The 111,997-nt window shown below is 47.4% G+C and overlaps 1 pseudogene; it reads left to right on the top strand.

Annotated features, from left to right (window-relative positions):
- Positions 1–8,158: 8,158 nt before the first annotated feature.
- Positions 8,159–89,593, top strand: LOC132649071 (anthrax toxin receptor 1-like; annotated as a pseudogene).
- The last annotated feature ends 22,404 nt before the right edge of the window (positions 89,594–111,997 follow it).

Genomic DNA, 111,997 nt, shown 5'->3' with positions numbered 1-111,997 from the left:
ATAGGAGGACCAAGGATTTCATTAGAATTTTAATGTATTTAGTAACAAGCCACAGAACTTTAGAAACACTAGTTCCTGTGATTTCCTTTGTTAGCAGTTGGGACTAGCACAGAATGAGAATGCAAGGCCCCTGTCGAAAAGTTATTAAGGATTTCAAGATGGCAATAGCAGAGCATGTGGCCAAACGCCAACCCTTCTCACCGAGGGCGCGGATCCCAACCGTACAGGCACACGGCCAGAAGGCCAGCCTCGATAATGATGCTCTGTGCACATTCCTATGGCTTTCAGACGTTTTCTCAGTCCATGGGTCAGTCACCTTTTTCTGTGAAGACAGTAAAAATTTTGGGGGCCCCCTTGGAGGAGGTGGCATAACATATGGCCTTCATGTCAACAGCTCTTTTTTTTAAATTTTATTATTATTATTATTATTTACATTTTATTAACTCTGTATCCCAGCTGTATCCACTCCTTTATTCCCTCCCAATTCCACCCTCCCACCCTCAGCTCCTCCCTGCCCCTTTCCAAGTCCACGGATTGGGGAAGACCTCCTCCCCTTTGGTCTGGCCCTGTTTTATCAGGTATCTTCAGGACTGGCTGCAAAGTCCTCATCTGTGGCCTATCAGGACTGCTCCTCCCTTGGGGCGTGGGGAGGTCAAAGAGCCTGTCATTGAGTTCCTATCAGAAATAGTCCCTGTTCCCCTTACTATGGGAAACCAATTGGTTACTGAGCTACCATGGGCTACATCCGAGCAGAGGTTCTAGGTTATATCCATACATGGTCCTTGGTTAGAGAAACAGTTTCAGAAAAAACCCCTGTGCCTAGATATATTTGGTCCTTGTGGAGCTCCTAGCCTTTCCACGTCATACTAACTCCCCTTCTGCCGAGGGTTTGGTTATGAGTCTTAGTATCTGCTTTGGTAGACTCCTGTCATAATCCATGCACATCCCATTTGCTTTCTAAGTGAGGCAGCCAGAACCCGGAAACAGCCCGGATGTCCATCAACGGAGGAATGGATACAGAAATTGTGGTATTTTTACACAATGGAATACTCAGCAATCAAAAATGAGGCAATCATGAAATTTGTAGGCAAATGGTGGGATCTAGAAAAGATCATTCTGAGTGAAGTATCCCAGAAGGAGAAAGACAAACATGGTATATACTCGCTTATATAGACCTACAAGATATGATAAACATAATGAAGTCTATACACCTAAAGAAGCTTTTTTTTTTTTTAAAGCATAAAAACAACATTGAGCCCTAACTAATAAACATGATTATGGTACAACAAAATTTTATTTAGAAAAACGGGCTAGCCATAGTTTGCCAACTTCTGTGATAGACAGCCAGCCACTTTCCTTCTAAATTTTTGTTTGTGTATTGTCCTATCTTCCCCACACAATGCTGATATAAAAAGCATACCTGTCCTCCTTATAGCTGAGGTTCTGGGGGACTTCGCTGATCATTTCCTGTTCTTTGTGACTGAGAATGTGGATGGGAATCCCTGTGCCTTGGGATGCGTGGGGCATTCTCTATGACATAATATATATTTCATGGGCATTTGAAAGGCAAGTTTTTTCTCTGTGGGGTATAGGGTTTAAAATATATCATTAAGTCAAGCTCACTAATTATTATTCATATCCTCTCTGTCTCCAGAACATGTAAGTATACAGAGACCTCTTTCAGAGTCAGAATAGATGATGCCAAGGTCTCCATAGCCACACAGCAGACGGGCGCCATCTTGGCACGTCGTAAAAGTCGACGTCCCGTGAGTCATCATTTTGTCAAGGCTCAGGATCCTCTTATTTTACTGCACTATTATTTTGTTGATATTTTAAATTTGGGATTCAGGGTGTTTATTAAAATTTGGCAGGCAGTTTTGTCCGTGATCATGCTATCTGCAGTGGATACATGAGAGCTTCCTAAACAAACTGAGAAGACCTCTGTCTTTGCCTGCTTCTGTGACAGTTAGTACAGAAATCTTCTAGTCCCTGAGGACACGGACAAACTTTGTCGGAGCCAGTGTGGCCCAAATCAAAGGACCCCACCCTCCCAGTCTCCCTCGAGGAAATGTAAGGTATAAAAGGTAGAGCCTCCCACCTGAAAGAATCTTGGAGAGGGAATCTATAACATGGGGTGATTATCATCAAAATTTAGGGTGTTTTAGTGTCTGCCACCCAGCAGGTGCATATGGGAGCAAGAAGCTAACAGCATTTTTTTTTTTTTTAGCTTAAGTAAATGCAGTAAGAGAAATTTTGGTTATTTTACATAAAAATGTGCTTTCTCCTTTGAAGATCAACCAAGTCTTAACTTTTGTTCCATAATCACACTGGCGACATTGTTAGGTCTATTACCTGCTTCTGTTTCTTTTTTACATCTTACTTAAATGTATTTTTCATTTTGATAACAATCTCTTAAGTACTCTTTTCAGCAGGGGTCCAGGGATGGCACCTATTCTGAAATGTGCATGTCTGAGGCTAGCTGAGGACTTTAAAAGCCACATTCGTTCAAGATCTGTAAGAACTGAGGTTCTTAGAGTAACTGATATTAGAGTAAAAAAAGATAAATAAACGCCAATCTAAGTTTTACTCTTTGTGGGGAGCAGGGAAATCTATTGTCCACTATTTTTTGGAAGACTGTTGACTTTTCTACTTACTCATTACTCATGTTTTAGGAATTTGTCTAAGATCAAGTAATTTGAGGACCATTTGAAAATTAATTCCACAGAGTGCTTGGTGAATTGTCGGGAGCCGTGACTCAGCAGCCTGCTTTGATATTTAAATCTCGGTGGAGGGATGGCTTTTAGCAGGCCTTTACTAATGGCAGAGGAGAACTTGCAAGTCCATCTCCTTTTGTTTGTGACAACAGGTGGGATAGCTTGTGAGGGTTACACCTCTTCCTCAGGCTCCTTGTGCAAATTAACCTATTGTTCTGAGATGTTTTACTGGTTAAAGTAACTCCTCAAAGAATAAAGTGGTCAGAAGGCTGGAGGCAGAGGAGGCAGGCAGAGACTTGAGACTGGCTGCTGGCACTGCTTGCTGCAGCAGTCTGCCTTGAGTCTGGACCTTTAAAAAGTTTCCTGTGTGCTGTGTGTTTATTTTATTAATTTTAATCCTCACACCCAACTCAAGAACCGTTCGACTCTGCCCGGCTGGCCCCAGCAGTGAATCATTTAGACAGAAGAAGCCAATCTTTCTTTAGCTCAGGTAACATTTCTCCAGTGATAATTATCTACTTATTTGTTGTGTCCTTCATGAGTGTTCCCTCTTCCTGAAAATCAATGTCAGACGCACACACACGCCTGCTTGCGTGTGCACGCACTCACGTGCAGCCACAGCGTACTTCACCTACGGTGAGTATTCCATGTTCCTCTCCTACAATTTTAGTCTCTGAATGCTTTCTGTTCTTAGAGACGTTTCTCAAACTGCCTTTAGATGAACTGACCCTCCTTTGGGCACTCCTCAGTGAGGTGGCCATTATTCCCAGGGATATTTCAATATGGTGTAAGCTTTTCACCCAAAAACTTTATCTTTTCTTTCTCATGGTAAACTGTTCTTGTTCATCGATGCAGTTATCAACTCAACATTGCAAACATCAGCAAGACTTGTTTGCTTAAGAGGCTTCAGTGGTCATGGCTAGTATTTATTTCTTTATTTATTTCATTAGTTGTGTCTGGCTGTATAGCCCAGACAGGCCTTGAATTCTCAATCGTCCTGGCATGGCCTTCTGAGAGGTACCATCGCAGGAAACTCCACCCCCACCCTCAGCATCACAGTTTAAATGTTTTTGTAAGTCTTCACTCATGCTTTCGGAAGGTTTTTATTTAAAAAAAAAAAAAAACACAAACACTTTCCTTTCTAGAACTATCTATATCTATCTGAAAATACTTTCATGTTTTCTTTGCTTGCAACTGACACCATCAAAATATTTTTTTTCCATTATAAAAGATGAGTTTTAGCAATCACAGTTCTTTGCATGTAATGTTTCTGGTAGCCTGTGTTTTCTTTCTTCTTTTGTCTTGAAAACTAATTTCCAACCAGAAAAATGCCTAGGTATTAGTCTCTTCAGATAAACACTGAATTTTGAGGGACCTCTCCAGTCTGTATTTTCAGGCCGTCCTTAAGTAGAACCGTTGTCTTCTATTGAGTCTTTAAAGGATTTTTCCAGGCTGTCCTTCAGCAGTGAGAAACATCTGGCACTCCGGTTTGTCTATTTGTTATCGTCTTCCCCCCCATTGCTTTCATCTAACTACATCCGTTTCCTCTTTGAGTTATGACTCCTCAAGCACGCCTTTGCAGTTTTACTCTCTACATGGCCAGTTCTGTTCCCTCTTAGTTCTTGGGTGCCTGTAACTATCTCTTTATTGTTTTATACTTTATTAATTGTCCTCGGTCCCTTGCTTTCCACTTCATATTTTATCTCCTGTTTCACAAATTCTTGTTTCATTTACTTCACTAAAGCCACATGTGCTGGCTGACTTTCTTTTACTTATGCCTCAGCAATTTTATTTAATCACGTATTTTACAGTGTTAAAATCTTTAGTCTCCACCTTCATCCGTGAATGTAAATGTAACTCCACTCCAAAACACAGCCAATGACTGTACAGTAGTTTGACTGTTTGTACCCGCTTACACTTTTAAGCTCCAACAAGAACTTAATCTAGGAAATGCATGCAGCTGGTCTCCATGGGCTAAAGTAAACGGTCTTTGTTAGGCTAGGAAGAGTTGGGGATGGACTTGACCTTTGGCCTTGGTCCTTGACACAAGGGAACATCGTCCTTGCAAGGTTGGTTGCTTTGTTCTGGACATACAACACTTTACCCTTGTTTACCCTTGTTTCCTTGATCTCTACCTGAGATTCTCTCGTGCTATACCTGGCCTCATTCTGGATCCTACCTCAGCAACATAATCAAGGACAGAAGTCTCCCATTTTCCTGCAGTCCATGCCAGATAGAGTCTTGCAGTTACCCGGGCCATTTCTCTGTGGCATGAGCATGCCTCCACTCTCCTGTACGGCTCCTCTGTGCAGTGCTAGCACACAGTGGCGCCTGGGCTCCAAGGGATGATCTTGTCCCATTCAGACTCCATTTCTACTACCTAGTACTTCAAATTTATTTCTGGCTTTGTTTGGTTCTGTTCAAGAAACTCCTTAAAAGTATTTCTCTCTCTGTCTCTTTTTTTCAACTTGGCAACAAGGTTGAAAAGTAGACCTTGGCTGACCTCTTTCAAACTCGGTCCATCTGCTTTGATTCTCACACTCATTTCCTATTGGCTCCATGTGTCACCATCCCCCGAATGGGATGTCTGCTCCTTTAGTCACTTCCCAAGACCTCTGTTGAGATATTGGGGTGCATTGGTGAGAGGTGAGAGATTGGTGAGAGGTGGAGTGGGAGGAAGCTGTCTATGTTTAGCTTCCTTTCCTGAACTCAGTAACTGTCTTCCCCTTCTCAACTTTCACTGAGCTCTTCAGATCATTAAGTTTTAGTTTTGCACTTAGGATGCCCCCAAATAATACTTCTAGGAGCCATTAATGCCTTCATTTCTACTTTAAATATCTATTGCATTTACTTCTTTGAGGGAGAACACGCATGCCATAGTGGGGTCAGGGGACATCTTGCAGGAGCTGGTTTCATCCCACCATGAGTCCCAAGAAGTAAACTCAGACTGCCAGGTTGTCAGCCAGGACAGTGAGCACCGATGAATCCTCTCCTGGCCCGATGCTAAAACACCTTCTCTGTCTTCATCTTCGTGAGCCTCCTTTCAGAATATCATTCATTCATTCAGCCGGCCACACGTGCCTAGTCCATTCTTTGGAATCGGCAGAGGTTAATAACTAAGACCTCCTGTGTACTGAGCACTTACTGCGCAGTAGGCATTGTGTTGAGCACTTGGCATTGAGAGCCATTTAGTTAGCAGTTAGCTCTTTGGATGTGGCCAGCTCCGCTGTCTCTGCCCTACTCTGCTCCATGGTCCGTACAATTCCCTGATTACAGGCGAGCTGTCTGGGTTCCCTAAGGAACCTGTCCAAGGATGCACTGACACTATTAAGTGGTAGATTTGGAATTTGATCCAGTTGGTCTAGCCTTACAATCCAGAATTCTGCTGCCAATCCTAAGACTTTAGCATTGAACCCTGTGCTCAGGACCGCTATGCAATGCTGCCTCCCCATGGTGGAGTTAGGAAAGGAACAATTACAGTTCATGACAAACACAAAGCATTTTGTTCCTCTCCATCTCAATACCGGACCACCCCACTGCTGTCAGAGGACAGAAGTTGTTTGAGGTTGGGAGATTCTGAACAAGAAATTTTAAGTCAAGATGCAATGCAAAGGGGTGATTGCACTTAATTATTTGGGGGCCATAAGTAGCCCACAACTCACGTCTTAAAGATAAGGGGATCACTTAGGTGGAGATGACTGACTGCAGCTAAGGGCGTGGCTTAGTTTTAGAACCCGCACAGAAAAAGGATTTTAAGTTGAAAAGGTGTGGGATGTGGCAAGAAAGGAAGCTTGGGAACTGCCTGGCGAACACGGCAATAACGGTCCTTAGTGTCTTATCGAAGCATTCACACTTGTTGCTGAAAGAGCTTCCAACCATGTTCAGAGCATGTATGCGAGCCAAGGCTTAGGGAAGTTGGTGTCAAGGCTAGATTTTTTTTTTTTTAAGATTGATTGGTACTTGAGTTCCAGAAGATAAGATGGATGAGGTACCAAAAGAGATCAATTTGGGCATGATTTCGCTGAACTGGTAAAAATGGTAGAAACCTGAGCTAAAGTAATACCCATGTGGAGAATGGGGCAGACCCAGGTCAGGGGTGAGTGTATTACAGAGTGAGGAAGGATTACTCCCAGGTCTTCAGCTGAAGGGCCTGGCTTACTGGAAGTGTCATCCTTTGAGACCAGACCCACAAGAGGAGATGACTTTAGGGGCGAACATCCCTGATGACCATCTTTCTCCTGGCTCCCTTCTTCCCCCACTTCCACCCATGCTACTGTCCCGCACTGGCCCCCTCCCCACCACTCTGCCTTGCCTTGCTGAGTGCAGTTTCTTCTTCCAAGACAGCTTCCCCTCCCTTACACTCAGCCAACTGTTCAAATCTTGCTTCTCAAAACAAAGTTTCCAGTTTTACTATTTTTTTTTAATCTCCATCCCCACCACAAAAATAGGTCATGGGTATATATCCAATAGTGACATCTACTGGATACCATTGTTTTCTGAAATTCCTAATGCTAAAAAAAATGAAATTATTAATCTTCAAAGTTATTGCTGGAGGGATAAAAGCCAAATTCTTCCTAGGTTCTTTCCCTGTCACACTCACATGGCAAGAGTATGTGTCACTTGGCTTTCCTTTACATTGTTTCTTTATCGTCTGACAAATTCTCGCTCAGTTTCCAAGTTCTTGGTCCAAAGAACCTCCAACATCCCTCTCCTATTAACCCAGATTACTTCACTAGCATTTCTCTTGCGTTGCCTCTTCCACTGACCTTGAGCTCCTTGAGAACTGGACATGTCCTGGCATCTATCATTCCTAAGGCATTGTTTCCTAAATACTGAATTGATCCGATATATCCCTGAGCCAGGTGTGATGGCACAGGCCTGTAATCCAGCACCTGAGTGACAGAAGTAGGATTGCCAGGAGGAGTTGAAGGGCCAGCTTGGGTTATGTGAGAGCCTGTCACAAAACACACAACACACACATGCACATACACACATACAGAGAGAGAATGGGTAAGAGGAAGAGAAGAAGGAGGAAGAATAAACAGATTTTATATGTCTCTTACCTAGCCAGATAGTTTTCATTGCTTGGAAGATATGGAGGCATCATTTGTTAGAGGACCACAACATTTCTCTAGGGTTAGTTATTACCACCAGCACCATGACCACTGATGTCATCATCACCGCTATGTCTACCATGACCACCATCTTTGTTACCATCATCACTATTATCATCACCCCATCGCTGTCAGCATCATGATCATCATCATCTCTTTCACCATTACCACTAATACAATCATCCCTGTCACCATCATCACCATGACAATCATCCTTGTCATCATCATCACCTCTATAACCATCACCTCTGTCATGAACCCTATCACTACAACTGTTACCATCCTTCTTGTCATTATTGTTATCCCTGTCATCATCACTGCTGTCCTATCATGATCATCCCTATCACCATCCTCCTTGTCACAGTTACCACCATTACCATCCTGGCCATCATCGTTACTGCCATCACCCCTATCGCCATCTCTATCACCACCATCCCTCTCACCACCATCATCCTTATCACTGTCAGCAGCAGCATCTTTATCACCACTCATTGTCTGGTGCACAATGCCAAATGTTGGTTAATGATTTTGATCTTTAGAACATTTCTGTGAGCATAAAATTTAATGCCTATTTTATTAATAAAAACCAAGCTTCAGAGAGTTCACTGATTTAAATTCTCTTTCCAAGTTCATAGTGCTTGGTCAAAGACTGAGGTAAGGCTTGAAACTGGAGTCGTCTAATCCTAAAGTTGGCATTCATAATGACTAAACCTCAAAACAGGTACAAGATACCTATAGTATGCTTATATTCTAAATTAAAAAGGAGTTTATATAAAGTTTACTTAAAACATGCGTTTTCTATTGCTCAAGGCAACCAGCTTGTCTCTCTAATGGGAGGCTTCTCTAGGGAAATAGGTAGCAACTTGGCCTAATACAACAGGCCGCAAGAGCCTGAAAAGATATTTTAATCTATCCAACCTTGTTTTGATGATAATGATTGTATGTTCAATAATAATAGTAACTTATGTTGCTAATCCCTTTACCTGGGAACAACTCTGAAACTGACTGAGACATAAAAATATGTCTCCAGCCAAAACTTCAATAATGCTTGGCCAATACATCCTTGGCTATAATATCCTCAAAATGAATCATGCTAACCTTTTAATTGATATAGATAAAATTGGCTTACAGTTTAGTTTCATCCTGCACATCTCATACGTTTATAATTTCAGAGCTCTATAATGCTTGTGAGAAATTATGTTTGTAGAACAAAAGAACTGGATACCAGAGATGCTGGATCAAAGCTAACAAAATCATTCATCAGCATGCTGAGACATTGACACATCTGTTCCAGCATCTTGCATGTTCCCGATTCTGCTTGTTCCTGCCTCAACTGCTTCAATTGCTGTTTTCTCTTCAAAGCCTGCTCCCAAAAGAACTTTGAAGAAAGCTACTAATCTTAATTGGTCCAGCATTTTAGACTGTTCTAAAGAGGACTTTTATTAAGGACTTTTATCAACACTCAAAGACTGGACCACAAATGTTATTGCTTGCTTAATTAACGATTTTTATTTGGCCCCCTACAGGATTTCTACATGTTCAAAATGTCAGCTAGAAGAAATCTAAGAGAACAGCATCCAATTTTCCTTAAAGGGGGTTGGGTATGTTTTTGGTTGTTTGCTATAGCTATGAAATTTTATTGTCATTGGGAGATGCTTATTATTAATGGTCTTATTCAAAGTGAAACAAGGAATATACAGGGATATCTTATAGGAATAAAAAAAGGTAGATTATTGAATCTACTCAATTTAGGGTTTTATTTGTTATTCCCAAATAAGGTTAATTTTAACTCTGGTATAGGATTTTGCATATTGATGCAAAAATAAGTATTTTTAATACATTGGTATAAGCTTTAGTATATCGATAGGAAGTCAAGGTTACTTCCAATACTTTTAAACTGCTATTAAAAACTTGTTAGGATATTAGGTATGCAAATTAATTGCTAGTTATTCAACTCATAGTCATGTCAGACACTAGTCTAATTTATCACAGGAGTATACATCCTAGGTTTAACAGATAGATATGATTTGGTAGTTTTCAAAAACTTCAGAGAACTACAGAATATGGCATTTAAAAATGTGTTTATTATTTTAAAGATTCTTTGACGATGAGAAAGTCATTTCCTGGCAGCACCCCACCTAACTGAAAGAAGATAATGAGCATCAAAGAACCTCCATATGGAGATGGCTTCAAATGTGGCAAACAAGCCACTCGGATAAAGAAAATACCCTCACTTCACAACAGACAACTTCTGCCAAAAATGGGCAAACTTAAATGCAGGACAAGTTGACTGCCAAACTCTGCCAAGACAGGGTAAGCAAGTTCTAAAGAGTTCCTACTTCACATGTATGTCTGTCAAATATTCTGAGCCAGAAGGCTGAAGATGATGCTCCCAACATTATAGTTATGGGTGATTGTTCAGGCAGCAAACTGTTTCTGTCAAATTTGTATTTTTTGGAAGCTGTTAACATGCACTTCCTATTTACTCAAGTAACTAATTTTAAAAGTTAAGAAATCCTTTCATATAGGTAATACCAATAAGGAGAAAAGTTAATTTAGGTATAGAACTTTTAACTTGTCAAGATAGATAGGATAATCAGATACTTTCTCCTAAGTTGCTAAATACACATGGACAGGACATTGCACATGTAGATTTTACCTGACAATTTTCATAATTTCGTAATTATTATTGTATTGAAAGAAAAGGATCCTTTTATTGGACTTAAAGGGGGAAATGTTGGTATAATGTTCTTTTGAAATGTATACACCTTACCCTTGTTCATTCAAATGCTGATTTCTCCCCCCACACACACACACACTCTGGTTTCAATCTGAATACTGCATTGTGATACTCAATGTTGAGCTGGGAGGAGCCAAATGACAGGAAAGAGGGGAGGAGCTAAAGGGCAGGAAATGAGTGGGAGGAGAAGGGGCAAGAGGAGAGCTTAGAGGAGAGCTGGAGGAGAGAGATCTTGGAACTACGTGGAGAAATGGATTGGACCTAAGATATCACAAAAAGAAAGTATAATGTGGGAAATCTAAATGTGAGGAGATTATGAGGGCTTGAAGGTTAAGGATGGAGTAGCTATTGCCCAGCATTGTTTTCTAGGTTAACTAAATAAGCCCAGTGTCTGTGTGGTGATTTGGTTATACAGCTGCTTAGGATTAACAGCAAGCATTACCAGAAGATAAATAAAAAGTAAATATTAATCACCACTTACAACACAGGTCTGAAGGTGGATTAACATCTAAAGCATATAAATAACTCAAAAATTAGCCATCAAGAAAATAACCTAAGAAAAAAACGGGCCATGGAATTGAACAGAGAATTCTCAAGGAAAAAGATACAGACATTTGAAGCTGTGCTTAACATCTTTATCCATCAGGGAAATACAAATTAAAACTATTTTGAGACTCCATCTCATCCTAGTTGGAGTGGCCATTACCAAGAAAACAAATGCTGGTGAGGATGTGTGGAAGGGAGAGTCCTTATGTACTGTTATTGGAGTGAAAACTGATGCAGATACTATGGAAATCAGTGTGGAAGTTTCTCAAAAAGCTGAGTGGATGATTGGTTTTATTTTTTAAGTAACATACGCTGGGGTAGAGGAAACCCATGCAATAATGGTGGCTGATACCAGCACAAATATGTCACTGCTGACTGCACAGGGATCCTTCTGAGTTGAAATCCTTTTTGCTCCCTTTATTCTGACTACTCCCACCAGCTTCCCAAGATGATTCTCAATCTTCACCCTTTCCTTGAACTCCCAACCCACACCTCACATCCATCACTCTTGGAAAACAGTCTCATTTTTTAGTCATTGAGAGCCTAGAGGAAAGTAGACAAATGTTCTCTCAGCACACAGTCCTCCTCCTAAGAGTTGCGTCCATGTCCTTCATCCATGATGTCCCTCTTTAAGCCATTCTCCCTCTTTGGCCATCCCTTGCCATTGTCTCTAGTCTCATGGATGCCTTGGTTCCTCTTCTAGCTTCTACTTTTCTTGCCAACTCCCTCACCCCTGTCTAATATCCTTTGTGTCTCAACTCTGCTAAAAGAGTGACAGAAAAACCTTGATCAAAGATATGTCAGGCACATAGTAATGATGGAAAGTTCATCCTGAGAGTAGCCAGAGCCATTAGAGCTCTTAGGGCAGTTAAGTGACAACATACCTGATTTCTGTTTCATGAGATATAATTTGGGGAGCAACATGGAGAATGCAGCAGAGTCAGGAGTGATGCTGGGAGACAGCTGGGAGAGTCAGGTGACTGAGGAACAGGTCTGAAGCTGAGCCATGAAAAGAGGCCCGTGTGTGCAAGAATCAGAGCCAGATCAGCTCTGGGAGGTCAGTGCCTTGTGAAGACATAGGTTGGTGTTACATTGGTTGACCAGTAGGCTTCCCCAAAAGGGCCCCACAGGATAGCAGCCAGTTGCCAGTCCCTGTGCAGATATCCTGTGTTTCTTGCCAGATAAAAGTGCCCTGTTACCCAGAGAGTGAATTTTACACGGAAAACTTTTGAGTGCTGTGTGTAATGTTGATGCTGATTTATTCATTAAAAATGAGTCATGTCTCCACTGAGCAGGAAAGACCCCTTGTGGCCCAGAGGCAGCAAGGAAGGGATTGAGCAAACTGTGACACTTTCTGAGATAGACTTTTTCTTTGAAGATGCTGTCAGAATTTTCTGCCAGGATTCCCTGTTCCATAGACACCCTCCCCTTCTAGTTCTGGGTTGGGATGGAGCTCATCTTTCTTACTGTGATGTATCTGCTGTGTGACAGGGTCCTATTGGAAAGGAGACACAGACCTTCAAGTTGACCATTGACTAAACCCTTGCCACACCCTCTGGGAGCTCCCCTTTAGTTCCTCAGCTCTGGAGCTGTGATACAAAGATAAAAACAGGAAGGAAGCAGGGAAGGGGGCTGACATACCCCAGGTGTTCTGGCTGACCTAACAGAGTTCCTTTCCTTTGCAGCCCACAGTTCAGGATGTCTTTCATTGTCTTCTCTACTCGAGGGACAACCTTAATGAAACTGACTGAGGACAGGAAAGGAGACTTCATATCTGCGTCTTTTCAAAGTCTGTCTCTTCCCAAGTAGCCATGAAACGTGTGCCTTCTGGTGTCTCAGCCAACAATCACTCTAATCTAACAACATTCTCTTAATTTGAGCCTTGACCTTTGCATCTGGGCCCTTCTGCTGGCTCACTCTTCAATGACTTCTGGTGAAAAGTTTTACATGGCTGGACTGTATTACAGTGAATCTTGCATTGGATGTTAGTTCCATCTGCTGAGTTGGAGCAAATGTTGGCAAACTAGGTTTTCAGGAATTGCGTTTTTCTCCCATTTGAACTGGCTTTGTTCTGTAAACTAGAGTTCAGAAGCACAGTAAAACTCCACCAGAAAGATAAGAGCCTGAAATGTGTCCCGAGTGATTATCAAGGATGGTAATGGTAACAGGAAGTTGTGGCACCAACTAAATAGGAGGAAATTTTAATCAAGCATGGGGAAAATGTCAGTTAAGGAACATTCTCTGGGGTTATCCATATTCCACTCCACAAAAGGAGACCATGGTGGCAAATATGCACCATTCATTCACAGTTATCATGGCACATGGGAGAGAACTTTATAGAAAAACGTGGTGGCATGGCCCACATGAGGGAAGCACTGTGGAGACTTTCCTGGCTGACTTAAAATGGCAGGTTGGAAAAAGAAATGGAGGAGGGAAACAAGTATTAGTCCATTTTCTGTTACTCTAACAAAATGCCGCAGACTTAGTACTTATTTAGCTCACATTTCTGGGGAGTCAGGAGTATATGCCAGCATGTATACATCAGAGGTGACATATGGCATCATGGTAGGAGAGACCACAAAGAGAGATGGAGCCAGGAGAGTCAAGGGCTAGGCCCAGTCTTCATTCAGTCAATTTGGGCAAGAGTCTGGGTCCTACAAGAGCTACTTTAATCTCAAGGTCCATCCCCCAGTGACACAGTTAGTCCTCCAAGGCCCGACTTTCTAGTGGCTGCCTCTCAGTGGCATTGTGCTGAGGACCAAGTGTCCAGTTCACAGCCCTCCAGCTAAACCATAGCAGTAAGTGTGAGAAGGGCTGGAAGACTTCACTGATACCATCCTCTTGTAGAAATGAGAATAGAATTAACACTCTTTCCAGCTCAGACCAGCAAGTCCAAGCCAGTGCCCATGCCTCTCCACACCTCTTTCCCATCTATGACTCTCCTTTCAAATCCTCTTTCTCCCTCCATGCATGCATGTTGCTGAGATGCCCAGAAACCCCATTTTAAAAGTGGGTGTCCTTTTCTCTTTACAGAAGGAGCAAAGACCATGTCTCCTTCCCACAGACACCAAGCAGAACCCAGACTAGGCCCAGGCTCCATTGTTTCCCCATATTCTTGCATAATCTCTCTAAAGAGAGAACCCTGAAGTCCAGGAAGCCTCCTTCAGGGTTGGCCAAGCTTGGGAAGCTCCAAGGAGTGACAAGGCCTTGTGTGAGAGTCAGGGTCCTGCTTGGTCCTCATGAACCATCCTTCAGAAGGCCTAGCTTCTGACCAGGGATGGAGAACTAAGCAAAAAGCCTGCTGGTTCCACCACACCCTTCTCACCCCACCAGGCCAGGTGCGTTGGTGCACACAGCTAGGACCCTGCGCGTGGATGGCTCCTCCAGTCAACCACGGTTTCTTTGGCCACTAGCTCTTCTCCTACATGGATCAGAAGAAACTAGAGCCAATCCATGCCTGAGAGTGCTAACCATCTGTGTGGAGGTGTCTGGATCATCAGTCCCAAACCAGAACTAGCTCTCCCCTGTCCTTTACATCCTGCTGTAACTGTGGTATCCTGGCACTGCTTCATGCCAATTACCCTATGGACATGATGGTGTGACCGAAAGAGGAAGCACATACAGCTCCGATAGATGTTGTGAGCTACTCCACGGCCTCTGGGCAGCTGGCCAGGGTGGATGAGAGATGAATAAATCAGAATGCCACGCTGACAGCACTCCTTTTAGTCAGCTTGGAGTCTAATTGTTTGTGCCTTAACTTTATTACCACTAGTTTCTTGTGGCAAAGAAGGTTAAAGCAGAGGTTAGTGCTCCCACTTTGCTGCCAATGGCTTTAATGCTGAAGGCTGAATCTCCTGTGGTGACTGCATGGCCTGGCCAAGCATGGCTCCAACATGCACCCAACCTGACCAAGTAAGGAGGAGACTAGTGATTGCTCTCAGACACCCTCGGGAGAGTGGCTTCGAGGATCAGGCTTTTTGATTATCTCTCACTTGACTTGTCTTACAGTGATTTGTTGGGCACAGGAATCTCCTCCATCTTTTTCCTCTGAGAGAATTTGCTCTTTACCATATCTCTCCAAGACAGTAAAGGATGCACTGTTATACCCTGTGTGTATTTGAGGAAATTTTTGGAATTTTAAAAGAAACTCGTTAAAATAAAAGGCCACCAGGCTGGGGAGATGTAAAATGCTTGCTTTGCAAATCTGAGGACCCGAGTTTGGAGCTCCAGATCCACGTTAACAAGTCAGACTGGCTGCCGCCTGCATGTGTGTCTTATCCCAGCCCCGGCTGGATGGGAGGTGGGGACAGGCAGATGTCTGCAAGTTCAGCCCCAGCTAACAAGCCTGGTCGGCAAAGTGATGGGCCCGTGAGACCCTGTCTCAGGAAGACACCTGAGGGGCAGCACCCGAGGCTGTCCACTGACTTCACAGTGTGTATCTGCACACATACATCCACCTCACCCCCCACTGTGGACATGCACACCCGCACCTACACCTAACTCCCACACACTCCCGCACAAAACAACAGGGCATCGGCCAGGAAGCTCAGGAAAGAGTCTCCTTTTAACAAGAGAAACAAACAAACAAACAACTTTGTTAATCAGAAGACATAATGTCGAAGATGTATCTGCAATGTCTTCCATTATGCTCTTGGAATCCAAAACGCGGACAGGAAAACTATGGGGAGACTAAAGAAATGAAATGGAAAGTACAGTGAGTGGAGGCACAGTACGAAAGCCGAAGGGGAAAGACAGCACACTCCTGTCCAGTTTCCAAGGGCAGCTGCGACATTTACACTCGTACTTTGTGGGCAGTCTGGTCGCAATTCCTTCTAACCACTTCTAAGGTTCCTTCAGCCTGACTTCTCAGCAGTTTGGTGATGTGGGGGGGGGGGCTGTGCAGCGCTTACTGAATCTGTAAATTCTTGTCTTTCACTGAATCTGGCAAGTTAACGACTGCTTCTGTCGGGGTTTTATTATTTTTATTTTTGAAATAAATAAGCTTTTTTATCATCTTATTAAATATTTATGTTGTATCTCGAGGTTTTACAATCCGCACACACCAAGCCCTGAAGATGTCTCTTTATGTAGTACAAAATCTCATAAAGTGTTCATCTGACGGAAGACTATCCATCTTCCCTTTGTGGTTGGGAGAGAAGTAAGCGTGAAGCCATGTGTAATGCTAGCCCTTCTTTCCTCCGGGCCCTGTTCTCTCTCATGATTCAGCTTAACAGCCTCCCTCACTTTTGTGGTCACTGTACTTTCTTTGATGGATCATGAGCTGTAGCACTCACTTTCTCCTCTTTCTGTTGACTCTCACGGTCCAGATGATGGCTGCTCCATGTTACTCCATATGGCCCTAAAGTTGGTTCATATCTTTTCCAGTTTTCTCTTCGGTCATCAGTGGGTGATTTCTGCTGCTCCTTGGTCGTCTTCCTTTGGCCATTGAGCACCTCTGCTTACTTCTTTATTACAGATATTTACTTTTTCGCTTCTACATCTTCCATTTGGTTCCTCTTGAAACCTTCATGTTTCTGTCAAGTATTTTTTTTTTCATCTTCATCTTTATTCCAAGGGTTCTCAGTGACCTCACAGGGTGGTTATAATCACTGCTTTCAGGCTGTCAGGGTTCCAACCTCTCAGGATTGGCCTGGCAAGTCGCCTTTCCCCATGAGAGCTGATTACATGCTTTTAGGTGCATTTATTTGTCGAGTATCTTAGAGTGTAGCTTTATTTTTACGTTGCTTAAACCTTGGGTTTGTTGGATTGTTTCCTTTCTTTGCTTCAGTTAGATGTAACCTGAGGTCAGGCCTCTCCTCTAGCTCTAGTGTGGATGGAGGTTTTAGGGTCCTCTTGGTTAATAAGCAGGAAACCTGGCTGGTTTGGATCTGCCACCGCGCAGCACAGAAGTGACCTGGAATCTTCAGCTTCTGGCACAGAACTGGGGGCCTCCTTATGCAGCCACTCCAGAACTACCCCAAGAATCTAGCCAAGAAGGGGTGTCTGTTGGCATTTTGGTCAGATAGACTGCTGAGGGTAAGCCCTCATCCGAGGTGAAGCCAGAGAAGGAGGGGCCCCTCTTTCCAGGATTCCCCAAATGGAGATGGTCTCAGCCTTTTACTAGCCACTTCAGCCACCACCACATCATGAATGGTGTCCTCAGGTTAAGACCACGAGAGAAAGAGGGAGTGAAAATCTGCAACTCACTTATATAGCCACCATTAGGATTTCAATTCCTTCCTTATAGCTTTGTTTACTTTCTAGGCCTTCCTGTGGCTGCTGCTATGCTGTGGCAGTCTGTGGCAGGCTGTGGGCTTTCCCTCCCTTTCATTAATGAGGACACTGAGGTTCCAGAAGTTCGCTGAGGTCCAGTAACAGGCAAATGTAAGAACTGGTTTCTGATCTCTGGATTCTGGACTTGGTTGAGTCAGAGTCTGTGTCTGGTCATGTCCTCCTTCCATGGTTTCTCGGCTTCCTCATTTTAAACAACCCAAGATCTGTGGGCCACTTCATTAGCATTGTAGAGTATATGATGCTCATTGAATTATTATCATAATACAGCAATTTAGTGGGAACTACTGCAGATGATTTTCTGAAAAATTCAAGTCTTCATTGTGAAATTATCTGAAAGACTTAAAATGTTTTATCATTTGGAAAAGAGACAGTGTCCGAGCAGTTCAACTGGCTCTTTAATGGAAATCCGGAGAAGTGCTTGTGTGTGTGTTAAGGTGGTCGTTTATATTTTGTTTGTTTTTGCATACCATGGAGTGGAATCCATTAAAAAGATCTTAAGACACTGGCTGATTCTCATATTTCTGGTTGTATTTGGTATATGGTATATTCTTTGTATGTGAAAGGGAATTCAGAAATTTAGTATTCTTATTCAACTTTTGCTTATGACAGTATGCATTTTAAAATTTAAGTTCTACTGTAACTTATTGCCATGTACTATACGGGGCTAACATTCGACATTTCCCCTCACTGGGAACCAGTTTTTCCAGCGCTCTTGTGGAACAACCTTTTAGCCAGCCATTTAAAATCAGCCTGCGTGGATTTGGGCACGGCTTGGTTTTCTCTTCTGTTCTGTTTCCATTTTGTTTTCCTGCAGTTCTACACTCTGACCACATTGTTTTAATTAGTTTCAACATCTGGAGGACTGGTCTTTCCTCATTTCTAGTACTGAGCAAAAATCGCCTTGGTCTTCGGTGGATTTTTCCAACCATGTGCTTTTAGATTTTTATTTAATGTTCCAAATACCGTTGGGGTTTTCATCTGCGCAGTCTGAGAGGCATCGATGAGTCCCGGCACCGACGGCACTGGATTCTTACTGTGCAGCATTCACTCCTGTTTAAGGGTACTTAGCACTTCTGTTTTGCGCCCACTGGGAAGGTTTTGTTCTTTTCCTAAGTTGCATTCAGTGTTGGTTAACCGTGTTCCCATGGTTAGTGGAACATCACCTGCTACCTCATCTGGGCTGCCATGACACAGGCATGGTGGGCTTGGTGCTCAGAACCCGCCAGCTTCTACTAAGCAGCATGAAATGCTCGTAGGAGCATCCATGGATCATCTACATGGATAATCAGTAGTTCAGCCTGCGACTCCAGAAGTAGCTTAAGAAATAATGTTTTAGGGGGAAATTACTGGTTTTACAGAATTTTTTCTTCTATCTCTCCCCTCCTCCTTCTCTGAGGAATTGGGGGTGGAACCCAGGGCTTGGACATGCTAGCTAAGTGCTCTGTCACTGAGCCACTGAGCCCCAGCCCTGTAGAGTTGACCCCCCGCCCTCATTTTAATGAAATATTTTATTCGTTCTAACTTTCTCAGTTACCTAATGGTATGTCTTACACTGATCAACACTTCTGTTTTGTACGTTTTTAAATTTTATTATTCATTATTATATATTACCATTATGGATTCTCGTTTCTTCTTGTGCCCTATAGTTTCACTATTTTTCTGTCATCTTAATATGAAGGAAGGTTTTTGTTTGCTTGTTTGTATCTTATCCTTTTGTTAATAATAAAAGCTGCTGTTGCTATAAACTGAACTTTAAAACTGTCGGAGCTGACATTCATGCTCACTGAAATGTCTTGTTCTCACTGCTAACTGCTGACTCATTTGTAGGTATAACTTTACCCTTGATATATAATGATTTGGAAAGGTGTTTCCCACTTGATTTTTGTTTACCCTTCCCCCAGTTTTCAGAACCAACCGCTCTTTTCAAATACTGCGGTTTGGATAATTTAGCTTTTGAGTGTTGGTTTCTGGCTTTCTTTGTTTTGCCGGTGGACTGCCACGGGAACTGCGCGCTGTGTGATCCAGCCCCACAGCCCTTGATTTTCTTTCCTGGAAGCTTTTGCGACTTCTTTCTTTATCTCAAATATTTTAAAAATTATTAATGTAACATTATATACTGCATTAATAATTTCAATTAATAATAGAATGTATAACATATTAATATATTAATAATATATATGCGTTGTCTCACTGATTCTGTAAGTGACTTTGTAGAGTATCTAAGCATCCTATCTGATAGTTAAACTTCTTCAGCTTAACACCTTTTTCTTCTTTGGCTTTCTTGTTCCTATTCTGACTTGCTCAAGCTGTCTTTTATGGTCTAAGCATATGTCTGATTTGTCTCATTTTCTGCCATGTGTGTATGTGTGTGTTTATGTGTGTGCACTTGAATGTAAGGTCAGGGAGGAACACTGGGTGTCTTCCTCCATTGCTCTCCAACACTTTTTGTTTTTGCTCTTTGAGATTCTTTATAATTTTTTCGGGGGGAGCGTTGAGACAGCTGCTTTCATTGGTCTGGAGCTGACTAATTCAGCAAGACTAACTAGCCAAAGAGCCCCAGGCAGCCCCGCCTCTGCCTTCACAGTAGAGGCTACAGGTGCATCGAAGCATGCCTGGCTTTTTAGTGTGTGTGGTGGGGTTTGAACCCTGGGCCCTCATGTTTACATGGCACTTTACTACCTGGGTCATCACTCTGGTCCCAGTCTATCGTTTTTATTGAGGTTCTCTGAACACATTTAAGACTGGTTCTATAATCGCCAGCTCATCATTTGCTCACTTACCATCAGGCAATGCAAACTGTTTGCTCTATCCTGATAGAGTGTCTGTGATGGTTTGGAAAGGCAGTGAAGTTGGATGTGCACTCTCACAGGACTGCTTTTGACTGGAAACTCCACCTTTCTTCCAAACCGTCCAAGAGTCAGACACAAGGCCTAACAAAACAGCGGAGGGTCAAAGGATTATCGCATCTTCTTCAACCCACTGGGCTCCTTTACTAATAAGGAAAAGGTTCCCAGAAGGGTCGGGTTGCTTGTGCTGAGCACATGCGTATGTGCTCAGCGCCAGGTCTTAGTCACAAATTTGGGATTTTAACTCAGTTATTCCTCCCCTACTGCATACAGCCTTCTTCCCTCTGCTCTGTCATCTCTGAGGCGGCTCACATGAAGCCACATATGTGGATACATAACAACAGATGGGGTATGCCTACATAAGGGCTTGCTGTGTACCAGTGAATAGACTACTTTCTTCAGCTATTACAGAGATAATAATGCTTATTTGTAAGGCTCTCATTAGAATCGCATCCTTCATTGTATCATGTTATAGATGGGGATACCCAGGCAGAGAAGACTGGCGGCCGCCCTGCTGTATAACTGAGGGAACCTGGATTGGGGGCCACGAAGTGCAGCGCTTGTGTCCTTGTGCTTGATGACTATACTCAGGAAATTCCCACAATTTCACTCTTATGTACAGTTTTAAATTTAAGAAAACAGGGCCACACGGTTCACTGCCCAGCTCCCTGGCTGCTTCAGGAAACAACTCCCTGAAAGCCTGTGCTTGAGCCTTTCTCATGGCCCTAGGATCTCAGTGGACCTCAGAGCAGGAAGAGCCATGTCCCTGACATACACGGAGGAGCAAGGGTAGGCTATAGGTCTTGCTTTAGCAAGCAGAAGGGACTCCTAGAATGTCCAGCTTATATTGTGAATGGAAATCTAGACACTGACTGTGCCCCTCTCAGTGACTTGAGCTGGCTGTAGCACCAAACTTCGTCATGCTATGGGAACAACAGCTCTTGGTTTTGGAGCAGAATGATTCCAGGTTGCTATTCCTGAGAGATAGGCTCCTAATTCCTTTCTAATTTTTTAAAAAAAGGGAAGAGGAGTCTCAGACACTTCTAAATGTCTTTCTAATTTTTTTAATTTTTTTTATTAATTACACTTTATTCACTTTGTATCCTCCCCGTAGTTCCCTCTCTTCTCCCTTCCCAATCCCTTCCTTCCTCTCCTTTCTCCACACATGCCCCTCCCCAAGTCCACTGGTGGGGGGGGGTTTCTTTTCCTTCCTTCTGATCCTAGTCTGTTAAGTCTCATCAGGAGTGACTGCGTTGTCTTCCTCTGTGGCCTGGTAAGGCTGCTCCTCCCTCAGGGGGAGGTGATCAAAGAGCAGGCCAAACAGTTCATGTCACCTTTCTAATTTTTAAAATGAAAGGGGAGAGGAGCCTCACATATTTAGTGTTTGGAAGAATGTGAACATTTTAGATAGAGAAAATCAAATCTAAAATGCTGGGAGGATTCATGATGCAGACATGTCTTTAGTGTTAAGTTAACTGTGTTACTATTGGGGTTGTTGCTAGGAATTTTGATCAACAGCTAAGGCTCACTCTAAATCTAAATCTAAATCCCACCTCACTTCATCACAGTGTGACCAACAGTGAATTTATAGTGAGTCCAGTACTCTCTGGCTTATCTTATCTTATCTTATCTTATCTTATCTTATCTTATCTTATCTTAAGCGTTGAACATTGGCCGGCCTATCCCTGCATACACAGATATAGGCGAGAATACTTCTTCAGAATAAGGTAAGATAAAAGCCATTGCTTCTTTGTCTAATGGTGTGTATTCCTGAGAAGAATACATAGGCCATGTCTTCACAGCACATTTGTCTACAGTCTCTCAGCCAGGGTCTCAGTCATACTGCGTGGACAGAGTCCACCTTGGGCCCGTGAGGCAGACCCGCAGACATGCTTTTGCAAGTCTGTGAGCCAGTGTCTCCACTCTCCTTTTGGTATTTTTCTGTGAATAAGAGAAAGTAAAATCGACCCTCGCAAACCCCAAGTTGTTGATACAGCAAGACATTTCTCCCAAGATTTTTTTTACCTAAAAATGAGAACACTTGTATTCATATAAATGTGATAGTGGGAGGCTTCTCAAACATTTGAAGACCAGGCTTCAGGAGGGGAAGGTGGTATGCCCCTGTGCCTTTGGCTGCAATTCTCTGGTATGCACCCAATTTGGGTACTGCAAATTAAATCAGGAGAACGACTGTGCCGAGGTTCATCTCCAGGCTCTACTGTGGGCTTTCCAGTATCTGCTTTCTCCTGTGCTCGCCACAGGGTGCAGCTATGAGGCTACTGTGAATTAATGCATAGAAAACACCCATCAGAGATTCTGATAAATTACACTTACTCAGGAAGTGCCATTTGTCCCTCATGTAGTAAATACACAAAGAACGAAAGTGGACAGGAACATTTCTGATGTCTGCCTAGAAGCAGGAAGACCACGTCAGCATGGTCAGAGCAACCTGAGAATGGCTGTCTCCCAAATCTCCCTTAGTCATATGTGTTATCCATCAGGCCACTGGCCCCAGCTGTGGCTGTATTCTCATACCCAGGGACAGAAGCTCAGTCACAGAGTTTTGCTGTCCCTACCACCCCACTCCCCCAAAACAATACTGGTGACATCAAGAAGTGACCCTATGCATTTCATCTGAGCCCTCACTCTTGCTACAGTGAGGGGACCTGCTGAAGCTTGCATTCAGGGCTGCCTTTTGCAGGTCCTGAACATGAACCCCAGGTTCTTCCTCTGCTGCTCATTTCAGCAACTGTTCAAACTGCTGCATACAGAAAAGAATCATGAACATCGATTTTGAACCACCTGGCTTGAGAAATGGAATGTCACAGGCAAAACTTCCGGGGGGACACAATCTCTGTCTCCTTCCACAGAAAGAAGTGTCACCTTGAATTTGGAGTTTATCTTCTCCCTGGATGTGTGCATTTTTAGGTCCCTGGAAACAATGCTTTCATATGAACTCCTTAGTTAAGAGCAAATATTGTGTGTGTTTATGTGTAGGTATGTGCTTTGTGTGTGTGTGTGTGTGTGTGTGTATGTGTTGTGTCTTTGTGGGGGTGGCGAGCTGGATACCCATGTGTGTGTATGTAGGTGTGCATACATGTATGTGCACATGTGTGTGGAGGCCAGACATCAGCCTTGCGGAACCTCTCACTGGTATCTGGAACTCTAGCTAATGAGCCTCAGGGATCTGTCTCTCCACTTTCCCAACATTTGGGTTACAAGCACATGCAGCCTTGCCCTACTCTTTGATTGTGTTTTGGGGATCAAATTCGGGTTCCTTTTACTTGCTATAGCCAGCATTTAATCAAATGAGCCATCTCCACAGCCCACGAGTTAAACATTATAAAGTATGAGCAGAGTGTACAGATTTTTGAGACTTTTCCCGCATAGATCCAGGTGTCCTGTTTGCTTAGAGTTAATCTCAATGCTTCTGACTCACCATGTCCTGGTGTAAGGTGGGCCACCAAAGCACTCGTCTGCCATCTTCTTTGCCCACGGTTCTTTCCTTTCTTTTCCTGTTGTAAGCAGAGCTGCAGTGGGCATCCTTGTGCCTTCCTCCTTGTGAGGGCTGCACTGGGCAGAAGCAGGGTGCTCTGTGATGGCAGAGGGGGTGAGTGGATAGGTTGCTCAGTCAGGGTGTGTGAATGGCCTTAGTAGTTGATCTCAAAGGCAGTGTGTGGGTTTAACTCCTGCTGTGACTTGAGTTCTCAGTGCCCCACATCCCTTCAACACCTTGGTACTGTCCTCTAACTCTGTCCTTACAAATCCTTCCTGCCCACATATGTCTTCTGTATTGGATTGTCCAGTATCAATCTGGCATACTTCTACCTACTCCCTCAGGCCCAGCATTGCCACAGAATGTGGTCAGGAAGGTACTAGGTCTGGCAGGGAACCATAGCCTTCACTGTTGAGTAGAAAATTCTAGAAGCAATTTGCAGGTTTTAAACTTGTTCATTTCTCAGTACTGTGATGAAGTATGGAATCACCCCTTAGTCTTGCCAAGGGTCACTGTTTACCCATGTTTCTCCACTGTGTGTGCATCACCCACCTAGTTAGTACCTGTCTCATCCATGAGACAGCTGTAGTGGGACCACCTTGCTTTTGTTAAAATAGCTTTTGTTTTATTTACTGTGGCCCCAATAGACAGGAACAGTGGTGCTGGCTATCTGAATACTCCAAAGAGAAGATCTAAGACAAGAACCAGTGAACTGTGAAGACTAGAAAAAAAAATGTGATGCTGGCCTTCTTGTTACACCTTGGACTGTGAAAGCTATGAACTTACAGTGCACTAGCATGGAGAGAATGATGAATTTAAGGGCAGCCAATAGAACTGAAAAGGTGTTCTAAACTATGCCAGAAAGCTCCAAAGCCAGAGAGATCCTGAGGCCAGTGCCATCACACCTCACTAAGAGTAAGGGAAGGCGTCAGAGAGTCGTGCATAAGACTGGACTGAAAATGTAAACATCACTGCATGGGCTGGGCATGCATGCGTAGGAAGGGCTAGGAGCTGTCTGAGCTGTCAGGCATCTCCTGGGGGTTAGGATGCATCTCAGCAGAAGTAAGGGGTCCACTATATTTTGGAGTTTCATAAAATATTAAAATGTACATATACACACATATTTCACAAATAAATACTTTCATAAATATGTATGTTATAATAGTAACAAAAGGTTAGAGTAAATGATAATGATGAAAAGTATTTTGTTATATGGGTAAATGTATAAAATTAATAAAATAAAAATGTATATTGAACTCCAATGTTAAGCTGCAAAAACAAAACAAACAAACAAAAGGAGATTGTGAAGGAAGAAACACCAGCAACAGATTTTGAAAGGTGAATGGTGTTTGGTGAGATAGCAGGAGGGACTAGATTAAACAAAAGGTTGTAGAAGAAGAGAAGCAACAGAACTGGCCATTGCAGATAAATAACAAGACAATGGTCTTCATCCCAACTGCGTCAGTAGTTCCAGTCATCCGAAAGCAGCCTGCGTGTTCCAACCACGAGATGGAGAATGCCACACCAGAGAAAGAAGGAATAGCCTCAGTTCCAAAGGCAAAGGCATCTCTGTCTTTGTTCCATTGCTGTGATCAAACACTATGACCAAAAGCACCCTGGGGAGGAAACGGTTTATTTCATCTTACTACTCTCAGGTGTTTGTATCACTGTGAGAAGTCACAGCAGGAACGCAAAGAAGAAAGCTGGAGGCAGAAACTGAAGCAGAGACTATGAAAGAAAGCTTCTGATGCCTCACTCCATGGCTCGCTTTCAGGACCACGTGCCCAGGGGTGACACCGCTCCCAGTGGGCTGGGCCTTCCAACATCAATCATTAATGAAGAAAATGCACTACAAACTTGCCTCCAGGCAGTCTGGAAGAAGGCATTTTTCTCAACTGAAGCATTGAGGCTACTCTTTCCAAATAACTCTAAGAAGAAACAGGATCTGGGACAGTCTCCGAAGGCTGGGACCACAGGCTGTCCTCCAAAGCTGCAACATTTCAAGATGGCAAACCCAGGTCACAGAGCCCTGGGTAATGGTGTTTGCTGATGTCTTCCAGGCTAAAGTGAATCACAGAGCCCAGTGCAAAGGGGGTACCAGGAGGTTGGAGGCGTTGTTAGAGCAGCCTTCTACAAAAAATTTCATATGACTCACGAGAGACTCATGACATAAATAAAAGCAATAGGCTAAGGAAAAGAATAGAAAATATGCGTTGTACAAGCATTAATTAATCATAAGAATTGAGATGGATATATTAATGTTACACAAATTAGAATCCTAAACTCGGCTGTGCCCAAACTTTGGCAAAGTCCAAAGACCATTACGTCAAAGACTAGCTACCGATTAAAAAAAAAAAACAGCAAAAGGAAATTAGCCAGTGTTGCCAAGGGAACCCAATAGATGAAATGCAATGAAAACCCAATAGATGGTGGTGCCAGCTAAACCACAGTGAAAAACTCAAGTATCAGCAGTTGTGGGTCAGTGAGTGGGAGGCATCCCCTAGGAAGAGAAGTGCAAAGGACTTAACAGCAGTAACTAGCTTTTCTGCTTTATGAAGCTAAAAAGGAAGCACTGGCCAAACTCAATGTAAGAAGGAAAAACAAAACAAAACAAAAACCTAGTAAAAATTATGAGTTAAGACTTTTAGAAGAATGAACTGATACATTTTTGGAAAGATTGGTTTTTAAAAGTGAAGAGAAAATATAACTCACTGGTATTATTAGGAATGAAAAAAGAAAAAGGATCCTGCTGTAGAGATCAGAGAAGACAAAGGAATATTGTCCTTTCTAGAAATAAACTCAGGAATAGGCCAGAAAAGCTTTTCTCAAGCAAGCGCCTCAACACTCATCACCTTTGCCAACCCCAGAGAGAAGCCTGAGGAGGCCATGATCTTGTGGGTTAAAAGCAAATTGTTACCGTTCGCTTTAAAACTTGATGGTGCAAGAGTCGACAGCAGACCTGTGCGCGTCTGTTTCTCATGCTGCAGCCACCGGCCACCCGGAAACGCTGGGAGCTTGGCTGGGTAATGAACAGTCGTGTATGTTCGAAGAGCTACAAGGCATTTGGGAAAAGCCCAGTTCCACAGACACTCCTTCCCGGGGGCTGCGGATTGACCGTGCAGACCTCACGCTGGGTATCTGTGGGCGGTGGGGTCATTTTTGCACAACAACAACAACAACAACAACAAAAATGGATGTTGTGTAACCCCAAGGAGGATTTCCCAGTGGAGACATGGGAAGCGCATCCTGACTTGCTCATGTGTGCAGTTCCTTCGCGGCTTTCATCAGCAGACGTCATCAAACGCAACAACGTGCTTGCCTCCCACCTACAGAAAGTCATCCTCAGGCCCCCAGGGCACTGGGACCAACCCCTCACCCTAACAGATCACTGCTCTGCTGCTGCCTGGACTTGCTGGAGAACAAAGTAGCGGCGTATGAACGAATGGTGCAGGAGAGCTGGACTCAGTCAGATGGCGGCCACCCATGCTACACCCATTAAGTGTTGTGTGTTCCAAAAGGAACACGTGTGTGGCCCGAAAATCTCCAGCTTCTAAGTAGGAACACTGGCAGATGGAGAAACCAGCAAGGAAATCAGGACATTTTAGTAACAGCCTCTTGTGTAGGATTCCCAGCCACTCGTTTCCCAGGAAGTTGTGCTGCGCTGATAACTGAATTTCTGGAGAGGTGATAACCTGATGAAAGGCCAGGCTCCCTTTCCTTAGGTTTCTAAGACGGCAGAAGGAGGCACCCCTTAGTACGAGGTGTCCCAGTGTCAGAGCAGAACCACGAATTCCCAGGCCACCATCTCTCTTCAGATGCCTGGATGTTTTGGGCACTAAGAGAAGGGGCAGGGAGTGGTGAGACAAGCAACAAGGCATGGGACCAGTTAAGAAGTTGCTGTAGCTAGGAAGTTTCTTGAGGGAGGGAGAGAGACGCTGAGAGCACTTTTCTCCTAGTATTCACTAAACTTAAAATGATGAGTTTCACCATGTTTTCCTACTTGCATGTCACACACCTTAGTCACACGTCCCCTCTGTTGTGCTTTCTGATCATCCTATTCCCCCTCTGCTCCGATCCACAGCTCTAACAGCCCCCTTCTATTCAAGTTTTTCTCCTCTGGCTTCCACATAGGAGTGAACACGTGTGATCTTTATCTTTTTGAATCTAGCTATGTCACTTACCTCTATAGTCTATTTCTATCCATTTTCCTGGTCATGGTATCTGTTGTGTGTGTGTCTGCACATATGTACCACATCTTTGTATATCCATCTCTTGGTGGACATCTGTACTGGTTCTCTCTCCTCGATGTCATGAATTGTGCAGCCACAAACACGGCTGTGCACATAGCCCTGAGGCCCACTGACTGACTCCTTCAGGTGTTAGCAGTGGTGGAATAGCTTTGTCATTGCCGATTTTGTTTTCAGTTGTTTGAGGAACTTTGTAGTGATTTCCACGGTGGCTTTGTCAGTCCCACTGCAGTGGAGAAGAGCTCCTCGGTGGCATCCATCATTTTCTTGGTGACAGCCATCATTCGATCTATGGTGAGAAGAGATCGCAATGTAATTTCATTTGCCTTTTCCTAGTGGCTGAGGGTATAGGGCGTTTTTTTCACATAAATCTTGGCCTTCTGTTTTTCTTCATTTGTGAAGTTCGTTTGCCTCTGTTGATTAGATTGTTACTTTGGTGGGTTTTGAGAGGGTTGTTTTCAGTTCTTCCCAGATGACTGCCAGATGACTGGCCAAGATAGTCTATTCTTAGGCTCTTTGCTCAGCTGTTTCCTTTCCTGTGAATATTTTTAGTTTGATATAATCCCATTAGCCAGTTCTTATTATTTCCTGAGATGCTGGAGCCCATTTCAGAAAGTCCCTGTCTTACTTATGTGTGGAAGTGTTTTGCTTCTTCCTCTAGTAATTTCAGAGTTTTAGGTATTACAACTAAGTCAGTGATCCATTTTGGGTTGATTTATGTAGTAGGCCAGAGCCTACTACAAATGTCATCCTCCTACATGTGAATAACCCATTTTCCACCATCATTTGTAAAGAGACTGTCTTCTATTTCCAGTGTATTTTTAAGGATTTATTTTATTTTTAATTCTATGTATGCAGGAGTTGGGGGAGTATGTGTACATGAATACAGGTATCCTCAGAAGCCAGAAGGGAGGCATTGGATTCACGTGTGCTGAAGCTATAGGTGATCCTGAGCTACCTGATATCAGGTCTGACAACCAGACTTTAACCTCTTAACCAATGAGCCATTTCTCCAGCCCTCTAATGTATGCTGTTTGGTTTTGTTTTTAATACAGTCATGAATCAGGTGGCTGTGATTTATTCAGATTTATTTCTGAATCTTCTATTGGCCTACCTGTCTGTATTTGTCACTATGGCTCTGTAGTATAGTTTGAAGTCAAGAATTGTAGTCACCAGCATTGCTCTGCACCCCCATCCCCAGAGTTTGCTTTAACTCCCACGATGTTTTTGTTTGTGTGTCTTAGGATTGTATATTTAATTTCAACACCCAATCTAATTTTCTAAGAAAACAGTCTTCTTCTCCCGTGGCATCCCCTCCTCCCAGCTATTTTGAAGGACCCTGGAGCTACCATCTCTGTATGCCCAGGAATGGACTCTGATTTCCCATTCCTGCCTTTGCTTTTGGGAACTTATGAAGTGCCAAGCCACAGGACAGAGCTCTGCTAGGTGGCTTCTGGTGCCTGCCCCCATCTCTGCACCTTTGGTGGCCTTGTTGGGGAACACCATTCTTATCTTTGCCTCTTTTACTAAAGCATGAGTTATTTATTTTCTTTCTCATCAAAAAACAAAAACAAAAACAACACAGTTGAAATTGTGCCTTTTGATGAAATATTGAAATATTGGAGGTGATGAAAGAATTATAGCACAAACAATGGCTTCCCTCCACCACAAGGGCCCAGATGTGTCCTAGGGCCAGTGACCAGACCCACTTCAGCCTGGCCTTCCTATGTGGCCAAGGAAGTCTCCTCTCTTCCCGAGATGACTGACAGTAGTGATGCCTGCTCCTCTACCCACCACTTCACAAGAATCTATTGAATGTCTGTTAAATTCTAGTCACAAGACCTAGAAGACACAGCAGGGACCCAAACAGACTTGGGCCTAGGAAAAGGTCAGGCTTGTGGATGCAGAGGCTTTGTCAAAACCGGGAGTCCTAGAAGACCGACTGAGGCTGGAGCAGTGGAGGCAGCTTGGACAGGGAGGCAGTGACTTGTCACGGGAGGGTCTTGGACAGAGGCAAGAATGATACGATTTGATCTTCATCTTCAGAAGGCTCCGGCAGCCTCACCCAGAGTGAGTGGTAGAGGAGGCAGAGGGGCAGGTATTGTCCCAGCGGCCTTTGTGAGGTCGAATGGTGGCACAGCCCCTAGTGCTGTCGGGTTGGGATGTGGATCCATTTCTAGATAGTTCTGAAGGTGAACCAACACAGTTTGCTGATGAGTCAGGCAGGGAGAGGGGTGGGCTCCCAGTTTTCGTGGCTGAGTTCTGATGAGACAACCAGAGAATACTCTGTGCCTGTCCCAAAGTTTGAGTGACATGGTGTGGAGTAGTCCCCGTGAGAGCAGCAACCACAGGGACCTGTGCCAGGCCCTTTCACTGTGCCATTACAGTGTTCCAACAGCCTGGTAATCCACCCCTTCGGCTCCTTTCAGGCCTGCTCTCACATCAGTTTCATCCAAGATTAATAGTCTTCATTAGAACTTCTACCCACACAATTGCCGAGGTGAACAGGTTTTCATGCACTGGATCATCCATTCAGAAGAAAAAGTTTATCAGCGCAGATCACAGCAGCACCTTAGGGTGGAATCTCACCCTTGCCACTGTCTAATCGTGAGTGCTTGGACAGGTTCCTTCTGCTTTTTGTGATCAGTGTCCTTAGCTGTGGCACTGAAGAGCCGTCAAAAGGTGGGAGCTCTTGGGAGCGTTGTACTGCCTGTACTCAGCAGAGCCTGGCTGTGAGAGTTCCTAGCCAGTGTGTGCAGTGGCAATAGAGTCAGCACCTTTAACTTCGGGTCTCTGAGAGCAGAGACTTGCCCTCTTTGAGCCCAAGTTTTATCTCTTTGATACAAGGAGAATAGCCCCCACTCAGAGAGGTTATAGAGAGGTGAAGGCAGCATCTTTGAGCAGGGCTTTCTGTATCATGTTCCCCAGGAAAGGTAGAGTCTCTTCTGACCTGAAGGCTCTTTCTTCCTTGTTTAAGTTGTGCATTTCCATCTCCACCATGAAGCTGAATCGGGAGGAAGGCCATCCTGACCCCTCCCAAAGGCTTGTGGTTTCCGTGTGAGGTTGGGGCGCTCAGCAAGCCCTGCTGCAGAGTTAGAAACGTGAGTGTGGGCATCCACATCCTGCCCTCCAGGGAGAAGTCTGCAGGACTCCACGTGGCCCCAGATGCCACTCCAGCCCCTCCCATCCTCTGCCCCACTTCCTCTTCCTGCCCCAACCTAGACCAAACAGCAGAAGAGCACATGGTGACAGCCACCAATTGATCCTGCCTGTTTGTATGGGACGCGTGGATTCCATGTTGTTTCTGTTTCTGTTTGTTTGTTTTGCTTTGCTTTGCTTTCAGAGCTGACTGTGCAGTTCCCTTTGGCATCATTTGTGTGGCTGCCTCCCAGCCACATCTTTGAGGTGGCTTTTCCTGGCTTCGGCTGGTTTCTTGGTGCTCATCACTCTCTGGCTCATATAAGCATCTTCACCAGTGTGGTTGTATGTCCCACTAGGTGCAGGGACATTTCAAGGCTCACCTCCAGTGTGGAAAGAAAATTTTGTCCATGTTACGAAAGAAGAAAATCTGAAAAGTAAATGGAGGCTCCCTGCAGAAAGTTCCTTACATTGTCGAAATCCGGCTCATTCTACTCTAGCTGTGGCTGAAGCCGGTGGGTGACGTACCACAAAGGCTTTTCCCTCTACTGCATTTGGGAACTATCAGAGCAATACAGCCTATTCGTGGTATTCAAACTGGTGTGTGTGGCTGTCAATAGCAAGGCGAAAATACTCTCGTGAGACTAACAAGATACTTTTGGGTTTCAGGGAACAGATCCATCAAGGCCTAGAAGAACTCCAGAAAGTTCTGCCAGGAGAAGACACTTACATGCACGAAGGATTTGAAAGGGTAAATTCAAGAAGGCTTGAAACTCTCAAGTATTAAGCATCCTATCGGAATATCGGTGTGGGGACGGCTGATGAGACAGAGCATATGGAGTGAGGAGACTAATTATGCCCAGTAATGTGAGAGCAAAAATTTCCCCACCCCATAATCTCATAACAGCTGCATTCAAAAGTACTAAGGGAATGGTTTTTCCTCCTTAGCCAGTGCTTAGATGTCATTCATGAACTCTGCCACACAAGTCCCCTCAGTTCCAAAGGTGACCTTTGTGGCTGGCAGCCTCAATGGCTGAGATGGGATTTCAGTACCTTTGGCTTTAAAGGAAATCTTTCCAAGACTCTGAGAAGAGCTCCATCCTTGTCAGCAATTAGCTGACTTCAATGTGAGAGTCCCTTTACCTGGACATCAGCACTGGCATTTTTAGAGAGACCTGGAGCAGTCACGTTAAGAGTCAAGACAGCATATGGACGCCAGCTCCCTGGACCTGCATGAGTGCTCCTGACCTGGCAGGCAGCGTTGTGTAGCTAATGGTCTAGCGGCGTCTTCATGTGTTTTCAGGCCGGTGAGCAGATTTACCATGAAAGCAGTCAAGGTAAGACTGTAGCAACACTGTGCAGTGTCTCACGTGTATCTCTCAACTTTTGCTTCTGGAAGAGAATTCTTTCACATTTCAAAGTACATGTGTGTCACGGTCCATAAAACCTCTCCATTCATTTATCACAAAGAAGAAATACGAAGGAATGCTTAGAAAGATGGCTTATATCAAGCCAAATTCTACCATGCCGTGCCAGGAAACATGTTATGAAAACAATTAAGATTCCATTATGGCCACAGTCTGCAATTCCCATGAATAGCTTTGCATGGCAAATTCATTAAATTAATAAATGTTTGGCTGGGTTAGTAAGCTCTTGGGTTTTTGTGTCAGATGTAATTATCTTGTCTCTCTCTGGGCTCCTGCGGTTGGATCTGACATTTAGATCAAGTTTAGCTTAAACGTCCTTTCACTTAAATATGAACACCTAAAGTATGCTTAACAATGTCCTTAGAAAGAGAGACACAATGATCATCATTATTCTGGTTATTCATCTCCCTCATGGAGAACATTCCAGTATGTCACCCTAGTCTCTTCGATGAGATTCCATATAACTGGGAATCCCCCAAAAGCCATGTCCTGTTTGATTGTAACAACTGCAACAAGTAGGCTAGGCCCCAAACTCACTGAGCAAAATCAATCTTCTCTTACCGGAAGTCTAAATATTGGAAGAATTTAGTAGATTTTTTCCAACAGCTGTAACACATCTGGTCAACTTGCAAATTCTGATAAATGGTATGTTTTCAGCAAGCTGTCTTCCAAGTGTGGCACGTGTGGTCAGCTATAGCATTCAAGAAGGACCAATGCAGTCCAAGTGTGGAATTCGCCACAGGCCCGTGACTGGAGCTGTTTGCAGTGCCTGACCTGCTCAGCAGCCGTGTCATCAGGTCAGCCTACACGTTGAGATGTGGCTGAGAAACCCGGAAGTCTGACGCCGCAAAGGCATTCTCCACGCTGGAGATGCTTCCACACATGAAAATAAAATCGGTGATTCTCCCCATCTTCATTTTCAGGGACTGAGCTTATGAAGAGATAAAAATCTCAGGGGGCAGTGGGGCGGCCTCTGGTGGCTCAGGATGAGTGAGAGGGTTTTGCTGTTTTGAGCAAGATATAGGACAGCGAGTGTCATCATTGCACTAACTGACAAATGGGGAGCTAAATGTAGGCCTCTGCTACTTGGAGACAGAGGTGAGTAACTACCGTCATATCTCAGTGTGGAGACAGGACCTGGCATGCAGCCCAGGCCCAGGAGAGCATGATGTGTGCCTGGCATGTGTGAGGAGACCAGGGCCTTTCTCTGGCATGAGCCCGCTCTGTATTCAGGCAAAACAATAGTCGTTCTTGGTAAAACATGAAAGAGTTTCATTTGTAAAATAATCACAATAATTCATTTTTACAGCCAATGTTCGCATCTCACACATGGCAAACTGTCTCCTACTTTAAAAACAATCTACCATGCCTTTGTTGAGGCGCTTTATTACTGCAGCAGCTTCAAAATGTCATATCCATTTTAAGAAAAAAGTGTTGGCAGCAATTTTCTTCCTTTTCCCCTCATATTTTTCTACCAAAGCAATTGAGGAGAAAGAGCTTCTTGAGGTGCATAAGAACTAGTCTGCCAGAGTAACGTTCAGATCCTCAGTCCAGGAAAGCAAGCTGACCAGAGCTCATGCAACACTCTTTGTAGCTCTCTGTATTTCTCCTTCCCGTCCCTTTACTAAGGTTTTTTTTCTTCTTTAAAATCTTTTAAAATGATTTTACAAAAATATTTGTTCTGTGTATGAGTATTTTGCCCACATATATGTATGTGCATTATGTTGCCTGTAGAAGTGCAAAGAGGGCGCCAGATGCCCTGGAACTAGAGTTTTGTGTGGTTGTGAGCCACTATGGGAGTGAGATTTGAATGCTCTTGGCACTTGAGTCACAGCTGGCTGTGAGTCTTCTGATGTGGGTGCTGAGAATCAGCCCGGGGCCCCCTGAAAGAGCACTGCACACTCCAAACTGCTGAGCCATCTCTCCAGCCCTCCTTTCCTTTTCTTTTCTTTTTTTTTAAAATTTTTATTTAACTTTTATTAATTATACTTTATTCCTTTTGTATCCCCCCATAAGCCCCTCCCTCCTCCCCTCCTGGTCCCACCCTCCCCCCCTTTCTGCATGCATGCCTCTCCCCAAGTCCACTGATAGGGGAGGTCCTCCTATCCTTCTTTCTGATTTTTTTTTGTTGTTGTTGTTCTTCTCAATGCAGTTTATTCAGGAACCTTGAACAATCTTCTGACCCTGGAGAAAGCCAGCCCAAAGCTTAAAATAGCCTCTGGGTAGCCAACCCCAGCATGCCTCGTGGGCAATGCAGATAGGTCCACATACACGAAAGCAAGCCAGATCCTCAGTATTAGCCAAATATGGAGTTGTTTGTGACAGAGAGCACTCACCGTTGGGAAGGTGGAAGGCGGAAACCAGCTCCATCTTTAAGGCGCGGCATTACGCAGCTCTCCACAGTTCCCCCTTTTTGTTTTAGACACATCAGGCAAGAGTAGAGGTCTGATCTCTGATATTAGAAATAAATTGGGACTTTGTACCGATGTTCATTTAGGTGTCATCCACCCAAAGAGCATCAGACCCGACCGATACCTTTTTCTCAGAGGCAGGACCTGGGGCATCAACCCGCATGCAATCAGATATGCTCTTCTCTGGGTCCAAAGCGGCTGACCCTGAGTGCAGTGCTTAGCCTCGCATCCTGAGCGTAACATTTTAGCTTTTGATGGTAGCCAACCATTCTTGGGGAGACTGTCTTGCTTCAATGGCTGTAAAGGCCTGAATGATCATGGCTGCATTACACTGTTGTGAGATTCTAATCTTTCATATACACCACAGGCAAACCAAGGAGACCAACACCAGAAGGCCTGTTAACGCTCCCATGCCCGCCCATTCCTTCAGATGATTCATGGCTGCAGCAATCCATGATGATAATCCTGTGGCTAGTCCTGCGTCCACTCTGGTAGAATGGCCACTCTCAGCTGCTCCATCATAGCATCGAATTCTTCAGTCCAATTACCAAAAGCTTCAAGAGAAAAAGGCCAAGTAACATATAATGGCAAACCCATTAGAATTACACCTGACTTTTCAACAGAGACTATGAAAGCCAGAAGGGCCTGGACAGATATCATGCAGACCCTAAGAGAACACAGATGTCAGCCCAGGCTACTATACCCTGCAAAACTCTCAGTCCTCATAGATGGAGAAAACAAGATATTCAATGACAAAAACAAATTTCAACAATACCTACATACAAATCCAGCATTACAGAAGACACTGGAAGGGAAAATACAACCCAAGAAAACTAGCTACATTCAAGAAAACACAGGAAATAAATAACTCCTTTCCTTTTCTTTATGCTCTTAAACATTACTGTCCAGAAGGAGGGATCCCCAAGGCCTCACCCCCTAGCTCAGAAGCTATTGACAGCTGATGGCTGGAGAGAGAGAGAGAGAAAGAGTCGTTTTTCTCCAGAGGTGTAGTCAGTGTAGAGGACCTGTATCCCAGTGCATGAGCCCATGGATATATTGAAGTCTCATCACAGACACAGGCTCTCTCAGAACCAGGGAGACTTTTACACAGAAGGAAAAAGATACGGAGTTGTGGTGGGACAGATACTGGAAGACATTGATGGCAGCATTACAATTCCCGAGGGCTTTTACCCACTCTTTACTTTAAACTGAGCTCCATCCACAAATGTGACGTGGTGTGTTTGTTCATTCTGAGCTTATAATGGCTACACTGTAGAGACACACGAGAGAGCAAGGCATGGTTGCTGGGCACTACCACGAAATGCCTTCCTTACTTCTCTCTCCTATGTGTACATGCCTAGCCTGGTAAACACAAATTAACATGACAGATGCCCTGGCCATCTGGGGAGCAGTAGATTTCTGTATGCTAAACTTAAAACCATGTGGTGGAATGTGAAGCGGCTTATTCAGGCACCAAGAAATGGTCCAATGCAGTAAAAAGTCCTAATAAGGAAATAAAGCACATGATGAGTGAGAGGGGTTTAAAGTCGACGTTAGCCAGGAGCAATTTCAGTATGGCACATACAGACTTGGAAGGCACTCAGCATGCTGATGCCAACAGAAGGAAGTGTTCCCAGACAAGACAAAGAGCACGGACCCTCCCTTCTCCACGACACCCCACAAAGCCCAGCTAGAGGACAGGAGTCCCAGAGTGGATGTGGATGAGGCCAGGGCTGCACTGGGTCTTAAAAGTTCTTTTCATTCTGAATACAGCAGGAAAGATTCCCAACATCAAGGAGGAAAGACAAGTTCTGTCCCGTCTAGAAGTCACTGTGGGAAAGGAGTGGGTTTGACTTCTAATTGGAGAGAGATAATATGAACCAAACCAGTATGCACATATTGGCACTTGGTGCTTAGTGTTTATTATTTTGGGGATGCCTGTTCTGTGTGTTCCTGTTTTCTATCCTAGACACAGGAAACCTGGAAAAGAAGTACCAAAGCAAATCAAATACCTTTAAAAAGTCAAATATCACTCAGCCAAAACCTGGATATTTTTCAGGTGATGCCTTCTCAATGATTACTGTAGGGAAATTCCTGGCTACCTATTCAAACATGGACTTAGCATTAGACCACTTTGCTCCACAGCTGTGAGAAAGGTCTGGTTCATAAATGATTCTGCCTATTACAGCATAACCCTATCAGAGAGCTCTGCACAGTGTCCCTGGACACTTTACAGAATGAAGCCAAGCGTCCACTCAAGCATATCTGATACCAACAGCCATATTCCTTTCTAATCCTGTGTGGCCATCCCAAACAGAAAAGAAGTCAATAAACCTACTTCAGGAACAACAATGGTGGGCATTTTTCCTACATGTGTGATATGGTTTACCTGCATCAGTCATTCCTCTTCCTCCTTCCAGAGCTGTCACTCAAGCCTGCTTTGGCAGGGGTCCCCCTAAACTACCTTCTGGACCACATGCTTTACATAAGCCTTTGATGGAGCACAGGCTCCTTGGGATCTAGATTGCTCCTTTACTGCGTCATCTGCCACACGGTAGGTGCTCAGGGAACACTGCATTGTTGGTGGCAGTCTTGAAATCAAGGAAAAGACACCTGTCTCTATGACTCCCTTTAACATCCTCTGTCTCCTCAACACAGGCCAACAGACCTCGAGACCTTGGTGTGATCATTTACTGCGTTGGCGTGAAGGATTTCAATGAAACTCAGGTATGAGCCCTGCTCTCCACCTGTTTGGAAGCATGCTGGGCTCGGGAGCAGTGGGCAGGGAGTGCACTCAGCATGGCCGAGGCGTCTGCAGAATGCCTATCCCTTAAGTAGGAAGTTTCTCTAGGACAAGAACTAACTTCTGGCTGTGTGAATAATTCAACATCTTCTGCTGAGGTTTGGGGGTCAGAGCACAGAGCACCAGGGCACATTTCTCTTGTTTAACTTTCCTGGTAACATTGAGTCACCAAGGTGTCGACACAGGTTTCAATTAAGTTAGAATGCTTTCTAAAGATTTTAATTTGACAAGTACAATTTTCTTTTTCTCTTTTTTTAATTTTCTTTTTGTAATTTTATTTTTTTTCTTATCAGTTACATTTTATTAACTCTGTTTCCCAGCTGTATCCCACTCCCTCATTCCATCCCAATCTCACCCTCCCTCCCTTATCTCCACCGTGCCCCTTTCCAAGTCCACTGATGGGGGGACCTCCTCCCCATTCATCTGATCCTGTTTTATCAGGTATCTTCAGGACTGGCTGCAAAGTCCTCCTCTGTGGCCTAACAGGACTGCTCCTCCCTTGGGGGTGAGGAGATCAAAGAGCCAGCCATTGAGTTCCTGTTAGAAATAGTCCTTGTTCCCTTTACTATGGGACAATTTTCTTTTTCAAGTGAATACTTTTTCTTTGTTAAAAATGTAATGTGTTTTCAATGCAAAAATGTAAGACTAGTTGGAGAAGTGTGCCCGGAAGTAGAAACCTGCTACCATCCTAATAAGAGCTCTCCCTTGCGGCTCATTGCTGTTTTTGTTCTAGTGGCACAGTACTCTAAGTTATTAAGTGAATAACATAGGATTACAAAGCAGTGAGAACAGTCCTGCCCACTTTTAGGGGAAAACGCACACATATTTGCACTGAAAAAGTATGACAGTCTATACATACCCAACTGTCAATAAGGATCACCTACAAATACACAAGCAGAGTCCATTATGAACAGGCCTTGGTTTTCCTTCATTTTACCTCTTACAGTTTTCCTAAATTTTCTTTTTTTAAGAATCGGTGTGTTACTTTTGCAATCAGTGAAAACAATGAAAAAGAATGTTAAAACTGCCACAGCCTCTGCAGTCCCAGAACTATGAATGTTGGGGTCCCTGGTCAGCTGCTCCTTGTCCTAGGTCTCCTGCTTCGTGAAATGGAAGACACAATGGACCTGTCCCTCCTGAGACCTTTCATCAGCTTGGTGCAAAAACAAGGCCTGGGTTTAGTTCTCAGGTTGCTCTGAGAGAAGCCCAGTGTGTCTGATTTGGATAGAAACAAGCCAGTGGTCCCCATATCTACTGCTTCACCCCAAGTCTTGTGTTCATCCAGCTGGCCAGTCTTACCTCTGCTCCCAAGAAGGAAAAGATTCAAACAAATGCAGAGTTGGTGTTGCCCCTCACCTGCTCCAGGCGTTCCCTGGTTAGCTCAATGCCTCTGAGGGCCCCTCAGTGAGGCCCTGAGCCTGGTGAAGGCTCCAGGCTCCTCAGGGTTCAGAACATTGGTTTGATGTCCCTGCCCTGTGCCCACATAGTAACTTTCCATAGTCTTCCACGTCTTCCATGCCTGACGTCTCTGCACATGTTTGTGTGTCTGTGTGTTCTCGGTTGGCTCAAATCGCAGAAAGTAAGGACCACATGTTTCCTGTGAATGATGGCTTCCAGGCTCTTCAAGGCATCATCCACTCGGTGAGTGCAGGCTTCCTCTGAACAGCTGATCTATGGTTAAGATTTCTCTCCCTCCCAGCATCCCCCACTCCTGCCTACTCCGCCATGCACACTTGGTTGTTCTGTAAGACAGCTCAGGTTTCACAGCTCAGGAGTTCAATCGGACCCTTCCCAGAAACTCCCTCAGACCAAGACTCGTTGCAAAAGCAAGAGGTTTATTAACCATTGTACAACGGGGTCACCCCTGCCGGTCAGCAAAGAGTGGCACCGGGAGACAAAAACCTTTAGGTTTTTAAAAGAAAAATTGTGGGAGATTTGAAGTTCTAGTTTTGGCAATTTAGGATTGGATGAGGAAACTATAAAGTAAGATAATTGGTTAGTCTTAGGTGCTCGAGCTTGGCCAGTCCTGCCAAGTGTGGATGCAGCTGCAATTTAAGGTGGGGGTGGTTAGCTCATCCTTGAAGATTAGGGGCTACAGATTTTTGGCTGGAGGTCAAAAGCTACTCAGAAGAAGTCTAGGTTTGTTGCTAAGAAACGCTATCTCAAGGACAAGGGTCTGGTCCTCCTTTTGCTGAGTGAAGGTCATTGTTTGCTTGCCCTTTTTTTATATCTGTCCTCACAGATAGGGTCATATTCCTTCACTCTCTGGAAAGGTACTAAGAGGCTTTAGCTTAACCTGGACCTAAAACTCAAAACTATAGGCTTTAGAAGACATACAGGTTACAAAGTTAGTCTAACCCTTTCAGTTCTTCCGCATGAGAGAGCATTCCTTCACATATCTTTGTGTCTGCCGTGCTCTAGGTCTGCCGTCAGCCTTTCAACCCTGCTTCTTTTCTTTCTCCTGTGCCAACTCTATTCTACAAGCTGAAGAGGACTCTGCCCCGGCAGCAAGCCAAAACCCCAATCAACCTGTGTTCTCAGAGTCTGGGCCTCCTGACTCGCTCCTAGCTCACCCAGCCGTGACTAAACAAGGCAGCCACCAGCCAAGGTAACACCTATTTTGTAAAAAGCATCTAACTAGTTACAAAGTAAATCGTTACAAAACAAAAAGTCAGGCAGAGCTACACTTGCAATGCAAGTCAGCTGAGATCTTTCCCAAGACTCCCCACTGCAATCAGCCAATGTGGATCCCGAAACCCACACACCAGGAGTGCTTTAGACCATGGATACCTGTAAGCAGATGTTTTCAGAATATGAAAAGCAGTCTTACTTCAGGCTGGGAATGTCTATCTTAAATGTGTATGGACTTTCTTTACTGAAAAATGGAAAGAATTAGGAAAATAGAGGGCTTTCCCACCCAGTTGTTAGTCCACAGGGGAGGAATTTCCTACATTAAAGAATGTTTGGATGGGTGGGCAGGATGGCTCAGTAGGTAGAAGTGGTTGCTGCCAAACATGACTCCCTGAGGTCAATCCCCAGAGAACCCCCATGGTGGAAGCAGAACCAGCTCCTCTAACCGCCCCTCAACTCTGCACACGTGTGTAAAACTTTCTGGGGTCACCGTGGCCTACTTGGTAATATAAGAACCAGAACTCAAGCACCTTGTGAAACAGCAGCCTCATACTACAAAATATTAACAGAAGGACTCTGTACTGCCCATGGAGCCTGTAGAAGCTGTGCAGGGGGGTGGGGTGGGGTGGGGGAGGGTGCTTTGTGAGAAGGTGGGCTGACCAGAGGGCTGAAAAACACTAAGGGAGGTGGGTGACCCAGAGATGAGGAAGCCTGATTCCAGCCTCCGCCCCAGGGGCTGGAGAAGAGCAGAGCTTATCCTGGGGGTGGTAATGGCAGTGCTGACTGTGGGTGGCTTCGGGGGTGGTAGAGAATAAGCCAGCACATTGGCCTGGAACAAATTTGCAAAAGCATTGAAGAGTTTTAACTGCACCCGAAGGCAGTGGGAGTTGTCACTGTAACACTTGTTTTAGCTAACCTGTAAAATAATTGCAGATTTGGGGGGTCGAATGTAGTAAGGCTTTATTTTCTGAGTTCTAACTAAGCCCAGTCCTGCTTAGCTTCCGAGATCATAGGAGATCAGATACACTCAGCATGGTATAGCTGTAGACATGTGATGTTTCAGTACAGACACAAAAGGTCAGGCATGTGACGTCCCGGCACCTAGAGACAACTGCAGACTGTGATGTCCTGATACACAACTGCAGACTGTGACGTCCCGATACACAACTGCAGACTGTGGCGTCCCGATACATAGAAACAACTGCAGACCGTGACTTCCGGATATACAACTGCAGACTGTGACGTCCCGATACACAACTGCAGACTGTGACGTCCCGATACACAACTGCAGACCGTGATGTCCCGGCACCTAGAAACAACTGCAGACCGTGACGTCCCGGCACATACACATACCATAGACAGTGTGACGTCCCAGTACATACAACTGCAGAGAGTGTCCTGCCTCAGTACACACAACAGTGTAATAGCTCCATAGAAACACAACAGCAGACAGTGTGACGTCACAATACCTTTACACACCGTGCCCTGATCAGACCAGGGCATGAGCATCCTCAGTGCTCTACCAGTTTCTGTGTTCGGGGAATTTTAGCTTTTCTCTATGCGTGTGCGTAGGAGTGTAGAGGCGCCAGAGAGAGCAGCTCCGTCAGAGACCCACACCGGGGCAGCTTCTGAATGGAGCCATGTTCTTGGCCCCGTTGAAGCTCTTGTGAGCCAGATGACCAGGGTCTTTCATGAGTCAGTTCCTACACAAATAATCAGCATTTCTACCTGTGAGAATCTGGGTTGTCCTTGAATGTGCCAACATTAATGACCCCCCAAGCTCAATGTGAGCCAGGCTGTTTGTAAAACTGCTCCCATCCCCAAAGTGAAATAACTCAAGGATGTGTTACAGGTTCTAGCAGGACAGTGTCCCGAGAAGGAAAAAATAATAATAATTGCAGACTTTAGTCTCCAGACTTGAGCTGAATGGCGGCATTCTTAGGAGCTTTTTCCTGGGAGTAATATCGGTTTTGATCCTCCCCAGACTGGAACCCCGTGTTTATGGTGGCTGTTAACTGGTTTGCCTGGACAGAGAGAGACAAGTTTGGCAGTGCTCATCCTTCTCAAGTCAGACAGTGATAATTATGGCTTAAGAGTTGGCTGGCTGCTTTTAAGAGGTGGGTTCTGTTTCCTTTCCAGTATCAGGAACGAAAGCCATCATTTCCCCCCAACACCTGAGGGATCTACTCCCGCTCATTCTGATCACGGAACTGTGGCTGGACATCTTCTCGTAATAAAATAGGACTGGACTTAATTATCTAAAATTATTATTGCAGAGCAGCTTCTGATGACTCAGACAGGTCACAGAGGTTTCTGCATTTCTGAGCCTCCAATAAAGGGCTCATACTGATTCACCCATCAGGTGCTCACTGGGAGGCTGGAAAGGTGGCTCACAGTTGCTTGCCTGGCATTTGTGAGGCCCTGGGTTCTGTCCCCAGCATTACCCCGAACCATAAAAAGAAAAGAAAATGCTGATTGCAAGCCTCTTGCTATAGATACTGGCCTTTCAGTTGAGTGAAGCAGGAAGTGACCTCTTTCCGAAAAGGCAGAAAGCCTATGGGAGAGACCCATGGAAAGCCAAAACTATGAAGTTAGATTGTAACAAATGGTATAAAGAAATAACATAGGCCTCAGGTGAATACTGAAGGGGACAGCAGTGACCCAGGCTCCTCTTAGAAGAGAACCTAGAAGATGAAAGGCAGCTGCCGGCGTGGAAATGCAGGGAGTGTGGTCTTGAGATGAATGGTAGAATGAACAGGCCGTGTGTAAGATAGAGCTTGGCAGGTGAGATGAAGGCTGTAATCTTTGCTCTAGCACAGCAGTGTTCAGAGTCTGGGAACAGAACAGCCATCCCCCAAGGCTTAGGAAAAGAAGTCATGGTGGCATTTTACCCACAATCCCCTGGAAGATGAATAGCTACTCAGAACCAGTAGTGACAAGGTCTGTGCCTGTGAGAGGAAGAAGAAATGTCACTAGGAGTGACACTTGGGGAGGTGGGGGGGGAGGGCGGGAAACAGGGTGACAGCTGCTCTCTGAGGAAGCCTCTATTATCCCTCTAGGCCAGGCCATGGATCTACAGGCAGGTTGGATAAACTGCCATACCTGATGTTCAGAATGGTGGGCCAGGAAACCTACACCCAGTGGTGTCTCCAGAAGCCCCACCTTTTCCAGCTGGGGAAGCAGGGAGTAGATACTGGATGCCCAGGAGTTCTTTTCCCAGGGGACAGTCATTCCCGGGTCTTCATCAGCCTCTCTCTGATGCCTGTTTTGACCATTTCAACATCCCTCAAGCCTCCCTGTACTTATCTGCCAGAGTTAAAAAAAAAAAAAATCTGTTGTGTCCATCTGTGGGAGATAGAGGCCAGAAGGAAGTCAGCAGTTGGGGTAAACTTACTTTTAACAAATGCCCCATAACCCTGTTCAGTATCAGTCCATTTAAAAACCCTATCACTGTCAGGCAGTTCATATTTTGTTGCCATTTGCTGGCAAGGAAGCTGATGTCCAGAGCTCCAGGGGGAAGCCCACAGTTCCTCCTCTCTCTGTGTCTTTAAGGAAGTAAAAGTAAAAGCCACTCTGTGCAGCCCTGGGCTGAACAAGCCATTCAACCCTCACTGAAACCATTCAGTGATTGGTTGGGTGGTTGGAAGTGTGTGGTAAATTGGCCAGGACCACACATCGCAGCAAGCGAGCGGTGATTCAGGAGACGTTACCTGTGTCCACTCAGGGGAATGATCCCCCAGCTCTGCTGAGTTTCAGCCAGAAACAGCTCCGTTTCAGAGAGGGAGCCTCTGAGGACCAGCTACAGACCACAGGAGACATCTCAACACAATTCGCACGGTCACACAAAGGCAACAGAGTCCAGGGTCCCAGTCTTGGAGCACGCAGGCTGGATGGGGAGTTCTCTGCCTTTACCATTGTGGTAGAAGCACTTCCACAAACACAGCTGGTGCTCAGTGGCTGATGGGAAAGGGACAGTTTGTAAATTAGACTAGACTTCATGGTCCTTTAGGGAGGCATTCCTCCTACTCTATCATTTCTTCCATCTGAGTTTTAGCCAGCCACAGCTCTGCGTAGCTTCTGAGATCAGGCACAAGACTCCCATAGCTGGAAGACTACAGACTGCGGAGGGGACCATTCAGGTGGAAAGGAAAGCCTCACACGTGGGCAGGACTTGCTTGCCCTCTCAGGCCCCCCGAAGGACTGCATCTTCAGAATATGGGAATATGGGGATACATTTTAAAGACAGAGCCCACTCATCTGTCTTCTCTCGTTGCGGTTCACTGGGGAAGTTCCACTGACCACCACTTGAATTTACCACCGGCTCTGCAGGGAAACCTGGACTCAGTGATCTGGTCATGTTCCTGAGCCTTCGTTCGCCCTTTCAAAAGTGCTGTGGGCAATGATGCCAGAAGATGCACAAAAGCTGGATCCAGACAACAGTGAAATGGTTAGCAGCTTTGATTCTTGACACTTGGCCCAATGACTGTGACGTTTTGTCCCCAGCTGTCCCCACTTACTGCAGCAGTGTCTGGGACCAGAATTTATGGGAAGGGGAGACCAGCCATTTGCTCCTTGGCATCTGCACCTCAGAGGCTTCCCTTCTGATAGGTGCTTAAGAGCACGCCTGGTTTCCTGTTAATTGGATCGTGAGTCAGCGTATGCAGCCTCTGTGTGTTTGGTCAACAATAAATGAGTGTTGAGCAAAGGTTGGCAGGAGCCTCCTCTTAGGAAATCTGTAGGATCAGCAAACTGGGGACAGATCTGTCCCATAAGTATATTTATTTATTTTTTTATTATCTTGTGCTGACTTCTCCCTTCTTTTCAGAGGAAGGTAGAAGAGATGTAACCCCTGCAAACTGGCCTGGACCTTAGCAAACTATGTCAAAAGGCAGAGTCTATCTTCTAGGCTTGACTCCTACCCACTCTTGCGAGTCCCCACGGGGAACTGCTGGGTTTCTCTCCGTCACAGCCCAGTCCTGCAGTCCCTGCTCCACAGAGCTAAAATCTCTCTCCAGAGCCACCATTTCAGCAATGGTAGTCCTTCCCTTAAGCCAGTTCATTTCTCATCTTCAGAACAGCTTCCCTTCTGGGGCCCCATCCAGCTCCTGTATCAAGACTCCCCAAGGCACTGTTGAGTCTCTTCCTGGAGACTGCCTGGGTGTCTCCTGCAGCATAAGCTGCTCTCCCCTCTCAGAATTCTTGGGAATCCCTCCCAGAATGCCACTGGAGAGTGGCAGGAATTCTGGGAGTCTCCCTTGGATCTCTCCCTTCCCGTAGTCAGCCCCCTCCCTCCACAGATGCCAAGTTGTACAACCCCAGAGACTGCCCATCTGCCCTGTTTTGGGTACCATGCTTTACATATTTACCCATTACAAAGCTGCCCAGAGGACTGCCCAGCATCCATGATCCATGGCAGACCCATGCTCAACAATAGCTGGGCATTTTGTGGTAGTCCTTCCCCTGCCCTTTCTTCCAATAATGCAGCTCTAAGAGACAAGAGATGGCATTCTCAGCTCTGTTCATAGTGGCTGGAACACAAAATAAAAACAATCAAACTGCAGTGGTTGGAGTAAAGCAGAGAGTTGCTTGTTTTAAGGAAAACACTTGTCCCAGCAGTCATTAATTACACTGAAGCTGTGCAGACTTTGGGGACAGGCATTTCTCCTGCTATTGTTCTTATTCTGCTTATTAAAAAGCCTCAAGTCATACAGATTCCCATAGCTGCAGAGGCTGCAGGAGCCATCTCAGCAAGTGGCAGCTCCCTCCCTGGCCTCTGCAGCTCCTTCCTCCTCTCTCCAGGAGATAGCAGCAGTGCTTTCTGTGCTAAAGAAAAACAGTTTCTCAAAAGCAAGCTTCCTGTGCTAGCAGGATGCTGCAGTCCAGGTGTGGGAGGCAGGGGAGGTACAGGACAGGTTCTGCCTACTGAGAAAACTCGGATCTAGTGATGGCACAGCTGTCAGAACTTTTCTACTGAAAACATGGTGGGACCATAGTTGGATGGGAAAGCAAACAGTGTCCTCAGTTTCTCAAGCTTGTCTTGTCTGTCTTCAGACCAGACTCCCGTTGCACATGCAAGTGACAAAGAAATGACATACTTACACAGACTGGAGATATGGCCCCAAACATTCATGTGTTTTAAGCGTATGCTTTCTTTATTTGGTATAATGTCTCAAGCACATAAAATCACTGAGTCCCAGGAAGCCACATGTAAAATACTTAGCATTTATTTTGAAGACTGACGTGGACCTTGGCCCTCTCCTGCTGCTAATAGACGTGTGTCCATGGGTTTAAAGTGAAACTTAATTAGGAATGGTGTCTGACCTTGTTAATTAACTAATAAATTACAGATTAAGTCATCTGGGCTCATATGATGCTCCAGGGAACATTAATGAACCAGTTGCATGACCCAGGCTGTCTGGCTGTTTCTGGCAAAGGGCCCCAGGCTTATCCAACATGCCTTCAGCCACCAGCTGTGACCCTGTATGGCCCTTCTGGAGTCCTACCCTCTAAAGCCAGAGCTCTGTGAGTTTCCCTAAGCCAAGATGGCGAGGTCTTTTAAAAGCAAGCTACCCGAGATTGAACATCACAGCATCACAGATTATCCATTAATAAGATGGAGATGGCAAAGCAGTCCTCCCGGGAGGCAGTCGCAGGCTGGAAGGTGCTCAGGAAGGTGCGGTGCAGACAATGGCCTTGTATCGGGAAGGCCCAGGAATGGTGCAGATAGTAAAGAGAGTGCACTTGTCGGTAGCGATATTTAGGGCACGCAGAAAGTGTTCCTTTAATTCATAGTTTAATCTAATAAATAGTTAGTGCCTGCTATGTGCCAGGTTAGTCTTTGTGTATACAAGAGTGGATAAGATCACATTCAGTTTTCACTCATGAAGTGTTTATAACCCAAAGGCGACAGCCAATTGAAAACAAGTGCACTTACAAAGGGTGAACCAGGTGTGACGGGTAGCAGCTAACTGGAATTGTGGGTAGGAATAGATTTCTTCACCTGGCCCCAGTGCCAGGGATTAAACTGCTTCTGAAGAGAACAGGGAAAAGAAAGCTAAGGAAAATGGCCAAGTTTTTGTATTACAGAACTGGACAGATTCAGACAGCCATTGGGCAATTATCCTCCTGAGGATCTGCCCACTTCGAGGCCCAGAATGGTCCCTTACAACAAGTAAGATGTCAAGGAACGTGCTCTGAAGGACTGTCTGGGCATGTGAGCACAGAAGGCCTCTCTGCTGTGATGGGGTGAAAGAGACCAGCCTGTAAACAGCACACAAAACACTCCAACAGAAATAAATATGGGTTGGCTGTTTATTGGAGAAAAACAATTTAAAAAGAATGAAAGAAGTTTTTGCTGCAACAGGGGAGGGTTAAGAACTACACATAGAGTTTTATTTTCAGAGATTCTTGAGAAATTTCTACATAAACTGAGAACTTTCTGATAAATGGAAACCCTCATAGGTAGCCTGGGCAGCTCCACAGCGGGTTCCAGTGTGCATGTGTGAAATCAGCTCCTGGAGCCTGGTGACGCTGTTTTTCCCTCTGCGGTCCCTCCAGCTCCCCCAGAAATCCAAGCTTCTCAAGAGTAACTACCCCAGGACAATCCACGGCCTCTGTTTTGTTTTGGGAGATTTATTTTTAGTGTGTGTGAGTGTTTGGCCTGCGGGTGCATGTGTGCACCACACACGCTGTGCCCACAGAGGCCAGAAGAGGACATGGACTCTCCTGAACTGCAGTTACTTACAGAGGGTTGCGAGCTGCCCTGTGGGTCCTGGGAACTGAACCCAGGTCCTCTAGAAGAGAAGTCACTGCTCTTAACTGCTGAACCATCTCTCCAGGCCCCACGCTGCATCAGGCTTTCACGGATTCACCTATTTTTTTTTTTAAATGCATCCACACATTGGCAGGGAAATGGTGTTAACTTTGGTTAAGAAAATGCTAAATGTGAGGTCGGTGGCAAGTGATGGGGCGAAACATGTGTCCACTTGGGACACCAGTGCCACGCTGGGGAGTGCAGCCGGGGCAGAAGCTCACCTCATGTTGGATGTGCTTGTCACCCGGTATCCGTTGCCAGCATCACTGAAGCACATTTCTTGGTTCTGTATTTCCATGAAATCTGCTTGCTGCCTGGTGGCCGGGGAGTTCACTGACTATGGGTTAACATCTGCCTGGTTCTACCAAAACCAGGTAGTTGTCCTTGATCTCACCTTCCTTCTCTTCTGTTAAACTATTAAAAGGCAGCTGTAGAGAGGCAGAGGCAGAAAGAGAGGCTTATTCTGATCCTCGGGGGGACCTTGTTTATCCATGGTGAGAGGGCATCTTTGTTACTTTGTGAGCGTGGACAGACAAAATGCCTGCAGGAGAGGATGGGCTGTGTACCCTTATAGGCTTGGAGCCAGCTTTGTAGTCTGCAGGGGAAACTGGGAAGTGTAGTCTTTCAGCTTTAAATCCAAAATAAATTTTGAGTCTAATTGATTTTACAAACATAGTATCTGTATGTGTCTACCATTTCATTTAACTCCATACAGCCCTTTCCAGCCAATGTTTTCCTTACCCCACTATATAGAAGAGAAAATGGAGATTCTGAGGTTTACCAATCTGCCCAGGATCACAGGGCCAGGAGTTGGTAGGGCTTGGAGGTGAGCATGAAACCATTCAGAACCCACATCTACCTTCGTGTCCCAAGTCCAGGTTCTTGACACAGCTCTGCTAGTCAAGGCTGCCATAGGCTAGGCGCTGAGCCTGCCTGACTAGACTTGATCTTCGTAGTCGTGCCAGAGCTCCGGGTAGGTTTTGATCGCCTCACTTCTCCTGATGGGAAAGGTAGATTCTGAGGGGTTACCCAGGCTGCCAAGGCCATACCTGTGACCAAGTTAACCCCAGCAGTTTCTAGAGTCCTCGATATTAATCATCAGTTTAAATGCTTTCCAAAATTGGGATTCAGAAAGTCCAAAGGATCATCAAGGACCATGGGCCAAGGCCCAACTCCTCACTTAAGAGTATCTAAAGCACATGGTGATCTGCCTCTGTATCCACTGTGGAGCAATGGGCCCTCACCTCTGACATTGCCCCAGGCCTGTGTGAATCTCCTCCTTTCCACTCAGGATTTTTCCTGTAGTGATTTCCCAATGTACTTTGTAAGTGACAGCAGCAATGAAACTACCAAACTGGACCTCTCCATGGGTGGAAAGAAAGGGGTGGAAAGAAAGGTTTATTGTCAACAGGATAGCTGCATGGCTGTCTCTCAGGTGATAGAGAGGGTGTGGCCAAAGTCATCTAGAGGACAGCCTATAGCAGCCATGGCTACCTCTTGGGAACAGAGAGGAGCTATAAAGGAAACGGGTTGAAAAGCCTGGAAACTGGAACCACGTTGGAGCTGGCACAGTGGAGGAGTAGGGGAGGTAAGAAGAGCCAGGAAGCTACCTCAGGAGGCCTTTGGTGTGGAGAACAGGTGCATGTTAACAGGGCTCAGAGACCCACCCCATAGGTCCAGGTAAGAAGGGGTAAGGAAAGGGGTTCTTCTCTTCTCTTGACTGGTTTCCAAGGAATGCTGCATGTGCACTTTTATCTACCCACCAGCCATCAACCCCATGTACAGCCTGAGCTGCGCCCAAGGTGTCAGAGTGGCACTGCCATTTTAGGGAATGGCGCCTCTATAGCTACTACTGCCTGTGCCGTGTGTGCGTGTGTATGTCTCCTCACTTTCAGAGTCCCCAATCTCTAAACTGATCTGCTGTTGGCTGCAGTTCAGGCAGACTTATGACAATATAGTCTGGGCTGCTGATAACCAAGACGTCATACCTTTGGAAACCAGACATTTCAGTCTAGCAGGAGTTATAGGCCCAGACAAATCCTGCCTACCCCTCACTGATGAATTTACTCCACTGGCAGCGATGGTCTCCTCCAGATGTTTTAAATGTAGGCTGGGAAAGCTGTTTGTGCTTGATTGAATCACGTCACTTGGCTGACATTTTTTTGGCCTTTTATACACTCCTTAGAGTTATCAGCTAATTGCAGACACTTCGAGAAAAATAATAGTGTGTGGTTATTGTGACAGATCCTGTTAGTGAGTCTTAGTCAAAGAGTCACTGAAATTTCTTTTACCAAATCCTGGTTACACGGTAGGATTGATTCAGAAACCTGGGAACTCAAGTGCTTAGTTCTGTTTTGCAATCTCTAGTTGCAATTGATTAAATGATTGATAAGGGTCGACAAGATGGTGGTGCCGGGAGGACACTGTGTCTGAGGAGCAGGACAGCAGCGTCGGCCCAGCAACCAGGAGACTGAGAGGAAACCTACGGTGTGGAAATCAATTGGGACCGACCTCAGGTCACCCAGTCAAAACCTGGAAAAGGTCCTGGGGACTGGCAGGCGCACCCGCCACCCCAGATCAGAGCACACAGCCTCCTGCGGCGCCTCCAGCCGCCATCCAGGACCAGGACACACAGCCTCTGGACCAGAGTGAAGCGCTCAGCCTCCGGACCAGAGCGGAGACCTCAATTGCCGGCCCAGAGCGGAGTGCACAGCCTCTGGCCCAAAGCTGGGCACACAGCTGCCAGCCCAGATTGGTGTGCACAGCCTCGGGCCCAGATCGGCGACCCCAGCCACCATCTCAGACCGGGGGGCATAGCCTCTAGCCTGGAGTGAGACGCCAAGCCTCGACCCAGAGCAGAGCCCTTAGTTGAGGCGTGAGACACACACTGAAAAGCCCAGATCGGAGCGCAGAGCCTCGGGACCAGAGCAGCGCCCTCAGCCGCCATCCCAGACAGGGACACACAGCTTCTGGCCTAGAGTGAGACACCCAGCCTCCAGACCAGAGCAGAGCCCTTAGTTGCCAGCCTAAGAGGAGTGCACAGCCTCCGCACCAGAGCAGTGCCACCAGCCTTCATCTCAAACTTGGGCGCACAGTCTCCAGGCCCAGAGCAGAGCACTCAGCCTCTGGCCCAGAGGCTGGCTGGGCTCTCCTCTCACCTTCCCAGACAGAACTGTGTGCTCAGGGTACCAGCCTGAGTTTCCCTGTTGGAGAAAAACCCCACAGTTAGGGAATCAGCAGGTTCTGCAAGAGGGCTGTACCTGGAAAACAGTGTAACAACAGCAGCAGCTCACTAAATTCAGAACGAGAAACCCAGCAGCGGGGCAGCTGTCTCAAGGACTTCTACGGGTGAGAGGAAACAAAGACCACAGCTACTACTCAGGTCTATACGCCTGAGGTGAGCCGTGGCAATTCCTGAGAAACACTGGCCATACAGTAACCATACCCAAAAAGTGGAGGAGGCCTCCTTCAGGAAAAATCATCTTCCTGCCAAGGGGATTCTCCCTACCCCAGGATTCCAGGAAGCACCAGAAACTACCAGGGAACTCCTACAGCTGATAAACTCCTTCAGCAAAGTGTCAGGATACAAAATTAATTTAAAAACTTCAGTAGCCCTCCTGTATACAAAAGACAAAAGGGCTGAGAGAGAAATTAGGGAAGCAGCACCCCTCACAATAGCCACAAAACAAAGTACCTAGGTGTGACCCTAACCCAGGGGATCTTTGCTGAGCCGAGCATGCCAGGTCAACTTTCCAGACCTTTTCTATGGAAGGAACTGAGCAGTGAGCCGCCCTGCCTGGGGCAGGAGGGCCATTGCACGGTCTCCCCTGCCATGTCTGCACTTGCCCCTCCTCTCTGCTCCCCACTGTGTTGTGCCCTGCATGTCCACTGTGCTCCCTGCTTTCCCAACTGTACCCAGCTGACCGCACTGCTCTCCATTACAGTCCCTTTTCTGGGGACTGCTCAGCCTAGAGCCCCACCACTGTCTTCCCATAAACCCTCCAATTTATCCCCTGCCATCTGCCCCTTTGGCTTTGCTCCTAACTAGGATTGGTCATTGTTTATCATGTCACATAAAAGTCACATTTTGTTGTAAGGAGCTATCCTCCAAGCCAAATTGCAGCCGTCGTCAAAAGATCAGCCATGCATCCTTTGAGACTTCATCATGGAGGGACCTACGGATTGTTGACTTGTTCATAAAATTGTTCTAAAATTCCAGGGAAGGAATTTTAGAGATAGCATTTGTAATGCCGTATTGAATCGCTTGGTTCAAAACAGGACTCCTGCGTAATAGGTTCAATTAAAACCCATAATAAATACAAGAGGATCCAGCCAATGAATGTTTCTCATGGCTGTCTGGACACTTGGCACATCTGCCACGGCCTGGCTTATTGATGTGTGGCATTGATGGCGATGCATTGCCCAGCGTTTCCCTTGCACTCCAGGGTCCTTGAACTTAGTCTCTTCTTTAGTGAAACAAACCAGTAATTGCCTGTTTTAGTTCCTCTCCACCTAGATTTCAAAGAAATCCTGCATCGAAATTCTAGCAGCTGAACCATCCACCAAATGCACAGGAGGTAAATCAAAATTAAGTGCTATTCTCTTTCATTCAGTTGATGGTATTTTGGGTTCGAATCTATATTTGCTTCTTGGGTAAGGGAGTAAAAGTGGAACAAGAGACAGGTGTGTTTAAAAAAAAATAAGAATTGTTAATTAAATCTGCTGTTGAGAAAGGAAAAGAAAGGAGAAAATATCAGTTTCCGGAAAGCCTGAAATTGACTGTCAAAATCCCCTTCTCTCGTGGGACATGGGATAGCAGTATAGAAACAGAAATATAGAAAAGATAGAAGTATTGGATTCTCACGTCAGGGCAAAGCTGATCTCCATGTCACCATGCCTGTGAGTAGAGTTGTTCTTCCTTATGACAGCCCTACACTCCACACCAGAGGGTCACAGTGAGCCCTGGGCCTCCCATTAAATGTTGTTAAGTACTCTGTGTGTTTGATATATTTGTCTTAATTGTTAGTCTACCAGGCCTTACAAAACAGTGGCATAGAACTGCAGGCATCACCATGAGGCCCACTACAGTTTATCATCAATGGAGATAAACATTTCTAGAGAGTAGCCTTTTCTTTGAGTCACAATATCATCTCTAAGTGGTGAAAACTGGTGTCTTGCCCTGCTTTACACACTAATGGGCTGCCTAGGGCTCCAAGCATGCTCCTCTCAGACATAGGCTTCTGTTAATCTTGTTTCATTCATTTACTAGTTGTTTTAACCTGCTGCGGGACAGGCACATTGCTGGGTGATGGAGGAACAAAGATGGAGTCTGTGGTCCCTGTCCCCCTGGACCTTTTGTCATTCACTATTGAGCCCCTCTTGATGCTCCTTTTCTGTATCTCTGAACACCAAATGCTGGTCATTAATTATCAACAGAAAATACGTCCCCCAACCCTGATGAGACAGTAGATGCTGCAGAAAGAGCTTGCTTGTTTTACTGGTGTGATCGAGGGGCCTGCTTGCTGGTTTCCTTCTCAATTATTGGCTGCATTTTAGAGCAATTGAAAATGGCCAAGGAGGTAGGCCCTAAGTCTATGTCAACATCACATTAAATACATACATACACATATATTATTGAGACTCAATGCCTAAATCCATACTTATGTGAATGCATATGTGCACACACGAATACATACACACAGGAATACATACACATGTATGTAAAGTTGTTAGAAAAATACATGGTAACTATTCAGAGAAATGTGTTAATTTCCCAAAGATAAGCAATTTAGAAAATATTCTTTTTATGTTCAAATAAGTTGTTGTTTGGCAACACAGGTGGCAACACAGGAAATGTGTTCACCACAGGGGCACTCCAGGAGAATGTCTCCAAGGACATACACATACAATCCCATCACTCAGGAGGCTGAGGCAGGAGGATGGAGAGTTCAAGGCCAACCTAAGCTACATAGTGTACCTTGTAAGAATGAAGTGGGTGGGCTGGAGAGACAGCTCTGATGTCAGGAGCACTCACCACTCTTGCAAAGGACCCAGGTTCTCAGCACCTACATGATGGTTCACGACCATCTGTAACCATCCAGGGGATCTGATGCCCTCTTTTGATAAAACTCCAAGGACATCAAGCATGCCCATGGTACACACACATACATGCAGGCTAATCACACACACACACATAAAATGAATAAATCGAAAAACACAAGAGAGGGAAATTTGACAAAAGATATGACCACATGAACTCATGCCAGGGCCTGTGTAGGGCCTGTGTAGGGCCTGTGCAGGGCGGAGCCTAAACTGGATTAGACGTGATCAACTTCAAGGTCAGTCACCCCTGAATTCTGTGAGCTTCTTGTGAGGACTGAGTTATTCATGTGTTGTGTGCGGATACAATGTGCTTTTTAAAGTAATTAGAAGCCGAGGAAGGCCCTTGATTGTGAAGTTATCTCATGCATGAAGAAAAACCAAGCTTTGGCTTTGCAATCTTGGATATGCAGCAACCTTGTGAGACATCAAGAAGCCTGCAGGGCAGGGGCAGCTTCAAGTCTGAAAATTCATTAGCTCCTTTGCTGAAGCACCTTATTTCTCTCCATGCCACACTGCCTAGCAGAGCACCTGGCACTACATAGGCCTGTCTCTTTCAGAACAGATACTGAACTGGCTGGGAAACAGTAGTTTTTATAGAGACGCCATTTTTATTTGCATTTCTGTAGTGACTAATGATGGTGAACATATTTCCCTTTGTTGACCAGAAAAGGTGCACAGATTAGACCTGGCTGGGACCCAAACACATGAGCACCTTGATTTTTTCCCTTTTGTTCTTAGATTCATCTAAGGAGCTTACATGAAGGTAAACTTACCTCAGGTTAGACACAGGAAAGCATCCAGAAGAACATCAGGAACCTTAAATTATCATTAGGGATAAAAATCACAAAAAAGATCCTAATGAGCTTATAGGTCTTGAGAATACATACCTTAAAGGAAAAATGACACAAAAGATCGAATCAAAGACCGCTTGGAAGTAGATAATTGTTTCCTGAAGGCCCACAGTCCATCTCGACACTTCGTGAAGGAGCTGGTGTCCTAGAGCCGGTCAGTTGCACATTTCCTATGAGCACTGAGGTGTGTGCTGTGAATGATAGGTGCGGAGCTCTGAGGATACAAGGGTTAGAGCGGGGTGTCCCAGGTGAGGGGGATCCTGTTCCTTCTTGCTGCAGATTCATTGCACAGAGTTGGATAACATCTTTGCACAAGGATCTGGCATTCCAGTGAGACTTCTGGGTAGGATGTTTGAGTTGTTCTGCAAACCAAATGTGTGTGCTGACATGGAAACTGTGCCAGGGAGGGCAGCAGCCCGCCTCTCACCCCAGCAATTCTCCCCAGGCCTAAGTTTGGTTTGGTTTCCATCGTGGGTCCCCCTGTCTTCCTTCCTCAGCTTCCTGAGGCTGGGCCAACCAGACACGTGGGGAGTTTCTTTTAGAGAGGGCTCAGCAGCTGAACTGGCAGTGCTGGACACGCTGTTAGAGACGAGAGCTTGGCATGCAGCCTGTTTCCAGCATCTTCTCTCCTTTTGCTGATTTGTGAGAAAACAAGGGAGGCCAAAGGCGAGGCAGCAAACATGTGGAATCAGCAGAAGTGTCCACCAGATGTCTATATGTTTTGCATTCAAACTGGAAACACAGCATAGGTTTTCCCAGCTTCGCTAAGAAACTAAGATGCAGTAAGAATCTCCCCGCCCATTGAACCAGCCAATGTACGAAGATGCACCGGGGTGGAGAGCATCTAAAGTTTTAAATCCGATTTTCGAAACTTAGCAATTATGTGCAAGTATCAGCATGCATATATAAATCCTAACTGCTTGAGACTTTAGTCCTGACAAATCATATTAATCGAGTTCCCAACCAAGGCTCTGACCTGAGTTCAGCTTTGCTGGTTCTGGGAAAATCATCAAAGGTCAGAATTTTAATTCCCCTGCTCTCCTGGTCCCCATTCCTCTGATTCCTCCCCTTCCATCTTATTTGTCCTACCAACCCACAGTGCCTCAGCTTCCCCACAGATTCTTGTTCCATATGTAGGTCAGCTCCACAAGGCTGACAAATGAGCACAGCTGTCCAAAATTGGGAGAAGATGAGCTTTAAAGACATCCTGGCCTGACTCCTTAACTACTCCACAGTCAGAGCACAGTGAGCATCCATCTCAGCCAGGTGGCCTTAAGAGGTAGCAGATGAGGGCTGAGTGGCCCTTGGTGCCTGGCTGCCCTGGGTGCCAGATTGGGTCTGAGGGCTTTTATCTGTGTGATCTTGAGAGATTATTCAACTTCTCCGAGATCACCCTCTCAGCCGCACTCCTTCGGGCAGGTGGAAATTACATCAGATCCATACAACGCTCATCACTGGGCTGGCACAGTGAGGGGCCATTAACTATCCGTTATTGCTTTGTTGAACAAGATCTCTGAGTTCCTTGGGAATGAATGTGACACAAACTCATGGCATTTATTTAACTTTTAAGAGAGCCCCATAGGCTAGCTCTTTAATCCCTTTCTTCCTCCAACAGTCTCTATTTGGGCAGCCGTTTACCTCAGATGCACTTTTACAAACGCAGCAGTTTTCTTCCAGCTTTTTGTTGTCTCTGTATATTGCCAAAGCACTATTCCAAACCCCAGTTTCATTTTATACATGGATGGTCAAGATAAAGGAGAGCGGGAGTGGGCCAGGCGGCTCCTCTGGAAAAACGTGTGGCCCCTGGACCCGAGTTCAATCCCCCCACACAGGGTGAAGAAAGAAGAAAGCTTAAGCCATCATGGCAGCACACACTTGTACAAAGGCAGCTGAGCCTCGTTGGCATCCAGCCTAGCCCACTTGGCAAGCAAGTCAGGGAGAGACCCTGCTGCAAACACCAAGGCAGACGGCTCCTCAGGAGCAACAGCTAAGGCTGTCCTCTGGCAGGTGCCCAGAAACAAATAAGTAAGTAAACAAGCAGAGTCAATTGTTTGAGATCATCAAATGCGAACAGGTATTCTTAAACATCCTTAACTGTTTTTACCCCTTGGTAGGACAACATTATAAAGAAATTATATATATATATATATATTATATGTAAATATTATATGTATAATATATATTATATGTACATATTATACGTATAATATATATTATATGTATAATATATATATCAACGTCAGTCTCACACACTGATAATGGGCATACATTCTACCAATGGGAAACTGATATGCAAGCCCAGAGAAACGCCCCTTCACTGAAGGCCCAGTGTCAGTTCTAGCACATCATGCTTGACACCTGACCCCCCACAAAGCTCAGCAGCTGAATACAGTGACACCTGCACAAGGCCACATGGGACAGCCATGCACCCCGGAGAGAGGAAAGGTGCAGAGCCGTCATACCACTACTGACCTAAAGGAACGCTTTTCTGGTTGGGGGAGAACGATACCAAAGGGCACAACCAGACATTACCCTGAGTGCCCAACAGTGGTTTAGCGCAGGCTCTGAGTGCCATGGGCTGTAGTTATGAGACATCTGGGCTCTGAAGAAATTCTTTCAGGATATTCCAAAATGTAAATCAGACTCAAGGAGGAATGTTAGGGAGGAAGTGAAGGACTCTTCCCTGGGTCCCCTATGGCTGTTTTAGAACTGTCTAGACTTAAAAAGTGGCTAAGACTCTAACAGAGGGAGGAAGGCATTGCAGGCAGGAACAAAATGAGGAAGTGGAGCCGGAAGCACTGTGCCTTCCCTGAAAGCATGGGGAGAAGGGCTCAGAGAATGGAATGCAGCCTTCCTGTTGCTCTTGTCCTACCTGACCTGATGCCTGGGATTCTGAGACGGCAGCCAGAGGCTCTGTAGTGGACAGGAAGCAGGTGCTGGTCCAGTAATGTGTGCTGTTGTTCCTCGTTTCAGAGTCCCTTCAAGTGGTCATGAGAGGAAATGGCTTCCGACATGCCTGCAGTGTGGACAGGGTCCTCTGCAGCTTCAAGATCAATGACTCAGTCACACTCAGTAAGTCCTGGTGACACTGGTCAGGGTCGGGGGACAGGGAGGGCTTGCCAGCACAGCCAGCCACTTACAAACAGGGGCCTACAATGCTGATGAGACCTCCAGGGAGGAATAGCTGGTCCCTTGATGCCCTTGGTTCTGACCTAAGTCTGGACCCCTCTGGGTAGGTCTAAGGGTGCCAGGCTGGGGAATCAGGACAAGGCTTGACACAAACAGTCAGAGTCTTCCCCCCCCAACCCCACCACTGAACTAGCCCTAAGGAGTCAATGAGTACCTGCTTCCTACCTGTACTCACTCTCTGGAGAGCTTGAGGCTTCTCGGCAAAGCACTGGGCACTCTAGAGTAAGAATGGAAACAAGATGGTCTAGATTGATTAATCCTGAATAAAGCAAGAACCAGAATACTGAGCTCGCTTGTGTGGCTTCTGGGACTTTTTTCAGTCTGGAAGACTCCTGATTGCAGGGGCCATGAAACTCTCGTCGTGATGAACTTCTTACATGAAATCAGGGATATGGAAGTAAAACTAAGTGCATTTCATGAGGAAAAAGGAACTGTCATAACAGTGGGGCCTCTGGGAGACATTTGCAGCTGGCAAGATCTGAGTTTAAAGACATGTGTGTGACTCGGTGGCTGTCCAGGAGAGATGGGAGGTCTGGTTCAAGGAGGGCAGATGCTGGGAGCCTGGTTATTATCTGTATTTGGTGTCCATCACACGCACAATTACTGGCTCCCTGTCTGCAGTGACAAACAGCAGCCCCACTGTGCTGCATTTTCCATCAGGCTGTGCACTCCCCTACTTCATGCTTTCTGTCCAGTCCAGAGGTTTAGGGGGGAAGGAATGCAGATCTCACCCACGGGCAGCTCACCCCCCACTCTGTGTTTTCCCCTTGTAGCCCCAGAAGACAGTAGGTCTGAACCTATTTTTAAATTAGGAAAATTGGACACACCTTTTTTTTTTCTCTCCTTGACACCTTGAAACCCTCTTGATAGTTTAAACACAAGCAGCGGCTTCCTCGTACATCTGGAATTTCTGGCTTGGGATAATATCAAACATTGAAAGCACTCAGCTGGTTTTATTAAAAATTGGGAATGTTCTCATATGTCCCAAATGTGTGTGCTGTTTGAAACGATTTGTCAGTGTTCCTGAGCAGGCACAGTGTGGAAGCTGCTTCCCAGGCCACTGTAAATGAACCCCACTTACCCTCCAGAGACCAATCCCAAGAAAAGGCAGAAACTCAGGATTTGACCTTCCTGTCAGAACTAGCCTTCTGTGAGAGCATGATGACGGGTAGGGTTGGGAGAAAGACACACACAGGACAGGCCTACCCTCTAGCTGGCACTTGCCAGTTGGTCTGTCAACCCTGGGATCTTGTCCCTTGGTTCCCCTTCCTGTCCTGGTGTGCACTCTGTGGCCTGCCCTCTCCTCCCTCACAGAGAAATACAGGCCACTGGAGTAGGAAAGCAGCGGCAATGGCACACTCATCTCACTCCCAGCACAGCCTTGAGGCTGCAGGAGACAGAGATGATGACTCAATCCCAGAGGGAACTTGCTTGTCACAGAGCAAAACTGGTGACACCGAAGGTGTTCAGCTCACTGTTAACCCAAATTTTAAAAATGACTTAGAAAGTGAAGAGTCAGATAAGACTTCTTTAGCACAGTGACACGCACCTCCTTGTGCAGATTTAAAGCCGCACCATTCTAACACAAAATCCCCATGAAAGGTAGTCAGTTCAGAGTTGGAAAGGAAATAGCAGGATAGCCCTTCTGGCTCCTCTGTAATGGCGACCCGATGGTTCTGGCATCACCATCTTGCAAATGGTGGGAATGTTCTAGAAAGCTAGCCATTGTGACCCCACGTGCTGCCTGTGGCTGTTAGTACTTGAAACCTGGCTGCATGATTGAAAAATTCAATTTTAATTTCACTTGATTTTATTTGTGTTCATATTGCACATGGCCATCTCTGCCACATCAGATAGTGCCATGACATCGTTAACAACACAAGTGAACTGCTGACATCAGCACCTTCAAATACTTTGGAATGACTTTGCATTCCTAGGAAACTAGAGTCATTAGTTTATTGCTAGACAATACGGGGGCCAGTAAACTGGATGCTTCAGAAGTGGCACCTCACTTATTTTTTCTAATTTTCAAGTCAGAAACTAACATAACTAAAAAATTAATTGTGATGTTTTTATATCTATTAGTCGTCGTTCTCTTCTTGTCTTCACCCCTACCACTATCCCCAACTATAAATACCTCAATGTTTACCAGTACCTTTTCCCAGAATTCATTGGTGACCATTAGAAAATATCTCAGGGAGCTGGGGTGATAACTCAGCAGTTAAGAGCACTGTCTGCTTTTCTAGAGGACCTGAGTGTTAGTTCACAAGTCTTAAAAATGTCACGCAATCATCAGATCTAAATATGAAGAGATTTATTTGGGGGAAGGAGAAGAGTCAGAGAAGAAACAGTGGAAGAGCATAGAAGAGGAAGGGAGATGGTAAGGGGTCCCTGGGAGAGAAACCTAAGCAAAGAGAGAGCAAGAGAAGAGAGAAGTAAGAAGCAGGGGGCCTTTTATCCCAGGCCCCTGGCAGCGGCGACCAATGATGGCATCACAAGTGGCTAAGCAACCTAGGAGTATCTACGCACCAACACTGAGTTCAGTTCCTAGCACCCACATCAGGAGGCTCACAACCACCTGTGACTCCAGCGTCAGGCAATAAAACTCATGTCAGACACACACACACACACACACACACACACACACACATACATACAAAATAAGTAAAATATTTTAAAATAAAGATATTCTGGGAAAAATGTAACAACAAGATCTATTGAGAACAATTTGTAAAGACATACAAGAAGACATATGAGCGACACATAAGGGGAAACTTTATGGGGAATACAGAGAAAGAGAGAAGAACTGTGAGGCCTGGACTCCAGGGACAGGGCAGTGTCTGGAGGCAGACAGCAAGAGAGAGCCCTGGCTCCCTCACCTCCAGCCGCTGCTGTGCCCAGTGTGCGACATTCTGTGTCTTGGTTTCTCTCTGTAAAATGCTTGTGACAACAGCTTCTGGATCAGGTTGTTAGGAGGCTCAGGGGACTCACAGGCATGGCCGTGAACAGTCTTGCTGGTGTTACTTCATTATTAGCAGTGACAGTGTCATTGTCACTAAACAGAGAAGCAGCAGAACACTGCAAAGATATTATTTGTTTTAAATTTAACATTTTCTTTTAGTACAATCCCAGTAAAAAAAATTCCATGTGAGTTACCAAAATAATTTTAAAATTTATATGGAAGAATAAACTATAAGACTAGCCAAGTAAAATGCAGAAACCTGCTTGAGCTGACTTTAGAATGAGCAAGGTTTAAAAAAAAATCATTCAAACAGTGTGTAACTTGACAAACAGCAATAAAACATAGCCCCAAACAGAACCAAACTCTGCTGAACTTGGTGTTTCCAGTGACCATTCAGATCAGTGGTGCTGGGACAACTGGCTAACTGCTCAGAGAAACAATTACGTTTGATTTTTATCTTGCACTTTACAGTTAAATTCCAGATGAACTAAAAACTTTAATGTGAACATGAAAATATAAAATTTCTAGAAAAGTAAATTTTTGCACAATTACCCAGAGAATAAAGATGTCAAGCTAAAAGGAACTAAGTGGGAAGCAATAAATTTGATGTTGTAAGCACATGGTTTTAAATTCTCCTCTTACCAGCTCCAACAAAAAAAAAATCAAAGAGAAAAATAAATAAGGAGAAAAATATTAATAAGATCTATAATACAGGCCAAAAGGCTTAGTATAAAGCTATCTAGCGAAAACAGGCATGTTGAAAAAAGACAGAAAGAGAAAGAAAAATACAGAAAAATGGGGCTGATGTGATGGCTCAGCAGATAAAATTGCCAGCTTGACAACCTGAGTTCAACCCCTGGATCCCACAGTGGAGACAGAGAGCTGAAACTCAGAGTTCCCCTCCGACTTCCGCACGTGTGCACACAAGTAAGAAGACTTGTTGACAAAAGTAAAAGGAAGAGGTGAAATACATGAGGAGGAAACCTACAGGAAAAGCAAAATCGCTGATTTTGCTATGGCAAACCTGAGAAGAATAACAAAACTCAGTGCCCAGAATTGGCAACGGTGCAGACAAATGACACGTTTGCGCATGGTCAGTGAGACACCATCAGATGTCTTAGAAGGCAGTTCGTAAAGTGAGTCCACTGCTTTTTACATTTTTCCTTTGTTTTACGAAGCAGAGCTGGGGTTTAATCAAGTCGCCCTTTCTAAGGGTAGGAGAATGGTTGCTGCTGTGGGAATGTCGCATCCCGTGTTGAAACAAAGTTACAAGCAGTTCCTAAAAGCTCTGTTTGGATCCGTTTTGCTTCACACGCGTCCACATGAAAATTTGAATTTGCAGCAGCCGCCCCTGAACAAGATGACAGGACATTCATATTTTCTTCTCCCTGGATGTTCGCTAAGATTGCACAACCACACCTGCCCTGCTATTAGAAAAAGAGCTCCTTCAAATTATTTTAAGCTCAATTTGACTGTTTTGATAATTACTTAGGCCTAGCATACATATTAAACTTAGCATGTGGTTGGCTTTCTAGTCACCAGGCTGAGGTCCTGAACATACCTTGAAAATACAACAGATGCCATCAGTATCCTGGCTGCACATTCTCCTCCTTCAGTATTCAGTGTGCTGTGCCAGGAGAAGGTCTGCTTCCAACTGGCCTAGAGGTGAGAATGCTCAAGTAGGACACTGACGTACCAGCTGAGAAACAACTCATTTTGTGCACAGTAAATAAGAAATGGACGGTTCACTAGCGCAATGATAAAACGCATGCTATGGTGTTCCTGTGCTGTGGGACCCCTAGGCACAAAGACCCGGCTTTTACAGACTCCTCCCACTTTACAAGGCTTGCTGTATGCTTTCACCGCCATGTTTGCTTTTTACATACAATGTTACTTCCCAGCTTGATCTCTTTCTAACAGGCCTCGACTGTTTTGTACACTTCCAAAGGATGAGGCTCCATCCCCTTTGAGGACACTTTCCCATACAGGCAATTTTGAAAGTTCCCCAAAGAGGCCCAGCTTCCCAAAATAAAGAGAAAGGCCTTCATTTGAATGTGGATGGTCCAGGGTGTTTGTTTCTTTGAAACTTTGTCTTATTATCCAGAAACTATATTTCATCTTAGAAAACATCTAGGAGCCAGGGCTGCTGCGGGCACCCGGGCACCCGGAGGTGATTATCAATGCATCTGTGATGGCAGATAGAGGGGGCAGGCAGAGGAAGAGAACCTTAACCTTCCCAACAGAAGTCTTTGCTGTGAGTTAGAGTATTGCACGCGCTGCTCACAGGCACTTCATGTAATTTGCCTGAGGTCCTGAGGGAGCTGATAATACTGTGTAACTCAGAATGAAGCGATACAAGGACCCCTGGGGTCTTGATTCTTCCCCAGGGAGCTTCTGCTTCTGACTGACTGCTGAGCACCCAGCTTGTTCCTGTGCTGCCCAGGTGCACCTGCATCTCTTCCCTGTGCAATCTCATCTTCATCACAGCCACTCTGTGTGGGAAGAGTTCTCTGTGCTCTCATGTTTGCTGATGAGGAAACAAACTCAGATTAAATGAAAAGTGCAGGGCCACTAGAGGGCTAGGTAACAACTTAAGCTTGGGCGCTCTCCCTCCAAGGCTTTGGACCACAACTCTCCTTTGCCATGAAACATGGATTCCTCAAGATCCCAAAGCCCCAGTGTGACCACAGAGGGACACCTCTCCTTTCTAAGTGAGCCCTGGGATGGATGGAGGAGACAGAGATGTCTGTGCATCTCCACTGCCCCTGCTTTCAGATGGAGCGAAGATTTTGCCCTAGTTCTGAGGTAGTTCTTGGAGAGAGTATGTTAATGTATTTTCATCCCTTCAAACCCAGACAAACAGCAGATAGTTTGAGGTCCGCCATGGGAATGTGGATTTTGTGGTTTGCTGCCACAGAGACTTTCACAGAGGCAGGTTGACAGAGTTATCAGCAAATGCCTGTGTGCAGCAGGCTTGGTGTGGGGCTACCAAGTGTTCGATGGCCCCAAGAGAAAATGGTAAGCCTTGTGTGGACCCGGGCGCAAAACGTTCTTCTCTGTATGCAGTGTGGAGACAAATTTGTTTGAGTTCCCAGAAACCTGCCTCCACCCTTACCCTTCTGCTCTGCGTGGGAAGTTAGCACCCTCCTCCGCTTCTGCACCAGCTGGCTGACCCTTCATGGACAGGGTCCAGATGTATGTAGTGATGGAGAGAGTCTTGCTGCAGCCCTGGTCCTTCGTTGTTTCCATAGGCTGATTCAAGAGAAGCAGCTGAGTACAGAAACAGCTAGACCCCGGGAGCCCCAGGCAGGCTGTGATTCTGTTTTGTTCATTTAGTTAGCATTCATCTGGAAAGGTTCGGCTGGGTCTGCTGAGGGAAGGAGGGCTGGTGGCTCATGCCCTATGCATTTCAGTGTTGGCTCCAGCTTGCATCCCACGGCAGCACGTGCCATACACTGTGGCTCGGGTGTGGACTGGGGACCTCCTCACCTCTGCATTCCTGTGAGGATTTCATCCTCCTCAAGCTTGCTGTGGCCTGTTGTCATGGCTTTGGGCTTCTGGGGTCGGCTTGCCTCTTAGTCTCAACTCTAAAAGTAAATATCATCCAAATCTAATTGTGCACAGCCAAAAGAGTGTGTGTGTCACAAGGCACATGCCTTGTGCATGAGTCCTGATTTTTTTTATGGGAGGAAAACAAGGTTTTTAAAAGTATATTTACTCTTAGCAAATTACAGCTGTTTGGAGTACAGCAATGATTCTCACCTCAGGATTACAACATTTTAAAAGGCTGGTGCTTTACCTATAGGATAATTTGTATGTTTTACAAATGTCAAGAATTTTTTGGTGTGGATTTATAGAGAGGAGAAAATGATTTGCAAGAACACTGGGCCCCGTTACCTTTATTTGGTTTTCTTGCAATACCCAAAGCTGCTCTAATAACTTCAGAAAGACCTGAATGCCAAATTCCACAAAGTTGTGTGTAGTATGATCCTAATTCCATAAAAATAATACACAGAGAATGAAATATTATACCCAAAGGCTTCTGTGATGTTTATCAGCTGGGCATACTAGTACACACTCTTAATAATCCTAGCACTCAGGAGGCCAATATGGAAAGGCCATCCTGGGGTACACCATGACTTTAAGGCTAGCCTGAGATATATGGGAAGAGCTTGTCTCATGTACACACACACAAAGGGTTTATCACTGGAATTAAGATTACCAAACATTTCAAGAGTTTTATCAACTCTTGAATTGCACGTTACTTTCTGTCTGGGAACACCCTGGTGGAAAGTGTGTGAGGAGAGACAGCAGATTTCAGAGACTGCAGTAGCCATATCCTAGAGGGAGTCCCGGCTTCCAAAGCAACCAGATTGCAGGGCGTCGGACTGACTCGCCCAGATGTGGGAGCCATATGCTCCCACACGAGCAGCCTCCTGCTCCCAGACCTGTTTGTGAAGGAATGCCACAAAGGCTGAGATAACTCACATGCAGGCATTTTCTGTGCAGCCCAGTTTCCAGGTATGTAACATTCCAGCTATGCGGGATGTAACATTTTCGGTCACCTGTCAGGGGGCAAGAACGAGTCTTCATGTTTAGTTATGTCACCCCCATTAGTGTTCAGCCAGCCTCAGTGAGGGCTCTTAGGTTTACCAACAGAAAATCCATAGGGTTGTGTTTTCATGGACACTAGCATGGCAAGCTAGGGATTTGGTTTCTCGACACACACATTTACACACAAACACACACATGCACATATACACACATGTGCGAGTGCACACACACAAATTATAGTTCCAGTCATAGTTAGCAAGTGCTTGTTCACATGAATTATATTCATCCTCCTGAGTCACACCCAGGCACGGCACTGGAAACCCACTAGGGTACAGAAGCAAGGGGAGAACAGGAAAGCAAGTCATGGGACTAAAGGACAGCCATGGTGGCACAGTGAAACTGAGTGGGTGGAAAGAGGGGAGGGTATTCCGGAAGGAAGATCAAAGGCGAGGGTAGGATGGGGGAGCCCGGAAGGCAGGTTGCTCCCCACGCACAGTCTGTGGGAAATCAGACTCACTCTAAAGGTTTAAGGGCCACCAGGTCTTCTACTTGAAGACACATTTGACACATCGCCAGGTTGGGTTTGGACTTTCAATGATGATCTTAAGAACATCAAGTGTTACGGGTTCCTTTTCTAAGACCACGAATTTGGGCAATGGAGGTAAAATGAGAGTGCTCTTGTGCTTCCTGAGCTTGAGAGAGGAGCTGCTTTCCTGATGTCGGGCTGTGTTTAAAAGAATCCTTTGATTATTTTGGTTGTCACTTACTCAAGTGCTTTTTAGTGTTGGAAGAAGCTGAACAAACCATCAAGCTCTGTGCCCTGGGCACTGAGTAAATGAACATCTGCTTTAGCAGCTTGGAGGCAAAGGAATGTGGGCTGGTGTCCTGCTCGACTTATCTCGAGTAACCAAGCAGGCCTGGGAAGCCGAGGTTTACATTTGCAGAGAAAGGAAGGTAGAAGGGGCTGGATGGCAGGCCAGCTGTTCCAGTTCATTCCAGGGGAGTGGTATGATGTCATCACCGTTCTCAGTCCAAAGCCAAGCTCTTTGCGGCGAGGCCGGCATAGCTGCTTCCAGCAAGGGTCTGTGGCAGGGATGCAGGCGGCTTCAGGAGATGCTGAGAGGCACAACCTGCTAAATTCTCATTTCTTCCTACGTGGCCAATAGTTGAGTGACCATTCTGAGCCATTCCTTTTGACAAGCCGTTCCATTTGAAACCCCGTGCTATGCCTAAAAGGTAGAGAAGAGACCTAAATCGGGCATGCGCTCTGGGCTCGTCAACCAGTGGACGAGGGACGACTGTGTGAGAGAATCCCTGGGAGACAGCATTTCTCAGCCTCTGGCTGAGACCCCTTTGGGGGTCCCATATCAGACATTTACATTATGATTCACGACAATAGCAAAATTGGAGTTATGAAGTAGCAACCAAATGGTTTTATGGTCGGGGGTCCCCACAACAAGAAGAATTGTATTAAAGGGTCGCAGCACTAGGAAGGCCGAGAACCTCTGCTGCTGCTACAGCAAATACGAAGACGGAATTAAGGTCAGCACAAACACCCAGAGTTCAGCAGTGACTGCAGCCATGCTCTGTACCAAGCACATAGTAGGTGCTTTGTAAGTGTTGAGTATGAAGTCTTAGCTAGCCCCGAAAATCATGGCCCAAGCAATGAAGGTTTAAAAGGGTATTTCAGGAAGAAACTGGGAGAAAAGCGAAGTGGACACAGCACTCCTTACTTGGTGCTTTGACAAAGCTCAGTCCCACTTGGTGCTGTGTCCACTTTGCTTGTATATTTTGTATTCAACACTAACAAAGCACCTACTATGTAGTTTTTGCAGCCACAAACCATTTATCTGGGTGGGGAAGACAGGGTAGAAATAACCAGAGCCGTGTGTCTAGAATGTTCTAAGGATTTGATGGATGCCCTGAACTTTTAAGTAAGAAACTTGTGAGCTTTTAGGTACACATACAGTCCTTCTCTGAAGAAAGGGGTGTGTCCTAATCACTGAGATCTCAAACATTAGGAATATGTTCAGGCACTGACAAGTGGCCAATGAGGAACAGGTTAGGTGTTCCCTGCTGAGTAGAGAGCGGAACACTGAACACCTGGGGTGGATCCTACACCATTAAGAAAGGGCATTATCTAAACCTCACCTGGCAGTGGAGGGGACAGTGGCAGATTGAATTAGGATGTGGGTCACAGAGATAGGAGACACAGACAAAGGATATGGCAGTGGGAGAGAGAAAAAAATAGAAAAGGAAAATTCAGTTAACTTCAAGTTTCCAGTCAGGATGGAGGAAGAGAGCAAGCAGGTCTGAGGGGGAAATGCAAGGTCACCCTGGACCACTGTGCTTGAGCTGTGAGCGGGAAGAGGAACAGGGGGCCAGTCTAGGCTCGAGACAAAGACCTGCATTCTCCTGTGTCTCGATGAGAATTTGAACCAGGAAAGAAAATGAGTCACTTGTGGAGAGGGCTAGAAAGAAAGCAACAGACCAGGGATGGGCCCCTGAGCCACATAACACTATAGCCAGACTTCATGCTAACCTAATGCCACCAAAATGAAGACTTGGGATGGGTAAGCGGATGGTTAAGGAAATCAAAGACTTCTTAATGCCAGGGAGAGTGGGAAAGGGTGGTTCCACGGGGCTTGCTGACGTTTCCAAAGCCACATGCCAGCAGAAGCCTGAGAAGGAGTGATCAGAGATGGGCGAAGGGGCAGGCACAGGTGCAGGGGGATGGGATTTCAGTGAAGTGAGGAGACAAGCAGGGAAGATGAGCCAGAAATAACAAGAGAAGGCTCGAGCTCCAGCAGAAAGGATTTGGGTTTCCAGCCTTGCCCATCAGACCTTCTCAGCAGCAATAAAATGGCTAAATTTTTATCTTTCGAAATAAAACTTGCCCCTGCTCCCCTGGTTCTGCCTGGGCAGGAATCCAGGCTCTGAGCGGCCAGGTAGAAAGGCTCTACATTCCTGTTCAGAGCCCTGGAATGTGACTCTTCCAGAGCAAAGCCCTGGTGAGAGGGAGAAGGAACAGGGCGCAGCCCTCTACACCCCTCTACCCTGAGGCCCTCTGCTGGCTCTGACACAGTGATGTGGGTCATGCTCCTCCAGCCAGCCCAGCCCCAGTCAGAACCAGCAGAGTGCTGGGATGCCACGGCTGGTGACCAGAGCTGTCCTTGGCTGAGGGTCTCTTTCCAGTCAGTGAATGTTTTAGAAACAATTGACTTAGCAGTAGAGAAGGGGGAGATGATGGGGAAGAGAACAGGAGAGCATGGGAGCCCCCGTGAGCTCAGCCTGTCTCTGGGTGCCCTGTGGAGAACTGGAGATCAGCTCAGTATCTTCCAACGCGTCAAACACTTCAGGGTCTCCAGCAGAGATGGGTAAGAATCTTACGTGTTTAAATGCTGACTGTCTGCCAGACAGCACAGCCGTCTGAAAACATGAGCGGCTGCCATAATTCTGAGCACTGGTACTGCCCAACTCAGCAGAGAACTGCCCAAGCACAGAACCCCTGCAAACCATCACCCACACGCACAGGCTCTTGTTGCCCCATCTCCTAAAGCACACACTTCTCAGAACACTACGGCTGCGGTCACCAGGACTGATGGTTAAAGACATTGGGGGCCACACAGTAGGGCAGTAAAGAGTGTCTTCCTCTTGCCTAAACTGTGAGTGAAGCCATATAGGAGAATCTCAGTATTATCTGTAGGACTATGGGGAAAGTCTGGCTGAGTGTGGCCAAACATGGCTGGACTGTGTTGAGCCCACACTGGGCACGGGCCTGGCCAGAAAAGACACTAATCAAGGGGTGAGTTGCCCACAGCTGCATAGTTAGAATTTGGGGCCCCTTGCTTTCTAAGGCCCTAGGAAGATTTTTTCCTCTTATTCTGGAAAGTCACTCCTCAATTCATGGAAGCAAGGGGCCCCACAAAACCTGCTGGAGTAGGGCAGCCAAGGGAGGGTCTCTAGAGCAATCCATCCTAGGGCAGCACACATCCAAGAGACAAGGCAGAGCAGATTGTGCCCCATGCTCTGACCCTATTTGCTGTGCTAGCAGAGGGGAAGCCCAGACCTGGAGTGGTGTGCATGCGCACACACACACACTACCCCAACACGGAGGAAACCTCAAGAGTAGGGAAGGAATGGTCCCACCTCAACTGGCACAGTTTTCCAGGCCCTGCAGGAAGATGCTTTCTTGGCTGCACCCCAGACCAAGGGCATCGGGCTGTGTCACAGCACAAGGCCCAGCTTGAAGACTTGAGTTTCACGTTTTCTATACATTGAACAACCGCAGCCTCCTGTTAATTCCTCCTTTCTTTACTATGGCAACCCCCAAAACAAAACAGAAATGGGCAGAGGTGTTGGGTTTTTGTATCACCCAGAGGCCTCCGTCTCCTACAGAAAAGAAGCCCAGACATCAACCCACACCCCTCACCCCATGCCATGCTGTGTGTAAGAAACCCAAATTCCCTAGGTTGCACCCACCAAGTAAGAGAAGGCTTCATTTGCTATGTTTGCAGATCTTTACCTTTGACTGCAATGCCCTCCTTGTCTTAAAGAGAGAGGATGCCCTCATTCTGTGACCCTGGAGAAGCCTGTCAAATCTGACCTCAAACGCCGCCCTTGCCACTGTGCTCCTCCAAGAGCTGAGCACCTGTTGCCTTCAGATCGAATGCACCCGCCTGCACGTTCAGTAGCAGCTCCGTATGAGTGTGGGCTGGGGGAAGGCTTCAAACTGCCCACTGGAAAACTCAGTGCTCCCCAGCGGGAAGGTACACCCCATGGGCTGTTCCCTTGATAGCCTGTTTCCCTTTGGCACTAGTGTCCTGAGCACACTGTGCCAAAAACATAGACAAACAGCTTTGTGACTTCCCACAACGCCAGCATGTGTTGAATAATGTTGATTCACACTGCTTAGCTGTTCCAGTGACAGCAGTTTGTCCTCTAACCTGCCCACCTGGTAGCCTGGCTGAGAGAAATGCAGGCTCTTTACGACAATCTTCATGGCAAATATTAGCTCTCATATCACAGCTTGCACAATCCATAGACCTGCGTGCGCAGATATGCTTTACAGCAAAATTACAAGTCAAAAGCCTGCAGCAGAGTCGGGAGGTCTCAGAAGCAGGCTGAGAGTCTAAGAACGGACCAGTGGCAGGAGGGAGCTGCTGCTGGGGTCAGCGCGTGGAGCAACAGTGCTGCAGCTGCCAGGGAAAGCGAAGCCAGCTTCCAGAGCTGGAGATGGAGGTTTAGATCCAGGACCCGAGGGGTGAACAAGCGGATGAGCGGGGTGTGTAGACAGTGTCGGTGGGAGGGGACCCAGACCAGCTGAAGACCCAAGCGCAGACAGTCAGGGAGTTCCTCGCGTGTCGGCCTGCGACGCACACACAGCAGGTATTGGGTCCTATGTCGGAGTGGCACCGCACCATCTAAGTACTGTGCCACCATCGCTTTACGGGTCCAGATGAAGGAGTCGCACCGCCCTTGGTCCGATGCGTCTAATAACTTCTTGGGCCTGGTTTCCACGTTACGATTTTAATACATCCTTGTGCCCCTACAGCATAATTCATTCCCAGTGAGTGTCTCCATCTCTGCCCCGGGAGACGTCATGCATCATTCAGTGCTGCGTGGGTGTGCCTGAAAGATGGTGTCATTTCTGGTCCACACACAGGAGCTGCATTCATCCTTCTCCCTCAAGATGGAGTCAGAAGATACTTGTAAAATGGAGATTTTTTAGGGCAATGAGCAGCCTTTTTAAAAAGCACAGTTCTCTGCAATATGTAATAACTGACAGTGTGACATAGCCCAACTTAACACAACCAGCCAAGACAGGGCCTGGCAGACAGTTACCTGAGGGCAGTTACTGGCCCAGATGGCCCCACTGGGCCCCCAGACTGTGCCCACATAGTGGACAGGCAGGGCAAAGGCCCGGCACACACTAGTCCAGAGTCAGGTTGTGTCCAGTGGCAGCCCCTGAGCCTTCTGGAGCAGGTGTCATTTAAAACAGAATGAGCCAGAAACACTGAGGGCTATGGGAGGTCAGATATGAAGGAGGCAAGGCAGTCTGCCCCAGAGCAAGGCCAGGGCACAAGACACCGCGCCTTCTGGAGTTCCGGGCCGCAGTGGGCTGTGTACTCTGAACCGTTCCAGATAGCTCTTAGCCATAGACAGAGCTGCCCCTTGGCTTGTGGGGAAGAGTGGAGATGTGAGGATCGCCCTCTAAGATGGAGGATGACTGGTTTAGAGAACTGAGCTTGTCCTGAAGCCCCAGCCCCATGCCTGCTGAGAATCTAGGAAGCACAGGAACTGGTGGGCCACTTAGATGAGCGCTAAGTGCGCTCATGAAAAGACAAGCGCCTCAGCTACCTTGTCCAGTGTCACCCATAAAGAACTGTTGGGGGCCTTCTGTCATCTTGCTGCCTCCAGAATTCTTGGCATTTGGTTTAATGACAAAAGTGCATTCCTGGCTGACCTGGGGCTTGCAATAAAGGTCATCTTCCTGAAACACCTTAAACCCTCCTCCCCGTTCCGGGCTTCCCGAGTAACACTTTTGAGGAACTTTCCAAACAATCATTATTAACACAACTTGTGACTCTGGTGGGTCATCCTGTGATTTCTAGTCACTTAGTAACCCTGCCAAAGGCAATTACATCCCTTTCGCCCTGCCTATATAAAGGATATACTAAAAATAATAAATGGAGACCTTGATCAGAGAAACTGTCTTGGTCTTCATTTCTTGTGCCTCTTGTTCCACCCCATTCTCACCCCCTCTCTTAGGGTCTTGTTCGACTGACCTGTGGGCCAGGCCAAAGAAGCTGACAGATTGGGAGCCATAGCCTGCCTTCTGGTCTCTTGATCCCTGAAGTTCCTCCTCCATATATACAATGCTGATATTCCAGAAAACTAACTTGATTACAAGGTCACAGAACCCCCAAGTTAGAGCTACCCAGAGTTCTCCTTCCATGTGGATAGAAGCCGTGGTCTTCCGTTCACCTTGAGTTCCCCCTATGTGGATCCACCTTCACGAGCTCTGTGCTTGCCTCTGAGCAGGAATGCCAGTCTCTCCTTGCCCCTGCAGATTAGGGTTTTGAGTGCTGCGATGAAACATGACCAGATGGCAAGTCGGGGAGGAAAGGGTTTATTCAGCGTATACTTCCGCAGCACTGTTCATCACTGAAGGAAGCCAGGACAGTGAAGGACAGGAACTCAAACCTGGAGGCAGGAGCTGATGCAGAGGCCATGGAGGAGTGCTGCTTGTCGACTTGCTCCCCATGGCTTGCTCAGCTGCTTTCTTACAGAACCCAGAGACACCTGCCCAGGCATCGCACCTCCTCCCCCACTGATCACTAATTGGGAAAAGGCCTTACAGCTGGCTCTCATGGAGGCGTTTCCTCACCTTCCTCTCTGATGACTCTATCTTGTGGCAAGTTGACAGCACCCTACCCACCCAGGAGTCACCTCCCGTGTGAAGTGCTGGTTCCCAGACACTGTTCTCCAGCCCAAGGTAGCTTGCTACGAGTGCAAGAGCCTGCCCGTTACACCTGAGAGCCAGGTTGCCCTTCTGGCTTCTCTAGCTCTCGCGAGGCTGAGGCGTGAAAAGTGGAAGTTTAGGTCAGCCTGGCTACCGAGAGACTCCAAGACTCCACACAAAAAACCAAAACAATGCAAACCAAACTCCTGGCCTTCCCTGTAAGCCTTGGGAGTTTCTCTGGATCTGCTTGCCTTGCTATATTTAACTATAAGGTGGGGAAATTAAAAAAATAAAGTTTAGAGTTCATCACATTATTGATAAGATTGAAATGTGGCAGCCTAGGACACAGAAAGAATAAAGATCATCCCTGCATGTACGTGTCCGATAACCATCAGCTATATTAGTAATAATTCTTGTCACCGTTGTTATCACCATTCTGTCAGAATGCGAGCACGTTAGAAGAGAACTGTTTTGTTCACTGATGATGATGCAGCCATTGAGTAACCCATGTCCTCCTGCACTGGGTTAGCTGCTTAGATCCCCTCCACAGACTGTGAGCACTTGGGGCCTGTCTGGTCGGCTGTGTCCCTGAGCGCCACCTGCTAAGCACAGTGTTAAGAGACACAATAAACATTTGCTGAGTGTGTTCGTTCTCGGCGAACTATTAGTTCCCTATGCTTCTAGAAAACGAAGTTCCCGTACTTTCATATTCAGTAGAGATGCTTATGAATATGGCGTCAGTGGTATTAGGAAATGCTTGGGACCCAGGCAGCAGTTTTTTCCAAGGCACAAGAAAATGTTTAAACACTGTACCCTGCACCTTGGCACGTGGGGAGGCCTCCTCGCTAAACCTCCTCTCCACTACTCCTAGGTGGAATTATGGCCCCTAATTATGACCCCAGGCAGCTATCACGGTCCGCTCCGGATGTCTTCCTTAGAAGTTTCTTCCCCCTGCCATGAGCCCGTCCTTCACACTTGCTGCCCGCAGAAACTGCCCCGTCTGCCCCAGGAATGCAGCAGCAAGCTGCACAGTGTCTCAGCCTGTCCTTTAGTTCCTGTGGCATAAACAGTAAGGGAGGGGGGAGTAATGTGAATGGCTGGACTCTGCAGTCTTTACGGAAGGCTGCAGTTTATGAGCTTCTTGGTGACCAAAACACGTGTCATTCCAAGTGCAGAGAGGGCTACAATCTGAAACGTTCACTGTGCTGGTTGCTAGGGGGAAATAGAGGAAAGTTCCAGCTTGGAGTTTGGAGTGATCGCCTGTATGGGGAGGGGGGAGGTTGGCCCTCTCCGCGCCAGTCCCGTCCCATGCTATTTCTGTCATCAGTTGATACAGAAGCAGCAACTTTCTTTGGTGTCTCTCTGTCACTTAGAACACAGTCGGGCCACGAGATGGCCCTTAACGCATGGTTTCTTGCTGACACTACTAAATGCATGCTCCGTTCCAGACTTCTGTATGCATGCCTTGGTCCCCTCCTGCCAGGGCCCTGTCTGCTGTTGGACCCTCACTGTCCCCAGCCCACACTCTGGCTGCCAGCCCTGCACCTGAGCCTGAGGCCTGGCTCCCTTGATGACAATCCCACATTCCCAAGCCTTGGCTTCTTGGCTGGAGCCAAGGGTGTTTAGTTCCCTGGCTTTTTGGTCAAAGACATTCCAGAGAGTTCCAGGGAATGAAAGTTGCCTTTAAAACTCTTCCAGAGCCCTTCTGAACTCTCAGAGTGGGAGCAACTCATATCCTGGCTCTGCCATTAGCTTGTGGGGTCGCCCTGGATCGGCCACCCAGCCTCCCTCCGGTGTAGCTGTGCGAGAGGGACAGCTCTGAAAGGCTGGTGCACTGGGAATGGCCTTCCTTAAAGATCATGGTGGCAGTGCAGCTGGGCCCACAGATTACCAAGTACATAAGCTTCTCTGCTCACGCTCCGACGTCCAAGAGGAGGCCCCCACATGAGTATTCTAAAAGAGCCCCTTGCAATACTTCTCATTATGAAAAAAAGTTTAAAGGAGAGAGAAAATACAGATTTTTAAAAAGAAGTAAATTGGCCTACCAATGAAGGTACTTTAATATTTCAATGCATACCAATAAACTGTTAGTTAAAATGCCCAGTGTGGAGCAGACACCTGTACTTTTGGCACTCTAGAACTTAGGAGGTGGAGACGAAAGGATCGGGAGTTCAAGACCAGCCAAATAGCGAGGGAGGTCAAGCCCATCCTGAGCTACCTGAGATCTCTAAAATAAGCTGTTGGTGAAATTGTTACAGTTAGTAAACCGCAGACTCACTCTCTCTGCCCCTCACTCTTGACTCCAGTGCACAGAACTCTCTCTATTCCGGGGATTGTTTCTCCGGTTTACGCGTTATCTGACAGCACCTTCCAGCATCGTGGCAGATAGCTGGCGATTGTACACTAAGCATTTGTGCAGCTGTCCCTTTTAATTGCATCATTATATAATAAAATGTCCTGACTGTTTTCTTCGGCAAAAGGCGGGGCTGCCGGTTTTGCTCAGGTGGCTTTTGATGTACACAGCAGTGCCCCGTACCCCCAGCATGATGTGGCACTTGTGTGGCTGGTGGGGAAGGACTTAAGACTAGTTGTCCCGGGTGCTTCCGTAAGTCAGAACAGGGACAGCCGGTGACAAGTGGGACCTGTGTTACAGCCTAACAGCCATCTCAGACACGTACCACACCCACGTCCAGGATTGCCTGAGAACCTGTACACCTGGTTAAGACTGATCTCGGCTGCCTGGCTTCCTCCCCACACACAGCCTCAGGAGTTGACTGCCAGCCTCTCGGCCACCATCACCTGCAGGTTGGCAGAAGGGGCCCTGACCCCATGCCTGTGTGACCCAGTGGCTCCAGAGTTTCCAGCCGCAGCCTACGAGGCTGTTACAAACACTTATGTGTAGGGGGTAGGGCTGAAACCTCTAAGTTGGATTACTCTAAACCAGCCCAGGAGGTGGCCAGAACCCCAGGTCTTGGGGCCCGGAATCTGTTTCCATGGTGGGGACAGTGCTCAGGGACAAAGAGGGCAGTCCTTGGCCACCTCGCACCTGTAAGATGGATCATTCAGAATGATCCCAAAATAAAGATCGGGGACTCCCTGAAACATCAAATCCGTTTCTCTTGGAAGTCTGCTGAAGAGAGTGTGCTGTGAGGCCTTGACCATGAAGGATGGGCACAGTCTGACTCAGGTGCGCAACACGCTGTGCTCTTACCTCAGCCCCATATCTGCTGCCGTCAGGTGGGGGTGAAAGGGATGACCCCAAGTGTTCCACCTCACTGATCACCCTCCCTTCACCCCACATTCACATGGCTCCATCCTGGCGATTGCCCTGCTGATCCTCTTCCTCCTGCTGGCCCTGGTGGTTCTGGCCCCTGCGCTGCACAGTGTTAAGTGGGCCAACCCCAGGCCACAGGAGGCAAAGGTGACATCAATGGGGGGCTGGGGGACATCGGGAACTGTGACAGTAGGAGATACAGCGGGCAAGGCTACCAATGGCAAAGCCTTCGGCCCAGGCATGTAGATGCAGAAGGCCGAGATTCAAGTATCTGGATTTGGTGTTCGGAAAGGACAGCGCTGGGTGCTGCCGTTATCCAGAGCACCTTGCTGGCGTCAGGAGCCACGGGCACACTGCACGATGCTGGGTTTATATCTGCGGGAACTGTTTCCCAAAATAAACTTTTCATGACAGGAGGCAGCATCGCCCAAGGCAGGTTGCTTTTGCAATTTTCAAAATAATTTTAAATGAATTTGTCTGGTTTAAGTCCCTATTGCCTGGGAGGGCAGCTAGTGTGTCTTGATGTGGTCTCGTTTTGAAAATCCAAGGCTTCATGTGTGAGAGCAGATCCTGGAAACAATGTCTCCTGTTTGGGATGCTGTTAGCTGTCCCGCCCCTTGTTGCTGAATGCTGGCCTGCACCCCAGTGTTTCAAGTGCCCTGCAAACTCTGTGCTGACCACTCACTGCAGGGATCCTGACTGGGGCTGGGTGAAGTCATGTGTTCCCGGAAGGGGAGTGTAGTTGTACAGGAAAGAGAAGCCTCCCACAGAGACCCATTCAGAGGATTCCAGAAAGTTCCTCCACCTCAAGAGACTGCACCCCACAGACCTGAAACTAACAAAATGTGTCTTTGTGAACCATGGTTACAAAACCTCCCTCTGTCACTCTCTCTGACCCTCCTCCAAGTATGGGAACTGTCCCTTGACCCAGTAGCTGAGCTGCATGCCCAAGTTAAGAAAACAGCTAGAGCCATGAAGGACTTACAAGTGTGGGCACATGAGGCCTCTCTCTCTCCACTGCAGCACTTTCTCTGGAGCCATATTCACACTGTCCAATAACCTGCAAGGTCCCCACCCCAGACAGGCGACCTTAAATTAACCCTTCAATAGCTGCCTACCCAGGGTATGGACCTAACGTGTGACCAGACATCAGGCCCTTAAATTCTCTTTCTGATGACACAAATAACACACTCATCCATACTTGACCTCCATTCCTGCTGTGTCCCTGATGGGAAGTGTCTGGGAACTTTCCACTCCTGCTCCCTGCTCACAGCCCCCCCCCATACCTTGCCGAGTAGGTGCTGTGTTCCCCTGATTTCTGCTGACTCCCTCCAACATCTCTGCTCACTTTCTCGAGTCCTGCACCTCGTAGTCTCCAGGTTATTTCAGGCCCTCCTCTCCACACCTTATCCCCAGACAATGTTGCTAAATTCAGTGATTCTCACTATTTCATGTGATCACCCATCCCTGTCGTGGCTACAGAGGACCAGGACAGGCCCCTTTACAGAGAACCACTGGGCATCACATTTACAGGCCCCTCCCTCAGAATGTCCAAACTAAACTCATCACATTATTCCTGGACCTGCTTGTCCCCAGTGACTGTGCCACTGATCTCCAGCTGCCCAAACTGAAGCTCAAAGTGGCCTCCCGTGTCCCCCACAGGCTCGTGTGCCTGAACATTTGCTCTCCAGCTGGTGACTCTGGCTTTGAATCAAGAGGCGGGGCCTCGATGGAGGAAGTGGGTCCCTGGAATGGGCTTTGAAGTTTGGTACCCCTGACCACACTCTGCTCACTGGCTGCTAACAGGGTGTGAGGAGCGGCCCCACGTGCCTGCTGCCCTACCTTCCTCACGCTAACGGCCTGTCCTCCTTAGAGCGTGCGCCTGCGCAAACACACAGCCACGGTGCTTCCTGGCAGGCATTGGTCACAGTAATAAGAAAAACCAATGCTAAACTAGTAACTAATACAGCCTAGCTCCAAACAGCACCCAGTCCCCACGGCTGCTCAGTCTCTTCCCTGAGGCAGCATGCGCAGGGCCTACCCTACCTCGCCCCGCGCTGCTCCAACCTCAACTCTTCTCCTTCACCTCCTGGGTATGGAGTTCCCTAGCGCAGCTTCCTCGTGGAGTGAATAATGCAGAGTTTTTGTTCTTTTGTTTTTTGCAGTTCAATCTTTTCTATTTGTCTTTGCCTGCTAAGTAGGTACATGTTACCCAGTTAGACATCAGGGTTCCTGGAGCACCGGCCGGATGAGGGTCCTCTCCAGCCTGGGAACGTTTGAATGTGCTGTCTCCCCACCGTGTCTGTATTTGTGCCCATGTGCGCGCATGCGCAGGTACACGCGCATGTGTGCATATGTGTATGTGGAGGCCAGAGTCAGCCTGTGGCGTGATCCTCGCTAACGCGCCTCGATCCTTTGAGACTCAGACTCTTGCTAGGTTACCTGGCTGGCCAGTGAGCTCCTCCTGCCTTCCCAGCACTGGAAGTACACACCTCACTTTTTTTTTTTTTTTTTTTTTTTTTGTAACATGGGTTCCGGGGATTGAACTCAAGTCCTTGTGCGCTCAAGGCAGGCATTGTTGAGACTGAGCCATCATCCACCACGACCGCCCTGTCTCCTCTTTGCTGGGATTTCCTCTTCTTTGTTTTAGATTTGCTTTCTCTGCTGTCATCGGTTTCTCTGTCTTGACATCATAGGTCACTGATGTCCGCTCCGTCACAAGCACCCATTGCCTGCTCCCCTCACTGTCTGCAGCACCATCTGCTCCATTCTTCCATCATCTCAGGGCCACACTCTCCGCCCCACCCGTGTCTACTCACATGTCTCTTTCTCCCACAGAATTCAACCAGGGCAAAGAGAAAACCAGCCGCAGAGAGTAACTCCAAACTGGAGAGCACTGCCCAGCACATAAGCTGTACATTTTCCAAACTCCGCTATAAAAAGCTGACTCCTCTTGTGGGGGGAGATTAGACACAGAAGGAGCCCACACACACACAAAGGAACTGTGGTGGAGGGTGGCTTCCTGAGTGCTCGCATCGTGATCCTTCATAACTTATTTGTATGTTACAGGCACTTTTTATGTATACAAAAGATACATCCGTTTCTTTAAACCCTAGACCCGACGTTCATTTCACGGGGAGCGTGTTAGCAAATTTCCTGGTGCTGTAACAAAACACCTGACAAGAAGCAGTGTATGGGTAAAAAGGTCTGTCAGTTTAGCTTGGCTCATAGTTTGAGATTCAGTCCACCATGGCAGCCTGACATGAGGTGGCTGAGAGAGGGATGCTAGTGCTCAGCTCACCTCCTCCCTTTTCCCACTTTATTCAGTCTGAGGCCCCGGCCCAGGGGATGGTCCTGCCCACATTCATGTAGATCTTCCCTCCTCAGTTAAACTTCTTTGGAAACACACCCAGAAGCGTGTCTCCTAGGTGACTCTTAATCTGTTCAAATGGACAGTGAATAGTAAGCACCACGGTGGGTCAATGGTGTGCCAGGAATCTAAGTAAAGAGATCTTGCTATATTCTGAGCTATATATATCTCACTCTGGGTGAGATGGCTCATTTGGTAAAGGAACTTACCACCATGCCTGATTCCCGGGGTTCCATCTCCAAAACCCATGTGGTAGAAGGAGAGTACTGACCCCCACAAGTTGTCCTCTGACATACACACTTGTGCGCACGTGCTCACCATGCATGCACGCGCACACGCACACGCACACACACACGCGCACACGCACACACACACACGCACACACACGCACACACACACGCACACACACGTAATTTTTTTAAGAATCTGAAATGAGTTGTACAATGGTGTGGATATAACATTACTGAACTGTGCTCATAAAAATAGTGCAACAGAGACTCTGTGTCTTATGGTCCTTACCATGATTAAAGAGACAAGCAATCCTGCTGCACCATCGCAACTCTTCTAGCGCCCCGCTAATCACACCAGCATGCCCTCTAGTCAAAGCAAATGGTTATGTTTGAGTCCAGGTAAGAGCAAAGACTATTGGTTTGTTGGGACAGGGTTGGCAGGTTCATTCATCATGTGCTCTACGCAAAATCTGTCTCCTTGGTTTTCAGTCACCTTGTGGCAGTTTTCAAGTCGTTTTGTAAAAGGTCACATTTGATTCCTTGTCTTGAATCTCAAGGACAGTCTAGCAAAGAAACTGGTTGGACATCTCTAGTGACCAAGTAGAACCTGATAGCCTTAAAGTGACATAAAAACGAGGTCTTCAGATAGTGCTGCCCACACCTTCCACAACGCACAAGCATCGCCAAGAAACTTGCTAGTGGTTTGTGTGGCTAAGACGTGGTGCAAACAGAGTGACTCACCCACATCCCGAGTGGGGAAGGTGTGCCCCCTGATTGAACGCCAGCCTTCATCTCCCCTCTGGATCTTCTCAGTCTGCCACTTAGGAAATTAGTGTCCACTATGCAGCGGTCTGCCCTCCCCTCTGCATCCCTCCCCTCCCCTCTGTACCCTTCCCTTCCCCTCTGTACCCTCCCCTCCCCTCTGCATCCTCCCCCTGCATCCTTCCCCTCCTCTCCCCTCCTCCCTGTATCCCTCCCCTCCCCTTTGCATCCCTCCCTTCCCCTCTGTACCCTCCCCTCCCCTCTGCATCCCTCCCCTCTCCTCTGTGTCCCTCACCTGGGCATCTCCATCTTCTCCTGCCAGCTTCCCTCCACCTGGGCTCACCTCATTGCTTCCCTTGAAATCCAGCCACCCACCCTGCTCCTAGGCCTACAGGTACTGTGGAAAGAGGTTGGCTGTCACGGGAGAGGACGCACTGTCAAAGCCCCCTCATTCCCTGTCAGCTAAAGGAATGGAGAAATCCTTTAACTTCAGATCCCCATGTGAAGAACCAGGAACCGGAAACTGCGCTGTCCCTCACTGTCCTCCTTACGTTCTTGCCGCCTTTGAGTCCCTTTGGAGACTACTTGGTTTGTGGCTCTCAAATTTGGCTGTATTATTGAGACTAGCTGAACATTAGGTGATCAGGGACAGCTCTTCCAAACTGCATCCACCGGCAGTAAAGCCTCTCTTGGTGAAAACAGCACACCTCAAAACAGGAGGGGTTTAGGCAGTAGCTTGAAAGATGTCATTAAACCGTCATTGTGTCAGGCTCCCTCCACGCCCTTATTAGAATGATCTGTGTGCCGAATGCCAGCTGTGGAGCTCTCCTTCTGCCCCTTTGTTGCCCTCCCCTTCATACCTTTAGCATGCTCACACCAAGGACACTGGTATTCTACCCGTGTATGTACGTGTTCTACAGTGCATGTTTGATACAGCGTATGTACAAAGACACAGTCGTAGCGAAGGCTGAAGCAACTCCAACGCAGAGTCTGGGACTGTACCGGCAGACTCTGCCCTTCCTCCTTGGAAGCTGCGTCAGTACCTCCCACTAAATACCACACCATCGGCAGGGTGACCTCTTGTGACCTTGCTCAGACTCTGCTGACCCTGCTGGCAGCCGGAATGGCCCTTAACCCAGGCAGAGGCTCCACCTCCAAGCCCAGGCTTCTGAGTTCATGGGTTTATCTTACTGTGCTTCTTCCTAGAGTTCTGCAGTGACCCTGACATGCTGTGGTCACTGTGCCCAGACATTCTGCTAAACCACCATGCCAGGCACTCAGGCCCTACCCATTCCTGCTGTGGCTGTCATTGTAGAAGTGGATGAATGTGACCCACAAACACCTCTAGCCTCGGGCAGGTAAGGGGAACAAAACTATTTCAAGTTTGAGTTTACAATGGAGAAAGAAACATGATAGGCCTCATTTCCTTAAAAAGGCCTCATTCCTGTACTGCCTTCCAAACACCCTCAGCACTAGTCTTTACTCAACATGAGCAAGGTGAAAATTCTAGATTGAACTGGCAGCCCAGCAGCAATCACTCCACAGTCAGACATGAGGGTTGTCCTAAGCTTAGCCAGTCAGACATGAGGGTTGTCCTAAGCTTAGCCAGTCAGACGTGAGGGTTGTCCTAAGCTTAGCCAGTCAGACGTGAGGGTTGTCCTAAGCTTAGCCAGTCAGACGTGAGGGTTGTCCTAAGCTTAGCCAGTCAGACATAAGGGTTGTCCTAAGCTTAGCCAGTCAGACGTGAGGGTTGTCCTAAGCTTAGCCAGTCAGATGTGAGGTTATACTAATCTTAACCAGTCAGACATGAGGGTTGTACTAATCTTAACCAGTCAGACGTGAGGGTTGTCCTAATCTTAGCCAGTCAGACATGAGGGTTGTCCTAAGCTTAGCCAGTCAGACGTGAGGGTTGCACTAAGCTTAATCAGTCAGACGTGAGGTTGTACTAATCTTAGCCAGTCAGACGTGAGGGTTGTACTGAGTTTAGCCAGTCAGACGTGAGGGTTGTACTGAGTTTAGCCAGTCAGACGTGAGGGTTGTACTAATCTTAGCCAGTCAGACGTGAGGGTTGTACTGATCTTAGCCAGTCAGACATGAGGGTTGTCCTAATCTTAGCCAGTCAGACGTGAGGTTGTCCTAATCTTAGCCAGTCAGACGTGAGGTTGTCCTAATCTTAGCCAGTCAGACGTGAGGGTTGTACTGAGCTTAGCCAGTCTGCTTTGTGGGAAGGACTGTTGACCTGTCTGCCTGTCGACACCTCTTTCCTACATGTCTTTCATATGGAGTTCTCCACTCACTTATGGTTCCCTGACTGTGGTGAGAGTACTTACTGCAAGACAAGAAAAGAAGGCTCCACTGTAAAGTTAAGCTCCTCTCCTCCCTGCATGTTAACCTCCTCCGGCGTGTTTCCAGCGCTCTACTGACACAGCATCACTTCCGCACGCTTTCTGTTCTGAGGCTGCTTATCACAGAGACTCACCAAGGCCAGGGAGGCAGGGCCTTTAATCCCAGCGCCCGGAAGCAGAAGAGGCTGGGTCTGTATGCCTTCTAGGTGAGGCTGAGCTCCATAGTGAGTTCAAGCCAGCCAGGACTGCTGAGCGAGAGCTTGTCTCAACTGAATAAGTAAATAATGTGAGAGAAATTTAGGAAGATAACTTAATCAGCCTGGGACTTCCACATATGGCCACACAGATCCACGTGCCCACACACTCATCCATACATCACATGAAAGATATAAATAACTAAATACATATGTACATACTAACATACACACACACACATATATACACATTTAAACTAAACCTCAGAGGAGACTATAAATACTGTCCTTTTTTTAATCAGTTACTCTTGACTCCATAGGAAAACAAAAAACAACAAAAATCCCGAATAAACATAAGACTCAAGAAAATATGGGACATTTCCAGGGACAAGGGGAAGGGGCATCATGTCAGCTGGTCTCAAGGCATCCTGGGGAGACTTGGTGCCCTCCGTGACCCATAGCTTTGGCTCAGTAGCCCTCTGTAAATGTGGAAGCTCTTGGGAGTTGGGAGTGAGTGCTCTACCTAAGTCAGGTCCTTGAATGAGAATGGGCTCTGTCCTTAAGAATTCAAGACTGTAGCCTCTCAGAGTTTTAGAGTTTGGATTACACCACATGGATTCCTTCATATCACCATCAGAGAAGTGATCCCTTCCTTATCAGTGACGCTAAGTAGAATGTCACATCTGATGGTGAACATTCAATGAATTCTGCCACCACTACCACACACAAAACTAAAATAATTGTTAATTTCTCTTTGGCCTTTGAAAAGCATCTCTTTCACACTAGTACAATTTCTCAGTCTTGTGATTTTTTAAACAACTGTTATGCTTGCCACATGTGAACAAACACACATGGGATGGGCTGTGTTGTAACCACACAGACTGTGTATGCAGTGTTCAAGTGTCAGGTCACTGAACAGGAAACCAGTTTGGAACCTGGTGCTGAGAAGCAAAATGTCAATCCACAGTGCCGTGAATGGGCTCAGAAGCTGGAGCTTAGCAGCAGAACAGGCCTGAGCGGTGTCTAGAAAAGTAGCAGTTAGCCCTCGGTCCAGTCCACCCCAGGTGCTGTGAGATTTCCCACCATGCCTCAGTGGCCCCGGCTGCTCCGGTATGAGAGACTTCGAATATCTTAATTACCCCTCCCCCAAAAAAATAAGCAGGAGGACTGAGCGGCCAGAGTGAGTCTTCCATCACTAAGTGTGAACTGTACAGTTGAGAGCAGGACAATTGCAAAGGATGAGAAATGCTTCCTGTACTTCTCCTTCAGAGGAGCACATTCTCATTCTTTCTTTCCAGAAATAGCAGTTGAGCAACGTGCTCTGAGCTACAGGTCAGAGACAAAAGCTAGTCACATATGCTTGTATCTTCCAGAAGCTCAGAGTCCATGGTGGCAAAAAAAAAAAGAAAAAAGAGCTGTGGATGCAGCCTAGAGTTCACTGCCAATAGTGTGGACTACAAATGAGAAGATCTGTGCTTGAGTCCCAGGAAGCCTCATGGCTGGGCTTGTCCGAGGCTGAGACAGCTCACTATACAGATGATCCTGAGAGAGGAGGCAAAGGCATGCCTTGAAACAGAGCCAAAGGTCTGTGTCCTTACCCCAGATGGTAGAGGCACTTGAGAGACCAGATAGCGGAGCGAGGACACTGTCAATTTTAACATCAAGTATTCCAAGGCAGCTGCGCTTGGGTTTAGGTTTACTTATTGTCTAGTTCCTGCCCTGTTAGCTTTAATAGTCAACTTGACACAATCTAGAGTCACCCGAGAGAAAAGCCTCGACTGAGGGATTGTCCAGATCAGAGTGGCCTGACTGTGAGGCGCTGTCTTGATTGTTGATTGATGTGGAAGGACCCCGCCTCGGCAGGCGATCCTGGGCTGTGTGAGAATGCTAACTAAACATGGGAGCACAGCCGGCAAGCAAAGATCCTCCAAGTTCTGGCCTGAGTTCCTGCCTCAACTACCCTCAGCGATGGACCGGGACCTGAAAGTATAAGCCAAATCAGTGCTTTCCTCTAAGTTGCTTTTGGTTGGAGCGTTTTATTACAGCAATGGAAAGGAAACAATTACAGTTGTTTTTGAGACGTGGTGTTGATGTGTAACACAGGCTGGCCCAGAACCTGAGATCCCCTCCCCTTGTCTCACAAGCACTGGAATCACAAACCCGTGCCACACAGGACTTAGAGATGCTATTTCTGCTCAGCCACAGAAATCCGCAGCACAGCACTGTGGGAATGTCTGGCCTGTCACACAGCACACCTCTGCTCAGAGCGGATTGGTACAGACAGACTGGTTAGAAAGAAGCTAATTCATGGTCCCAGAATGTGGTCCATGCTTTCTCGCGGCTGGCATTGTTTGGGAATCTTCTAGAAATGCAAATGCCTGGCCCCAGTCTGCTGAGGAGAAAGTGCAACTTTCTGAGCAATTTGGCAGCTGCTGAGCTCACTGAAATCAGAGGACGAGTACACAGTTCTGTTAGCAGATTCATCGGCCTCAGCTGTTCCCACTGGCCTGTGTAGATCATAGAGAGAGGCCCGTGTGTTGTCAAAGCACAAGAACCAGGTGTGAGATGCAGAGGAGGCTGTGGGCATGCCAGGAGTGGAGCTCATACACAAACAACACCGACACGTAAATACAAACTGCAGAGAATGGGGCCAGAAAATTCCTTCTGTTCAGGAGATAAGTGTCTGCCTCCTGGGAGCCTTTTCGCTACCGCCCAGCTCCTGTCATAGAGAGAAAAGGCAGCAGGGAGGGGGATAGAAAATCATGAGCCTGGAGAGATGGCTTGGTGGTTAAGCGCTAGCTGCTCTTGCAGAGGACAGGGGTTCAGTTCCCAGCACCCACGCAAAGGTTCCCAACCTCTTACAAGCCCAGCTCCAGGGGACCAGATACCCTCTTCTGGCCTCCAGGAACATAGGCGCTTCTGTGGTACATTTACATACCTGAAGGCAAAACATTCATACACATCAAAAATAAAAATAAGTCTGTAAACACACACGGGGACTTGTAGTGGGGACTGTCCCTGTGGCTGAGAGCCAGGCTGCGACCTCCTGCCTTCATGCGGTGGAGGCCTGACTTCCACCCTGACCGCACTGCTCAGTGAGGAAGGCAGCTGCAGTGCTCATGTGGCCAGAGCACACTCAGATCCAAAGCGAGGGGTTGCAGCTGCCGAGGCAGCATGACCTGGCGTGGATCCGGGAAATAAGACCTCACTGGAACTTTCCGAGGGAGGGAAAAACCAGACAAAATAAGCCGAGGGCGCATCACCTCACCTCACAGTGGCAAAGCGGGCTCTCCAGGGACTTAGCCTTGACTTGACTATCTGCAGGAGTCAGAGCAGCCCAGGCTTGACACGTCACAGCTGCTGGGCCCTCGCTGGGCCTCCAGCAGCCACCTCGGGTGCTCACAGGGCCTGAACATGGCTTGGGAGTGAGCCAGCGGCCCAGCGCTTACCTGCATGTGCTGTGCCCTGGCTTTGAAGCCCAGCATGCGAGGGCATGTGCATATATGCCTATGTGCTGTGGAGCCCAGTTAGATGGCTGAGTCTTCCTCGCTGGCTCTCCACTTTATTTCTGAGGCAAACCTGGAGCTCTTGGATTGGTCTAGGTTGGCTGGCCAGCAAGCCCTGGACTGCCCTATCTCTGCCTCCCCAGTCCTTGGATCACAGGCACAGAACTCCACATCTGCCTGTTCCATGGATGGTTGGGACTGACCTCGCTCCCGGGTTCTGCTGCTCCCATGGCAAGTGCTTTACCAACAGAGCCATCTCTGCAGTCCTGCCGGGTGCTGACTTGTATGAGGCTGCTGACATCCCTGAAGCCCAGGGCACTGTCCAGACTCCAGGCTCCTGTCTCACATGTGTTATGGAGGCGGCCGCACAGTCGCCGGGCTTATGCAGAGGCTATTAAAGATGCAGTAAAGGAAGTAGCAGACAAGGGGAGGGCGCCTTCCTATCTGTGCTACCTTCACAGCTGGCCCTGCACATGCAGTTGCTCCAGCTGACTCGATCCTACAAGGTTTATGGGTTCGCTCTGGCCCAGAGGCTTCTTAGATCCTCACCGTTGGGAGAAGGCAGGTCTGGGGTTGACATGTGACAGCTGTGCTAGGCTTCCCTGCTCTGAAGCAGCAGCCTTGAGACTCCTCAGAGCTGGGGGGGGGGGGCGGGACATTGTCTTGCCCACTACATCTGCCTTTTTGCAAACATCCTGCTACCACCCACCCCCTTCTCCTCCCATTCAAGCTGTTGCCCCCCACCTCCTCACCCTTTCTCCAGCTTCCAGCCATTTCCTGTTTTAAAATAATTTGCTGTCTCTGGAATGATGGCAGGCCAGCATCAGGCAGTAACGGTCTTCCCCAGAGTTCCCCTGAGGGAGTCCCAGAAGGGAGCACAGTGGGTGAGTGGAGTCACGGCTTCCCACAGCAACAGGAAGTGGAAGCAGACCAAACAGTAGTTCTTAACCCCAGGAGGCCTTCGTCCCAGCCTCTTCAATTAACAGATGCCATCCTCAGATGCTTGGAGTCCCTCAGTCCCCTGGTTGCTTTTGGTAGACTGTCTAATCAGTGGAGACGATGTTAGAGGGTATGATAGGACACAGACAGAGTGGGACCAAAGCCCCAGTGGGCACTCCGTGTTATTGAACTGGAGAGGGTGCACTTAGCAGGAAGGTGAGGAGACGAGACGCCTCAGGGGCGCCTGGGCAACCGTCTGAAAGATGCCTGAACACCCACCTGCAAAATGGGCAGCCCTGGCACCTGGACAGTAACGGTTATGGGGAAAGCTCTGTGTGGGCCAGACGTCACCTAAAGAAAGTGTTCCGTGTGGGGTACCAAATTCTAACAGAAAATGTGGGGCGGTGGCTAGCCCCTGAGGAATGCACGGGATCATGGACAGGACCTAGGGTCCAGTTAACTGCCCGACTTTCCATTGCTGAATGGAGTTATCGGGCCAAGCATCGTGTTGTGTGGAAGGACTCCAGTGACTCACTGGAACTGTGTCTGTGTGTCTTTCTCCACACAGTGGACAGGGCAGTTGAGGAACACTCTTAGGAATATGAAATACGAACTATCTTTGGCTCTGAATTGCTGTACCTGGAGGAGAGCCCTGGGCAGCCCTCCTCGGCTGCCTTCTCTCACGGGTTGCCCAGCCTGACTCACATCCTGTCTGTACATGGACCCACTGAGGCCAGTGAGGGAGGAGGACCTCCGGCCATATAAGCCTGGTCCTTACCTAGCCAGTATCTGCATTAGATCCTTTGTTAATATGTAGATGGTCGGGTGGAGCGGGGAGCGGATCATATGTGAGTGACCCAGAAAATAGCTTTCCCCATGAGACAAAAGAGCTGTGGCACGTGTTTCTCTGGACAGGACTGCAACACTAAGCAGCACCCAGGCCCTGCTCTCCTGGGCTCCCCTGTCCAGCCAGGCCACAGCCTAGGAGAAGTCAAGGTGCTCCGGGCGTTCCTACCGTGCTTATGCAGACATTAAGGAGGTTCCCGCCCCTGTGGAGGAGGGTGAGGTAAGTGCCCAGAGTGGGGTGCATCTGGGTGGGAAGGTGGCAGAGGCGGGCGGCACTGGCTGGGCAGGGCTGGGCCCCACTGCATGTGAAAGGGAGCCTTTGGGCCTTTCCTAACCAGGGTGAACAAGACCTGAGCACAACTGGAGGCCAGAGGCTGCCTGATCTCTTCCCACAAAGGCCCGTTTTGTCTGCTGTTTGTTTTCCTCTCAGGGGTGTTTGGAAGGTGTTCTGGTAGCTTTTGAGGGGAGGGGTTTGGGCTGCTGGCTGTTGGCTGTGCTGGCACCCAGGGTCTCACACATGCCACACGGCTCCCCACCTGAGCACTGAACACACACCCTCCCCCTTTCGGAGACTGGGTCTCCTGTGGCACAGGCTGCCCTTAGCTCACGTTGCTCCTACCTCAGCCTGTCCAGTGCTGGGATCTCGGACGTGTCTCCCTGCACTCACGCTGATTTGGGGCTGTGAGGGTCTAATTTCTCCTCTGACACGTTTTGGGATTCTTGTGCAGATGCAGATGTGTCAGCTCTGCAGACAATCGCCGCCTCTAAGCCTGATGCCAAGTAGCCCATTTTTCTTTAATTTAAAACAGTACTATGTCGAATCTGCCAAGCGGTCATGAATCCACACTGGAGCAGGATATGCTAATATCCCAGCCTCACTCTCAAATCCTGTCTACACACAAACCCTCAGACTCTTCCACTAAATGGGCTAGGAAGCCGCTGTGGTGTTAGTAGCTGGTTATTGGGGGGGGGCGTTCCCCACAAACGGCTTTCCTAGCCTGGGGTAGCTGGGATCCTGAAAAGTAACACCTGCCACGTAGATGTCCTCCCTCTGAAAACTTAGGGGGACTGACTGGGTTCCTGAAGTGTCTGTGTGCATCCCAGACACCACTGCTCAGTCCTGCACCAGCTCAGATTCCCTGTCCCAGCTCAGCCTCCCTTCCTCCAGCTCAGCATTAAGATGATTAAGTTTAAAATTCATGGGCCTCTTGTGTGCCGAGTGATGAATGAATAACTTAAAAGCAGAGATCAGTTAAAGCACATCTTGCAGGAATGTTGACTCTCTGCCCAGATTAAGGGAGGAAATTACATTGCTGTGCAGAGAGGAGAGGGGAGAGAGCCCTCTCTTCGTGTCGAGTCTGTCCTTAGCCCTCCAAGAGCAGGAACCACGGCTATCCCAAGGTTCCCTCTGGCTTTCCCTGTGTTGTATGCAGCCATCTCTTAGAACCCCCAAAAAAGCGGAGAGTGAAGCTCCCTGCTGGGGCCTTGTTTAGAGGGCCTCCTTCTGGAACTTGCTCTGCACTGGCCTTTGGAAGGTGATTGCTGGAGACTTTGGTACTGGAGTACTGTGGGGTCTGATGTGCTCTGCATGTAGCACCTGACACAAGGGTTCACACACACTGTGGATGCACAGACATGGATTGGATGCTAGGCAGGAGCCCAAACAAGAAAGAACGATGAAAGTAAGGGAAAGGAAGAAACTGAGTTTCCTCAGCTCCATTTAGTATTTTATGGAGACTGTACTTTGAGGAAAAGGCACAGTTCCTGAGACAGAATGATGATCGTGGACACTTGGGGCTCGAAGGTTAAGGCAGCTTTCTACTGTCGTGAGGTCACTGCAGCTTGTATACTAGCCCAGGGGCTCCTTGGGGCCCGAGTCCTCTTCCTAATGTGCTCTGGCAGGAAGAAAAGAGAGAGGAACCCCACAGAAAGAAATGAGGTAGCTTAGAACATATCAAGTATTTTATAGAACCCTCTGAAGCTCACAGTCTGGCTCTAGACAGCCTTCCCCAGGCCAACCATGTGTGCAGTTCCCACCGAGGCCTGGAGCACAGCTCATGTGCACTGTCTTCACAGAGTGCCCAGAAAGTCCTTCTGTCAGCTGGACGTGTCCTTTCTCCTTCGTAGTGGTCTCTGGCTGTTGCCTTAAATCCCCTCCGCATTCAGCTTAGGGCCATTAGACACTCAAGAGTAGGAACTATTTAGTCAACCTTAGCATAAGCTGGGAGTGATGTGCATGCTGGTAATCCCAGCACTGGGGAGGCTGAAGCAGGAAGACCTCAAGCTTGAGATGAGCCTAGGCTCCATAGAAAGACCATGGCAACATGGGGTCGGGATCAAGAGAAGGAGAGAGAGAAGGCAACTCTTCTACATGGTGTGTGTGTGTGTGTGTGTGTATGTGTAAGACAGAGAGAGAGGAGGAGGAGGGGGGGAAGGGAGAAGAGAGAGAGAAAGAGAGTTCAGGGCTCTGCATTTCAGTATGTTTAAAAAAGAAGAAAGAAAGAGAGGAACTCCTGAGAAAATATTGTTGATTACGGAAGAACATTATGGTTACTAAAGAACAGAGGAGAGTCACAGTGTTGTCCTTCCTCACTGTGTGTAGACAGGTGATCGTGCCGTGACATGCTAAATGCAACTGAGACAGGGGAAATTTGAATCCTTCAGTGGCGGTTTGTATTTGCAAGAAGTCTTGCTGAACTGTTGAGGCCTATGAAGCAGATGAGAGTGTCCCCGAAGCTCATCCCAAAGCCCAGAGATTGCAGTGGGTTCTGCTTACTCAGCCCTGCAGCTTGGGCGCTTTTGCTGCCTTGGTCTTCCTTCATGCCATCCGAATCACAGGGCGGGCTTCTCCTCGGCAAATGTGAGCAGCTGCCTTCCTCCATCTGCCTCTTACACTGTGCTGGCATGAGGGCTCCACTGCAGAGGCGGAGGGAGTGAAGGGAGGACACGGCTCTTGCTTGGGGTCACACAGGGTTTCTCGTATGGCTTCAAGATGTGCTGAGGGTTTGACCTAAGGAAGGGGCAGCACTGTGCGGCTATGGGTACAGCTGGCTCTTCTCTCCTGCTCTGTCGCCCGATCCTCCTTGCCATCGCCTGTGGGTGCCCTCACACATTATGGCGGCTCACCCTACTCTCTTCTGCCCACCCCCTGCTGATTTACCACCAGGTCCTGGCTCCTGCTACTTGATGCTGTGAAACAGTTTGGCTCAGCCAAGCCCCACCTCCAGGAACTACGGATGCCACCAAAGTTTCTTAAAAAAAAAAAAAAATCTGTGCTTGTGATCCTCCCCCTGGACACATCTCTGAAAGTGACTGGAGACCTTCCCAAAGCCACGTTCTTCACCTAGATGTAGGACCCCACCCTCGGAGACTGGTGGCTGTCACAGGGCATGAGCTCAGCCTGTGAGTTTACTCCATTCACTTTGGCCAAGCGCAAACACACATCAAGGGTTCTCCTCCCTCCCTGGGATTGCGCAGCCCTCCAGGCTCTGGGGCGCAACCAGAGTTGTGCTTACTGCAGGGAAACTGACTCTCCCTTTGCTCAGACCTAGTGTTGACTTTGGTGGCCATTGTTGGAGCTTGGAGGAGAAGCTCTGGTCAGAGACTAAAGTGAGTATCTCTGATGGCCTGCTCTCCTTTCCCAGGGTCCCACACATGAGAGTGGAGAAGTAGAGAGAGGGGTGCCTGGAGTATGCTAGGAAGCCAAGAAAAGGACAGAGATGGTCCCAGCACCATGGTGTGCTCCTCCCAGCTCTCAGGGAGGCAAAGTCAGGCAGATCTCTGTGAGTTTGAAACCAGCACGGTCTATAAAGCAAGTCCAGAACAGCCACAGCTACACAGAGAAACTCTGTCTAAAAAAAAAAAAAAAAGATGGATTTTTGTGTGTTACATGCAAAAGCATTCAGAGTGTTTCCAAATTTGAAAAAAATAAATACAAAGATGTGAATAAAGTGCTTATACAAAGGTTTGAGGCTGTTCACTGGATAGGATATCAAGACACCTAATCAGAACTTTGCCTCCCTGCTCTGGACCTGACAGTTACTTATGCATCACGGAACAGCTTCATAGATGGTCCAATGTCTGCACTCCTGTAATCAACAAACAAAGACACTCATAAAGCCACCTCCTCCTAATCCTGACTGTCTATAACACAGCAGCCAAGGGTGGATAGTTTATAAAGAAAAGAAAAGTCATTTCTTACAGTTCTGGGGAGCCCAAGGGCAAAGGGCCTGCAGTCAACAGGGCTTTCTCATGCATGTATCATCCACCGCTGAAGCAGAAGGGCAAGAAAGTTTAGCAGAAGAGAGCAACCAAGTCCCGGCTCCACTGATGCTGCTCACTCATGACAAGGCCAGTCTTCAACAACTCACCTTGTGAGGACACGGCCCTCAGAGCAGGTCACCTCCCGTCAAGCACGGTTGCATTAAGGAGGACACCGTTCCCAGGGCACAAAGTTCAGGGCACATCCAAACAGCACCCTGCCGTGAAGGAAAGGCCCTGCTCCCCAGGGCTGTCCACAGACTATTTAACCACCGCTTCACAGATCAGGACCGTGTACTTGGAGGCTCTGGGAGCTCCAAAGTCAAGTGAACATGGGGACTTAACTGTGCGGCCTGAAACTGTATAGCTTGACTAGTCCAGCTTGCTCACCACAGTGGACACACACAGCTTCTGAGGTCTCGATCTTTTTGTGTCACAATCTCTCGACAGGAGGAAAATGGCGGTCTGCTGAAGAAGATATGGCCAACGGTAGACGCCTCTTACTATGGTGGCCGTGGTGTTGGAGGCATTAAAAGGATGGAGGTAAGACCACAGTTATTGTCTGTGTGCCAGCCACCTGGAGCTAGAACCCCAGAGTGAATGCTGGTAGTCCAAGCCTGAGATTTGGGGAGATGGTGCCTGTGAGACACAAAGGTGGGGAGGTGGAATGGTATGGCCTTTAACTGCGTGTCTGACTCTGGCCATCACAGGCCAGGAGAGGCCCGTCATCTGCCAACCTCCTCGCCCCCTGCCAGGGGTTCCTTTCTTCACTGGACTAAAACCCCACTTCTGTACCCACCCAAGAGTTCTCCCTCTAATTCTCCCAGCCCATGGCTCCCTGCTGCTATCACCCCTCCTGCTCTCCACTTTCCCCTTTTCCACACACCTTACTTCTCTGGCTCACGATCCTGAAGGAACAGAGGACCTGGTAGCATGCACATCACCCTGTCTCTCCTGTCAAGGGGCACACTGCAATCCTGTAATTCTGTCCTATGAAGTTTCACTTATGTTAGGTCCACTGGGGAGAAAAGGGCTCCACAGAGGAAGGGGCTAAGCTGGAAAAGGCAAAGAATTCAAGAGTCAAGTTGCCAGAGCAGTAGCATGAGTTCCCCCGAACCCTGATTTCTCAACAACAACATGTGTCGGCCTTCCTCCCAGAAGTGGTATTCACCCATCAAGGTGTGTCTCTACCCAGAATCCCTCCAGTATTCCCTCTCTCCAGCTGTGATCTCCCCGCTGCTGCCCTCAGCTCCAGGCTCTAATCCACTCTGGAAGTTAAAGCCATGGGAGGTGATTCATGCTCCTAAGGGCCTCTTGTCACTGTGGGTGCACATGGCCCTGAACTCATGTGAGGGTCAGCAAGCTTCTCCATGTCCTTGTCCCTCCGCAGTATGACAGCCATCAGAAACCTACAAACTCATAGTGGAGGACTCTAGAGATAATCCACCCCAAATCCCGAAGTCTTTTCTCCAAGGTTTGCAGCCCAAGGTCCCAACTGGACCCACTCCTGAACCTCTAGGAAAAGTGTGAGAACCAACCAGTCAGTACCCTTTCCTGCCCACACACATTCCTTGCCCCTCTTCCGGGAGCTGCATGGACAGTGTTTGTCCCACTCTGGGTATTTCTTAGCTCTAGAGCCACCCTTATACGAATCAAAAGCAATGCCAGGTCCGGGGAGATGGCTGAGTCTGTAAAGCGATTGCTGTGTAAACAAAGATCCCTGTGTGCTCTGGGTTCAGAGGGAGACCACATCTCTAAAAGGAAGCAGAGAACACCGAAGAAGGACACCAAGTCAACCGCTGACCTCCCCACGCGCATGTGCACACTTCTGGGCAGAATTAAACTGGAGTGGTAGCTGCTGTTTCTCAGCCGAACGAGCTCAGGCCCAGAGGAACTTTGGAGCAGTTTCCAGGGCTTGCTGTGTTTAAAGCTATGAGGTTCTTTGTTAGGATAAGCCTACCTGAGGCAAAGCCTTGAGAGACCTGAGCTGTGGGTGAAGCCCAGCTGGTGGAATCTAAAAAACTGTCCTGGTTCCAGCATCTGCTCAGTCAGTCTTGTCACATTCCTGCTGTGCCGGGTACAAACACTGAAGAGTGCTCCTCCTCAGCCCTGAATGAGACAGGCAACGGTGGAGAGAGGAAGTCAGAATGAGGATCCCAGGCTTGGAGGTCCAACCTCACAAAAGACCACCAAGACGCCCTCAAGTCTTGTCCATTTCCTCTGCCAGCTCTATGCCACCTGCCAGCCCTTAAGACTCCACACCCGAACCTCCCTTCCAATACCTTTCTGCTGTCCCAGGGATTCCTGGCTGCTGCTCCTCCCCTGACACATCCCTTTTGAGAAAGAATGTCGATAAGTTTCATAGGATGTCCTAGAACTCATGATTCTTCTGCCTTGACTTCCACGGTGCTAGAATTACAGGCATGTGCCACCAACGCTAGGATCCTGGCCCTGGAGCTTACTTGGTCATTGTAATAAAACCACACATTCTTGCAATGTGGTTCCCAAACTAGCAGCACTGGCTTTAGCGATGATCTTAGGTTTTTTTTTTTTTTTTTTAATTCTTTATTAATTACACTTTATTCACTTTGTATCCTGTGATTCCCTCCCTCCTCCCGTCCCAATCCCTCCCTTCCTCCCCCCTTTGCACACATACCCCTCCCCAAGTCCACTGATAGGGGAGGTCTTCTTTTCTTTCCTTCTGATTCTAGTCAATTAGGTCTCATTAGGAGTGGCTGCATTGTCTTCCTCTGTGGCCTGGTAATTACTTCCCTTACAGAGCAGGCCAATCAGTTCATGTCAGAGACAGTCCCTGTTCCCATTACAATGGAACCCATTTGGATACTGAACTGCCATGGGCTACATCTGTGTAGGGGTCTTAGTTTATCTCCATGCATAGTCCTTGGTTGGAGTATCAGTCTCAGGAAAGACCCCTGTGCTCAGATTTTTTGGTTCTGTTGCTCTCCTTGCAGAGTTCCTGTCCTCTCCAGATCTTACTGTTTCCCACTTTTTCATAAGATTCCCTGCACTCTGCCCAAAGGTTGGTCATAAGTCTCAGCATCTGCATTAATAGTCTGCAGGGCAGAGCCTTTCAGAGGTCCTCTGTGTCAGGCTCCTGACTTGTTCCCTCTTTTCTCCTTCTTCTGATGTCCATCTTCTTTGCCTTTCTGGATAGGGATTGAACATTTTAGCAAGAGTCCTCCCTCTTGATTAGTTTCTTTAGGTGTACAGATTTTAGTAGGTTTATCCCATATTAATTATATGTCTATATGAGTGAGTATATAAATTCTCACCTTCATATGGAACAACAAGAAACCCAGAATTGCTAAAACAATTCTCTACAGTAAAAGATCCCTGATCTCAAGCTGTACTATAGAGCAACAGTAATAAAAACTGCATGGTACTGGCATAGAAACAGAATGGTGGATCAATGGAATTGAATAGAAGACCCAGAAATAAACCCACACACTGATGGACACCTGATTTTTGACAAAGATGCCAAAACCATTCAATGGAAAAAAGACAGCATCTTCAACAAATGGTGCTGGTCTAACTGGATGTCTACATGTAGAAAAATGCAAATAGATCCATACTTATCACCCTGCACAAAACTAAACTTCAAGTGGATCAAAGACCTCAATATAAACCGCTTAGAAGAAAAAGTGGGGAAGAGCTTTGAACTCATTGGCACAGGAGACAACTTCCTGAACAGAATACCAACAACGCAGTCTTTAAGAGCAACAATCAATAAATGGGACCTCATGAAACTGAAAAGCTTCTCTAAAGCAAAGGACACTGTTGTCAGAACAAAACGACAGCCTACAGACTGGGAAAGGATCTTCACCAACCCTATATCTGACAGAGGATTAATATTCAGTATATATAAAGAACTCAAGAAGTTAAACAGCAACAAATCAAGTAATCCAATTAAAAAATGGAGTACAGAGCTAAACAGAGAATTCTCAATAGAGGAATATCGAATGGCAGAGAAACAAAGAAATGTTCAACGTCCTTAGTCATAAGGGAAATGCAAATCAAAATGATCCTAAGATTTCACCTTACACCCATCAGAGTAGCGATGATCTTGTTAGAAACACACATTAAGGAGTCCCAGCCAAGACTGGCTGTATTAGAACCTCCAGTGGAGGGCCCAGCGTCTGTGTTTTAAGAAGCCCAGGAGGTCACAGATAGCATTGTTTGAGGGCAGGGCTGGATCTCAGCAGATAGGAACTGGGCACTTGGGTTACTGGAATAAGCAAAGGGCTTGGCTATGATGTGTCAGGAGCCTCGGAAGAAAACTCAGCAAAAAACATAAGGGCCATTTTACCACCCAGTGCTTTGATGTTAAGTGACTTGAAATGGACAGATGGAAGAAGCCTGTGAAACTAATGCCTCTCACCTGGGCATGAATCTGGCTGAGGTCATGAGCAAGCTTGCAGGCTCCTTCTGCCTGGTGGAGCAGCTAGTGCCAACTCACACATGCACTCTGCTAGGTGAGAGATGGGTGGATCACACTTAAGGAGATTATCTTGGGTTTATGGGACTCCTTGCTGGATTTCACCACTTACGGGCACCAATTACCCTTTAAAGCTCTAGTAAACAGCATGGATCCTGGCGTAGAGCAGGGACTGCACCAGCTCCCACTGAATTGCTCAGGCATGAGGCATGGTCCAGAAGCCACTTCCAAGCCCCAAACCCGTTCGACCACACAGCTCCACTGGCACACTCTGACCAAGAAGAGGTCATTTGCTGACATGGTGTTTCGTGAAGGAGGGCAGAAGTGCAGAAAGGACCAGACAGATCCAGGGGAAGAGCAGATTTTCCACCAGTGGTCCAGCCCTCGTATGTTTAACATGCACACTTCATGCTGAGCCTTTTCTAGTTAGGATGCCTGTGGGCATTAAAGAGACCTCATAAAAGACTAAGTCCCATGTGGTATCCTCTCTTGGTGTTTGTCATGGTCCTGTGCTGTCACAGAAGGCACACTGCAATCGTAGGGCTCACAGAAGGTGAGCTGGGCACAGTGAGACCACCAGGAACTAGCAACAAAAGGAATTGCTCACCCCAGGCCTGTGGGGCCCAGAGAGAGGCAGGGTGCAGCCATCAGGGGCTGTGGCTAAGGGGCAGAGATGATCATCCTTAACCCACCTCACCACCTGTTTCCTCCTGGCCCTTGAGCAAAAGAGGACTTTGGCATTTGTTTTACTTTTTTATGTTATAAGAGATATTTTGATCATAATTCTTTCCCTTCCCTCTACCCAACTTCATTCTCTCTCTCTCTCCTCTCTCAAAGATAAAAACAAACAAACAAAAACCAATCAGACAAAAAAAACTACCAAAAACAAAACAAAAAGCACACCAAAAAAAAAAAAAAAAAACATGCAGTATGTTTTGTGTTGGCCAACTACTTCTGGACCTCGGGCCTGCCTTGGAGTGTGGCTGACAGACCCAGAGATGCTCCATTGGAGATATTTGCTGATTTTGCCTTTCCTAGCCTGTATTAATTACAGACAACTTCTTGGTTAGGGACAGGACTTTGTACCCTCCTCTCCTTCTCCATGCTGGGGTTTTGTCTGCTTGAACCTGTGTGACTCCTGTATGTGCCCAACAGTCCTGTTGTGTCTGGCATATACCTGAGGCCGCTGAGGCTTCGGCTTTGATCTTTCTAACTGGTTATATAAGTTCTTACACACCCTCCACAGTTTTGCCTCTTATTGAAGACACCTCCATTCTTGGCTCTTTGGGTCCTTCTAGAAAGTGTGTGTAGACCCCACCCAATAGGAATACAGTCACTACAGGGAGACCGGGAGGTGAGAAGGGGACAGTAGAAACAAACACCCCCACCCACCCTCATCTCACTCTCCCATGTCCTTCCCCCATGAGCCAAGGGACACTAGCTGGAGCAGAGACAGCATGCACAGTAGGTGAGGGCAGGAGGCCCCTGAAAAATGGTGTCTCCATGGTGTCTCCACCTGTCACTCCCGCTGTGAACATGGAGAACTCCACAGCTATCACAGACTTTCAGCAGATCCTGGGATTGCATCTTGCTCTCCAGCAAACGTGGCTGGCATCATCTACGAGGTGAAATGGGTTGCCTAGATCCACCTTCCTCCTCCACTCCTGTGGGTTGAGCAGCAGGTGGGCATGCTCCATAAGCAGCCCAGCAGGAGCTGAAGGGTAAGGGTGACAATGAGCTCCACCTCCTGTACCCCCATCATACCCCAGGCTATCTTAAGACACCGACCACTTCAACCACACTTCCCCCATCCTTGTTCCTGCATTTAGCTGGTTAGTTCCTGTGTTTAGCTGCATTTCCCTTTGCTTGCTTGTCTCTTCCTCGATTTACAGCACCCCGTGCTTCTCATTAAACAGACCTGGTCAGTGAGGACAAGTTAAGTCATGTCCAGCTCCATGGCCACCAGCTGGGTTAAAGCAGGGACTGACTGCAGACTGCAGAGAAACTACCCATCTCTTTTTCCAGTTGCTTCTCCACATTTCAGGAAGTGAGAGAAATGACAGCTAAACGGCCAAGCCAGAGCCTGCCTTGACAGACAGACAGACAGGCTGCTCACTGCAAGTAGCAGACTGTGAGCGACAGGGTTGTGGATTAAACTGCCGAATATCTCAAAGTAGAGAAATTCAGAGGTCTGTTCAGAACAGTGCTGTAAAGTGAGCTGTCTTCAAGTTTCCAGAGCTGAATCTACTAGCTAAGATAGACAGCCCCAAAAGGAGAAGTACAGCAAGTCTCGGGGGTGCTCTGAGTGGTGACCCACCCGGTCACAGCATTATAAGGGTGAAGCTGCACAGAACTTCAGTGCCCTCTGTGTGTTTAAGCTACCGTCTGAGGGGGAGAGAGGTATGGTGTGCAAGCCTGGCCCTGGTGAGTTTCCCATTTTATAGTCAAGCCGTGTCAACCTCATCTGGAAGCAGCTACTTTTAAATGTCAGTGAACATACCCTGGCTGGGGCTCTGGGGTTTGTGGTGGAGTCCTGGTCACAGCTTCACGGAAGCAGCTGGCCTTTTGCCTGGGGAACGCAGAACAGAGTCTAAAGTACATGTCGTGTACAAGCTGTGCCTGATGGATACCCGAGTATGACAGAGACAGTGGCCTCCCCCCGCCCAGGCCTTAGGGAAGGGGTCCTCGTGTACAAGCAGACACTGTGGCTTTAACTGGCAGGTTTCTGCTATGTCCAGAAAATCTGTGCTCTGAGTTCTGGGCTCTGTCAGGAGCTTAGCTGGCTGCACAGGGTTTTGTGGTTGTTTCATTTTTACTTAATTTTTAAAATGTATTATTGAGCATGATGGGGAGAGTAGCATATGCCACAGCTTTCATGTGGAGGTAGGAACAACCTTGTGTCGTCAGTCTCTCCTTCCACCTTGCACAGTTTCCAGGGTTCAAACTCCAGTCACCAGCCTGCGTGGAGAGCACGTCACCTGCTGAGACTGCTCCTGAGAGCTGACTTGTTCTTAGCCACTCTCTTCCTGAAGGCTTCCTTCAACTCTTGCCTTGGAAACCGCCCCCTCCCCTCCCGGGACAGGTTCCGGAAGAGGCAGAGGCTGTGAAGTTACCGCATTCTTTCCTGGGCCACAAACAAAGGGCTGTGGGTTCACATGTGGGACAAGTCAGAATTCAGAAGGCTGAAGAGTCGGTGGACTCAGATGGTCGCCTTGCCCACTTGGGTGAATGGAGCACATGACACATGTCAGGCTGGCTTCCAGGTCCCACCTTGAGATTCATGATGGTTAATGAAAGTAACTGTTGGACAAGTAGGAAAATCTTACATCAAACCACACAGAGAAACAGGACAGGAACCTGAGGAAAAACACCAGGCAGGGAACGCTTCATAGACTAAGGGGCAGGCGACAAGAGCTACATCAGGGGCTGTGGACATGGTGGATGAGAAGAGGTGACAGAGGAGCTGGGTCATAAGACCACTCTCAAACATGGCTGACGTTGGACACGAAGCAGCATGGAAAGAGGGCAGCCCTCTGGTGTGCAGCTTACACCCCCATGGACTAAGCCAAGGTGTGAAGAGGGTTGTGTGTGGGTAAAAGCGAGCTCATCTGATCCCCGTGCTTGCTTTTCGCTCCTGGTACACATCTACATCATCTACATTGTTAAAACCTGGAAGGTCCATGCCATGCCCTGCTCTGGACCTAAGTAGGTCATGCCATGCCTAGATCTGGACCTCAAGAAAGGCCCGAGATGAAGACAGAATGCACGAAGCTCAAGCTCACATTACACGGGAGAGGTAGGCCACGAGGCCATTGGGAACATGATGCACAAGTCAAGCACAGGAAGAAGGAGGAAACAAAGAAGCTGAAGGAAACAAAGCAGGGGGGGGCAGGAAGCAGGCCAGCCCTCACAGAGGCAAGGCCAAGGGAAAGACCCTGGAAGGAGAGCCCAGTACAGCTCCAGAATAGGAGGTATTCGGCCATCAAGATGTCCTGGGTGGCCAAGAGAAGAGCCATCCTGAGGGAATGATAAATAAATAAATAAATGAATAGCAACTCAGGAGAGGAAGAATGATTCTAACTCACAGTTCGAGGTTAAAGTCCATCGTGGTGGGGGCAGGCACATCAGCAAGGGCTAAAGTCAGCTGGTGAAATGTACCCACGGTCCAGAAGCAAGAGTGCTGCGTGCTTAGAGCTCAGCTTGCCCTCTCCTTTCTGTGCAGGACCCAGACAACTGTGCTGACCACCTTTAATGTGTCTCTTCCCACCGCAACCTACTTAACATAGTTGCTTACATTGTCTTAGGCTGAAACCTTCCACAGGAGTCACTGAGGCTAAGAGACACCCCCTGTTAGGTCCAGCAAGAGCCTAAATATAAGAAGGTATGAAGAGAACTCAGGAAACTAATCATCCATCGATGCAAAAACACAAGAGACTCACTCTTCTTAACCATTGCAATGGGGTCACCCCTGCTGATCAGCTAGGAGTGGCACCAGGAGACAAAGAGCTTAGGTTTTTAAAAGACACAAGGCGGGAATCTCCTGGGGTTTACTTCTTGGCAAGTTAGGATTGGATGAAGTGTCTAACTTTTAAAATAATTGGTTAGTTCTGGTCACCCTTAGGTCTAGTCAGCCCTGTCGTAAATATCTGATCTTCAAGTCAGTTTGGAATTTCCTGCCATCCACAGTTAAATGTGTGTGGGGGGGGTTAACTCATCCCATGTCTGTTCTGAGGAGTGGGGGTTACAGGCTTTGGATCAAAGGTCAGGAGAAGGATTGGGGCCATTTGGCCCAGTTTCCAAACAAAGCCCATCTCACCGGCGCCAGCCGGTGATTTTTTTCTCCATATAGTAGAGATCTCTGCCCTCACAGATGGCTAATGTCAGGAACTTTTACATTCCTCGGTTCTCTGGAGAAGCACTAAGAGGCTTTAATTAACATGGGCCTAAAACTTGCAAATATAAGTTATAAGGCAATTAAAAGAAACATAGGTTACAAAGTTAGTCTGATTCTTTCACCCCTACCCACACCACAGGTGTATCCGAGGCTAAGAAACCCCACACAGGTGTGCCTGGGGTTAAGTGATCCCACAGGTGTACCTGAGGCTAAGAAACTCCTCACAGGTGTACCTGAGGCTAAGAAACTCCTCACAGGTGTACCTGAGGCTAAGAAACTCCTCACAGGTGTACCTGAGGCTAAGAAACTCCTCACAGGTGTACCTGAGGCTAAGAAACTCCTCACAGGTGTACCTGAGGCTAAGAAACTCCTCACAGGTGTACCTGAGGCTAAGAAACTCCCCACAGGTGTACCTGAGGCTAAGAAACTCCCCACAGGTGTACCTGAGACTTAGAGACCCCCCCCCCCCCGTCTGGGAGAGCTCTAGGACAGACAGGACCACTGTGACATGGCCATTGGCCTCCCCTGTTTGGTTTTGCATAACCTCGGGCACTCACTACAGACCTGCGGAGATGACTATAGATGTATGGGGCTGACCACATTTTCCACCAGCTCCAAGTCACTCCAACCAGCCGTGTGCCTGAGAACAACATTCACAGGTTCTGAATTTCCTCTAAAGCAAAACAAAAACAAAAGGCACCTAATTACAGTGCCAGCCACTCTCTGAGCTGCTACAGAGTGTTGAGTGTGTGAAGCCTGGCAGCCCCAGCCGCAGGCTCCTGCCTAGTCCTCCTCCTCTGGACAACACACCCTGAAGGACAGACAGATTTAGGCCTCGCCCACAGTGACATAGCTATGGAAACTTGAGCTCGCCCCTCAGAACTGACCCCGCCCCACAGGACAAACATGGGGCTGCCCCTCGTGACACCCTCTTTCAACCCTGCGGAGGCCGACATGGTTCCTTGACTCCCAAGTTTCCATATGGGAGCACCAAGTTCACTAGGCAGGTGTCCCTTCCTTGCCCCAACCCCTGCTTCCAGTAAACAGCCAGTGGGGAGCCCTTCCTGAAACACAGCTTTCAGTGTATTCTGGTTTCTGTCTTGCAAGAAGTAGGGGGGAAAAGCCTAATGTCTTGGATTGCCTGAGAAAAGCCTCCCTTTCTAGTCCATCTGCTACTCACCCCCTTCCCTGGCCAGAGGAGCAGCAGATCTGGAGCTGGAGTGACAGAAACCTGGTGCTGAGACCTGAACCCAGGTCCGCAAGCTCGAGTATTCCATGTGAGCCATCTCTTCAGCGCTAGTGATCCACTTTTCTACTGAGTATTTTAGAGTTGACTTTTCCAAAGACACTCTCTTAAGAAAGGATAATTAAGGTTACCATACCAGAACAAAGCAAGGTACAGGAGCAGAGCCAGGCGTTCCTAGAGCAATCTGTGGTTCCCAAACCACTTGGGCTGCACTTTGTGTCACTATGAAAGGCTAACAGTTTGCTGGGCCCCGCCTCAGAGATTCCTGCTCAGTCCCTGTGGGCAAGAACGGGATTAGCATTTCCAAAGTGATTCCAGGTGACATTAAATTAACGCTGTAGGGCTGGCGTCCAGGCGCAGAGCCGGTGAGATAACTGAGCTCAGTGCCACCAGAGTCCCCCCAAACCCTGAGAGCTTCAATTTTTATTCATATATACATACATATATGTATGTATATCTGACTTTAAAGTCATTGACTGCGAAGTCATTGCCTCTTGTATTTCCCTGAGACCTATTGGCCCACCTGGAGAATATCTTACCTAACTTAATAATAATAAGCCCTGATCCACTGCCAAGAAGTCTCCTAGTTGGAGACAGTTCCATGACTGGAAACTAATTTCAAACACATGGTTAGGTAGGAAACGTTGGGTCATATGTAGATCAGAGTCTCTGGTTCCAATGATTTCCATCCTGGCTCCAGCCGCTAAGACATGGGCCCCGGCTCCAGTGAGTCTGTTCAATTGCTCTGGGCTGCCTGGGTGGATATAACCGGCAGCCAGGGCTGAGAACAAGGGAACTGGTTCCACACTGGTGTCATCTCTTTTCTTTCTGAGCAAGTCCGAACTTGAAGAGCGTCCCAGGTATTCAGGAAGTGCATCGGTCCCAGCCTCCTTCAATCTTTCTTCCCAGGAAGGGGTGGAGCCTTCCTGGGAAGAAAGATTCTAGCTGCTGTTGCTGTTGATTGGGCAAGGAGGATAACCCCACCTGCGTCTGCGTATATGGAAGTCAGATAATCTTTCCACAGCCTCAGCCCTCCCTGCCTCTCTGCCCCAGCGTGAACTCAAGTCCCTCACGTGCTCCCGGATGACCCACGGAGCTAGACCTTTGTTTTGTTTTTAGCTCCTTGGTTGCTCTCAGAGCTGGCACGGGGAACTGGGGGGGGGGGGGGGTAGGACGTTCCATTACTCCCTGCACACAGCACACTCTGAGCTTGTTTTGAAGACTAGGAACTCCTTGCAATCAGAAGAGAAAATGCACCTGTAAATGCACATAAACAGTGCGCGCTGCTCATCCAGCCCTGGAGGCTGAGCGGTCGGAGCTCCGGCCTCGGGGCTGTCTCTGCAGAGCTGTTTGCAACAAGGGACCAGGGTTGGCCATGTGGGCACTGTGTGACGTCACAGAGAACAGAATGGGCTGGGTAGGTGTCCCCTGGAGGAGTGTCCTTAGCCTGCCTCCCCCATAGCAGATGCTCTGCCTTTGGTGTGCACTGACATGGGGACGCCTGCCTACTTGGGTCTCTTGTCTCTTCACCTTCTTGTGGCCTCCATTCTCCATTTCTCACCTTCCTGTTTTCTTTTTTTTAAATCGTTTCCTTCACTTCCGATTTCTGTTGCTTTTTGTGGCTCTTTTCTCTCAACCAACAACAGCTGTACTCCCACTAAGGACCCATTTCCCGGATGAACATCATGAGTATGATGCCCTGTAGAACAGTACTTCCTTCTGGCATCTGGAGTTCGGGGTCTGTTCACTGCCTTCACTGCAAATGGTTACAGGAGCACAAAGCCAGGGCTGGTGGTGTGGAGCACCTGTGACATCTATTCTCAGGGCAGAAGCTACGGCTCAGCAGGGGCTCACCTCTCTGCAGGCAGAGCTGGAAAGAAGAGGACCTGGGGGACGAATTTAGGCCATCTAGATTTGACCATCCCCTCAGGGGGTCCTGAGTTCCTGCCTCACTCAGCAGTTAAGCCCCTTCAGTGAGTTGAGCCCTGGGGTGCTGGTGACACACACTGAGTAGGGAGCAGGGACAAACAGGCAGGTCCAGAGCACAGTGTGGTGGAAAAGGCTCTGGGGTGTGGCTGGAACTCCCAGGAAAGCTTGTTGTCTGAAATGGAGTCGAAAGTGGCTGCTGGGCTGGAGAGATGGCTTAGAGGTTAAGAGCAGTGACTGCTCTTTCAGAGGACCTGAGTTCAATTCCCAGCACCCACATGGCAGCTCACAACTGTCTGTAATAACTCCTCACACAGACATACACAGTCAAACACCGATGTACATAAAAAAATTTTTTTCAGTGCAAAAATGGCTGCTAAAAGTGACATCTGAGGGGCATGAGAGGGATTCTCAGGCAACGAGCTTCAAGTCAGACTTGAAGGAGATGCCAGGTACAGTGGAGGAGAGTGATCCATGTAAGTTAACGGTCACAGGTCGATTCCCTACTCACATGAGTTAGGTTCACAATTGCACTGAAGGAAGGGCACACTGCTGTGGTATGAACAAGGAGGCAGAGACAGATGGCAGTAAGGAGGGTTGATCCTGAATGTAGGAAGGACTGAGACGGTTGCTGGTTTGGGACCCTGTGGTGTGGAAAACAGAGCACCCGTGCCAAGGACTGTAAGTGTTGTCTCAAGTGGCAATGAAAAATGGGACCATCCCAGACTAGAAAGAAAAACAACTGGACCTTGAATAAGGGCTAGCTAAGAAAGAAGAACAGTCAGACAATTAGGGCTACTAAACCTTGAGTAGAGGCCAGACCAGATGGCCCTCCTCAGAAGACAGGATGAGCTTATTTTAAGATAAGAAACCTGGGGCAGGGAGGACTGCCCTTGGAAGAAGCTGTAAGCTGCCAGCTGCAAAACTGCTATCTTTTCTGCTGACTAGTCAATGCAAAAGATACATGTGTGGCCTGACTTTTAGGTATAAAAACTCGGTGCTTTGTATGCTTGGGGTCGTCTCCTGCCTTGAAGGGGCGACCCCCATCGTGATTGGAATAAACTGCCTCTTGCTTTTGCACTGAACTGCGGTCTGTGAGTCTCTTTGGAGAGGGAGCTGTACAGAGTCCCTGCATCGGGAGTGCAGGTTTTGCAGCAAAGCTGCCTCTGCTGCCAGTAACATTCTGGGAGGACAGAGGTGGGTGCTGGGTGAGGATGGGGGTGAAAGGGGAGCTGAGGCCAGGTGCGAATGTTTCTAGCTCTGGAGCTCTCAGAAGTTCAGGGCTGTGCAGGGAGTGACACAGGCATGCCTCACACCTGTCCCAAGCAACTAGGAAATGAAGCAGGTTTGAGAGGAAACAGGTTAAGCCTGGAATCCCCAGGGCCAGTGGGTGGAGAAAGGAACATTTGGAAGGCAGAGGCAGGTGGATCTCTGGGAGTTCAAGCCAGCCTGGTCTACATAGTGGGTACCAGAACAGCCAGAGCTACAAAGTGAGACTCAAAAAACAACAACAAATACAGAAAAGGATCTTGGCTATGTGAAGGTCGAGTTTTTCTTGCGCAATAGGCAACATGAGTACCTTGGCTGTGACTGAGCAGGCATCCTGAAACCACACAGAGAGACTAGGATTTATTTAATTAGCCTAGAGCACAATGCTGTGCAATAATTACACCATCCTAAACCTTCGATCTAGAATAGCTTCCTCCCATTCAGATTTCCCACATTATACTTGATTTTTAATCATATCCTAAGTCCATTTCATTTCTCCTGATGTTTCCCAAGCCTCTCCTCATGGATCCATCCTGCACTTCCTGTCCTTTCTCCTCCCTGCACTGGACCAGGATATCCCACCGTGTTCTCTGTATTGCTCAGCATTGGCTGGTTGGCTTTTATTGGCAATACAGAGAAGAAATGCTGCCATGTTTACACACTTGAGACAGGAGATGCTTAGAATAAAATCACAATGCAACGTCAGACTGAAACCAGATAGTGGTGAAGAAATGAGCATCTGAGTGAACAGGGTAAACTGTACGCAGTCCACAAGAACATCGCTGGGACTGTTCAAGTCACAGAGGGCATTAGTAAAAGTGTTGAAAACAGAACCCAGCTGTCCTGCACTGCCCAGTCATTCTGGAATCTTCTCCTCAGACTGGGAGATAGCAGGGGCTTAGAGATCAGTGTTCATATATTGAGAAGTAAAACAACACCTGACAAGTTTTAGAAGATGAAAAGAATCCTTCTGCGCTCCTTCCTTCCTGCACCTTCTCATTTTTATACGCTGCCTAATGTGTCCATCCTGCTGATGCCCCAAGCTTGGACCTGTTCTCATTTTCTGTGTTCCTCAGTCTACTCACAGTCTTTTTCTCTCCCTGGTCCCCACTTCTCCCAGCCTCTCTTTTTACCACCAACACTGTTTAAAATAGAGCATGTCCATTCATTCAACAACTCTCAGGCCCCTCCCCTTGGGCAGGCACCAGGCCAAGCAAATGGGACAGCTAGAGCCAAGAGAGCCCCTGCCTTGTGCAGTATACAATAGAACAGTTGGGAAAGTTCACAGAATCACAATTCCAAGTGATAAATAGTGTAAGGGGAAGCTTGGGGTTCTCTGAGAGTATTGAATAAGGGTATTTAACCCAAGCCATGGGCACAAGAGTTTGAAAGAGACGGGCCATCTGGCTGAGACATAAAGGATGAAGTTGCAGGGAATAAAGGGCGGGGATGGTCTTCTGGCCGAAGAGAACAGCATATGTGTGGGCCCAAGTGGGAGAGGGGCTGGAGGAGGTGGCTCTGAAGGGGAAGGGAGAGCAGCCACACCCTACTACCCATGATCCCTTCAGCTTTTCCAGGCACTCCTGGATTTCCCATCTCCTGGACACCATGCTACTCTCTGCTCTAAGAGGGCTCTTCCTGCCTCCCGAACTGCGGGCTTAAGCCACAGTGCAGCCTGTTTAAACAGCGCTGACAGTCCTTCCCTAAAAAAGCTAAAAGCCATTTGAAGGAAGAGATCACAACCCATTTTCCTTCTCACATAACCCAGACTCCATGTTTCCTGTTCTGAGGAAGGCTCTGCAACACCCCCTTTTCTAAGCTCTCCTGCATTTGATAGCAAGCCAAGGGGAGACTCTCACAAGGTCCCCTGGAGCATCTAGATCCAAGTGTGAGGTTATTAAAACACCGAATGTTCAGTATAGGAGCTATTGCCTATTTTGTCAGTGCCGGTTATCAATATGACTTCTTTAAAAGTTTGTTCTCACTTTCAATCATGAGAATGAACTTGTAATATTTAGTGCTTTTCCTTTCTTGGCCCATCCTCTCAGAACAAAGTCACATTCAGAGCCCCCCAGTGATGAGAGTTAGCCTTGGGGGTGCTCACCCACTCCTCTAGACTTCAGCACCCCATCTATTTCTGACTTTCACCCAGCATCTGGGCTGAGCTGGCCCCTGGGTGCTATGGCTCCAACAGCTGTAACAGCCACTGTTTTCAGTCCCTGACTCCGAGCTCCAACCTGCGCACAGGTCTATGAGTGTGATCCTGGTGTGGGCTTTGCCACATGACCTCCCACAGGACATTCTCAATGTCGGTCTGGAAAGACAGCCTCATTGGACAGACGGCAAGTCCACAGGGAGTGATCTTCTGCAGGACAGACAGCAGTTCTCGTTTCTCTTCCCATTTGGGGAGCAGCTCTGGCCAGCCTAGGCTGCGGTTGTCAGGTGTGGAAATGGGGAGAAAATGGGAAAGCAGGGCTTAGGGGGCTGGCAGTGCAATCCCCACCATGTGGGCCTCACCCAGCCCAAGGCAACTTCAGAACCAAGGCTGCTTTGTATGCTCTCAAACAGTAAGCACAGCCCCCAAAAGCAGCACAAAGAAGACAGCCGCCCCTTCAGCACCACCCCCAGAACCCATCGTCTTCACTGTAGGTGGCCTCACCTGATCTGTACTAACCCTCTGCTTGGGGTTGCAAATGAGTTTGCTAGTGGCTCAAAACAAGGCCCTAGCCCAAACAGGACCCTACGTGTGATTGGTATCACCAGCGCGTTGCCTGGTTACACTTCATGTGACTGATATCAGACCAGCATGCCACTAATAAGCAGCATGGAGGTTTCCAAAAGAGCCAGACTGCCTGCAGGGTTTCACCAGAAACATGGCTTTATAGATGTCCTAGACACCAATGCTGAAGCAGTTGCTTTGGCCATCACCAGGCTGAGGGCCCGTCCTCGTAAAGCTCCCCCAGTCCTGTCCAATTATAGGCTGCTAATAGACTTATCAGTCAAGGGAGGTCCAGTATTTTCCGACTTAATTCCACAACAATTCTCTTGCTCTCTGCAGCCCATTCCTTTGACAGAATGTTCCATTCTCATCCATTTCCAAGTTTGATCTTGTTTCAATGGCTACAGTTTGACTACTGAAATCCTTAACCTTTGTAAACCATTGGCAAGAAGGTTAGAAATGGGTTCTAATACATCTCTCCAGAAAGACTGAGGCTGCAGGAAGAAAACAGGGTTTGATTTTAAATAAGCCCCCTACCCATCATGTCCTGAAGATAGACACATAAGTAGGTGACTACATAGGTTCAGGTTTTAGACATTGCTTGTGTGGCTGGAGCAGTGGCTCAGCTGTTAGAAGCACTTACCGCTCTTGCAGAGGACCAGTTTTCAGTTCCCAGAATCCATGGTAGGATGCTCACAGACACCAGTACCTCCTGCTCTTGGGGATATGATGCCTTCAGCAGACACCTGCACATATGTGTACACACAAACTTTCATACACACATAGACACAGAATCAAAGGTTTTTAAATTAAGCTTTAAAAAATTGTGAGTGCAGGAAATCATGAAAGAAGGGGGAGTTAATAAGACCTGGAGAGGACAGGAGCTCCACAAGGACCAAATATATTTGGGCACAGGGGTCTTTTATGAGACTGTTTCTCCAACCATGAATGGATATAACCTAGAACCCCTGCTCAGATGGAGCCCATGGCAGCTCAGTCTCCAAGAGGGTACCCTAGTAAGGGGAACAGGGACTGTCTCTGACATGAACTCAGTGGCTGGCTCCTTGATCACCTCCCCCCACCCCCCAAAGGAGGGCCACAGGCCCTCCTTGCCAGGCCACAGAGGAGGACAATGCAGCCAGTCCTGAAAAGACCTGATAAGCTAGGGTCAGATGGAAGGGGAGGAGGTCCTCCCCTATCAGTGGACTTAGAGAAGGGCAGGGAGGAGATGAGGAATTGGGAGGGAAGAGTGAGGGGGCTACAGCTGGGATACAAAGTAAATAAACTGTAATTAATATAAAAAAATAAAAATTTAATTTAAAAAAATTGTGATTCCTCTTTCCATTTTCATGGATAGCAAGGGTTGACTGTCAAACTCTCCACCCAGGCAGCACCTGCCATTTAAACGTGGCTGTTGGGTTAGATGTAATGTGCTATAGCTGCAAACGTACCCTGGGTTATCAGGGATAAATATGTTGGGGGAGTGTGAGGTTCAGTACAGTATTATTAAGTGAGTTTTGCCCGTTCTCTCTGTGTTTTAATCATGTAACTGCTATCCAACTGGAAGCTGACCCTGGGGCCACATTCTAACTCCATTGGATGACATAGGTCCAGGCAGCCAAGGTGACATGACAGGCTTTGAGTCCTGTGTATCCTTTGTGGACACAAGGAGAATTCCTGAAGTTACGGTCTTCCTCTCCCAGGATTCCTCTCTGCCATGTCAGCTGTGACGTTGCTTTTTCTGGGTCAGCTCCTACCCTGTCCTTAGTCCCAGCCAGAAGCCCTCCTACACCACCCTCACAGAGAACGCACTTGTAGCTTATTAAAGCTTTCCTCTGTGCATTTGTACATTTACTAGAGCTTGTACTCTATCTTATCTTTAAAAAATTTTCCTGGAAAGCAAGTATGCCCATCTTACCAAAAGGAAATTCCTGTGACTTATCACAAGAGTGGTGTTCTGTCAGGGGGGGCTCTGAGCGGTAGCTCTCCAACACCTTCCATTTTTCTCTGTGATGCAGGTACCCTCATCCCCATCTTACAGGTGAGCAAATGTGCTCTGATTTGTGTGATGGCTGCTCAGAACAAGGAGTAGCGTTCACTCATTCAACCGCATTTAGGATTGTGCTCAGCACTGAGAGCCCTGAGGTCCTCCCATGAAGACCAGCCCCTGAGTTCACAGCACCCAACTGCTAAGAGCTGCTCTAAGAATTAGAATAGTGTAATGGGCAGGAAGAGAGTGGTCGGAGGAGCCCTCCCTGAAAAGGGAATGGGAAAGAAGAGCTCCGGGTCACAGAAGAAAACAGACCAAGTCAAGATCAGGACAGCAGGGCAAAGCTTGCAAGGCTGGAAAGAGTGGCTTGCTGGGGCAGTGAATGCAAGGGCGGTGCAGCAAGGTGAGCAGTGGGCAGAGAGAGGAGG

Source organism: Meriones unguiculatus, chromosome 18, assembly GCF_030254825.1.
Source record: "Meriones unguiculatus strain TT.TT164.6M chromosome 18, Bangor_MerUng_6.1, whole genome shotgun sequence".
Classification (NCBI taxonomy): domain Eukaryota; kingdom Metazoa; phylum Chordata; class Mammalia; order Rodentia; family Muridae; genus Meriones; species Meriones unguiculatus.
The sequence above is the reverse complement of the archived record's forward strand: the minus strand, read 5'-3'. Positions and strand labels throughout refer to the sequence as shown.